At 42.5% G+C, this 144,179-nt stretch overlaps 6 protein-coding genes and 1 long non-coding RNA gene across 15 annotated transcripts; 3 read left to right on the top strand and 4 right to left on the bottom strand.

The window, feature by feature from the left end:
* Positions 1 to 11,418: 11,418 nt before the first annotated feature.
* On the bottom strand, positions 11,419 to 19,506 carry LOC129835043 (uncharacterized). Of its 2 annotated transcripts, XR_008756370.1 has the most exons (5): positions 19,248 to 19,506; positions 18,982 to 19,020; positions 18,359 to 18,489; positions 17,711 to 17,844; positions 11,419 to 13,568 (listed from the first exon to the last, which is right to left on the bottom strand). It is a non-coding gene; the product is annotated as an uncharacterized LOC129835043 (long non-coding RNA). The 2 variants fall into 2 exon arrangements; XR_008756369.1 differs by lacking the exon at positions 17,711 to 17,844.
* Positions 19,507 to 19,592: 86 nt separating this feature from the next.
* On the top strand, positions 19,593 to 61,907 carry lrch4 (leucine-rich repeats and calponin homology (CH) domain containing 4). 2 transcript variants are annotated; one of them, XM_055900384.1, is made up of 17 exons: positions 19,593 to 19,965; positions 37,413 to 37,557; positions 37,676 to 37,805; positions 38,175 to 38,280; positions 39,341 to 39,587; positions 44,464 to 44,560; positions 44,796 to 44,916; positions 45,554 to 45,648; positions 45,755 to 45,810; positions 46,636 to 46,794; positions 54,666 to 54,728; positions 54,919 to 54,973; positions 55,665 to 55,743; positions 55,831 to 56,036; positions 56,204 to 56,341; positions 56,534 to 56,611; positions 61,513 to 61,907. In XM_055900384.1, the coding sequence occupies exons 1-17, from the start codon at positions 19,794 to 19,796 to the stop codon at positions 61,624 to 61,626; spliced, it is 2,061 nt and encodes a 686-aa protein (XP_055756359.1). In that variant the 5' UTR covers positions 19,593 to 19,793; the 3' UTR covers positions 61,627 to 61,907. The 2 variants fall into 2 exon arrangements, with proteins under 2 accessions (XP_055756359.1, XP_055756358.1); XM_055900383.1 differs by lacking the exon at positions 61,513 to 61,907 and adding an exon at positions 56,985 to 59,265.
* A 20,152-nt stretch (positions 61,908 to 82,059) lies between these two features.
* LOC129835038 (inhibitor of growth protein 2-like) lies at positions 82,060 to 94,677 on the bottom strand. 2 transcript variants are annotated; one of them, XM_055900379.1, is made up of 2 exons: positions 94,360 to 94,677; positions 82,060 to 83,674 (listed from the first exon to the last, which is right to left on the bottom strand). In XM_055900379.1, the coding sequence occupies exons 1-2, from the start codon at positions 94,499 to 94,501 to the stop codon at positions 82,968 to 82,970; spliced, it is 849 nt and encodes a 282-aa protein (XP_055756354.1). In that variant the 5' UTR covers positions 94,502 to 94,677; the 3' UTR covers positions 82,060 to 82,967. The 2 variants fall into 2 exon arrangements, with proteins under 2 accessions (XP_055756354.1, XP_055756355.1); XM_055900380.1 differs by lacking the exon at positions 94,360 to 94,677 and adding an exon at positions 94,040 to 94,302.
* A 2,973-nt stretch (positions 94,678 to 97,650) lies between these two features.
* Positions 97,651 to 100,196, top strand: LOC129835040 (uncharacterized). Its single transcript, XM_055900382.1, has 7 exons — positions 97,651 to 97,790; positions 98,061 to 98,239; positions 98,471 to 98,581; positions 98,760 to 98,813; positions 99,001 to 99,162; positions 99,525 to 99,650; positions 99,847 to 100,196. Exons 1-7 carry the CDS (start codon positions 97,784 to 97,786, stop codon positions 99,880 to 99,882), a joined length of 675 nt encoding a protein of 224 aa, XP_055756357.1. The 5' UTR covers positions 97,651 to 97,783; the 3' UTR covers positions 99,883 to 100,196.
* A 3-nt stretch (positions 100,197 to 100,199) lies between these two features.
* slx1b (SLX1 homolog B, structure-specific endonuclease subunit) lies at positions 100,200 to 107,768 on the bottom strand. Its single transcript, XM_055900381.1, has 5 exons — positions 107,130 to 107,768; positions 106,968 to 107,019; positions 101,162 to 101,485; positions 100,790 to 101,002; positions 100,200 to 100,619 (listed from the first exon to the last, which is right to left on the bottom strand). The coding sequence occupies exons 1-5, from the start codon at positions 107,300 to 107,302 to the stop codon at positions 100,590 to 100,592; spliced, it is 792 nt and encodes a 263-aa protein (XP_055756356.1). The 5' UTR covers positions 107,303 to 107,768; the 3' UTR covers positions 100,200 to 100,589.
* A 552-nt stretch (positions 107,769 to 108,320) lies between these two features.
* LOC129835788 (bolA-like protein 2) lies at positions 108,321 to 110,390 on the top strand. The gene is made up of 3 exons (XM_055901568.1): positions 108,321 to 108,508; positions 109,671 to 109,768; positions 109,875 to 110,390. The coding sequence occupies exons 1-3, from the start codon at positions 108,446 to 108,448 to the stop codon at positions 109,972 to 109,974; spliced, it is 261 nt and encodes an 86-aa protein (XP_055757543.1). The 5' UTR covers positions 108,321 to 108,445; the 3' UTR covers positions 109,975 to 110,390.
* Positions 110,391 to 121,758: 11,368 nt separating this feature from the next.
* Positions 121,759 to 128,873, bottom strand: LOC129835037 (uncharacterized). 6 transcript variants are annotated; one of them, XR_008756367.1, is made up of 13 exons: positions 128,772 to 128,873; positions 128,382 to 128,499; positions 127,864 to 128,024; positions 127,315 to 127,432; positions 126,959 to 127,023; positions 125,720 to 125,892; positions 125,382 to 125,475; positions 124,714 to 125,027; positions 124,091 to 124,208; positions 123,658 to 123,762; positions 123,380 to 123,550; positions 123,076 to 123,249; positions 121,759 to 122,931 (listed from the first exon to the last, which is right to left on the bottom strand). XR_008756367.1 is itself a non-coding variant. In XM_055900378.1 (8 exons), exons 3-8 carry the CDS (start codon positions 124,765 to 124,767, stop codon positions 122,927 to 122,929), a joined length of 627 nt encoding a protein of 208 aa, XP_055756353.1. In that variant the 5' UTR covers positions 124,768 to 125,027; positions 125,720 to 125,892; positions 126,289 to 126,521; the 3' UTR covers positions 121,759 to 122,926. The 6 variants fall into 6 exon arrangements, 1 of the variants encoding a protein (XP_055756353.1); XR_008756364.1 differs by lacking the exon at positions 125,382 to 125,475 and having other exon boundaries at positions 128,772 to 128,872; XR_008756365.1 differs by lacking the exon at positions 125,382 to 125,475 and having other exon boundaries at positions 128,382 to 128,447; positions 128,772 to 128,868.
* Between the last annotated feature and the right edge of the window lie 15,306 nt (positions 128,874 to 144,179).

Here is a 144,179-nt window from a genome sequence, read left to right as displayed (position 1 = left end):
TCAAGCAGACCACCATAGTCCTTGTGCCCAAGAACACTAAGGTAACCTGCCTAAATGACTACCGACATGTAGCACTCACGTCTGTAGCCATTAAGTGGTTTGAAAGGCTGGTCATGGCTCACATAAACACCATTATCCCATTATCCCAGAAACCCTAGACCCACTCCAATTTGCATACCGCCCCAACAGATCCCCAGATGATGCAATCTCTATTGCGCTCCACATTGCCCTTTCCCACCTGGACAAAAGGAACACCTATGTGAGAATGCTATTCATTGACTACAGCTCAGCGTTCAACATCATAATTCCCTCAAAACCCATCACTAAGCTAAGGACCCTGGGACTAAACACTTCCCTCTGCAACTGGATCCTGGACTTCCTGATGGGCCGCCCCAAAGTGGTAAGGGTAAGGAACAACACATGCGGCATGCTGCTCCTCAACACTGGGGCTCCTCAGGGGTGCGTGCTCAGTCCCCTCCTGTACTCCCTGTTCACTCATGACTGCATGGCCAGGCACGACTCCATCACCATCATCAAGCTTGCCGATGACAAAACAGTGGTAGGCCTGATCATCGACAAGGATGAGACAGCCTATAGGGAGGAAGTCAGAGACCTGGTGCCAGGACAACAATCTCTCCCTCAATGTGATCAAGACAAAGGAGATGATTGTGGACTACAGGAAAAGGAGGACCGAGCATGCCCCTATTCTCATCAACAGGGCTGTAGTGGAACAGGTTGAGAGCTTCAAGTTCCTTGGTGTCCACATCACCAACAAACTATCATGGTCCAAACACATCAAGACAGTCGTGAAAAGGGCACGACAAAGCCTATTCCCCCTCAGGAGACTGAAATGATTTGGCATGGGTCCTCAGATCCGTGGCTTGCATAACTGCCTGGTATGGCAACTGCTGGGCCTCCGACCACAAGGCACTACAGAGGGTAGTGCATACGGCCCAGTACATCACTGGGGCCAAGCTTCCTGCCATCCAGGACCTCTACACCAGGCGGTGTCAGAGGAAGGCCCTAAAAATTGTCAAAGACTCCAGCTACCCTAGTCATAGACTGTTCTCTCTGCTACCGCACGGCAAGCGGTACCAGAGCGCCAAGTCGAGGTCCAAAAGACTTCTTAACAGCTTCTACCCCCAAGCCATAAGACTCCTAAACAGTTGATCAAAGGGCTACCCAGACCTCTCTTTTACGCTGCTGCTACTCTTAGTTTATAATCTATGCATGGTCACTTTAACTCCAGCTACATGTACATATTACCTCAAATAACCGGTGCCCTCGCACATTGACTCTGTACCGATACCCCCTGTATATAGCCTCGCTTGTTATTTTGCTGCTGCTGTTTAATTATTTGTTACTTTCATTTTCTATTTTCTATTTATCCTTATCTATTGTTTACTTAACACATTTTTTTTCTTAAAGCATTGTTGGTTAAGGGCTTGTAAGTATTGTATTCTGCGCATGTGACAAATACAATTTGATTTGATTTGAAATACAAGGCAATGGCTACACCTGGTCGTTGTTTGTGGTTCGGCATGGCATGATATCACATCGAAAACTCAATGGACACACTATGACAATGATTTATCAGAACAATCATATACAGTACAATGAAGAGTTACATAATGGCCTTGACACAATTAACCTGTGGTCACGATCAAGACAAGTTCTGTAATCTTGGGGACGCATGGCTCAGAGACTATTCAGGTTGTGTCGCCATCGGGTAGTTTATTGGAGAATTTACTCTCTCTCCTCCCTATCTATTTCTCTCTCTCCTGCTTTCAGACCCCTTTTTTCTCTCTTCCTCTCTCTCTCTCCTTCCAAACTATCATTCTCACTCTGTCACGGTGACACACTAGCTAAATAAGGGAAGGTGACAGTGTTGGGGGGGGAGGTGGAGTGAACACAGAGAGTTTGGGCTGCTGCCAAATGAAATGAAAGATGGGATGGATGGGCAATAGGAGACCTTTCTCTTTTTCCCTCTCATTCGTTTTTAATCACTCTCTCCTCAGTTGCACCTGTCTCTATTTCTGTATTTCTGTGTGTGTGGGTGTGCGTGCGTGCGTGTTTTTTGTGTCTGTGTGTGTGTCACATAACCATGTAATGGCCAGCTGCTGCTGCACCTCACAGCACTGACACAGCAGAAAACACAGACAGACACACACACAGACAGACAGACAGACACAGAGACAGACAGACACACTGTCAGGTTTTGGCCAGGACTATTCAGGTTTTGGTCACTAGATGTCCCCATTGCGCCTTTTTGAACCTTTTGTTTTTTTCCCTTCTAGTTATTGTTTTCACCTGTGCCTCATTTCCTTGTAGGTATTTAAACCATTAGTGTCCCTCAGTTCTTTGCTCTGTGTTTGTATGTTAGCACCCAGCCCCAGCCATGCTGTGAACATATATTTCTCTTGTTGGATTTTCCAGAGGTACTCTGGTTTTGTTCTTGTTTATTTTTGATTAGTCTTTTGAGGTTTGTTTTTTCCCTGCTGTTCTTACCACTTTGTGGATTTTCTTTGTATTTTGGAGGATATCCATTTTTTCTCTTGGCTTTACTTTTGACGTTGTGGATTTATATTTTTGCCTGAAGATCTTTTACCTTGATTAAACCACCGTCTCTAGTACTGCTGTGTCTGCCTTATCTTCTGAGTTCTGCCGACTATTAGTGACTGTTTCTCACACCGGGTCCTGACACACACACACACACACACACAGAGACAGATACAGACACACACACACACAGATGGAAGACAGCACGGCTTGGCACACTATACCTGCAAATCTGTGATCCAAACTCATTTGCAAACAGTTTAATGAATATAATCTGACTCAGAGTGAGTCAGCCGGACAATGCATCTTGGCTTATCCAAAGAAGAAGCATTATGCTATTGTAGTGGACAGTAGTATTTTACATGTGTATATAAAGTAGGCTATATATGATATTATAAATACCTCACATGCGACTCGTAATGCTTCTCTTTAATTATTAGTTACTTTATTTATTATTTTTTGTTGTTATTTTTCTTTAAAATGTAAGGTCTACTCTTGTTGTATTCGGCGCATGTGACAAGATTTGATTTAAAATATACAAGCAAGCATTAAGCAACGAGTTGACGTTGACTAGCAAGAATTGGTCTGAGGATTGTCTATATCAAAGACAGATATTTAATTAACATTGTACAATGAATGGATTCACATAGAAGGCATAAAGCATAACTTGAAAGATCATATCCATGACAAATCAGCACTATTTAAAGGTCACGCAAAGTAAGTCACAGCGTTTGGAAACTGTTCATTGAGATTTAGTTTGATTGGAGAAGTGAGGAACCCTCGAGTCATGAAACCAGAGAGTGATCAAGGCAGTGCATGCGTGTGTACGTGCTTGTGTGTGCACGCGCGCACAACATAACACGCACAGCTTGTTGTGGGCTGGTCACGTCCAATCACATTCCTCTTATTCTCAGGCATTTTCCTCTTTCAGCAGGTACTCATTCTCTCTCTCTCTCTCTCTCTCTCTCTGCTGTCCTTCTGTCCCCCACTCACACTCTCTCTTCTGCTCTCCCTCTCTCCTCCTGCACTCTTCAGTCTCTCTTATTGTCCTTCTCCTTTAATCCATCTGTCACTCTCTCTCTATTTCTTCTTCTGATTCTCAGTCCTGCTGTCTCTCCCTCCCACTGGCCTCTATGTGCATCAATCTGTCATGCACCTATTCTCTCTTTCTCCTCATACCTTTCCAGTGGTTAAAGGCTATGACCATTGACCTTCATTCACCCCTCCTCTATTTCAGAGGGTTAAAATGCAACAAATTAAGGCCTCCCAGGTGGCGCAGTGGTCTAGGGAACCAGAGACTCTGGGTTCGCGCCCAGGCTCTGTCGCAGCCGGTCGCGACCGGGAGGGCCGTGGGGCGACGCACAATTGGCCTAGCGTCGTCTGGGTTAGGGAGGGTTTGGCCGGTAGGGATATCCTTGTCTCATCGTGCTCTAGCGGCTCTTGTGACGGGCCGGCCGCAGTGCACGCTAACCAGGTCGCCAGGTGCACGGTGTTTCCTCCGACACATTGGTGCGGCTGGCTTCCGGGTTGGATGCGAGCTGTGTTAAGAAGCAGTGCGGCTTGGTTGGGTTGTGTTTCGGAGGACGCATGGCTTTCCACCTTCGTCTCTCCCGAGCCCGTACGGGAGTTGTAGCGATGAGACAAGATAGTAACTACTGACAATTGGATACCACGAAATTGGGGAGAAAAAGGGGGTAAAAAAATATGGGAAGGGAAGGTTGTTATGGGAAGGTTGCCATGGATCCATTGACGACATACCACATGTATGAAGTATTGAAGGTATGCAATACACACACAGAGACAGACACAAAGACACACACACTGAGCTGTGTGACATTTATAATCACATGGAACAGAACATTGGTCAAAAACAAATAAGCTTAGTCTATGATACTAATGAGAATGATTCATATTTCTATTTTTATTTATTATGGATACCGTTATACATTTTAAAAACATTACAAAACATTCTGAGCAGATTTCACACCATATTAAGTGTTTGCCGTCAGGCCTCTACTCTACGCGGGCGCCGAAGACGTGGAAGTCGATTATGGCAGCCCCCCGCACCTCTCTGGGTTAAATGCGGAAGACACATTTCAGTTGAAGGCATTCAGTTGTACAACTGACTAGGTATCCCCCCTTTCCCTTTTTTTTACTACCACATATCTATAACACAAAATCCACGTGTACGTGTGTGTATAGTACATATGTTTTCATGTGTATGTATGCATGTGTCTGTTTGTGTTGCTTCACAGTCCCCGCTGTTCCATAAGGTGCAATTGTATCTGTTTTTTAAATCTGATTTTACTGCTGGCATGAGACAGCTCGGTGCATTCAACATGTCAATACCTTATATTTGCGCTCTGTGTACATCCAAGGGCCAGCCGTGTTGCCTTGTTCTGAGCCCCTTTTGTGGGACCTGAACACACAACTTCACAGTAGTCCAGGTGCGACAAAACTAGGGCCTGTAGAACCTGCATTGTTGATTGTGCTGTTACGAATGCAGAGCAACACTTGACTATTGACAGACTTGTCCCCACCTTTAGCTACTGTTGTATCAATATGTTTTGACCATCACAGTTTACAATCCAGGGTAACTCCAAGCAGTTTAGTCTCCTCAAATATCCACATTATTCATTACAAGATTTAGTTGAGATTTAGGATTTAGTGAAAAATTTGTCCAAAATACAATGCTTTTAGTTTTTGAAATATTTAAGACTAATTTATTCCTTGCCACCCATTCTGAAACTAACTGCAGCTCTTTGTTAAGTGTTGATGTCATTTCAGTCGCTGTGGTAGCTGTTGTGAATAGTGTTGAGTCATCCGCTTACATAGACACACTGGCTTTACTCAAAGCCAAATGTTGTTAGTAAAGAATGAGAAAAATATGGAACCCGCACACTGTTCTTGGTGGTATCACTGCTCTTTAATAAGCTTTACGTATCGGCCTCATGGCCTTCGTCAGAGCTTTTGTGAGTTTTTTAAATTAGCACCCTTATGTAGACCTAGCTCCACCCACAGCCGTTCCACGCATCGAATGTGGTTGGAGTCGAAGGAAAACAAATAATTGCTACCAAATATAACAATATGCATTTCATTAATATTTGAATAAAGTGTGTACATAAAACGTATTAAACACCTGTAAACCACAATCAGGACATCAGAGTAATCTGAAATAGGGGCATAATTCATGTTCAAATTTACAACATAACCTACATAGGCATTTCATTATTAAGACCTTTAGGAAATAATGTCTGGCGGGTGAAAATCCCAAAACATTCTCTTTATATAATATCCCCTGTCTGATATCTTAACTTTCTCTATGCCACAAAATCTAAAGGTAAATGTCATGTTTTAGGTCTTTAAAATGTACTGCGACTGGATAATCCCTGTCGTTTCTCCTAATTTAACTTTTATGTTCACTTATTCTGTTTGAGAGAATGAGAGGTTTTACCTACATAGCACAGCCCACATGGACATTTAATAATGTAGATGACATGGGTGGTGAAGCACGTAATAATGTAATTTATTTGGAAACGTTTTCCTGTATGTGGGTGGCAGAAATATTCACACTTCATCGTATTGTTGCATTGTGTTGCACTGTTAGTAAAGAATGAAAAAAGTAAGGGGCCTAGGCAGCTACCCTGGGGAATTCCTGATTCTACCTGGAATTTGTTGGAGAAGCTTCCATTAAAAAACACCCTCTCTGTTCAATTAGACAGGTAACTCTTTATCCACAATATAGCAGGGGGTGTAAAGTTTTCCAGTGGAAGGGGGCTGTCTAGGCTGTGCCCAGGCAGTTGATTGACTAGGACAGGGAGAGGTAGCTGGAGGGGCATCCACAGCCATGAATAGAACACCAAAGCACCCAGTAGAAGACAACTGGTACAGGGTATTCTGCCCTTGAGTTGCATTCCCATGCAAAACTAGACAGATAGCTAACAACTAAGTCTTCAATAAAACTCCCAAGGCGTGACTTTTCTTGAATGAATATATTGAAAACGTTTATGTTGTAAAACTGCAAAATACAGAAAATAATATACTTTAGTATTCAATTCAGACCGACATACTGTAGCTGTACATTATACATTTGAAGTTGCATGAATACAAAGCATGTGCTAAGGTACCATGCATCTGGCATGATGCCAAACCATATAGCTAATTGTTACTCATATGGTAATTGACTAACTCCTTTCATTACTCTAATAATGTACAACCATCTATGTAGAATAACAAAGCATATTACACTAGAATCGGTAACAAAACTACAGTATTGTATATTTTACAATTCGTTTGCATGACACACGAGCAAAGTAATACAGCTAACGGCATACATGAAAGGCATTGCAATTTGTGGGAGTAAATGCAACCAACCAACATTGATATGTAAACAACTCTATCAATAACAAGATTATCATCACTAGCTAAATGCTTGAATCGAACTTACAAATATTTTCCAAGGCTGAAGCTGACAAGAAATAACTACACTGAAAGACCTGCACCGTAGCATTGTTTTTAGCTGCTTCTATGCGTGCAGAACGAATTCTCTACTTCCTGTTTGCGTACAGTCTAAGTAACAGAAAGCTCCACTAGGAGGAAAATAACACCATGGAACACAATGAAAATCCATCTTAACCATTGTAATAAAATAATCTGTTAACAGGATGGCAGCACACAGGGGCTCAAAGCAATTTCAATATCCGGACGAGGGGGAAGACGGTAGGCGCCCCGAGAACGATTCTTCTCCATCTTTCTGGTTCAGACAGCCATCCATTTACGCTCAGTCGAACAATGAGCAGCCATTTTCTGGTCCAAGTTAGTGCAGTGGCGGAAATGTACCATAGTCCAGGAAGGTCTCATTATGATCCCCTTGGATGTTTTGATAGGAAGTATTTAAAGATGTCGATAGTCTCATATAAATCATATTCAGTTCAAGGCGCTTAGTCAAATGTTTTATCTCTTCATGAAGAGTAATAATCCTTTCTTTAGCTGCATCAAGTTCAATACATTTTTCACAAATTAAGGTCTCCATCGGACCTTTCCCCGTCACAACAACGAACATGTGGCAGATTATACATTTAGTAGCACGCGAGTCCCCGGCAGATTCAAATGAGTTTTCACTGCTGCACGCCGACAGTCCAAAGGAACAGACATTCCTGGGTCTGCCGGGGACTTAGATGTTTGAACCTCATTGACCCACATGCATAAGGAGCGATGTCATGGCCTTTGATTCCAGAGAGTGGAATCAAATAACTGTGTCTGAAGTGTGGTGACTGTCAAAGCTCTGTTTTGCTCTGTGCAAGCCAATGACCTAGTAATATTTACTGGATATGACTTCTCTACTTTTCCTGTCCTCTCATTTCCGCTCTTCCCCTCCTCCCCCATCTTTCGCACTCCCAGTGTCCTAAGTCCAGTAGATGCTGGATGATGCAGCTCTGACATCACTCTTTCTCACGCTCCCTGTCTCCCCACTCCGACCCCTCTTCTTCCTCTGTGCTCTCCCATCCTCCTCTTTTCCCCTGGAGTAATGGATCGGTTGTTGACGCCCCATGTAAACAGACAAATCACGCACCCAATCCATCTAACTAACACATAGCCTACACTTGTAGAAAATCCAAACAAATGTGGTGCCACTACGATTCATGACCTCTAAGGGACCCGCATCTGGTCAAGATACAAAATGTTGTTTTAACTCTTTTCTGCCATACAAATCATGTCACTAGTTCATTTCAGCTGTCGTTTTGTAAATAACTCCATCTTGGTGCTTCAAAACCTGTGTGTGGTACTTTTGAGCCGTTTACTACAAATCATCTTACTTGTTAGTTTCAGTGGCCATCTTGTAAATAACTATGCATTTTATAGCAACGGATGAGAGGAAAAAACATACAATTGTCAAGCGGAAGGTCATGGGTTTTACCATACGGAATCCGTTAAACGTCCGGCCAGTGGAGGGTTAACGTAACAGCGGCTGCTAATGGAGGGTATTTGTTTAAGGGTACAGTGAGAATGTAGTGTATAAAGCGCCCGACCCAACCGCTCTCTGGACCCAGCTGTGGGATCAGGACACCACCACATTGACAGATGGTCCAATGGGACACTGGGGAGGGAGGGTGGGGAGGGGGGGAAAGAGAGAATGTTAATGGTCCCTGAGACAGAGAAGGGGAATAGGGGGTGTCGGGGGCAGTCATCTGGTCAAGGAAAAAGAGAGGGGTAAAACCAAAATCAGACAGGAGATGGGGACAATGCAGAACCGCTGGCCTGACATTTTCTCTTGCATAGGAGTTCTGACGCACACACACTCATATGTACGTGTACACACATACATACGCATAGTGGGAAGGGGTGGTGGGTTTGTTGGGGATAGTGGTGTATAGTTAAGCAATAAGGCACGTGGAGGTGTGATATATGGCCAACATACCACAGTTACGGGCTGTTCTTATGCTTGACGCAACGCAGAGTGCCTGGACACAGCCCTTAGCCGTGGTATTTTGGCCATATACCACACCTCCACGGGCCTCGCAAACTGGTTACCAACGTAATTAAAGCATTAAATATAAATGTTTTGTCATACCCGTGGTATATTGTCTGATATACCACGGCTGTCAGCCAATCATCATTCAGGGCTCGAACCACCCAGTTTCTAACTAGGGTTAGATGGTGGAGCAATTGCTTTGTTCCACATTTCGCTTTTTTTGTGATCAAAATGTGCAATTCACTCTCCGAACTGTGAACTGCAGCAAAACGCAACAAAGCGTTTAGTTGGCCGGAAAACCACACGAAGAAAGAAGAACACAAACACCGTTTTCCTTAGATCATATTACAATCACCCTGTCACGTTCTGACCATAGTTCTTTTGTGTTTTCCTTGTTTTAGTGTTGGTCAGGACGTGAGCTGGGTGGGAATTCTATGTTGTGTGTCTAGTTTGTCCGTTTCTATGTATGGCCTGATATGGTTCTCAATCAGAGGCAGGTGTTAGTCATTGTCTCTGATTGGGAACCATATTTAGGTAGCTTGTTTTGTGTTGGGGTTTGTGGGTGGTTGTCTTCTGTCTTTGTGTTCTCTGCACCAGATAGGACTGTTCCGGTTTTGCCACGTTTGTTATTTTGTATTTGTGTAGTGTTCACGTTTATCATCTTTTATTAAACATGTTGAACACGAACTACGCTGCGTCTTGGTCCGATCCCTGCTACACCTCCTCTTCAGACGAAGAGGAGGAAGGCTGCCGTTACAGAACCACCCACCAAAAAAGGACCAAGCAGCGTGGTAAGGGACAGCAGCAGCGGCCAAGTACACAGGACTCCTGGACATGGGAGGAAATTCTGGACGGTAAGGGAACCTGGGTTCAAGCTGGAGGGGAGTGTGGCGAAGTCAGGTAGGAGACCTGCGCCAACTTCCCGGGCTTACCGTTGAGAGCGAGAGTACGGGCAGACACCGTATTATGCGGAAGAGCGCACGGTGTCTCCTGTACGTATGTATAGCCCGGTGCGGTACATCCCAGCTCCTCGTATCGGCCGGGCTAGAGTGGTCATCGAGACAGGTGCCATGAAGCCGGCTCAACGCATCTGGTCTCCAGTTCGTCTCCTCGGGCCGGTGTACATGGCACCAGCCTTACACATGGTGTCCCCCGTTCGCCAGCACAGCCCAGTGCGGGTTATTCCACCTCACCGCACTGGCCGGGCTAAGGGGAGTATTCAACCAGGTAAGGTTGGGCAGGCTCGGTGCTCAAGAGCTCCAGTACGCCTTCACGGTCCGGTATATCCGGGGCCACCTCCTCGCCCCAGCCCAGTACCACCAGTGCCAACACCACGCACCAGGCTTCCTGTGCGTCTTCAGAGCCCTGTTCCTCCTCCACGCACTCGCCTTGTGGTGCGTGCTTTGGACTTTTAAATGAATGATGTGTACCCATTGATTCTTGAAGATATAACTTATAAATGCCTTATGAGCTTAGTTCAACTGTCATACCCCACCAGAACCCCAAATGAAAGCTTGTTTTACTCCAATATTTGTAAACAAAGTAAAAGTAAACAAACACTGTATAGCCTCACATGCTGACCAGACCGGACACGTCGCGTGCGTGAGTGTCACAAAATAAATGTAGAAATCCATGTTATTCAATTATTGCACCCGCACTGCTCACGCGCACCAACGAGCGTCTGCGATGCCAAGGGCTAAAATAGAACTTTCTATTTCTGACGCAGATCGCGCTGCAAGTCCTGCCTCTCCCATCTCATTGGTTTATAGAAGCAGGTACCCACGTGCCATCTCCCCATTGGTTATACCCACGTGGGTGATTGAAAGACAAACTAATTTGCCGGTTGTCGTGGTAATACTATGAAAGTGTAGATGCGATCACCATATAAGTTCAAAGATGAAAAGGCCTGGAAGGAGGAGAGATGACTAGAAACGATTCGGTTGGCCGTTTTATGTGTGGATTAATTGTTGGAGTAGAAGACCTTGTGCATTTCAGGTAAAATAACAACTCAATGTTTATATCCCAGGACAAATTATCTAGCAAGTGCAAGCTAACTAGCTAAATTCCCATACATGTTTACTGCTTTTCGACCTGTCCCTAAATTAATGTCATTGATTCAGAGTTTGTTTTGATATTTTAACCTGCGTGTCGTGATCGTGTTTGGTGTAGGGGGACAAAATACATTTATGCAAGATATGGCAAAATGGCGCAGCCGGTTTGGTTTGGGTTCCGTGTCACATGCTGACCAGCAAAATAAATTTAGAAATCCATGTTATTCAATTATTGCACCCACACTGCTCGCGCAACGTGTCCGGTCTGGTCAGCATGTTAAGCTATATTGTAGTATCCTTAGAAACTTCTAAGATTGATGACTCATGAGACGTAGGTACGGTTTAGTATTTAATTGTAATTTAGAATTCCATTCTCTAATGCACCTGGCTTAAGCTACCTGAAGCTTTCTTAATCACAGTTATATAGGCAGACATAGGAAATAGCTACAGATAGCAGGAAGCAAACCCCCGTTGACTCAATACTGCCATCTATTGGTAAACAAATTTACCAGGTTACTACATACTGTATATCAAGGATGGTCAGTCTTTGCATCCATAGCTCTGGCTATGAATTTGAGAGTGGTAACATTTCTCCAGCCCTGTCCCATAGCTTTTTAACCAAACAGGAACCTGAAGGCTCTTGTCAACAACTAGGAAACACTTACTTACACCCATGTTACAATTTAATATATCTTTGTTGTAGGAAGACACCTCATAACAGCTAACATCAGGGGTACCCTTGTGTCTTATCATGAACGGGATATGAAAAGGTGGTCCTCAGCCCTGGTGACGGAGGCTGCTACAGGACTACATGTGTCTGTAGTTAAGGTATGAAATGGAGGGAAGGGGTGGGTGGGGGGTGAGAGGGAGGTGGAATTAGGGACATGTGACTACAGAGTTGGTGGATTTTGAGGGGTTAGTGGAAAGAGGGATTGGGGGGACATATTTATTTTGGTGAAAGTTTGGAAAGAAATACGCTGTTTTCTGATACCCGGCATCCAGAAGTGTTCACACTTTCATTTCACCTCATGCATTTACAAGCATTGGATTGGTGCAAGCATAATGGGGAGACATTCCACCACAGCACAAGACCACTGAAGGACCCTAGGCCAAGCGTTTTCTTTCCTAACCCCCTGTATTATTAGAATATTGTGAAATAAAAGAATAAACCACCAACCACCTAAAACACTGCGGATTAGGCAGGATCAGGCAATAGTGTACAATCATGTTTAATTACAGTTCTGTAAATGGTATTTTATCAACACAGAAGTTATACAGTGTTATGCTTGAATGTTTTTAGTTGAGTAACATCTAACGACAATGCTTTCCTTTCAAATGACAGAACTGGATTGGTAACTATGGGCGTTCACTTAATACCTCATGCACATCCGGCGCCGCAAAACTGCTGGTTATAAGCGCATTGTGTCTGCCTATAACTTGCTTTGTGCAGAGGTGCTGAAGGGGAAAGGTATGTATTCTCAGATGAATGTTTATTCCAACATAAAAAATGTAGTCTTACATTCTGATGTGAAATGTTGAGAATTGCTCTATCACTTTCACCTCTCTAGTCAATAATGCGTCTTTCCACAGGAAACCTTTTTTAGTCAGGAAAATATGATATACTGTTTACTGCTGGATTATTTTTAAAGGGGGTTTTAAAGTAAGAGTATTATTTAAATAATGATATTAGGAATGAGGTGGATGATTAGGTGGCCATGATTGAATGTGGCCAAGTTGGGAATTTAGCCATGACAGCAGGTTGAACCCCCCCTACTCTTACAATAAGTGCAATGGGATTTTGAATGACCAGAGTCAGGACACTCGTTTTTACGTCCCATCTGAAAGACGGCACCCTATGCAGGACAATGTCCCCAAATTTAATCAAGTTTTGAAATTCTTATGTTTTAGTCAAATATTATTTCTATTTAGGTTCAATCAATCAATCAAATGTATTTATAAAGCCCTTCTTACATCAGCTGATGTCACAAAGTACTATACAGAAACCCAGCCTAAAACCCCAAACAGCAAGCAATGCAGGTGTAGAAGCACGGTGGCTAGGAAAAACTCCCTAGAAAGGACAGAACCTAGGAAGAAACCAGGCATGAGGGCTGGTCAGTCCTCTTCTGGCTGTGCCGGGTGGAGATAACAGAACATGGCCAAGATGTTCAAATGTTCATAGATGACCAGCAGGGTCAAATAATAATAATCACAGTGGTTATAGAGGGTGCAACAGGTCAACACCTCAGGAGTAAATGTCAGTTGGCTTTTCATAGCCGTTCATTCAGAGTATCTCTACCACTCCTGCTGTCTCTAGAGAGTTGAAAACAGCAGGTCTGGGACAGGTAGCAAGTCCGGTGAACAGGTGAGGGTTCCATAGCCGCATGCAGAACAGTTGAAACTGGAGCAGCAGCACGACTAGGTGGACTGGGGACAGCAAGGAGTCATCAGGCCAGGTAGTCCTGAGGCATGGTCCTAGGGCTCAGGTCCTCCGAGAGAAAGAAAGAAAGAGAATTAGAGAGAGCATACTTAAATTCACACAGGACAAGACAGGAGAAATACTCCAGATTTAACAGACTGACCCTAGCCCACTGACACATGAACTATTGCAGCATAAATACTGGAGGCTGAGACAGGAGGGGTCGGGAAACACTGTGGCCTCGACCCGACAATACCCCCGGACAGGGCCAAACAGGCAGGATATAACCCCACCCACTTTGCCAAAGCACAGCCCCCACACCACTAGAGGGATATATATCTCCAACCACCAACTTACCATCCTGAGACAAGGCCGAGTATAGCAACGATCTCCGCCACGGCACAACCCCAGGGGGGGTGCCAACCCAGACAGGAAGATCACGCCAGTGACTCAACCCACTCAAGTGACGCACCCCCCCTAGGGGTGGCATGGAAGAGCACCAGTAAGCCAGTGACTCTGTAATAGGCCAGTAATAGCCAGTGACTCTTGCCTTCCTTGAGTTTGTGATCAAATATATGTATTTTATCAGATTTTTTACAAGTGTCTTTTGTTTCAGAATTGTGCAACAATGCCCAAAATTGGGAAATCAAAAATATTTATCCTGGGAAAGGAAATTCCATTGAGAGACAATGCTCAGAGGTGAAAGAGGCACATTGTCCCTCAGTGCTGCACCTCCAGCTTGGAACCTCCTCAGGCCAGCTACAAGTAATACCCAGACTACCAGTGCTCAGAGAAAGAAGGCGGAAACAGTGGCTGCACGGAGAGAAATTAGGGAGCAGCTGCACAACATCCTTGTGGAGAATATTGCCCCCCCAAGTAAAATCTATCTCTGCTCCGTGTGTGGGATCGAGACAGAGATAATATGGCGGTGCACCGACTATGAGGCTGAGACAATATTTTGCTCAGACTGTGTGGTGGCCACCCATAGGCAAAAACATTGACATGGAGATCTGGCAGATAATTATCATCGACAATGTTTTGTAATGTGCACAATTGACAAAGAAACTAAGGTGCTCCTAATGTTTGGTTTACTCAGTGTATACACCTTGATTATGGCTTGTGCCTTAATTGCAGTAGTGTAACTGGGTTATGATATCACAACTAGAACAATAAGAAACTACTACTGGATATAGTCAATGGGATAGTGGTTGTCACGGGAAATTTATAACTAATTATGTGGCTGGTCAGCCCTTTACAACTCGGAAGACATGGTTTGGCAGATATTAAACGTGAACAAGACCGTTTCGGTAAATGAGTGAACTCAAATCACTGAAGGAGAAAACCTAAAACCTCAGTTTGGAGTTACAGCAGCTGACAATCTGCAGCGGATTTTGTTTATTTAAAGCAGAGTGCACCCATCGACTCAGTGTCTGGGGTTAGTGTCGGCACTGAGATTGGAAGGTTGGGTTTGATCCCCAGCTCAGTCATACCAAAGACTCTAAAAAGCGGGACCTAATGCATCTCTGCTTGGCACTCCGCATTAAGCAGAAGGATTCAGGGTAAGGCATTGCGATAGACTAGTGTCCTGTCCAAGAGGTATACTTGTATATCAATTTGCCTCACACTACTGAAACAGGAGATATGCTTCTGCCCTATGGGCTGTCATGGCTGGGACAATGCTAATTATAATGCACCCAGAGGGAACGTTATTTCCCATACATTTTTCACCAAACCTAAACTTGTTGGTTATGTTTACTATGTGAAATGCAAGGTTTTCTATGTTGTTGACCCCGAATGATGGTGAAACTGAATTCCTGACTGCGGATTGTGCCGTTACGCATCACAGATATGTCAAAGAAAACTATTTATGTTTGCATTGAAAAAATGTGTCGTTTGCTCCAGTCTTTTTAATGGAACTTTTCATAACTAGTGCATGATGTGCGAGTAGAGCTCTGCCAGTGTGAGCCGGAAGCAGTGTCATTGGTCAGGTACATGCTCTGGCCTTGCACACCCCTCCAGCCTCAAACGCTAACCTAGCTAGCCCACATTTGCTAATGCAACAAGCAGTGTTAGTTGATGCTTGCTAATCCTATACCTAAATAGTTCACTAGCTAGTAGCTACCTACTATAGCTGGCTAAATGTGCCCAGATCCAGAAGCTTTGTTAGCTAACGCAATCTAACTAAACTGATACGAGCTAGCTAACTGGTAGTTTCCGAATCTGGGCATATTTTAGTCAGCTAACATTAGTCTAGCCAAATACCTTTTCTCTAAACACCTGGTCAAGGTAGCTAGCTAACTAAGCAGTGCCCCCAGATATGACAAGGGACAGCCGGGCCCCAGTGGACCTCCAGTGCCCCTTAGACATGGTGAGGAACAGTCTGGCCTCAGCGGACCTCCGGGGCCCCCCAGACCCCTTGTTCCACCCTCACATAATATAACAGACAGAATGGGCCAAAATTCACCCAACATATTGTGGGAAGGTTGTGGAAGGCTACCCAAATTGCTTTACCCAAGTTAAACAATTTAAAGGCAATGCTACCAAATACTATTTGAGTGTATGCAAACTTCTGATCCACTGGGAATGTGATGAAAGAAATAAAAGCTGAAATGAATCATTCTCTCTACTATTATTCTGACATTTCACATTCTTAAAATAAAGTGGTAATCCTAACTAACCTAAGACAGGGAATTTTTACTAGGATTAAATGTCAGGAATTGTGAAAAACGGAGTTTAAATGTATTTGGCTCAGGTGTATGTAAACTTCCGACTTCAACTGTACATCCATCTCACAACTGCTGAATGATTATGGTGACTACAAGTGATTTGTAGTGAACCGCATAGTTTTAAGTAATAGATTTCTGAATACATTTCACTTATGATTCAAACCATGGACATCATTCCTATAAATCACTCATTAACGTGCAAAAACATGAATGCTTTATTGTCAGAAGAATCCATATTCCTCCTACCCCTGGGCGAGATCAGGCAACATCATAAAGTTCACTCCCACTGCTATGCTGATGACACCCAGCTCTACCTCTACCTCTACACCAAACCCACCACTCCCCTCCCTCATCAGCTGCCTTCAGGACATCCAGAGCTGGATGAGCATGGACCTCCTCAAACTCAACAGCAATAAGACAGAGGTCATGCCCAACGGCTCTAAATCCACTCTCCCCAAGCATCACCACAGTCAAAAGCCTCGGTGTCTCCCTCTTTTAAACCCCACATAAAAACCAGCACCGGGACACCATTCTTCCACCTCCGCAATATCTCCAGGCTCCGCCCGTCACTGTCACACTCCGGCACCGAAACCCTCATCCATACCTTGGTTACTTCCTGACTAGACTATTGTGACACTCTCCTTCACCAGATCCCCACCAACCTCATTAATAGACTCCAACTGGTTCTGAACTCTGGTGCTGCAAGAATCCACACCAGCACCAGATCAACTGAACAAATCAAACCTGGCTCCCTGTGCAACCCTGTATTCACTTTAAAATAATGCTACTTACCTACAAATCCCTCTACAACCTGGCACCCACCTACCTCTCTGATCTTCTCCCACTCTATGCTCCCTCCCGCTCCTCCTCTGCTGGTCTCCTTGTCTCCCCCCATTCCACCATGGGTGCCTGGGCCTTTAGCTCTTATTCCCAACCCTACCAACCCTAAACGGGTAACCTACCACCTAAACCAAACAGGGTTTGTATCCTCTTCCCAACCCCTCCCTCTTTTTATCTGTCCTATTTTGCCTGGTCCTGTGATTTTAGAGAGTTTAGATGTTATATTGCTGTTGATTGATGCACTTGATTTTATAACTTGACGTATTGCACTTCATTTTATGTAGGCCTACATTTAATGTAAGATGTCCTTGAGTGTCCTAAAAAGTTTCCACCAAATTAAAATGAATTATTATTTTTTAGTAGTAGTGAATTGGGGAAGAAAAACACCCCCCCCCCCCAAAAAAAAAATGTAATTGGCCAGTTAATATCATTATTTAAATAATACTCTTACTTTAAAACCACCCTTCAAAAATAATCCAGCAGGAAACAGTATATCATATTTTTCTGACTAAAAAAGGATTCCCGTGGAAAGACGCATTATTGACTGGAGAGGTGAAAGTGATAGAGCAATTCTCAACATTTCACATCAGAATGTAAAGACTACATTTTTTTATGTTGGAATAAACATTCATCTGAGAATACATACCTTTCCCCGTCAGCACCTCTGCACAAAGCAAGTTATAGGCAGACACAATGCGCTTATAACCAGCAGCGTTGCGGCGCCGGATGTGTTAATGTGCAGGAGGTATTAAGTGAACGCCCATAGTTACCAATCCAGTTCTGTCATTTGAAAGGAAAGCATTGTCGTTAGATGTTACTCAACTAAAAACATTCAAGCATAACACTGTATAACTTCTGTGTTGATAAAATGCCGTTTACAGAACTGTAATTAAACATGATTGTACACTATTGCCTGATCCTGCCTAATCCGCAGTGTTTTAGGTGGTTGGTGGTTTATTCTTTTATTTCACAATATTCTAATAATACAGGGGGTTAGGAAAGAAAACGCTTGGCCTAGGGTCGTTCAGTGGTCTTGTGCTGTGGTGGAATGTCTCCCCATTATGCTTGCACCAATCCAATGCTTGGAAATGCATGAGGTGAAATGAAAGTGTGAACACTTCTGGATGCAGAGTATCAGAACACAGCCTATTTCTTTCCACACTTTCACCAAAATAAATATGTCCCCCCAATCCCTCTTTCCACTAACCCCTCAAAATCCATCAACTCTGTAGTCACATGTCCCTAATTCCACCTCCCTCTCACCCCCCACCCACCCCATCCCTCCATTTCATACCTTAACTACAGACACAGGTAGTCCTGTAGCTGCAGCAGCCTCCGTCACCAGGGCTGAGGACCACCTTTTCCTACCCCGTTCATGATAAGACACAAGGGTACCCCTGATGTTAGCCGTTATGAGGCGTCTTCCTACAACAACAACAAAGATATATTAAATTGTAACATGGGTGTATGTAAGTGTTTCCTAGTCTTTGAACAAGAGCCTTCAGGTTCCTGTTTGGGTAAAAAGCTAATGGACAGGGCTGGAGGAATGTTACCACTCTCAAATTCATAGCCAGAGCTATGGATGCAAGAACTAACCATCCTTGATATAGCTTGAGGCTATACAGTGTTTGTTTACATTTACTTTGTTCACAAACATTGGAGTAAAACAAGCTTTTATTTGGGGTTCTGGTGGGGTATGACTGTTGAACTAAGCTCATAAGGCATTTATAAATTATATCTTCAAGAATCAATCGTTACACATCATTAATTTAAAAGTCAAAAGATAGATGTAGAAACGGCTGATTTCCCCTTTAAAAGCCCAATGACAAGTAGCTAGCTAATCTGATTACATTTTTCACCGGTTGAAGTGTTTTACTTATTTTTGAGACCAACAATTCCCTTCAATGTTTAACATACCTTGAGTGATGGGAGAAGTCATCATTGAGTGGGAACAGACTAGAATGGGAACAAAGAAATTACATGTAGCTACAACGTGATGAGGATAGCTAGCTAATCATTTTCTAGCTAACTACTAACATTCTTTAGGTGATACTAGCTATATTAGCTAGCTCCGAGACTAAGACACTATGAAAATCAGGGTTTAAACATCTCTCCAAGTTATAATTAAAGCATGCTTTTATAAGAAAAATACTAGCCAATTACATAATTAAGTTGTACAATACCTGTAATTACACGGTACACTCCCGATCAAACGCTCAAAGGTTTTGGGGTTGGCTTCTATGGTGAACATGCGCACTCGGTCTCAGTTAAAATCGCCATTGAAAGGGTCGCGTAGTACAATGTGTGGTTCCGAATCACTATTCAAAGGTAAAACGTACCACACATGTGACATTCACCATGTGAAACGTGCGATTGGTCAAATTTTTCCTCCTTTTAATGAAGTGATTGTTGTCCAATCGGGTGCACCAATTCATCTCATTTGAGATATGGGCGTGTTATCCCTGTCAATCAATTTTCTTGCTCGTCGTAGCCACTCCCACTGCTCCTCACCTACCTGGTGCTGCTGCACCCCTTCCGACAGTTAGCTAGTACCGCTTTTTCATGCTTCTCGGAGTGGATAATTAATAATAATAATTCATTGTCCTAGCTACTTCGAAAGTTGTTTTTGTCGGACGGTTTTGGAATTAGTTGTGAGGGATATGAAAGTGTAAAGCAAGACTTTCTTTTTTGAGACTCAAACGAAGTAACATTGAGGCATTTCCACGTTCATGGCTGCTGGGGACCGTGCCCAGCTGCCGGCGACAATAGCTGCTAGCCGGAGGGTGGAGAAGTCGCTCGAGGAAGCTGCAGCGAGCGGGGCTCTGAACTTGTCTAATCGCAAATTGAAAGAGTTTTCCCGAAACGCTAGGAACTATGACCTGTCCGATATTGTGCACGCAGGTGAGTTGTGTTTTGTGTAGATAACGTGGTTCAATTGAGTTGACAATTAATCTGATGGGGAGTCACCGTGGACAGTTATTTTTTGTATGAAACCTGCTATTGTTAACTAACAACCGTCATGAAGTTGAAATGTGCACGAGCGGATTGTGTCTCAAGATTCCTTGACCCTATATTCAGAGGTTGCACTGCCAATTCAACCACAACTTCTTAAACGTGTACATTTGTGTTTATTCTTTCAATTTCGGGGGGGCATTTCTTTTCATTTGATTCATGCGTGCTCCGATTCATGTCCTGGCTCATTGCTTGTCACTTTCGCAAGTTCCCCTTCGCATTATGTATGATGACGTATGCTGGGCATGTCATTGTGTCAATGTTCAGTACATTATCACAATGAATACCATTGAATAATATGAATTAGATGACATAATAAAATATTGTAAAGTTTTAGGGTGCCTACAATTGCAATCAAGTGCGTGAGGTTAAATGACAGTTTAATTAAAGTAGAAATAGATTTGTTGAAGGAGGATTACCCAATCCTGGTTGCTGCCTGAAACCAATCTAAGGTACCCAACGTTTTGAAACAACGCACCCCCAACTCTCTGTGTTCTCTGGTAGTTATGACGTCTGCTCAAAAGGACCTAGGCCTTGTAAGGTGATGAAACACCTTGGACACACGCACGGCACGGCCTGGAATTTCGTTATTTTATTGGCAAGGCCACTATCCCTTAATGGGGTGGCCAATTTGGCATGGCACCAAGGCTATGAACCCAAATAGCCAATTAAGTTGATTCGGGAACACAGAAAAACACTGTTCTGTTATGAAAAATACATGAACATTTTATTACAGAGCTATCATTGAAATATTCTGTCTTCCTTGACTTGATTTTTGCTCCAAAAACAATTTCACAGACAAACAATACAATAAATATATTTTAAGTACACAACAATGATGAAACCATACCAGGGGACCACTATTGAAGTCTGGTAAACATAATTTTTTTTACAAATATTTTTTGTAGTTACCCTTTCATTTAAGTGTGCATGTATCTAGCTAGCCCTGTTTGGTTAGCAGTGTTTCAGTAGCAGACATAATGGAGTTTGCAAAACTAATGGCCACTGGGTTGATGTAAATAATCCTGATTTTATTCTGCCAGGTAGGCACAGACTAATTTGTAGGTAGTTAACATTTAATTTATGATGTGCACCACTGCTAAATGAATACAGGGGAAACACTGACGACACGCTTTCCCATGGTTTGTTTTTTAATTGGAGCATGCATACCAGATACTCCGACTATAAACACTGTCATTTTCTCAGTATTAGCCTAGGAATTGAGAAATAATACAATCATTGAAAGCTGGGATCCTCCTCCTTTCATTTCAGGCCATCAAAGCTCTGTTTTTCCCCAGGTTGCATTTAGAATTGTTCTGCAATGCCTGGACTTTCTCTTGTATCTCTCCACACATCAACCAGCTGTTGGAGGATTTGCATGTTCTCACTGCCGGACAGGTGATATTCTGTTAAAACTAGGCTATTTGTGCATGTGATAAATGCTTCGGCAATTATTATTTTGCCAGAAGTAAAATAGACTCCGTAGTTATTGGCACATCGGCCATCTGAGGCCACGCACGCACGCACACACGAGATATACCGTCTCTAATCCAACTAACGGTAATGGAGACTGTAGTGATGAATGTATCCAAGGCCTTCGACAACACTATCTTGATGTGCACATGTTTGTCCAACGCGAAACTCAGATTATAAACATTCTATAGAATACTTATACATGTATAAACATGTATTTGTTGATGGTGTCCAATGAGCTCTTCATCTAAACCACCTCCGATGAAAGATTGTTTGCATTTAATAATGCATTTTGTCTTGAGGACCGTTCCTGCAAAGTTTGCTCTAACTCTGCTCAGAGTCTGTCCTGTCTCTCTCATACATTCAGTGACTAATTTTCTGGTGGTGTTAAGATGGCAACATAGTTCCCTTTGAATGGTCTTAGTTACACTTTACTCCATACGTAGACAGCTTAGAAAATAGCACACCCCTTTTCAGTATTAGACGCTTGCTGACACACACATACACACCTCTCACCTCTTACCAGACTAAACACGACACAGGGAAGTCCTCAAGGAACGGATCTTACTCTCTGTGAAGATTACAAAGAGAGGGACATTTAGATTTGATTCGGCGTGGCCAACTGTTATGGAAAGGCAGAACAGAGGCCGGCTCTGTGTCCTAATCCAGACTTCTTATCAGAATCGATTAGTTTCGGGTGCCATTTTTATATGGGTATATTGGGAAAGGGCCTACTGAAGCTCACTAGTGAGGGCTTATGGATTGAAAGTGGGAAGATTGCAGAATTGGGACAAGGTCCCAAGCAGGCCCTATGGTGTTTATGATAACTGTGACAGTCTCCCTCTCTCATCTCTCTCTCCTCTCTCGTTTATCTCGCTCACTCACACTCACACACACACACACACACACACACACACACACACACACACACAAAATGTGGAGCAACTTCCCTTCAGGAAGGTCAGGGTTCAGTCCTTCTCCTCTCCCCACACACACCAGGGTGTCCGTTAGCTGTCTTTTGCCCCGCTAAAAAGAACTGGCACCGGCCAATTGTCTGGGAGAAGAAAAAATTCCATTGCAAAATATATATATTTTGCCTGTTCATTGATGGAAATACCAGTCGATGTAGATCCATTTAACCGGTCATGATTATCGAGGGTCATTTGCATAATTTTGTGGAATGAAATTGGCCCGTGTGTGTTTTAGTTCATCGTTATGTTTATCACACGTGCATACAGATACAGAGCCTATAAACATAAGTCTTTCAGACAGCGCAAGAGCTGCTGCTACTGCTTCTCAAACAGCTCCTTTGTTGCTGCTGGAGTGAAACACCATGTGCTTCTATAAGCCAGTTATTGCGTAACAATTCTAAATGCAATTGTGTGTTAAAGGTAAGGACAGTGTCACTGGAGACCTATCTCAATCGACTAAGAGAGTCATGTAAGATGGCTGACTGAACACAGCCATGTAGACCAACTCAAGATAAAACTCGGAAAATTGGACTAAATATTAGCACTACACAATTTGGTGGGTAATAACCTACAATCTGGATAACCAAACCATAAGACGAGATAAATGTATCTACAAATATTACGAAAACAAGCAACACCCAAACATGATGGAGAGTAAGACAGGGGAACCTATTTCAAAATGAAAACGTGACTCTTCTACAGATACAAACGATTTAATATTTTCACCACCAGGAATGGTAAAGGTCGAAACCGATCTGTTAAAATCAATAAATTACAAACTGGGTATACTTGAACTAGTCAGTAAGGATTAGAAGTCGACCGATTATGATTTTTCAACACCGAAACCGATTATTGGAGGCCCAAAAAAAGACGATGCCGATTTTTATATATATTTGTAATAATGACAATTACAACAATACTGAATGAACACTTATTTTGACTTAATATAGTACATCAATACAATCTATTTAGTCTCAAATAAATAATGAAACATGTTCAATTTGGTTTAAATAATGCAAAACAAAGTGTTGGAGAAGAAAGTAAAAGTGCAGTATGTGCCATGTAAAAAGCTAACGTTTAAGTTCCTTGCTCAGAACATGAGAACAAATGAAAGCTGGTGGTTCCTTTTAACATGAGTCTTCAATATTCCCAGGTAAGAAGTTTTAGGTTGTAGTTATTATAGGACTATTTATCTCTATACCATTTGTATTTCATATACCTTTGACTATTGGATGTTCTAATAGGTACTTTAGCATTGCCAGCCTAAACATGGATGGTGTGGTGCGTGTTTTTTGGTATTTGGGAAAGTGTGGCGTTGAGTGAGAGGAAATGGTTGCATATCCCAGAACCAATGTATTTCTGTGAGTAGGGGTTGTGAGAGAGCTTTCAATGTTGTTCAGATGAGGTATATACATTTTATAATGAATTATACATCTTACTTATTTATTGTTCTATCATGGTGGGACAGGGTTTTATAAATAAATTCTACATCTAATTTATTTATTTATGGTCCTATATTGATGGAACAGTCCACAACCCAATACCCTAGACACCCACCTGAATGACCCAGATACTAAGGAGAAGTCCCTATCTGTTTTATGGGTCTGCTGTAAGCGGCCTGTTTGCAGCCAAAATGCGGTCAGAGACCTAGAGCAGCACCGATCCCTCAAGATTCTGAGCCTACTTGGCAGAGTTGGTCCTGCAAAGCCAAAGCCCCCTGAAGGGAGAGCATAATAAACAACAAAATTCTCAAAGCTGCTAATGAGAAACTTGACGACCTTGTACCTAGTCGGTGGGGATTCCGGTGGGGTGCCCCCACCCAGGCAGTGCTGGCAAGACTATCTGCAGTAACTCATGGGAGGGGGTCACACTCAGACATTCAGAGAGGGGGCATATTATTGTGGCCCTGGTGGCACAAAATCAAAGGTCTGACTGCACGGAGATGCTTGGGAATATGGTCAATAAGGGGGACCATGTTGTGGGTGTTTCAGGGGAAGGGGTTTATCTGACCTCCATCATCTAGGACTTGACAATGCTTAATCAAATCTCCCCATTTCTGCCCTTTTTTTGACGCAGTTTTGCAGGCCTTCTCATACAGCTGCAACTGTATATGCAGGGTTCTACGCTAACTTTTTTCCAAAGGAGTACATGTGCTCCTAAATGAAAAAATGTAGGAGCACACAAATAAATTTAGGAGCACAGTGAAAAATGTAAGAGTTTATTAACTTCACTAGGGTAGGGGGCAGCATTTGGAATTTTGGATGAAAAGTGTGCCCAAATTAAACTGCCTGCTACTCAGTCCCAGAAGATAGGATATGTATATAATTAGTAGATTTGGATAGAAAACACTCTAAAGTTTACAAAACTGTTAAAATAATGTCTGTGTATAACAGAACTGATATGGCAGGCAAAAACCCGATGAAAATCCAACCAGGAAGTACTATTATATTAAAAGGCTGTTTTTCCATTGAAAGCCTATCCACCATACAAAGACTTAGGACCCAGTTCACCAGCTCTGTGCCTTCCTCCACATGTGACCAGTTTTTAGGCATTGCTTCAGGCTTTTACTCTGAAAAATGAGGGCGATACACCACTTTCAATCAGTGACCAGTGGAAATTTCCATTCATCAGCCATGCGCCCTGATCGTGAACGCGCCTTTCTTGTTTCTCCTTTCCTATTCTGAAGCTTTTGTCCGGTTGAAATATGATGGATTATTTATGACAAAAACAACTGGAGGATTAATTTTAAACATCGTTTGGCATGTTTCTACTAACTTTTATTGTACTTTTGACTTTTCGTCCTCAAATTACTGCACGCGCCTTCTGCATTCGGATTACTGGACAAAACGCGCAAACCGGATTAAGAATTCGACAAGAAGCTGCCTTGGGGTCTCCACCACCGAAGACCTGATGAAAACCTCCTTGTTTTTCGACATAAATGGACATTATTGAACAAAACAAACATTTATTGTGGAACTGGGATTCCTGGGAGTGTATTCTGATGAAGATCATCAAAGGTAAGTGAATATTTATAATGCTATTTCTGACTTCTGTTAACTCCAACATGGCGGATATCTGTTTGGCTTGATTTGTCGTCTGAGCGTCGTACTCAGATTATTGCATGGTGTGCTTTTTCCGTAAAGTTTTTTTGACATCTGGCACAGCGGTTGCATTAAGAAGAAGTGGATCTAAAATTCCATGCATAACAGTTGTATCTTTTATCAATGTTTATTATGAGTATTTCTGTAAATTGATGTGGCTCTGCAAAATCACCAGATGTTTTGGAACTACTGAACATAAAGCGCCAATGTAAACTCAGATTTTTGCATATAAATATGAACTTTGCCGAACAAAACATACATGTATTGTGTAACATGAAGTCCTATGAGTGTCATCTGATGAAGATCATCAAAGGTTAGTGATTAATTTTATCTATATTTCTGCTTTTTGTGACTCCTCTCTTTGGCTGGAAAAATGGCTGTGTTTTTCTGTGACTTGGCTCTGACCTAACATAATCGTTTGGTTTTCTTTCGTCGTAAAGCCTTTTTGAAATCGGACACTGGCTGGATTTACAACAAGTGTATCTTCAAAATGGTATAAAATACATGTATGTTTGAGGAATTTTAATTATGGGATTTCTGTTTTGAATTTGGCGCCCTGCAGTTTCACTGGCTGTTGACGAGGTGGGATTCTATCGTCCCACATACCCAAGTGAGGTTAACAAATAATTTATTACTCACATTTATACTGCGTGTACTAAGGGACACACATCTGTGGAACAGCACATACCACCAAAATCACACATTGACCATTACCTACTAGACGCAAGGGATATCAGTTGTCCAGCTGCTTTTGTATGTTGGCCGTCTGGCACGCTTAGAGGTCAGCCAGCGGTCCACGGCAGGAGTGGGATCAAACTCCTCGACAGAAGAGCCCTCCAGGCTGATCCTCATCAGGTCTTCGGTGGTGGAGACCCCAAGGCAGCTTCTTGTCGAATTCTTAATCCGGTTCTGTGCAGAGAAGCCACGCTCACACTGGGCGTCTGAAATATCTTTCAATTTCATTTAAACTCTTACCATGAACTTATTATAACCAACCATAGGATACCATACATAACCACTCAGGACTGTTACTCTACCTTGTAATCGTGCCTGATGGGGTCCTTTGTCAACATGGTTTCCCACAGGCCACTGTAGGACTTGTCCTTGAAATTGTGGCTGACCAGGATTTTCAGCCACTGTCACTCATCCTGGATTGCAGCCATGTTTCACCCCGATCTGCAGGATTGAACAGAGCAAGTGAGTTTGCAAATATGCGAACATAACATTGTCTCATATGTTCGCACATATCTATTTTTAAGGGCAAATGCGAATGAAATAGTCACACTGTAGAGCCCTGATATGCATTCGTAAATCAAGACCTTGAGTTGTGCTCTGGGATGGTGCAATTGTTGAGAATCTGAGTCTATGGTTGTTGTGGGGGAAAGGGGTTGAGTGTGTATATGAGTGTGTGTATCCCACAACTGTTGCGAGGGAGGAAAATATGTTAGGGACAATATAGGATTCACAATAATTGTTTGCTAATATAATAATTGCTTGCCATAGTGTAATTTGCTTGCCATAATGTTTATTATATATATATCATATTTTGAGGGCGATGGAAATTAATTTGGCGGATGATCTGCTTCTGTTCTGTGGTTGGCACTGTGTACTCTTTTCGAAGGATGGGTCCCGGTCTCGCCGGGGCTATGGGATCCGGGGGGTCGGGGTTGGTCTGCCAGGCATCGGGATGACAACCCAACTCGAGATGAGGGCTTTTAGCAGGTGGAATAGTGGGGACCAATTGGAGGTTTACTTAGTAGTAATGAAAATATTATGGTACAGCTGTATAGACACTCAATCATCATGTTACTTTTTAATGGTATGTTTACAAACATGTATTTTGATAAATAAAATTGAAACTTGTGGTGAAATAGGTATAGCCAGTTATAATTGTCAGTATTTACCTGGCTAAAAGAGAATGAATATAATATCTATTGTTTACAGGACACTCATTCAACAATTTTAGATGAAGTTTTGTGGAAAAAGGACTGGGGGGCGAAATATATTTCTCCCATGGGCAAAGAAATTCAAAAGGGGTGATATTAATTAACAGTAATTTTGATCCAACTGTGCAATTGTCCAAACATATCATCAAGTTAGATGGATTATTTTAAATATGTTATTGGACAATAAACATATGGCTTACTAACCTATACGGTCCAAATAATGATCCAAGCTAATTTGAAAATGTATATATAAGAATTTATCAAGAGCAACACTAGACTATTATTATGGTGGGGGATTTTAATACGGTTTTAAATACCTCTGGACCGTAAAGGAAGTTGCACTATAAACTATCACCCTCAGGCTCTTAACTTCTTATGGCTGTAGCCCGACGTCGGTACACTTATGACAACAGCCAGCTCAAGTGCAGGGCGCGAAATTCAAAATAAATATTTTTTAAATATTTAATTTTCACACATTAACAAGTCCAATACAGCATATGAAAGGTACACATCTTGTGAATCCAGCCAACATGTCTGATTTTTTAAAATGTTTTACAGCGAAAACAGCACGTATATTTATGTTAGCTCACCACCAAATACAAAAGAGGACAGACATTTTTCACAGCACAGGTAGCATGCACAAAGCCAACCTAACTAACCAAGAACCAACCAAACTAACCAACAAACAACTTCATCAGATGACAGTCTTATAACATGTTATTCAATAAATCTGTTTTGTTAAAAAAATGTGCATATTTCAGGTATAAATCATAGTTTACATTGCAGCTACAATCAGAAATTGCACCGAAAGCAGACAGAAATTACAGACACCAACGCCAAATAACTAAATACTCATCATAAAACATTTCTGAAAAATACATAGTGTACAGCAATTGAAAGACAGACATCTTGTGATTCCAGACAATATTTCCGATTTATCAAGTGTTTTACAGCGGAAACACAATATAGCGTTATATTAGCTTAGCACAATAGCCAGAAAGACAAGCTATTTCCCAGTAGCAAAAGTAAGCGATCGTAACAAACCAGCAAAAGATATATAATTTTTGACTAACCTTGATTTTCTTCCTCAGATGACAGTCCTATAACATCAGGTTATACATACACTTATGTTTTGTTCGAAAATGTGCACATTTAGAGCTGAAATCAATGGTTACACCGTGTGCTAACTTAGCTACTTTTTCCCACTACGTCCGGATTTTTCCTGACACTTTTTCTGACACACATATTCTGACCAAATAGCTATTCATAAACATAACTAAAAAATACATGTTGTATAGGAAATGATAGATCCATTAGTTCTTAATGAAATCGCAGTGTTAGAATTCTAAAAAATAACTTCATTACGACATCCAGCTTCGGTATAGCTAGAGTACCCAAACGTTGGCCGCCCACGACTAGTACAACATGTTCGACAGATAAATGAAATAGCATCATAAAATGTTTCTTACTTTTGCTGATCTTTCAACAGAATGTTGGACAAGGTGTCCTTTGTCCAGAATAGTCGTTGTTTGGAATTAGAACGGACACTTTCCCTCTTCATTTAGCACGCGCGATTGCCAAGTTGCACGGATCTCTCCATGTCAACAAACGGAAGAGAACGGAACACGGCAAAACTCCGGAAAAAATTTCAATAATCTGATTAAACTATATTGAAAAAACATACTTTACGATGATATGGTCACATGTATCAAATAAAATCAAAGCCGGAGATATTAGTCGTCCATAACGGCAGCTAAACAGAAGGCAAATCCATGTCTCTCTTCGCGCCTGCCTGAAAACAGGAAATGGAGGATACGTCATTCCATGAGCTGTAATTCGAGTCCAGATCAAGTTACACAGTCCATTTCTTCTCTCACTCCTTGTCGACATCTAGTGGAAGACGTGTGAAGTGCATCTAAACTAATAAATAACAAGGGATTCAATAGGCAGCCCCTGGAACAGAGACTCAATTTCAGACTTTCTACTTCCTGTCAGGAAGTTTGCTGCAGAATGAGTTCTGTTTCACTCACAGATATAATTCAAACGGTTTTAGAAACTAGAGAGTGTTTTCTATCCAATAGTAATAATAATATGCATATTGTACGAGCAAGAATTGAGTACGAGGCCGTTTGAAATGGGCACCTTTTATCTGGCTACTCAATACTGCCCCTTGTGTGTCAGTGTTTTGTTACTTAGCAAAGAGCAATATCTCAAGCAAAAGTTGCCTGGGTGTGGTCTTAGTGGCGAGGGGAACTCCATCCCACCAAAAACAGACTGGAATGTTACACTAAAAGGGCATTATAATCTTTTTCAAAATATCACAGTATTATTCCAAGCTCAGTGTGGAAATATACATAAAACACAGGATATCACGTTTTTGACTGCAATGGGCCTTTAACTATTGCACAGTGTTCTTCACCTTCTCTCCCCAGTCTTGTGTTTCCGGCACACTGAGGATGTGGGTTTGCATACTTCCTCAAACTTCTGCTTTCTCTCCCCTTTTTCAACTGAATTCTCCTTTGTCACTCCCGCTCTTTACTTCCCCTCTCTCTGTCAGTTCCAGTATCTTCTCTGTACACGTGGGTGTGGCCTTTTTAAAATCTTGCCCTGTCTGTCTTCCTCGGTCTCAATCTCTCCCTCTCTCCACTCTCTTTCTCTCCCTCTAACTCTAAGCGCTATTGGTCTATTCTCTCACAGCACAGCAGATGGTGAGGGGAATCCCTTTTTCTCCCTGGGGAGTTAAGAAGAGAGGCGGTAGATGGAGAGGGAGGGCTTGGACAGGACACTCGGATTCTGTCAGTGTCAGCCAGCCCCATAGGAACAGAAATAGTGATGTCAAATGTTCTCAATGTTGTAAATGGCAGTGGAATGACCATCTCGGAGTTGCCTCTTCACTGTTGATCTTGAGACTGGTGTTTTGTGGGTACTATTTAATGAAGCTGCATGTTGAGGACTTGTGAGGAGTCTGTTTCTCAAACTAGATACATTAATGTACTTGTCCTCTTGCTCATTTGTGCACCGGGGCCTCCCACTCTTTCTATTCTGGTTAGAGCCAGTTTGCGCTGTTCTGTGAAGGGAATAGCACACAGCGTTGTACGAGATCTTCAGTTTCTTGGAAATTTCTCGCATGGAATAGCCTTAATTTTTTAGAACAAGAATAGACTGACGAGTTTCAGAAAGTTCTTTGTTTCTGGCCATTTTGAGCCTGTAATCGAACCCACAAATACTGATGCTCCAGATACTCAACTAGTCTAAAGAAGGACAGTTTTATTGCTTCTAAGATTGCTGTACATCAGCGGAACCCATCCAACTTGAAGGTGCTGGAGCAGTTTTGCCTTGAAGAATGGGCAAAAAATCTCAGTGGCTAGATGTATCAAGCTTATAGAGACATACCCCAAGAGACTTGCAGCTGTAATTGCTGCAAAAGGTGACTCTACAAAGTTTTGACATGGGAGGTGAATAGTTTTGCACACACACGTTTTGTTTTTTTCCTTCTTGTTTGCTACACAATAAAAATGATTTTGTATCTTCAAAGTGGTAGGCATGTTGTGTAAATCAAATGATACAAACCCCCCCAAAATCATTTTTAATTCCAGGTTGTAAGGCAACAAAATAGGAAAAATGTCAAAGGGAGTGAATAATTTTCCAAGCTACTGCATCTGTACAGCTGCCATTTCTCCCCCCCCTGTTTTTCCTACTAGTGTTTTGTTTCTCCTCCAATCTTTTCCAGGTACACATGCTGTTCTTCCTTTATAAAAGCGTGCATCACAACTTTGTTCAGTTGCACAATTTCTCTCGTTCATTTTTGCAGGTAAATGTCCACACTCACCGAAAATGACATTTGGTAGCTACTTGTTATGCTTCTATAACTTTGAGCTGGATTTGCCTGTCTTTGTAAATCATTTCTGTTAGCTAAATGCTAACAAGCTAAAACTAACAGCGTTTGTGATTTCGCTATTAGTTTGTGCTAATTTTGTTAGCATTCTGGTAATAGAGGCTCAATGGGCTTTTCTTGAGTTTTTAGCACCCCCTTTTGTGCCATGCCGGTAATACCGTAAATCCCAGGACAAAAGAAAAACGGTATGACAATATGAAAATGTGGATACCGCCCAAGCCTAACCAGTAAGGATGTAACGATTCCCTTTGCGTGATGTATTGTTTTCTCTACCTTCTTGCACTTTGCTGTTGTCTGTGCCCAATAATTGTTGTGCTGCTACCATGTTGTGTTGCTATTATGTTGTCATGTTGCTACCATGGTGTGTTGTCATGTTGCTGCCTTAAGTCTCTCTTTATGTTGTCTCTCTTGTTGTGTGTGTTGTCCTGTATTTATGTTTTATTTTTTAATTCTCAGCCCCCTTCCCCGCAGGTGGCCTTTTGGAAGCCATCATTGTAAATACGATTTTTTTTCTTAACTGACTAGTTAAATAAAGGTAAAAAAAATAAATAAACAATACTCTTGAAGGAAGAAGAGTTTGAAAGTTCATAAAAAATGTAAACGCAACATGCAACAATTTCAAAGATTTTTCTGTTCAGTCAACTGAAATGAATTAATTAGGCCCTAATCTATGGATTTAACATGACTGTGAATACAGATATGCACCTGCCCTAATTAGGCCCTAATCTATGGATTTCACATGACTGTGAATACAGATATGCATTTGTTGGTCAGATACATGCGGCAAATTTTTTTTTTTAGGGTATCAGAAAACCAGTCAGTACCACCACCATTTGCCTCATGCAGCTCGACACATCTCCTCTGCTTAGAGTTGATCAGGCTGTTGATTGTGTCCTGTGGAATGTTGTCCCACTCCTCTTCAATGGCTGTGCGAAGTTGTTGGATATTGGCGGGAACTGGAGAGCACTCTGTCGTACATGTCGACCTAGAGCATCCCAAACATGCTCAATAGGTGACATGTCTGGTGAGTTTGCAGGCCATGGAGAACTGCGACATGTATAGCTTCACGGAATTGTGTACAGATCGTTGCAACATGGAGCTGTGGATTATCATGCTGATACATGAGGTGATGGCGGCGAATGAATGGCACGACAATGGGCCTCAGGATCTCGTCTTAGTATGTCTGTGCATTCTAATTGCCATCTATAAAATGAATGTGTTCATTGTTAGATTACTTGTTAGATATTACTGCATGGTCGGAACTAGAAGCACAAGCATTTCGCTACACTCGCATTAACATCTGCTAATCTCCTGTATTATCCAGGTTTCCTGTGTGAATTTAAGTATGTTCCCTCTAATTCTCTCTCTCCCCTCCCGGAGGACCTGGGATCTTGCCTCGGGACTACCTGGCCTGATTACTCCTTGCTGTCCCCAGTCCACCTGGTCGTGCTGTTGCTCCAGTTCCAACTGTTCTGCCTGCGGCTATGGAACCCTGACCTGTTCACCAGGCGTGCTACCTTGTCCCAGACCTGCTGTCTCTAACTCTGAATGCTCGGCTATGAAAGCCAACTGACATTTACTCCTGAGGTGCTGGCCTGTTGCACCCTCTACAACCACTGTGATTATTATTTGACCCTGCTGGTCATCTATGAACGTTTGAACATCTTGGCCATGTACTGTTATAATCTCAACCCGGCACAGCCAGAAGAGGACTGGCCACCTCTCAGAGCCTGGTTCCTCTCTAGGTTTCTTCCTAGGTTTTGGCATTTCTAGGGAGTTTTTCCTAGCCACCGTGCTTCTACACCTGCATTGCTTGCTGTTTGGGGTTTTAGGCTGGGTTTTTGTACAGCACTTTGAGATATCAGCTGATGTAAGAAGGGCTATATTAATACATTTGATTTGATGAGACATGTTACACTGGTTGCAGCACAATCCATATCCTGTGCTGTACCCCTTGACTTTTACCCCAAAAAATTTACGTTACAGCCGTATTCTAATAGTTTTTTTTATCCTCAGTAATCTACACACAATACCCCATAATGACCAAGGGAAAACTTGTTTTTAGAAATCTTTGCAACTGTATTAACTATTCAGATCCTTTGATATGAGACTCGACATTGAGCTTGGAGTCCACCTGTGGTAAATTCAATTGACTGGACATGATTTGGAATGGTACACACCTGTCTATATAAGGTCCCACAGTTGACAGTGCATGTCAGAGCAAATGCCAAGCCATGAGGTCAAAGGAATTGTCCATAGCACTCCGAGACAGGATTGTACGAGGTACCAAAACATTTTTGCAGCATTGAAAGTCCTCAAGATCACTGTGGCCTCCTCTGTTCTTAAATGGAAGAAGTTTGGAACCACCAAGACTTTTCCTATAGCTGGCCGCCCGTCCAAACTGAACAATCGGGGGAGAAGGGCCTTGGTCAGCACCCTTGTGGGGCCCCAGTGTTGAGGTTCAGTGAAGTGGATATGTTGTTTCCTACCTTTACCACCTGTGGGCGGCCTGTCAAAGTCCTGGACCAAGTTGCACAGGTTGGGGTTGAGACCCAGGGCCTCCAGCTTGGAGGGTACTATGGTGTTGAATCCTGAGCTGTAGTCAATGAGCAGCATTCTTACATACAGTGGGGAGAACAAGTATTTGATACACTGCCAATTTTGCAGGTTTTCCTACTTACAAAGCATGTAGAGGTCTGTCATTTTTATCATAGGTACACTTCAACTGTGAGAGACGGAATCTAAAACAAAAATCCAGAATTTCATTGTATGATTTTTAAGTAATTAATTTGCATTTTATTGCATGACATAAGTATTTGATACATCATTAAAGCAGAATTTAATATTTGGTACAGAAACCTTTGTTTGCAATTACAGAGATCATACGTTTCCTGTAGTTCTTGACCAGGTTTGCACACACTGCAGCAGGGATTTTGGCCCACTCCTCCATAAATCCTGCTTGGAAATTAGTGTCTGTGTTTGTTTACTCAAGCAAGGTCCTCAAAAGGGACTTCAGCTAAGTGTTCCCTGATTGGGCAAAATTGGTGAGGATTATCCCTATTTCTAGTGTGCCCCCGAGGAGATTCTTAATTCAAAACATTAAAGACGGCCTCAATTTCGCCTTATTGAGGACAAGTTAACGAGGCTGATGCTCATTGCAAGCTGCACCAAGGAGTTGGATAGTTTTGACCTCCCAACAGCAGCAGCTCACTTTGAGCAGGCAAAGCATTGTAAAATAAGCTTTCTCTCAATGAACCAGCTTTAACGAATTTCATTTACACTGAACAAAAATATAAACACACCATGTAAAGTGTTGGTCCCATGTGTCATGTGCTGAAATAAAAGATCCCAGAAATGTTCCATCCGCACATGTTATTTCTCAAATTTGTTTACATCCCTGTTGGTGAGCAGTTCTCCTTTGCCAAGATAATCCATCCACCTGACAGGTGTGGCATATTAAGAAGCAGATGAAATGAACATTAACATTCTGCAGCGATACGCCATCCCATCCGGTTTGCGCTTAGTGGGAATATAATTTGTTTTTCAACAGGACAATGACCCAAAACACACCTCCAGGCTGTGTAAGGGCTATTTGACCAAGAAGGAGAGTGATGGAGTGCTGCATCAGCTAACCTGGCCTCCACAATCACCAGACCTCAACCCAAGACTGTTGAAAAAGCATTCCAGGTTAAGCTGGTTGAGAAAATGCCAAGAGTGTGCAAAGCTGTCAAGGCAATTGGTGGCTACTTTGAAGAATCACTTTTTTTGCTTACTACAGGTTTCCATATGTTATTTCATAGTTTTGATGTCTTCACTATTCTACAATGTAGAAAATAGAAAGAATAAAGGAAAACCCTTGAATGAGTAGGTGTGACCAAACTTTAGACTGGTACTGGAGGTACTGAATGTCATTTTGGACATTTACAAGCGGATGTGAATGAGAGACGTTGTACAAATGAACAAAGTTGTGGCGCATTCTTGTCTGAAGGAAGAACAGTACTGCCTCTAAAGCAGCATGTGTACACACTGTGTCTGTTTGGAGTCGCTAGGGAGGTTGGCCTGCATGCTCTGCTAGGAGAAGATGGGGGAGGAGAGCACACTGGCCCGAGAATGGAGAGGGGAAAAATGCTAGGAAATCAAAAGATAACACAGAACTCATCCAAAGGATTTTGACTTCTCAAACATGCAGAAGCTTACACAATATGATGCCCCGTCACCTTATTAATTCAGTAGCTTACTTATAAGTAGGAAGTTAAACTTAGGGGTCACGTTAATGGATAATTCTATTTTTTTTCATGCATTTTTAAAATATATTTTTTTAACACTTCAGAAATATTTTGCTGCGTTTGGTAAACACAGATCGTAAATGCCTCTTATTGTAATTTGTGCTCGGCATTACAGATTGTTTTGCTTCAGTTGCACTTCTCCACTCGGGTGAGAATTCATGAACGGGCATTTTTTCAGCAGACCAGGCTCTGACTTTTGTTCTGTGTTTTTCTCGGGTGTAGCCAGCCTTCTTTTCTCCAGTACAAGAAAAACATTAGGAGAAGTAGCTGGCTACATTCTTTCTATGATAAACATTTGAAGTATGATGGCCATGTGTCGTTTTTTGCGAAGAAATACCTTGCTTTTTAATTGTAAGCTCATTTACCTGTGTGGCAGTAGCATTGCACTTCTGTTGTCATCTAATGAAAATGAAACTGTTTTCTGCCTGAATTTTCTGTGACGGAAAACTATAGTTGCACGTCCCTGATCACCGCTATTGAAGCAAAAAAGCACTGGCTTTCAATATAAAATTGCGATCCCTGTCATTACACAGCTGGACTCACCTGCTCCCGCTTTCTCCCATTGTGCTATTTACAAACAGACATGAGACTGGCTCGACTGACTTGTAGGGAACTATGGTAAGCTTCATAATGTCAAATAATGTGACAGGTGACATGAACGCGATCTGCTTTATCTCCTAACATATTGCACAAGTTGACTGCAGGTATTGTCATAAAAAGTAGCTACAAATATGAAAATGTATTGGAAAAACTTAGTAGCTTTGACGCTATTGAAAAACCATCTCGTGGCTATTTACAAATAACCCGGTATATACGGTATACCACCCAAGCTTAATTAACAGTGGTTGTGCCCATAGAAATAACATGGCTTGTGTGCACGGGGGGGGGGTGAGTGAGATGTTTCCCAATGCTGGAAGGGGGGCCTAAGTGAAAAGGTTTGGGAAACCCCTGTTCTATGCTAAATGGCTTTTGCTTATGATATTCATGTATGATTTGAAGCAGGGATGAAGACGCAACAGGAGTTTTTTTAGCTTTTCAATGAAACCTTTCATGTTGGTATTAGAACGTTGTTCTACTTCATTTTATTACAATTTTACAGGCCAATTTCTATTCTGTTAAGATGAATTGCAGTCATCTAAATGTGATTTTGAGCACAGTGGGTGGATGCCCTAATGTGGTACGCATCCAATGCATAAAATCTTGCCGGTCATGTCCGGGCGCCAAATGTTCCTAACGGGAACCCTGCTATATGTACATAGTCAGCAGCTAGTGTGTGTGTGTGTGTGTCTCCCTGAGTCATTCATCTACCCACAAAACCATATGAAGGTGAATGATGACTTTCTCCCAGACCTCTTTGTAGACCTCTCTTTGCCTCACAGATTGTTACTGGTCTGACAATCTGTTCATTTATCCTATTTAATCAAGTGTGAATTATTTTCCCCTTTCCTGTGTCATTGTAATAGGTCACTTTTTGTCTCGTCAGTATCATTGATTGTGCTAGGTCTTTTTTGTTTCTATGGCTTTATAATGGTGATTGGTTCTATTTGTCTTATTTCAGTATCATTAATGGCTATTGATTTATTTTTGTGTCTCATGGCAATATTATTGAATGTGAGTGGTTGTCGTTGTCCAATATGACTGTTGTTGGGTCCTTCTTGTTTCAGACCTGTCGAAGAACCGTCTCTGCGAGCTGCCAGAGGAGCTGTGCCAGTTCATCTCCTTGGAGACGCTCAGCCTGCACCACAACTGTATTCGCTCCCTTACCCCCAGCCTTTGTCATCTACAGGCTCTCACTTACCTTAACCTCAGGTGACACATACACACGCCGGTGACACAAACAACTTTTCAAGTCTTTGCACCCGTTCAGTTCAGCTGCTTGTGCATGTATGACTTTTCGTCATCGTTCTGTGTGTCTCCGTCCTTGCAGCCGTAACCTTATCTCCAACCTGCCTCCCTCGGTGTGTCAGCTCCCCCTCCTGCGAGTCCTGATCGTCAGCAACAACAAGTTGTTGGTCCTGCCCGCCTTCATACACACCCTCACACACCTCCGACAGCTGGTATGTAGTAACATATACCCATGCCTCAATTTACCCACTACCACACAGGGCTCTCTGATCTCGCTCTGTCTTTTTCTCTAGGTATCTCTCTCTCCTTTTGCTATCTTTGCTCTAGCTATATCTCGTTTACTTTAGGTACTCTATCTGTTCCTCTCTTCACAATCTCCTGCTCTAATTTTTGTTTCTGCCCTCTCTGGCTGACTCTCACACCTGCATTTCTGTCATACCGTGTCTCCGTTCTGAACGATAGCCCTTTTTTCCTCTCTAGCTTCTTCACCCCCCTCCCCTCTTGTTCTTTGTCTTTGGGGTGTAAGCCTGGGTTACAGTTAGACTTTTGATGATTTGGTTTCCCATCTCCCGCTCCTGTAGGATGTGAGTTGTAATGATCTGCAGTGTCTGCCGGTGGAGCTGGGTCAGCTGGAGTGCCTGAGAGACCTCAACCTGAGAAGGAATCAGCTCACCACGCTGCCCAAAGGCAAGACACACACCTGACCTTTGACCCCTTCATACACCCTATACACCCCACCTCCGTGCTTCAGTGTCTCCCTGAAACCAGCCCCAAAATAAAGTTCCCTGGCCTGTATACCACTATCCACCTCCCGGCTTCTGTGTCCCGACTCCCCACTAAGTCTCTCAATACCTTTCTCTGAACCCTTACATACAGTAAGCATACCATCATGGCTTCAACTTCTATGCTTTATACACTGTATACACTAACCCTACACGTACCTTATCTAAGTCCTTGACAGTTCTCCAAGCTTAAGTCCCCTTTGCCTAAATACATTTACTGACACGTACATTTACTAATATTCTTAAAACAAATCTTAAAATGTGAAGGTCTGACCCCTTTTCTCAGAATTGGTCTACTCTGTACCTAATATTGTTATTGACCCTAGAGTTGGTCCCTTGACTTTCCGAGTCTGCTGTAATGCCCCCGATGACTCTCGCCCCTTTTTTTCCTGTAAGTCGACCTTTTCCGAACCTAGTTGTTGACGCGCTACTTCCACCACTGACTCCTTTCTAACGCTTAACCGCTCTTTAACTCCGTTGTCAAACACACCAGACAACCCCAGAAGTATAGGCCGAAGTACCACTACCAGATGCTTTAGCACAAACAAACCCTGCGGTAATATTAAACAACATAGCACTGAAATCGCACAGCAAAACAACCTGGCTGCCTGTGACGGTATGTCCTGTAAGGTACCAGTATAGCTCTGGCCTCACAGCACCCCTCCATTCTCCAATCCTGCCTTGAGTTCTCCTCAAAACTCCAACCTATTGACTACAGGCTCTCAATGCAAGATAACTTAGGTTACCACTAACACTGTAGTTCCTCCTTCATATGAGTCGAAACAGTTTGAGAAGTGATGATCGAGGCCTTATTTGAATTGAATTCAATAGAAATGCTAAACCGTAGTTTAATTTAAAGCATTGAATTGATACTGCCGAAAGTTTATTTTATTATTTCCCATGATACGCTAATTTCCATGATGATTAGATATCAGCTCGATATTAAACTACACCCTCCCTCTCAGAGTTGTCCGGATTGCCCCTGGTCCGGTTAGACGTTTCCTGTAACTGCATTTCCCACGTACCCGTGTGCTACCGCCACCTGCGCCACCTCCAGACCATTGTATTGGACAACAACCCCTTGCAGCAGCCGCCGGCCCAGGTCTGTTCCAAGGGGAAGTACCACATTTTTAAGTTCCTCAACATCGAGGCCTGCAAGAGGAACCAGGAGGAACTGGAGAGAGCCCTGAGACCCACCGGGTTCAACAGCTGGTGAGAGGGATGGGAAGAGATGATCTAAATGGCTTAACTTCATTTTGTTATCATTATAAGAGATGAGTAGGGGAGAGGTGGAAGGAGGGGTGGGAGAGGATGGGAGGATATAGAGCAGTTGATTCTCCTGTACTATTGTATACTTTTTAACCGTGTGTGTGTATACTGGTGTTTGTACTTGTGTACTGGGGTGTGTGTGTACTGGGGTGTGTGTGTACTGGGGTGTGTGTGTACTGGGGTGTGTGTGTACTGGGGTGTGTGTGTACTGGGGGGTGTGTGTGTACGTACTGGGGGGTGTGTGTGTACGTACTGGGGGGTGTGTGTGTACGTACTGGGGGGTGTGTGTGTACGTACTGGGGGGTGTGTGTGTACGTACTGGGGGGTGTGTGTGTACGTACTGGGGGGTGTGTGTACGTACTGGGGGGTGTGTGTACGTACTGGGGGGTGTGTGTGTACGTACTGGGGGGTGTGTGTGTGTGTACGTACTGGGGGGTGTGTGTGTGTGTACGTACTGGGGGGTGTGTGTGTGTGTACGTACTGGGGGGTGTGTGTGTGTGTACGTACTGGGGGGTGTGTGTGTGTGTACGTACTGGGGGGTGTGTGTGTGTGAACGTACTGGGGTGTGTGTGTGTGAACGTACTGGGGTGTGTGTGTGTGAACGTACTGGGGTGTGTGTGTGTGAACGTACTGGGGGGTGTGTGTGTGTGAACGTACTGGGGGGTGTGTGTGTGTGAACGTACTGGGGTGTGTGTGTGTGTGAACGTACTGGGGTGTGTGTGTGTGTGAACGTACTGGGGTGTGTGTGTGTGAACGTACTGGGGTGTGTGTGTGTGAACGTACTGGGGTGTGTGTGTGTGAACGTACTGGGGTGTGTGTGTGTGAACGTACTGGGGTGTGTGTGTGTGAACGTACTGGGGTGTGTGTGTGTGAACGTACTGGGGTGTGTGTGTGTGAACGTACTGGGGTGTGTGTGTGTGTGAACGTACTGGGGTGTGTGTGAACGTACTGGGGTGTGTGTGTGTGTGAACGTACTGGGGTGTGTGTGTGTGTGAACGTACTGGGGTGTGTGTGTGTGTGAACGTACTGGGGTGTGTGTGTGTGTGAACGTACTGGGGTGTGTGTGTGTGTGAACGTACTGGGGTGTGTGTGTGTGTGAACGTACTGGGGTGTGTGTGTGTGTGAACGTACTGGGGTGTGTGTGTGTGAACGTACTGGGGTGTGTGTGTGTGAACGTACTGGGGTGTGTGTGTGTGAACGTACTGGGGTGTGTGTGTGTGAACGTACTGGGGTGTGTGTGTGTGAACGTACTGGGGTGTGTGTGTGTGAACGTACTGGGGTGTGTGTGTGTGAACGTACTGGGGTGTGTGTGTGTGAACGTACTGGGGTGTGTGTGTGTGAACGTACTGGGGTGTGTGTGTGTGAACGTACTGGGGTGTGTGTGTGTGAACGTACTGGGGTGTGTGTGTACGTACTGGGGGGTGTGTGTGTGTGTGTGAACGTACTGGGGTGTGTGTGTGTGTGAACGTACTGGGGTGTGTGTGTGTGAACGTACTGGGGTGTGTGTGTGTGAACGTACTGGGGTGTGTGTGTGTGTGAACGTACTGGGGTGTGTGTGTGTGTGAACGTACTGGGGTGTGTGTGTGTGTGTGTGAACGTACTGGGGTGTGTGTGTGAACGTACTGGGGTGTGTGTGTGTGAACGTACTGGGGTGTGTGTGTGTGAACGTACTGGGGTGTGTGTGTGTGAATGTACTGGGGTGTGTGTGTGTGAATGTACTGGGGTGTGTGTGTGTGAATGTACTGGGGGGTGTGTGTGTGAATGTACTGGGGGGTGTGTGTGTGAACGTACTGGGGGGTGTGTGTGTGAACGTACTGGGGGGTGTGTGTGTGAACGTACTGGGGTGTGTGTGTGTGTGTGTGTGCACGTACTGGGGTGTGTGTGTGTGTGTGTGTGCACGTACTGGGGTGTGTGTGTGTGTGTGCACGTACTGGGGTGTGTGTGTGTGTGTGTACGTACTGGGTGGTGTGTGTGTGTACATACTGGGGTGTGTGTGTGTGTGTGTGTGTGTGTGTGTGTACGTACTGGGGGGTGTGTGTGTGTGAACGTACTGGGGGGTGTGTGTGTGTGAACGTACTGGGGTGTGTGTGTGTGTGTGAACGTACTGGGGGGGGTGTGTGTGTGTGTGTGTGCACGTACTGGGGGGTGTGTGTGTGTACGTACTGGGTGGTGTGTGTGTGTACGTACTGGGGGGTGTGTGTGTGAACGTACTGGGGTGTGTGTGTGTGTGTGTGTGTGTGCACGTACTGGGGTGTGTGTGTGTGTGTGTGCACGTTCTGGGGTGTGTGTGTGTGTGTGTGCACGTACTGGGGTGTGTGTGTGTGTGTGTGTGTACGTACTGGGGGGTGTGTGTGTGTACGTACTGGGGGGTGTGTGTGTGTGTACGTACTGGGGGGTGTGTGTGAACGTACTGGGGGGTGTGTGTGTGAACGTACTGGGGGGTGTGTGTGTGAACGTACTGGGGTGTGTGTGTGTGTGTGAACGTACTGGTGTGTGTGTGTGTGTGTGTGTGTGTGTGCACGTACTGGTGTGTGTGTGTGTGTGCACGTACTGGTGTGTGTGTGTGTGTGCACGTACTGGTGTGTGTGTGTGTGTGCACGTACTGGGGTGTGTGTGTGTGTACGTACTGGGGGGTGTGTGTGTGTGTGTGTGTGTGTGTACGTACTGGGGTGTGTGTGTGTGTACGTACTGGGGTGTGTGTGTGTGTGTGTGTACGTACTGGGGTGTGTGTGTGTGTGTGTGTGTGTGTGTACGAACTGGGGTGTGTGTGTGTGTACGTACTGGGGTGTGTGTGTGTGTGTACGTACTGGGGTGTGTGTGTGTGTGTACGTACTGGGGTGTGTGTGTGTGTACGTACTGGGGTGTGTGTGTGTGTACGTACTGGGGGGTGTGTGTGTACGTACTGGGGGTCGTGTGTGTGTGTGTGTGTACGTACTGGGGGTCGTGTGTGTGTGTGTGTGTGTACGTACTGGGGGTCGTGTGTGTGTACGTACTGGGGGGTGTGTGTGTGTACGTACTGGGGGGTGTGTGTGTGTACGTACTGGGGGGTGTGTGTGTGTGTGTACGTACTGGGGGGTGTGTGTGTGTGTGTACGTACTGGGGGTCGTGTGTGTGTGTGTGTGTACGTACTGGGGGTCGTGTGTGTGTACGTACTGGGGGTCGTGTGTGTGTACGTACTGGGGGGTGTGTGTGTGTACGTACTGGGGGGGGTGTGTGTGTACGTACTGGGGGGTGTGTGTGTGTGTGTGTACGTACTGGGGGGTGTGTGTGTGTGTGTGTACGTACTGGGGTGTGTGTGTGTGTGTGTACGTACTGGGGTGTGTGTGTGTGTGTGTGTACGTACTGGGGTGTGTGTGTGTGTGTGTGTACGTACTGGGGTGTGTGTGTGTGTGTGTGTACGTACTGGGGTGTGTGTGTGTGTGTGTATGTACTGGGGTGTGTGTGTGTGTGTACGTACTGGGGGGGGTGTGTGTGTGTGTGTGTGTGTGTGTGTGTGTACGTACTGGGGGGGGGGGTGTGTGTGTGTGTGTGTGTGTGTGTGTGTACGTACTGGGGTGTGTGTGTGTATGTACTGGGGTGTGTGTGTGTGTGTGTGTGTGTACGTACTGGGGTGTGTGTGTGTGTGTGTGTGTGTGTGTGTGTGTGTGTGTGTACGTACTGGGGTGTGTGTGTGTGTGTGTACGTACTGGGGTGTGTGTGTTTGTACGTACTGGGGTGTGTGTGTGTGTACGTACTGGGGTGTGTGTGTGTACGTACTGGGGTGTGTGTGTGTGTACGTACTGGGGGGTGTGTGTGTACGTACTGGGGGGTGTGTGTGTGTGTGTGTGTTCGTACTGGGGGTCGTGTGTGTGTGTGTGTACGTACTGGGGGGTGTGTGTGTACGTACTGGGGGGTGTGTGTGTGTGTGTGTACGTACTGGGGGGTGTGTGTGTGTGTGTACGTACTGGGGGTCGTGTGTGTGTGTGTGTACGTACTGGGGGGTGTGTGTGTGTACGTACTGGGGGGTGTGTGTGTGTGTACGTACTGGGGGGTGTGTGTGTGTGTGTACGTACTGGGGGTCGTGTGTGTGTACGTACTGGGGTGTGTGTGTGTGTGTGTACGTACTGGGGTGTGTGTGTACGTACTGGGGTGTGTGTGTGTGTACGTACTGGGGTGTGTGTGTGTGTGTGTACGTACTGGGGTGTGTGTGTGTGTGTGTACGTACTGGGGTGTGTGTGTGTGTGTGTACGTACTGGGGTGTGTGTGTGTGTGTGTGTGTGTACGTACTGGGGTGTGTGTACTGGTGTGTGCATGTCCGATATGTGTGTATATAGACCAGGTGAATCCAGGTGAAAGCTATTATCCCTTATTGATGGCATTTGTTAAATCCACTTCAATCAGTGTAAATGAAGGGGAGGAGACAGGTTAAAGAAGGATTTTTACGCTTCGGGACAATTGAGACAAGACTGAATGGTTAAGACAAAATATTTAAGTGCCTTTGAACGGGGTATGGTAGTAGGTTCCAGGCTCACCGGTTTAAATGTGTCAAGATCTGCAATGCTGCTGAGTTTAATGCTCAAAAATGGTCCACCACCCAAAGGACATCCAGCCAACTTGACACAACTGTGGGAAGCATTGGAGTCAACATGGTCCAGCATTCCTGTGGAACACCTCCGACACCTTGTAGAGTCCATGTCTCGACCAATTGAGGCTGTTCTGAGGGCAAAGGGGCGGGGGGGTACAACTCAATATTAGGAAGGTGTTCATTGTATGTGTGTGTCTGATATACAGTATGTGTGTGTGTACTGACGCGTGTCCTATCTTCCGTGTCTCCCTGCAGTCTGTCACACCAGGAGCTGTTCTCTGGTCAGTATGGAGGTCTGGACTCTGGCTTCAACAGTGTGGACAGTGGGAGCAAGAGATGGTCCGGGAACGAGGTGAGACAACAGGGATCTGAGCGAGCGATAGTCCTTGGTTTTAATACCTTGCAATTTATATTTTGTCTTATTGTGTGAGGCCATCATAATAGCCAAACAGTCATAATCGTTCGAGGTCTACACAGATGTCTTAAACCTTAAGTCAAATGTCTCAGACCTACATGTCTCACTCTCTCCCTTTTCACCTGTTGTGTACTGTGTGTCTCACTCTCTCCCCCCAAATCGGTGTGTCCAGTCTGCAGATGACTTCTCAGAGCTGTCCCTACGCATGGCTGAGCTCACCAGAGACCAGAGGAACCTGGAGGAAGAGGTGGAGGCGGAGGAGGACTCTCCCCTCACAGAGACCCCAGACAGGGGTGAGGAGCGGGCTCTAACTACTTAAAACCATCACACATTACATCAGTCAGTTACACACCCTGGTCCTGCAGAGCTACATGGCGATCAGGCTTTTGTTCCAGCCAAGCTCTAACCACCTTAAACCATCAGACATTATAGCCTGCTTTCTCAGACACATACTAAGCCTACTCCTGGACTAAAAAGCATGCTCACTGGAGATTCTCCATTGAAATATGTGTCTGGGGAAACCAGCCATAAAACCGTTAGGGGAGAATGAGAAGCTCAGAAATAAATGATGGGATTTATTTTTCAGACTTGTTATATAGTTCATATACTCAATCCCCTAATAAAGATTTACTGTATTGATACACACCCTAAACCATGAGAAATTAAATATTAGCCCACTCACTGAGGAAAGAAAGGGAGAAATAAGCTTATTGTAACAAAACATTATTTTATTTTCAGACAGACAGCACTCTGTTTTCCAAAATCTCTTTCATATCCTCCTCTCCAACCTCCTCTCCTCCTCTCCCCTCTCCAATATTAGAGGCTACACTGTTTATATACCCTACCAGACATTCCTTAATGTTATTTTACTGTCTGTAATAGCTTTCATCCTCCGTCTACCTTCTCCCCCTCTTTTCTTTGTTTTCACAGGGAATGGGGAGGCAGAGCAGGTGGTTTTCATAGACGGCAGTGTCACCGAGGAGGAAGAAGAGAAGTGCAGGACAAATCATCCCACTCCCCCGCGTGTTAGGAGGATGCCTTTATAAATGCTTTATTAACTCTTATAAACATGTTATGAATGTCTTATGGCTAGTGGATGGGTATCTAACAGTGTCATGGTGTTTTTCTCAGGAGAAGACCGGGAAGTCCTCACCACCTCCTCAAACACAAGACTCTTCTATAAGCAGGTGAGACACACACACACACACGACTCAACACTCATATGGTCCGGTGAACATTGAATCTGCACCCTCAGCCATGTTCCCACAAGGTTTTGTGATTGTGGTGTTTGTGTGTCAGTGCCAATGAGTTTCGACTTCTCTGTTCCTGCGCCCGTTTCAGTGTGGATTCAGCCGTCAGTTTTTCAGAGTGGAAAGGACAGATACTCTTTTTTTTATCACAATCTGTTTTTCTCTCGCTGCCTTGTTTCACAAGGTCACCCTCTCATAGAGTGTGTGAAATGTCAATAGACTACGGTTCCCATTACTTACACCACTCACTGACTGACTGGCCCAAGGGGAACACACACACACAACCAGGGGAAATCATTCACTCACTACTGCTAGGCTTATAAAGAGAGACCACAACAATTCTGCTCACTTACTTACTACAGTTTGTTCATTTTGGTGACTGGGTGGTTGATGAGTGATTTACATTGAGGGTGCTGCATTCACACAGAGGGTTCCAACTGTTTGCCTCTGGTGGTTGGCTGCAGTGTTTAAATTGTGGATTGAAGAGTCATGGGTTGGAGTCCTGTGACTGTGAGAAGCTTCTGTTAGCAGGACATTGACACTATTAGCAGGACATTGACACTATTATCTGACATCAAGCCAATCCAACCAACCGTCAATAGGAGGCTATGTTGACGCATAACAAAATAGGACATCATCATAGAATGTTTGGTGTTTGCCATCAGTCTCATCTGTAACAGACACATGTTTTTGTCACCTATCACTCTCCCTTTTTCTTTTCTCTCTCTCTCCCTCGTTCTTTCTCTTTCTCTTCCCCCCCAGGACTAGTATCAGTGTGGAGGTAGGGGGCTGTAGAGGTAGGCCCCTGTCCCCCTCCAGTGTCACCCTGGAGGAGAGAAGGAGACCAGGCACCTTGCTCATCTGGCAAGAGAGGGAGAGGGCCCAGCAGCAGAAGAGAGACCACCGGGCCAGAGACAACAGGTTAGTAGAGGGAGCAAGTTAGTTTTATCATCCTTTGTACAATGGAAGGTTTGAGGCTGCACACAAAGCAATATACAGTTGCAGTCAAATATATTGGCACCCTTTAATGATTTCCATATTTCTTTTCAAATAAATAGAAATTTAGAACTTTTGGTGTTTACATGTAGATTTGTTTGACTTCGAACTGCACAGGACCAAGAAAAATTTAGATTTTTCTCTTTAAAGTAATGGCCTGGATAGAAATCCAGGGCTTAAAAACAAAGGTGTCATTGTAATGCTGACGATTCATGTTCTCTTTTAAATCAGCAATTCGGGTCTTTGCACAGCCTCAGAGGATCTAGATCATTTTTCTAACCTTTCTGGATTAAAACCGAATTATGTGTGCACTATATTACGTATTGGATCTCTAATAAATCTAACTTTTACATTACCGTATAGTTTACCAATATAATGGTCTGATGGTGAAGTGGACATACTCTGTATTCATATCCCGCCGAAAGAAAGAAATTATCTCACTGCAATACATTTGAATAGAAAGGTAGCCAAATTAGATAAGATTTTGCTACCATGGAATGGATAACACCTGTTTATTTGTGGGAAAATCACCCTCATTTAACTTTTTAGTCATATTCCAGTTTACCTAATTACTTATGGCCCTGCCTACACCAAACAACTTGTTTTTTAAATTATATGAGCAAAAGAATATTCAACTTTATTTGGAACGGCAAGCCAGAAAAAATTAAATGTGCCTATTTATATAATGAATCTGAAATCAGCTATGCTAACATAATTGCAAAAGGGTTTTCTAATGATCAATTAGCCTTTTAAAATTATAAACTTGGATTAGCGAAAACAAAGTGCCATTGGAACATAGGAGTGATGGTTGCTGATAATGGGCCTCTGTACTCTTATGTAGATATTCCATAAAATATCTGCCGTTTCCAGCTACAAAAGTAATTTACAAAATTAACAATGTCTACACTGTATTTCTGATCAATTTGATGTTGTTTTCATGGACAAAAAATGTGCTTTTCTTTCAAAAACAAGGACATTTCTAAGTGACCCCAAACTTTTGAACGGTAGTTTATGTAGCTTGTTTTTGGTCGCAGGTTCAGGAATGGCTTAAAAAAATGCAACATTTACTTGGAGCTAACTCTGCAAATAGTACTGCTGGGTGATTTGATAAGACATAGTCAATCAATCAATAATAATAATCTTAGCCAAGGTGTTTACATTGCATTTGGAAAGTATTCAGACCCCTTGACTTTTTTCACATTTTGTTACGTTACAGCCTTATTCTAAAATTGATTAAATTGTTTATTTCTCATCAATCCACACACAACCCCATAATGACAAAGCAAAAACAGGTTTATAGAAATGTTTGCTAATTTATTTAAAAAAAATGTAAAACTGAAATAAGACATTTACATAAGTATTCAGACCATTTAACTCAGTACTTTGTTGAAGCACCTTTGGCAGCAATTACATCCTCGTCTTCTTGGGTATGACGCTTCAAGCTTGGCACACCTGTATTTGGGAAGTTTCTCCCATCCTCTCAAACTGTCAGGTTGGATGGGGAGTGTCACTGAACAGCTATTTTCAGGTCTCTCCAGAGACCGGGTTTCCTGCTGGGCCACTCAAGGATAGGACTGTTGCAGTGACCGTATGACCGCCACACTAGTGGTCACAGGTCAAGAACGCAGTCAAATTCCATGCAACCGTTTAGTCACGGTCATTAGGCTTCTCCAAGCTTTGATGCTGCTGATGGTCATTAGTAGCGTACCAAACTTGCTAATTGCCTGGTACTCAGCACTTTATTGTCAAATCAAATTGTATTTGTCAGATGCGCCGAATCCAATAACCTTACAGTGAAATGCTTACTTACAAGCCCTTAACCAACAATACAGTTTTAAGTTCAGGAGTCTTATGGCTTGGGGGTAGAAGCTGTTAAGAAGCCTTTTGGACCTAGACTTGGTGCTCCGGTACCGCTTGCCGTGCGGTAGCAGAGACAACAGTCTATGACTTGGGTGGCTGAAGTATGACAATTTTTATAACAAAAAAATGCCATTTGGGTTGCGCGTTATGTTCAGAAAACTACAGCCTCGTTCCGTTCGACGAACATTCCAAAAAGTAAACCAAATCTTCAATATCAAAAAACGGACACTTGGACAATATATTTCAACATCCGAATGTTGAGAATGATGACAGAAATGGGAAATTAATGTCTATTTTTGTGATGTCATTAAAATGATCAGAAAATACATTATAACAGAGCTTTCGCACTGTATATATCAGATTTACATCTAAATGTTGTAAAACTCATGATTAAAAATGAAATTATTTTTGAAAAGATAGCAATGTGATTTTAGCCCTCAAAATGAGAATTGTTTTTCTTGCAAACTTGTGCCCAGTCAGTAGCCACGCCCAAGTGAGCTCCGAGTTCATGTCAACATGATGGAACCGCCTTTCAGGCTAGAGTGCTTGCCGGGCGCTCGCTGAGAATTTAAATACAGACCAAAGGACGTGGTCCACAGGTTGGAATGGTTAAAACTACAAGACCAGAAAATGGTAAGACCCTCTGAAACTCTCGACGAATGAAGACTTTAAATACTAGACCAAACATACAGTCTGCAGCTGGGTATGTAAAATAGTCTAGGACAATTATCCAAAGCAGAACAGTTCCCTATCACCACCGTGTGGTACCCCTGAAGTACCCATTCTAAGAACACTCCAGGACAAAGTAGCCTACAACTAAGGACATTGTGACCTCTGGTGAACAACCAGAGACTTACATCGAACTACTCCCCATAGACGGATCGAGTGGTCTCAACAGAGAGAAGAGACGGTGGCATAAACATTATATACAAAATAATTTACAAATAACACAAAATCACACACAATAGTTAGGGGACCGTAAAACGGCAGCCATTTCCTCCGGCGCCATTCTGCAACAATCCCCTGACCTCAACCAGATTGAGATGGTTTGGGATGAGTCGGACCGCAGAGTGAAGGAAAAGCAGACAAGTGCTCAGCATATGTGGTAACTTCTAGACTGTTGGAAAAGCATTCTAGGTGAAGCTGTCTGCGAGAATTCCAAGAGTGTTCAAAGCTGTCATCAAGGCAAAGGGTGGCTATTTGAAGAATCTGAAATATAAAATAGATTTTGATTAGATTTTCTGATTACTACTTGATTCCATATGTGTTATTTCATAGGTTTGATGTCTTCACTATTATTCTAAATAGTAAAAATAAATAAAAACCCTGGAATAAGTAGGTGTGTCCAAACTTTTGACCGGTAGTGTATTATCACTTGTGAATGATGCACAGCATAAGGCAAGAAACAATGACTTTTTTTGCAACTTTTTCTAATCATAGTCGCACACCCATGTAGCCTAGCCTATAGGCCTAAATGTTTTGATAAGGTTTGTCTCACAACTAAAGTGGCCAAATAATAACTTTTTAAAACTCAGCACATTAATCCGATTTACAAGGGGTGTAGAGCCTAACTGGCATACATAAGCAGTGTGAGTTTCAAGTTTGGGGAAGATCATTTTCACCATAAAAAATGCATTACATGCCTTATCGCATTTGTGGTCACTTTTGATAATGTTTTTTTTCTGTTAATGGAACATTCACGTTTATAGCCTACTGTTGAGTGTGCATTGCTGTGCTTATAATGTGAAGATATGACCTAATAGTTTATCAACATTTTAAGCTAAACGTTCTGATCTGTTGCATCAGCCACATTCCGTAAAAAGAGTTTGTTGATGCTAGTGGTTGTATTCATTTGGGATCTGTCACATCCCACAACTGTCCCCAGACTTTTCGTAATATTTATTTCTCGCACAGAATAGGTCAACTTTTGTACTATGGGGGATAGTTAGGCCTACTTATCTTGTTGGCTGACGAAAAGTAAATCTGGACAGTTCTTCCAATATCTTCAATATGCTCCTCGGAATTGGATAAGGACGTGCGCAGTCGCGTCCCCGATGTGTCTGTCTTCACTTGTAGCCTGTGAGAAAGACCCGATCACGTGATGGAGAGCCATGTGAGTGAGAGGTGCTTCGGTACATGCAGCAATCAGGGAAAAGGGCACAACGCAGCCGCTGGCCGCATAAGGCATGGATTTCTTTAGGGTGCATTACGGCCACACAAACGGTATGCCGCCGTGAAATTCGAGGCATTATCAAGTGCTTGTCAAACTGTGAATGAGAGACTGATGAAGTGTGTACAGCCTGTGCAAAAAAAACAAAGCAGAGCTCTTGCCTTTCAAGCGACTTTTTTCTAATCATTAGTCGCATCATCTAGCCTTACAATGTAATAAAAATCAACAATTGTAGAACAACTAAAGTTACATTAATAACTCTAAATTAAGGATATAGGAGTACCTATTTCTTTGTTAACCACTCAACACAGAATAGTCGCATGCGCGCACTCCCTCAAATCGTTTGGAGAAAATATCCATTCTATTTTATTCAGCTTTGTTCAATTGTACAGTGCCTTGAAAAAGTATTCATCTCCCTTGGCGTTTTTAGTATATTGTTGCATTAGAACCTGTAATTTAAATGCATTTTTATTTGGTTTTCATATAATGGACATACACAAAATAGTCCAAATTGGTGAAGTGAAATAAAAAAAATACAAAAAGTCACAAAAAGTACTAAAATAAAAAGTGGTGTGTGCATATGTATTCACCCCCTTTGCTATGACGCCCCTAAATAAGATCTGGTGCAACCAATTACCTTCAGAAGTCACATAATTAGTTAAATAAAGTCACATGATCTGTCACATGATCTCAGTACATATACACCTGTTCTAAAAGACCCCAGAGTCTGCAACACCACACAGCAAACTTTGAACATCCCACGGAGCACCATTAAAAAATGGAAAGAATATGGCACCACAACAAACCTGCCAAGGGAGGGCCGCCCACCAAAACTCATGGACCAGGCAAGGAGGGCATTAATCAGAGAGGCAACAAAGAGACAAAAGATAACCCTGAAGGAGCTGCTAAGCTCCACAGCGGAGATTGGAGTATCTGTCCATAGGACCACTTTAAGCCGTACACTCCACCGAGCTAGGCTTTATGGAAGAGTGGTCAGAAAAAAAGCCATTGCTTAAAGAAAAAAATAAGCAAACATGTCTCCCCAAACATATGGAAGAAGGTACTCTGGTCAGATGAGATTAAAATTGAGCTTTTTTGGCCATCAAGGAAAATGCTATGTCTGGCGCAAACCTGACACCTCTCATCACCCAGAGAATACCATCCCCACAGTGAGGTATGGTGGTGGCAGCATCATGCTGTGGGGATGTTTTTCATTGGCAGGGACTGGGAAACTGGTCAGAATTTGAAGGAATGATGGATGGTGCTAAATAGAGGGAAATTCTTGAGGGAAACCTATTTCAGTCTTCCAGAGATTTGAGACTGGGATGGAGGTTCACCTTCCAGCAGGACAATGACCCTAAGCATACTGCTAAACCAACACTCGAGTGGTTTAAGGGGAAACATGTAAATGTCTAGGAATGGCCTAGTCAAAGCCCAGACCTCAATCCAATTGAGAATCTGTGGTATGACTTAAAGATTACTGTACACCAGCGGAACCCATCCAACTTGAAGGAGCTGGAGCAGTTTTGCCTTGAAGAATGGGCAAAAATCCTAGTGGCTAGATGTGCCAAGCTAATAGAGACATACCCACAAGAGACTTGCAGCTGTAATTGCTGCAAAAGGTGGCTCTAAAGAGTATTGACTTTAGGGGGGTGAATAGTAATGCACGCTCAAGTTTTTTGTTTTTTTGTCTTATTTCTTGTTTGTTTCACAATAAAAAATATTTTGCATTTTCAAAGTGGTAGGCATGTAAAAAAAAAAAAAAAACATTTTTAATTCCAGGTTGTAAGGCAACAAAAAAGGAAAAATGCCAAAGGGGGGTGAATACTTTCGCAAGCCACTGTATTCTTCATGATCTAAAATAATGCAATGGAATTATTTGCAAATCTTTTCTGCTAAATGAACTAGTGTAGCCCACAGCCATTTGGCATAGCCGGATCAGTATGCTATTCTGTTCTTCTGAAATAAACTAGATTTTCTTCATATCATGCTTCTTTAGACCTGTCTTAAAGAAATAATGGATTTATTGTGAAGGTGTAGGCTATATTACATGGATTGATTAGACTTTTAAAAATGTAGATGTTCCAAAGGTCTGCATCAGTGGCTTGTAGGCTATGTGTGGAAGCTAGGAGATGCTAAATGTATTTGTTAATTAACAGTAAATTACCGTGAGACCGACAGTTATTTGCTTGACAATAACCTGCTGACAAAATGTTGTGACCGCCACAGCCCTACTCAAGGACATTCAGAGATTTGTCCCGAAGCCACTCCTGTGTTCTCTTGGCTGTGTGCTTAGGGTCGTTGTCCTGTTGGAAGGTGAACCGTCGCCCCAGTCTGAGGTCCTGAGCTCTCTGGAGCAGGTTTTCATCAAGAATCTCTCTGTACTTTGCTCCATCTTTCCCTCTATCCTCCCAGTCCCTGCCACTAAAAACATCCCCACAGCATGATGCCACCATGCTTCACCATAGGGATGGTACCAGGTTTCTTGGTGGTTCCAAACTTCTTCTATTTAAGAATTATGGAGGCCGCTATGTTCTTGGAGACCTTCAATGCTGCAGAATTTTTTTGGTACCCTTCCCCAGATCTGTGCCTTGACACAAACCTGTCTCGGAGCTCTACGGACAATTCCTTCAACCTCATGGCTTGGATTTTGCTCTGACATGCACTGTCAGCTGTGGGACCTTCTATAGACTGGTTTGTGCCGTTCCAAATCATTTCCAATCAATTGAATTTACCACAGGTGGACTCCAATCACGTTGTAGAAACATCTCAAGGATAATTAATGGAAACAGGATACACCTGAGCTCAATTTCGAGTCTCATGTATGTAATAAGGTATTTATATATTTTTTTACTTTTAATACATTTGCAAACATTTCTAAAAACCTGTTTTCGCTTTGGTATTGTGAATTTTGTGAATCCTTAGAATAAGGATTAATTTTATTTCATACATTTTATAATAAGGCTGTAACATAATGTGAAAGAAATCAAGGGGTCTGAATACTTTCCGAATGCACTGTCTTTAATTTACAATCTGTAGAATAGAAAGCTTCAGAACTTTTGTGAAACATCACTACTGTGGGAAAATATATGGCAGCTGGAAATCAAAACTAGATGGTCTTCAGAGATAGATGGGAGGGGTTGAGGGTAGCTGAAAGCTGGGACAAAAAAACAAACAAAAGATAACTAATGTAAAATGTACTGTCCCTGAAATGTATGTAGCGTGTATATATAAGCTGAAAGTGGAAGCCTAAGTACTGTTGTCCATTAGTTCACTCCAAGTAGGGTTATTGGAAAATAATATAAAGGAAAATATATTTAAGTAGTTCATTCCAATTACGGGAGTGGTGGTAGGTTTAGGGGAATATAATAAAGAAAATTGAAAATTACATTGATAGAAGCCACAATCTATCTACAATATTAAAGCTGATCTACTCCCAATTATTCCAAATTCAAATTAATTTGGTTGGAGGCGATGATTCTCGTTTACTGTGTAATTTATCTCACCTGGGTAAAAATAATCATTCAACCAGTTTTGAAAAGAAAATGAACATTCTGCTACATTGCATTCCATTGTAAAGTGCAAGGGTTGTGATAGAACCAGCTGCTAGTCAACTTATGTGGTGGTGGACTTCACTTCTTCAAACGTTGAACAAAATGGTAGTCGTAACACAGGTTATAGACAGGTTATAGACATCACAGTGGTCTTTCTATGGAAACAACCACCTTTCCATTTTATATCTGATTTGATTAACATATTCTTCCAGTTTACGGAAGAGGACGACAGGAAATCATGTGGCAACGCTGTCACAAACAGGAAGTAGCTCAAGGTAAGATACCTTACATGAAACAAGCTAGTCCAGGGACTGAGAAATTGTACTGCCTGAATTGATCCATGTGTGAAATGTATTTGTGTTTTCGAAGGCCCTGCTATGTTTATTAGTAGCAGATGAGTGTGCACAGTGCTTGACTGTTGTGGTTTGAGTATTTGCTTTCTGATTGTGTTATGTCTCCCTCTAGTGGTGGCTCACCAGAGAACCGCCACTCCCAGAATGGCCTCCGACAACGATGTGCAGTCAGTCTCTCAGCCACCTTTTTTAAAACTTTCATCAGCATATACCAGTATTCCCCAGTTACATTCAGCTATGGGCTGATTTGTTTTCTTGAGTGGAGAGTCAGCGGGGCAAGAACATAGTTCTAAATAACTTGTACACTGCAAATTGACTTAAAGAAGCCCAAACGGTATTTGACAAAAACAGAATCACTTCAAACCCTTGGGATACGATCACATATGCCTCTCTATTTATGCGTGGGGATATTTGGGAACATATTTCCTAAATTAAAATGACTTTGAGCTGATTTCCTGTTAATTTTACACTGTTTTAACTAAACATCTTTTATTTTTTTTGCCCAAAACTTGCGTGGCCAAATAAAATCACCCGTGGGCTATTGGACTGCCTCTTAGGGAACCCTGGCATATACTCAATTTCTCTTTTACTTTCTTTTTGTCTTGATGGTTATTCTATTATTTTACTTTATTTTTGTGTTGATGGTTATTGTGCTACTATTTAGTATTTCAGCAGCATAATTCATAGCCTGTTCCCAGATCTGTTTGTGCTCTTGCCAACTCCATTGCTGTCATTGTCAAGCCAAACATTTTCAATGAGTGACAAGGAGTTGGCATGATAGCACAAACAGGCTGGCACTCAGGCTACATATCCCACACCTGATGTAAATAATGTAATTGGTCTTTCCCTCTCCAACAGAGTGCAGATCAGATGTGCACATCATATCAGGTGTCATCGTCTCATGCGCCACTCGTTCAGCGCTCTGTTAGCCGATCAGGTACACACACACCAATACAGTTCACCTTCAATCTCCTAGTACTGACAACTCTGATGTTAGTTAACACAGAGTTTGTGTGTTTATCAGAGGGTCCGTCGTCTCCCAAGACATCGTCCCCTCCAGGCCTGACACAGAAACCCAACAGTTTCCTGTTCCGCACCTCTTCCCGCTTCAGCGTCAAGAGTCAGGTCTCTATCTCAGGCTCTACACAGAGTCTGGTGGAGGCAGGCCGTACTGAGTTGCTCTCCACGTTGCGAAGAGAGGAGAGACCAGCTGTCATACAACTACGCAAGGTATTGCATAGTGTACCTCATGTTGTATCATATCCTTCCCGACACAGTTTTTTCTCTTTAATGCTTCTCCTATTCACTTGTACTCTTTCCCTTTCTCTCTCCATCTCTCGATCTCTTTCTCCCTCACTCCATCTGTCACTCTCTCATTCTCTCCCTCTCTCTATCAGACTCTCGAGTCGATGTTGAAGATCACCTTACCAGAGGATCTAGAGGAGGCGTTGTCCAATGGCACGGTCCTCTGCCAGCTGGCCAATCACGTGCGGCCCCGCGCAGTGTCAATCATCCACATCCCCTCCCCAGCAGTGGTGGGCCAATCAGACATTTATTGTAAAATTCTGTTCACTTTAGGATATATTTGTCAGTGAGTAGACAGGGACTTCAGGTGATTTGAGTACCAGTAAAGAATATGGTATTTGTTTTAATGTTGTGACTGTGTCTGTTATGTAAGTATTTGTGTATTTGACTCAGTCTGATGTTCACTCTCTCTGCGCCTTTAGCCAAAGCTGAGCACTGCCAAGTGTCGTCTCAATGTGGAGAACTTCATCGCTGCCTGTCGCAAGCTGGGGGTCCCTGAGGTAAGAACACCTTTCTCGCTATTTTTCAGCCATTCTTCCTCCTCTTGTCGACTTTCTTTGGTTCATCAGATCTAAAAAAATATGATCACGTCCCCCTGATCACTTACAGTATGTTCAGTACTTTTTTGCAGCTTTGCTATGATCCAGTAATACTTAAACTATTTTTCTTAGCTTAGCCTTATGTGCTTAAAGCTAATTCTCTATGCCTTTGCATCTCTGTTTTCTATGTCATCTTACATTCATCTCTTTCTCGCCATTTCCCTGCTTTTTCTTTCCCCTTGTCTCCATCTCCTTTCCAACCCAATCTTCCTTCTCTCTCCATCTTTTTACTCTTCCACTCTGCCTTTCTTTCTTCATCCTTTCTCTCTCTCAGACGGAGGTGTGTGTGTGCTCTGACGTGTTTCTCTGTAAGCTGCCTGCTGTGCTGCGCTGTGTGGCGGCCCTCGTGAAATATGAGGGGGGGGCAAAGGGTGAGACTCGTACCACCCAGACAGTCGACCCCCACACCCCCGACCTCTCACTGGTCTCGGAGGGCTTCCCGGTGTTCTACTGCCTGGCCATGGCTCTGATCTACACACTCTACTTCCACCTGGTTGCGTAGATACTGAGGGATTGTGTGTGTGAGAGAAACGGCGCGAGAGTGCGTATACGCACTTGGACTGACACTGACGTGAATTTGACCACCTAATGCGAACATTCAGACAACCAGGATTGAAATGATCCACCATGAATTGGCAAGAAACGCACATGCAAAACAGACTCGTACACACACAAACATACAACTGCCCTGGCATGGGGTATGCAGGGCGAGAGTGAGGCCCACAACACAGGAAGGACTGTCAGCTGCTCCCTCCAACCCCACAGCTGCTCCTAAAAAGTACATGACACATGATGACGTACACAACCCACACAGCACACAGCAGAGCACACTGTGTATACTTACAACAGCTGATGTGGTTCGGCTCAACATGAAACCATATGATATTAAAAGCAGGAACCTTTGAGTAGATGTGCCCTTTAAAGTTAAAAGTACTCCTCTGGACCATCGGCACTGAAAAGGCACCTATTTATATAAGCTAAAATACCCTAATTTAAAGGTGCCTTCTGACATAACAACCTATGTGAATGAATAGCAGAGAAATACATTTGTGAAAACACTACAGATTGTACAGTAAAACTAAACACTATAATGGACATTTTAAAGGGCTTCCCTACATGACTGCCTTTGCATAGTGCCCTAGTCTTTACCCCTCTGCGGCACAGAATGTCTCTATGTCCTGTCTCCAGTGAGGGACAGCTACTTAGAGAACTGTAAACACCCGTTGTAACCCTTGAGGGCATAGTGTCCTTTTCTATCACTCGATGTCTTTCAAATAAGAGGACATTTTGTAAATAAGCCTCTCAAATTTGCTGAAAGAGTTGACATTTTTTCATGGAGGCCAGTTTGTGCAAATGAGACAAATCACTAATGCTTCCTATGACTGGCTGACTATATGACCAATGCTTTCCACTGTTTATTGTCTGCTATGTCTGATTGTGCCCACCAGGGGGTGGTGCTGCTACAGGACACTGACTGCTATTCCCAATGCTTTAATGTGTAAACCGACGGTACAGAATCTTTTCAAATCTTCTTTTTGTGGTCGTTGCTGATTTTTGTTTGTTTGGTCGGCTTAACATGCTTCATGTTTGTATAAACGTAAACAACTCATCAAATTATTTTTGTATTTTTATACAGAGAATTAAGACCTTTTTTTCTGTTTGTTGCAGTGCTTTCTGAAAGAGTAGTTGTCTCATAGATAAAAACAAACTGAAATCAATTGGGTTAATTTACTTCCTGATTGACTGAGTCGGATTACTTGTTTTAACTGTTCATTGGGACCACTTTTCGAAAGGTTGCACAAATAACCATTAAGGTAAATGACAGATGAGGGTTAGTCTGATAGTTCATTCAGACTTAAGTTAACTGTGATGTGATTCTGTCTTAGTTTAGTCACTACATTTCCCATCAGCCCTATTATGTACAATGTTGCTGTGGGTGCTCTTGTGAAGCTGTGTTTTAGTGCATCATGAGTTCTCTGCTTTCTCCAGCATAATGCTATGTTGTAACTTACTGAGCACACTGTGAAAAATGTGATGTCCAAGCTAAAAAATACTGAGGCTTACTACATTCAACACACACACACACACACACACACACACACAATATAAATGGAAGGCAACATTTCAACATACACCTTGTATTTGAGGTGTGTATCTTGCAGAGGTGTCATCCTAATGCTGTAGTGAGGACCGTAATATATACTGTACATATTGATGGGGCTTATTCACCTTGCATGAAGTGGGCAAGAAGAGCGGACATTTTGGTGGTCAAGGCTATGTTGTTTCATACTGGGTCCATAAGGGATCTGTAGAAATGTCTGTTGAGTGTTTCCCTATCTTTGTCTGTTACACCATTTTTTTGTGCATAACCTCAGTCAGCGTTGTTGGAATTGAATTTGTGATAATGTTGTTTCAACCAAAATGTTTTTTAAAAAGTGGATAGAACTTAATTATATTCTTAAATGTTTAAAAGAACAAATACTATTTTATTTATGAGTTCATATAAAATCTATAAAGTATGTTTTTTCCCGCTGTAAAGAAATTACTTGACCATATTCGTTGTCATAGTCTGCTTTTATGTTGTCTGCTTGCTGCTAAAAATCTATACATGTTTGTTGTATTCCTCCAGTCAAGAGTTTTTGTTGCATTCTGCCAGTTTTGGCTAGCTAGATGGAGTAGAGCTACAAACAGAAGTGACTACGCAGCAGGTTAGGATAATTAATGTAGCAGGTTAAGAGAATTGGGTTAGGAAAAGGGTTAGCTAAAATGCAACATTTGTCTCCGACGTGACTCGAACATGCAATCTTTGGTCTGTAGCTGTATTCCATCTAGCCAAAACCCATTCTGCCCTGCACATTAAGCTTTGTTCTGCCCGGTTGATACCAGGTTTACCACTGTAATTTGTGTGCTGCCCTTTAGTGGACAAGGTGAGTTTGTGAAGCAGCTCACAAAGCAGAGGCAATGACATGAATTTGACTGCATCCTGCATGTTTGGATTGTGGTGGTTAGTAAGAGGGTGATTATCCATTCAATGGGCTCTCAATAGTCTGTCCTCAATTCCTCGTGTCCTCTCCTGAGCCCTCCACAAATTGGTACTACAGCTTTTCCGCTAGGGTAGAAATGAATGGAATTGTTTAGCAAAGAATGTGTTTGACAAGTAATCACAATTGGTTATGGTTAGGAGTTGGGTTGTTTTGTGTGAATTGCTACACCTGGATTTAAACCAGATACACTATATATACAAAGTATGTGGACATCCCTTCAAATGAGTGAATTCAGCTATTTCAGCCACACCCGTTGCTGACAGGTGTATAAAATCGAGCACACCGCCATGCAATCTCCATAGACAAAAATTGTCTGCCAGGAGAAGGCTAACTTCCCGAATGCATAGTGTCAACTGTAAAGGAGGAATAGTGGTCTATTGGGCAAGGCCCCTTAGTTCTAGTGAAGGGAAATCTTAACACTACAGCATACAATGACATTCTGCACTTCCAACTTTGTGGCAACTGTTTGGGGAAGGCCCTTTCCTGTTTCAGCATTACAATGCCCCCATGCACAAAGCAAGGTCCATACAGAAATAGTTTGGTCGAGATTGGTTTGGAAGAACTTGACTGGCCTACACAGAGCCCGGACCTCAATCTCATCGAACACCTTTGGTAAAGCTGACTGCGAGCCAGGCCTAATCGCCCAACATCAGTGCACGACCTCACTAATGCTCTTGTGGCTAAATGGAAGCAATTCCCTACATCAATGTGTAAAGCCTTCCCAGAAGAGTGGAGGCTGTTATAGCAGCAAAGGGGGGACCAACTCCATATTAATGGCCATAATTTTTGTATGAGCTGTTCGATGAGCAGGTGTCCGCATACTTTTTGTCATGTAGTGTACCTTGTGTCAACCAACACTCTGAGCATTTGGCCTTAATTAGCGCGATCCATTAGAGTGCTTTCTCAAAAGTCTTGGGTAATATACAAAGGAAAGTTGGGAAGAAAGGTTAGTAGACTCATGGGGATTCAAACCAGGCGTGCTTAACACCCTCCATCCACCTTCAACCCACCTCTCTACAAGCCTATTCTTTATTTCAGGGTTTCCCAAACCCGGTCCTGGTGCCTCCCATGCTTTATTTTACAAGCATGTCACTGGTCACAAGCTCCACCCACTGACCGCTGTTTTATCCAACCAATCACATTTTCCCTCAAATTCCAATGAGCTCTCTCAATGGATCTCTCCTCGACTCCTTGCATTCTCTCTCCTCAACTTCTCAACATTCATTGGAGAAGGTCTGAGGAGAAGGACTTTGGACCTTTTCCTCCAATACGATTGAGGAGAAAGGATGCGAGGAATCGAGGATAGATGAATTGAGAAAGCCCTCGTGTCCTCAATGGTAAGCGGGAAGTGTGTCCTTTCTACTAAGGATTTGAGAAGGATGGGAGGAGAGGATGGGAGAATTCAAGAAAACACTATTGGAAAAAGAGCCAAAATGTACCTTTTTCCACCCTACCCCCTATGGTCACTCCCTTCCCTCACTCTCTTCCATGGTGCATGGATAAAGGAATGGGTTCTTCATGTATAGTGGGGTCCTTCTTTGAGCTTGCAGTGGACGTTGGGCATGAGTGTACAGTATTGAAGTAGTATGGTGAACGTCTGCGTTTTACTCCTTGAGTAACTAATTGTAATTGTGTGAGTAATGGTTGTTTGACTACATTTTAACAAGTCATTAGCTGGACGGTTTCAGTGTGCTGTGTTATTTTGTGTTAATGTGCACGCTCGGGCATAGTGTGTGATCTCTGTCCCCCCCACCCCAGGACACCCTGTGTCCCACCCAGCTGATCCTGGATGGTGATGGTCTGTCTCGGGTCGCCCAGACCGTCCAAGCCCTGCTGGACCTTCCTGTGTCAGGGCCCCGACACTCCTCTTGACAGGATGCCGCTGCCCCAACCGTGCTGCCCCAACAACTGCCTGTTTAGAGCTTTACCAGCACTCCATAGTTTTGTCATTACAAAACAAAATAGAACGTTGTCTGTACTGTACAGTATGGGAGTCTGTCTAGTGATATTTTTTCTTTGTCTGCCTTTAAGACGTACATTTCTTACAATACCCAAGGTACAATCTACCCATAAGACTGAACTATTGTCACATCGGTGTTGTGATTATGTATTAAAGCAAGAAGCAGTAAAATAAAATCTCATTAAACTTTAAATTGTTGTTTTAGGTTTGTGAAGTTTTGTTTTCAATATATTTTTGCAGAGGGCCTAATATACACAAACCTAAGGCGGTATAAGTTGTTACTTGCTATGCATCACCATATTACCTAATGATCCCCTTTTAATTAATCATCTGTCCTTTTATCATAAACCAATTACCAGTGGAAACTAATTGACAATCAGCAGTAATCACACTCCCGATGCCGGAACTGGTCTGCAGGCTTATCACATGCCCTGTATGATAAGACACGCAAACTCTCCATGAACACAGCTTGCACACACACACACTCCATATACACAAAGACAGTGGTAAATGAGGAAGCGATAAGGCCCTTTCCATTCCGCTGATGTCCCTGGCGGAAGCCCCCATGAGGGGCGGGCTTGTTCCTCGTAAGCGTCACTGGGAGCGGAGTGTCTGCCTCACATTTATCGGCTGTAATTTAAGCCGTGAATAAACACCCACGCCCGCATGTCATGGAAACAGGGTTCCGCGTGTCCAACCTCATGCTTGCGTGTTACGTGGCGGTTAGAGACCTGAGGATGAGTTATACTGATATTAATACAGATTTGATACCAATATCATTAGATTCATTATAGATTACTGGGGGCTCTGAGACTTGTGATACATAGGTTAAAATGATCTTGCAAGGTTTGTGCTATGGTTATCGTTTTGGAAAGGTTAGATTAGGTGAGCCGCATGCGTTGGGGCATGATCGGGGCTAGATGCTAGGCTGCAAAAGATATGAAAAGTGGTTCTTAAATTCCATGATGCTGAATGTTTGCTGCATGCAAGAACAGAAATCATATGAACAGGGAAGATATTTAAACTATTTTATTGTTCAATAATAAACTCTGATGAACCTATGTATCACAAGTCTCAGAGCCCCCAGAGATCTATAATGAATCTAATGATATTGGTATAATAAATATGTATTAACGACAAAGTGGATTATTAGCTTCTCAAAACGGGAACAAACGTCAAACAGTTACAATTAAATTGCTTGATGCGGTATGCAAAATTGCAGACAAAGTTGCAAACAAATGTTTAACGCTGTAGTTGAGGTAAATCTCCTGTAGATGTCACTATGACCAAGACTCATGAACAATGTCAAACCCCGAAACTTGTTAGTTGACACTGGACAAGCCCATACCCAACCTGGAGTTCAAAGTGCTCTTCCTCCTTTACCTTTACTTGTATATTTACAAGTTCTGAGGCAGTATTTGATTAACTAATTTGCTCAAATATTTCTCTAAAACCACCAATGTGGGTATACACTCAGTGGCCAGTTTATTTGGTACACCCATCTAGGACCACCTTTATCTCCAGAACAGTCTGTATTCTCTGGGGAATGGGTTCTAGAAGGTGTGGCATTCAAATGTTTCTCAATTGGTTTTAAAGGACCTAATATGTGCGAGGAAAACATTCCCCACACCGTTATACCACTGCCACCAGCCTGTACCATTGACACCAGACAGGATGTTTACAGGCCTCCTGGGCAAAAACAGTGTTCCTCACTGAGTTCCTTGAAATCGTATCGAACATTGTAGTCATGGCAGATAATATTCAGATTTTTGTTGACTTTAATATTCACATGGAAAAGTCCACAGACCCAATCCAAAAGGCTTTCGGAGCCATCCTTGACTCAGTGGGCGTTGTCCAACATTTCTCCGGACATACACATTGCCACAGTCATACCCTGGATCTAATTATTTCCCGTGTAATTATTTCCCAATATAAATATTGCGGATCTTAATGTTTTTCCTCATAATCATGGACAATCAGACCACCATTTTATTACGTTTGCAATTGCAACAAATAATCTGCTCAGACCCCAACCAAGGATCCAAAAGCCGTGCTATAAATTCTCTGACAACCCAAAGATTCCTAGATGCCCTTCCAGACTCCCTCCTCCTACCCAAGGATGTTGGAGTACAAAAATTGGTTAACCACCTAACTCAAATCAAATGTATTTATATAGCCCTTCGTACATCAGCTGATATCTCAAAGTGCTGTACAGAAACCCAACCTAAAACCCCAAACAGCAAGCAATGCAGGTGTAGAAGCACGGTGGCTAGGAAAAACTCCCTAGAAAGGCCAAAACCTAGGAAGAAACCTAGAGAGGAACCAGGCTATGAGGGGTGGCCAGTCCTCTTCTGGCTGTGCCGGGTGGAGATTATAACAGAACATGGCCAAGATGTTCAAATGTTCATAAATGACCAGCATGGTCAAATAATAATAATCACAGTAGTTGTCGAGGGTGAAGCACCTCAGGAGTAAATGTCAGTTGGCTTTTCATAGCCGATCATTAAGAGTATCTCTACCGCTCCTGCGGTCTCTAGAGAGTTGAAAACAGCAGGTCTGGGACATGTAGCACGTCCGGTGAACAGGTCAGGGTTCCATAGCTGCAGGCAGAACAGTTGAAACTGGAGCAGCAGCATGGCCAGGTGGACTGGCAACAGCAAGGAGTCATCATGTCAGGTCGTCCTGAGGCATGGTCCTAGGGCTCAGATCCTCCGAGAGAGAGAAAGAAAGAGAGAATTAGAGAGAGCATACTTAAATTCACACAGGACACCGGATAAGACAGAAGTACTCCAGATATAACAAACTGACCCTAGCCCCCCGACACAGGGCCAAACAGGAAGGATATAACCCCACCCACTTTGCCAAGGCACAGCCCCCACACCACTAGAGGGATATCTTCAATCACCAACTTACCATCCTGAGACAAGGCCGAGTATAGCCCACAAAGATCTCCGCCACGGCACAACCCAAGGGGGGGCGCCAACCCAGACAGGACGATCACGTCAGTGACTCAACCCACTCAAGTGACGCACCCCTCCTAGGGACGGCATGAAAGAGCACCAGTAAGCCAGTGACTCATCCCCTGTAATAGGGTAAGAGGCAGAGAATCCCAGTGGAGAGAGGGAACCGGCCAGGCAGAGACAGCAAGGGCGGTTCGTTGCTCCAGAGCCTTTCCATTCACCTTCACACTCCTGTGGACTGAGGATCTAAATTTGACTTGCGTAATACCCTAGATGCAGTCGCACCCCTAAAATAAAAAACATTTTTCACAAGAAATTAGCTCCCTGGTGTACAGAAAATACCGAAACCTGAAGCAAGCTTCCAGAAAATTGGAACGGAAATGGAGCTCCACCGTCTTTCGACTAGCTTGGAAAGACTGCTGCTCGACCTATTTTTCCAACCTAATTGTGGATTATTTTTGATACTGTCAAAAAGCTAACTAAAAAGCAGCATTCCCCAAGAGAGGATGGCTTTCACTTCAGCATTGATGAATTCATGAACAACTTCGATGAAAAGATCATGATCATTAGAAAGCAAATTACAGACTCCTCTATGAATCTGCTATATCTCCAAAACTCAGTTGTCCTGAGTATGCACAGAACTGCCAGGACCTTGGATCAATGGAGACATTTCAGTTTTTTTATCCTGTATCACTTGACACATTCATGGAAATAATCATGGCCTCTAAACCTTCAAGCTGCATGCTGGACCCTACTCCAACTAAACTACTGAAAGAGCTACTTCCTGTGCTTTGCCCTCCTATGTTGAACATAATAAATGTCTCCCTATCCTCTGGATGTTTACCAAACTCACTAAAAGTGGCAGTGATAAAGCCTCACTTGAAAAAGACAAACCTTGTCCCGGAAAATGTAAAAAACTATCGGCCTATATCGAATCTTCCATTCCTCTCAAAAAAAAATGAAAAAGCTGTTGCGCAGCAACTCACTGCCTTCCTGAAGACAAATAATGTATTCGAAACGCTTCAATCTGGTTTTAGACCCCATCATAGCACTGAGACTGCACTTGTGAAGGTTACCTGTAATGCCGTCAGACCAAGGCTCTGGATCTGTCCTCGTACTCCTAGACCTTAGTGCTTCTTTTGACACCATCGATCACCACATTCTTTTGGAGACATTGGAAATCCTAATTGGTCTGCATGGACAAGTTCTTGCCTGGTTTAGATCTTATCTGTAGGAAAGATATCAGTCTGTCTCTGTGGATGGTTTGTCCTCTGACAAATCAATTGTAAGTTTTGGCGTTCCCCAAAGGTTACGTTTTAGGACAACTATTGTTTTCACTATATATTCTACCTCTTGGTGATGTCATTCGGAAAAACTTTGTCAACTTGCAATGCTATGCAGACGACACACCGCTTTACATTTTGATGAAACATGGTGAAGCCTGTGTTTCAGACATAAGGAAGTGGATGGCGGCAAATGTTTTACTTTCAAACTCGGACAAAACAGAGATGCTAGTTCTAGGTTCCAATAAACAAAGAGATCTGCTGTTGGATCTGGAAATTAATCTTGATGGTTGTAGTCGTCTCAAACAATCAATCAATCAATTTTATTTTATATAGCCCTTCGTACATCAGCTAATATTTCGAAGTGCTGTACAGAAACCCAGCCTAAAACCCCAAACAGCTAGTAATGCAGGTGTAGAAGCACGGTGGCTAGGAAAAACTCCCTAGAAAGGCCAAAACCTAGGAAGAAACCTAGAGAGGAACCAGGCTATGAGGGGTGGCCAGTCCTCTTCTGGCTGTGCCGGGTGGAGATTATAACGGGTGGAGATTATATTATAACATGCCAAGATGTTCAAAAATGTTCATAAGTGACAAGCATGGTCAAATAATAATCATTAATAATTTTCAGTTGGCTTTTCATAGCTGATCATTAAGAGTTGAAAAACAACAGGTCTGGGACAGGTGGCGGTTCCATAACCACAGGCAGAACAGCTGAAACTGGAACTGTGAAGGACTGTGAAGGACCTCAGCGTTACTCTGGACACTGATCTCTCTTTTGACGAACATATAAATAATATTTAAAGGACAGCTTTTTTCCATCTTCGTAAAATTGCAAAAATCAGAAACGTTTTGTCCAAAAATTATGCAGAAAAGCTAATCCCTACTTTTGTTACTTCTAGATTAAACTACTGCAATGCTCTACTCTCTAGCTACCCAGATAAAGCACTAAATAAATTTCAGTTAGTGCTAAACACAGCTGCTAGAATCTTGACTACAACCCCAAAAAAGTATAATATGTTACTCCAGTGCTAGCCTCTCTACACTGGCTTCCTGTTAAGGCTAGGGTTAATTTCAAGGTTTTACTGCTAGCCTACAAAGCATTATATTTGCTTGCTCCTACCTATCTCTCCGATTTGGTCCTGCCGTACATACCTACACGTACTCTATGGTCACAAGACATAGGCCTCATTGTTCCTGGAATTTCTAAGCAAACAGCTGGAGGCTTTCTCCTATTATTAAGCTCCATTTTTATGGAATGGTCTGCCTATCCATGTGAGAGAGGAAGACTCGGTCTCCACCTTTACAGTGGTTCCTCTATTAAAAGTTAGGAGCTTTTGCTACGACTGTTTGTGGTAGATGGTGGCATTCTGTCATTGCATCACACTATCACAAGGGGGAATTAGACCGCTGATCTATCTGTAGTCTAAACTGTGGTAATTAATGGAGGCGTTTTCAGTCTGAGAGTCTCTCCTCGGGCATTAGAGTCCTGTATCAGGCAACAACAACAACAAAAACTGTCGGTGGTCCTGGAGTTAAGAGAAAACTTGGGTAAATACAATGGGGGAATTTCACTTGACATGTGGACTGACGATTTTCCCAAAAATAGGCACGTTGGGCTTCTGGTTTCTCTCCCTATAAAAACAGAAATAAATAATTCAAAATAACAAACTGGCTTCATTTACAAATTAGTAAGAATATCTCTGACCCAAATGTATTACTTGGGCCTACTCCGGTTTGAGTTATCTGGCAGATGATTACACGGGCTGCTTTATATAATTAACATTTCATAATTTATTTATTTTTCCATATTTTCTCATTGTTTCTGTGATCAAAAAATACAATTAGCATTAAATTCTTTAAGAGTCCTGTTTAAGCAGTATTTTAGTATTTTGATACTTTGTGCAAGGAAATTGATCAGCATTAAAAAAACGTTGTGGATGGGGCCTCCCGAGTGGCGCAGTGGTCTTAGACACTGCGCGTTATTACAGATGTTGGTTTGATACCCGTGCCGGCTGAGACCCATGAGACAACGCACAATTGGCCCAGCGTCATCCGGGTTAGGGGAGGGTTTGGCCGGCTTGGCAGTGGCCTTTTGGTATCTCTCCGTCTAAAAACAGGGCGAGAAAACAAGCGTAGCAGGCTGTGAATTCTGCAAACGTTTCTAGGATGGGCTATTAGCAGGACAATATACTTTTTCCTTTTATTCAGATTACAACCGCTCACTTTCAGTTATTTTAAAACAAAATAATCTCCAAAATATCATTATTTCATTAACAAGGACTTGAAAATGAGATCGTGAACTCTGCAAACAACGTTTCCAGTCCGAGAATGGTAAATGACTAATTAATACATTCATTCAATACATTGGAATACAAAATAAGCCATCCAGCCAGCCATTCTGGGCTATTAGCAGGACAATAGACTCTTGCCAAGGAGGGTAGGGGGAGATTTTGATGCCAAACAAATTTGATCAGGTTTAAATCAGGAGACTTACAAGGTATACTGTAGGCCTACCGTGGGTGTTGTAGGGCTTTTATTTATTTTGGTGCTACCCGTTCCAGGGCTTCTTCATGTGGCTTCTTCATCAACATCTTTATGCTTTCGTTAATAAAATAATGGTAAAAATACTCTTGCCAGCTTTAATCCATGCCTGGGCCTGCAGGACGCACATTTCTTTGTTTGTCAGATGAATCATTGGGTTGAAACTACAGAACAGTACAAGATAAGAGAACACACATGGTTATAATGTTCTGAAAAAAATATAATATATTCAGTGGGGAGAACAAGTATTTGATACACTGACGATTTTGCAGGTTTTCCTACTTACAAAGCATATTAGAGGTCTGTAATTTTTATCATAGATACACTTCAACTGTGAGAGACGGAATCTAAAAATCCAGAAAATCACATTGTATGATTTTTAAGTAATTAATTTGCATTTTATTGCATGACATAAGTATTTGATCACCTACCAACCAGTAAGAATTCCGGCTCTCACAGACCTGTTAGTTTTTCTTTAAGAAGCCCTCCTGTTCTCCACTCATTACCTGTATTACCCACGAGGTAAGTAGAAAAGCCTGCAGATGGACTTTATTTACCTAATTATGTGACATCTGAAGATAATTGGTTGCACCAGATCTTATTTAGGGGCTTCATAGCAAACGGAGTGAATATATATGAACGCACCACTTTTCCGTTTTTTTTATTTTTTGAAATAAGTTCTTTTTTCATTTCACCAATTTGGACTATTTTATGTATTTCCTTTACATGAAATCCAAATAAATATCTATTTAAATTACAGGTTGTAATGCAACAAAATAGGAACAACGACAAGGGGTATGAATACTTTGCAAGGCACTGTATCTCCCCCCGGCCACCCTTCAGAGCCTGGTTCCTCTCTAGGCTTCTCCCTAGGTTCCTGCCTTTCCAGGGAGTTTTTCTGAGCCACCGTGCTTCTACATCTGCAGTGCTTGCTGTTTGGGGTTTTAGGCTGGGTTTCTGTATAGCACTTTGTGATGCACTCTGTTGATGTAAAAATTGCTTTATAAATACATTTGATTGTATACAGTAGAATTTGAAACATATTTTTCAGCACTTTTTCGTGAAAACTACATTTTCTTAGGCACTATCCGGAATGTCGCTAGTTCGGCATAACCGGAGGCTCGTTTTTGGGTCGCGAATATGAAAATATTTTTCAGCACTTTTTCGGGAAAATGAACAAAACATTTTTTTTAGGCCCTATCCGGAATATCGCTAGTTCGGCAGAGTCACCGTTTCTGGATCACGAATTTCAAACATATTTTTCAGCACTTTTTTGTGAAAATGGACAAAAATCATTTTTTAGGCCATATCTGCAATGTCGCTATTTCGGCATGACCGGAGACACCGTTTCTGGGTCACGAATTTGAAAGGACTCTCACGATGGCCGTCTTCCCCACTCTGCCAGCTGTCATCCAAGCAGGCGACTAACACTTATAGAGAGCACTCTGACAGGTGCCGTTTGTCATGACATCTTAGTAGAACCTTTCAACTGGCTTTTCTTCTGTTAACTACTTCATTTCAGAACTTTTCTATAAACTTTCACTTTGCAAGTGTGGAGTAGGTTGTGTAAAAAAGTGTGGGTTCTCTTTCTCTCTGTGGGTGTGAATCACTATGACCTCTCCCTCTGCCTGCCCGTTGGCTGATCAGAAGCCTTCTGCTCTTTCTTGCTCACATGAACAGGATTAATGGTCTATAGGGTAACCTCCTCCTCTCCTCTATCTAACACCTCTTCCACCTCCTCTTTCTGACTGTGTTCAACTGAGATCACTCGTTCTCTCTCCCTGGGTGTTGGATAGTTCCTCCTCCTCTGTATCTTTGTGAGTTTGGAGGGGGTTATCCTGTTCCGGCTCCCTCTAAGGGTGTGCACCGTAATCTCTTTCGGTGTGTTGAGGGGTTCAGTGGTTTTGGAGGGAGTCTGAAGTTCGATCTCTAGCGATGAGTGTGGGGGCTGTCCCATGGTGGTGTCCCGCTCCCTTCCTAAACTGTAATGTCTGCAATGATGAAAAAGTAGGAGGAGCCACCGAGACATGTGATGAGGCCAAGGAAGATCACCCTGCAAGGACAGGATAGGACACATCACAACACTGCTGCTCATTCGTATTCAAACACACCTCAGAGTACGCACACAAACATGGACGCCCCATGTACATATCAGAATCAAACATTCAACAGCCACCTCTTCACCCACGTCTTGATCCCCCACCTCAAACATGTTGAGTCAATCAAAGCTCAGATGCTGGAATGGTGCTGGAATGCAGGTGCAGTAGGGCCTAGTATGTAATGATGTGATACCATGTGATACCCCATTTCCTGTGTTTTTATTTCATTTAATTTAAACTTGACTTGAACAGGGAGTCACATTGAGATTAAAAATATGTTTTACAAGAGTGCCCTGTAAAAGTTGAAGTCATATTGAACAACTACCAGCGAGAACCTTCTCTACATAGGAATTGCATACCATATTTTTTTACATTCATCAAAATAATACTTTATTGTCAATCAGCAACTTCTTACTTAGATAAGGCCTCAACAATGCCCCAGTTAATGGTTGAAAATAACTTATTTCAGTGCCAATGAGTTACACTGCGTGTATAAAATATTAACAACACCTGCTCTTTCCATGACATACGCTGACCAGGTGAATCCAGGTTAAAGCTATAATCCCTTATGGATGTCACTAATTAAATCCACTTAAATCAGTATAGATGAAGAGGAGGAGACAGGTTTTAAAAAATATTGTAAGGCTTGAGACAATTGAGACATGGATTGTGTATGTGTGCCATTCAGAGGGTGAATGGGCAAGACAGTATATTTACGTGCCTTTCAACGGGGCATGGTAGTAGGTGCCAGGGGTACCAGTTTGTGTCAAGAACTGCAACGCTGTTGGGTTTTTTACACTCAACAGTTTCCCGTGTGTATCAAGAATGGTCCACCACTCAAAAGACATACAGCCAACTTGACACCAAACAGGGAAGTGACTAATGGACTTTTTCCCTAACAAGGACAACAGGGAATATAATTGGCCACAGTCTGCGTTCATAAGATATACCTTCTCCCCTCGTATTATACCAATTCTCAACAAGCAGTTTGAGCAAGATCTTGATTGGAATGGTCAATTTTTCCCATTTTAAATAATGGTTGATATGATCTCTCATGTTCCCAATTCCACTAAAACTGAGTCTCCCCCCCCGGTGCCATTGGAGAACTCAGGTTCGAAGCGCCCTAACTCCACCCATTCATGTGTCTCTGGTACTCTTTTCTTGTTACCACTGGTCTCTACTCATCGTACTTAAGGTAGCTCCTACGAACTACAGTTTTATTGAAGTTAAAATATAACTACCTGGAAATGTTTTTGGGATTCTCGGTTTTGTTCATTCAGGTTGTCATTAAGTAAAATGCACTACCCAACTAGTGTGGACACATTTTGTGTAAATTGAAGGAGTTGTCTTTCTTTCACTATTACTGCTCAGTACCTACTGCTCTTTTGCAGGTATCGGTTTTTATCTAGGCCAACCTTTATTTAACTTGACAAAACTTCAACTGCGAGTATGCGTCCCCTTTAATAACCCTTAGCACCTATGTTGTGCATTATAACACAATGCATAGCTCAATAGGCATTATAAATGTGTTTATAATACATTATGAACGGGGTAATAATTTAATTCTGAACAGAACCATTCTTTTTCTGTTCCGTTCCGTTTTGACCAGCAAAATAAAGTTCTGAACCAGTTTCAACCCCAAAAATGCTTGACATTAAATTGCTTCACCAATCATGCAGTGTAGGTAGAATTTCGCAGGTAGGGAGAGAGCGAGAGGATGGAAGAGGAGGCTCGGCTTGAAGCGCTGGGCATCTTGTGATGATGTGCATTATCTGAATTAGGCCCACAGAATTAAACGGAGGAGCAGCTTCTATGGAGGACCTTTGTCTTGGAACTTCAGAGTTGGCTTAACCTTGGATCAGAGCTAGCTAGCTAACAAGCTTGTTTGTCAGATGGGCACCAGAATTAAAAACAAGTCTTACCTTTTTGTAGTTAATAAATCCAACGTGAAATGTAATAACTATACTATCCCTAACGAGCATTGAAAAAGTTAATCTATTCTTCCATTCTTGATAAAAATGTCTCTCCCTATCTTCTGAATCATGATTGTAACGTCAGTAGGCTACAGTTATGCTGTAGCCTGGCTACGTGCACACACACTGGCAAAGATTTACAGCAGGCAGGCAGACTCTGAAATAAGTTTATGATTGACAGAGGAAGGGCTTTGCATAGGCGGTTTGTTGTGTTTTTTTTGTGCGACTGAAAGAATATGTAAATAACATTATAACCAGTTCCCATGCTTTTAAAATAATGGTTCTGTTCCAGAACACTATAGATCACTTTCGTTCCCAGTTCTGGTTCTGTTCCTTGAACTTGTTCCAACCCCTGTTCATAAATGCTTCCGAAAGTTTTTATCATGGCATTATAATCACATTATCATATATTTTTATTTTTAGAAACAGAACACAGAGTGGCCACAACAGACTATTCATAGTGCATGTGTTAACATGTTTATCCCTCCCTCCCAGGTACCCTTACAAGCGGGAAAGTGAGTGAGATCATCTATATTGAGCCGTACAGCATGGCCAGTTTCGAGCACCAGCGCTCCATCCTGGGCTGCAGCCAGGACTACATCTCACAGGTCACCACCGTCAACTGTGAAGGGACGCATGCCGTGGCCCCTACCCCCATACTGACACGTAGGTCGACTGATTGGAGATCGGTTAGAATGTGGCGGAGTCGGATATTGAAAATGTTAAGTCATAACTACAGAAAAGGCTTAGGGTTAATTCATCCTGCATTAAACATAAATATATATATTTAACTAGGCAAGTCAGTTAGGAACAAATTCTTATTACAGTGATGGCCTACCAGGGATCAGTGGGTTAACTAACTGCCTTGTTCAGGGGCAGAATAACAGATTTTTACCTTGTCAGCTCTGGGATTCGATCCAGCAACCTTTCAGTTACTGGTAATATCTACCTTTGACTCATTCCTCTCTGCCTCCTTCTTTCCACTCCTCTCCTCTTTTGACCTCACCCTCTCACCTTCCCCCCCTACTCACAAGGCAGGCAATACGCTTGACCTCATCTTTACTAGATGCTGTTCTTCCACTAATCTCATTGCAACTCCCCTCCAAGTCTCCGACCACTACCTTGTATCCTTTTCCCTCTCGCTCTCATCCAACACTTCCCACACTGCCCCTACTCGGATGGTATCGCGCCGTCCCAACCTTCGCTCTCTCTCCCCCGCTACTCTCTCCTCTTCCATCCTATCATCTCTTCCCTCTGCTCAAACCTTCTCCAACCTATCTCCTGATTCTGCCTCCTCAACCCTCCTCTCCTCCCTTTCTGCATCCTTTAACTCTCTATGTCCCCTATCCTCCAGGCCGGCTCGGTCCTCCCCTCCTGCTCCGTGGCTCGACGACTCATTGCGAGCTCACAGAACAGGGCTCCGGGCAGCCGAGCGGAAATGGAGGAAAACTCGCCTCCCTGCGGACCTGGCATCCTTTCACTCCCTCCTCTCTACCTTCTCCTCTTCTGTCTCTGCTGCTAAAGCCAATTTCTACCACTCTAAATTCCAAGCATCTGCCTCTAACCCTAGGAAGCTCTTTGCCACCTTCTCCTCCCTCCTGAATCCTCCTCCCCCTCCTCCCCCCTCCTCCCTCTCTGCTGATGACTTCGTCAACCATTTTGAAAAGAAGGTCGATGACATCCGATCCTCGTTTGCTAAGTCAAACGACACCGCTGGTTCTGCTCACACTGCCCTACCCTGTGCTTTGACCTCTTTCTCCCCTCTCTCTCCAGATGAAATCTCGCGTCTTGTGACGGCCGGCCGCCCAACAACCTGCCCGCTTGACCCTATCCCCTCCTCTCTTCTCCAGACCATTTCCGGAGACCTTCTCCCTTACCTCATCTCGCTCATCAACTCATCCTTGACCGCTGGCTACGTCCCTTCCGTCTTCAAGAGAGCGAGAGTTGCACCCCTTCTGAAAAAACCTACACTCGATCCCTCCGATGTCAACAACTACAGACCAGTATCCCTTCTTTCTTTTCTCTCCAAAACTCTTGAACGTGCCGTCCTTGGCCAGCTCTCCTGCTATCTCTCTCAGAATGACCTTCTTGATCCAAATCAGTCAGGTTTCAAGACTAGTCATTCAACTGAGACTGCTCTTCTCTGTGTCACGGAGGCGCTCCGCACTGCTAAAGCTAACTCTCTCTCCTCTGCTCTCATCCTTCTAGACCTATCGGCTGCCTTTGATACTGTGAACCATCAGATCCTCCTCTCCACCCTCTCCGAGCTGGGCATCTCCGGCGCGGCCCACGCTTGGATTGCGTCCTACCTGACAGGTCGCTCCTACCAGGTGGCGTGGCGAGAATCTGTCTCCGCACCACGTGCTCTCACCACTGGTGTCCCCCAGGGCTCTGTTCTAGGCCCTCTCCTATTCTCACTATACACCAAGTCACTTGGCTCTGTCATATCCTCACATGGTCTCTCCTATCATTGCTATGCAGACGACACACAATTAATCTTCTCCTTTCCCCCCTCTGATAACCAGGTGGTGAATCGCATCTCTGCATGTCTGGCAGACATATCAGTGTGGATGAAGGATCACCACCTCAAGCTGAACCTCGGCAAGACGGAGCTGCTCTTCCTCCCGGGGAAGGACTGCCCGTTCCATGATCTCGCCATCACGGTTGACAACTCCATTGTGTCCTCCTCCCAGAGTGCTAAGAACCTTGGCGTGATCCTGGACAACACCCTGTCGTTCTCAACTAACATCAAGGCGGTGACCCGTTCCTGTAGGTTCATGCTCTACAACATTCGCAGAGTACGACCCTGCCTCACGCAGGAAGCGGCGCAGGTCCTAATCCAGGCACTTGTCATCTCCCGTCTGGATTACTGCAACTCGCTGTTGGCTGGGCTCCCTGCCTGTGCCATTGAACCCCTACAACTCATTCAGAACGCCGCAGCCCGTCTGGTGTTCAACTTTCCCAAGTTCTCTCACGTCACCCCGCTCCTCCGCTCTCTCCACTGGCTTCCAGTTGAAGCTCGCATCCGCTACAAGACCATGGTGCTTGCCTACGGAGCTGTGAGGGGAACGGCACCTCCGTACCTTCAGGCTCTGATCAGGCCCTACACCCAAACAAGGGCACTGCGTTCATCCACCTCTGGCCTGCTCGCCTCCCTACCTCTGAGGAAGTACAGTTCCCGCTCAGCCCAGTCAAAACTGTTCGCTGCTCTGGCACCCCAATGGTGGAACAAACTCCCTCACGACGCCAGGTCAGCGGAGTCAATCACCACCTTCCGGAGACACCTGAAACCCCACCTCTTTAAGGAATACCTAGGATAGGATAAAGTAATCCTTCTAACCCCCCCCCTTAAAAGAGTTAGATGCACTATTGTAAAGTGGTTGTTCCACTGGATATCATAAGGTGAATGCACCAATTTGTAAGTCGCTCTGGATAAGAGCGTCTGCTAAATGACTTAAATGTAATGTAAATGTAAATGGTAAACTCGCTCTAACCACTAGGCTACCTGCAGCATTATCTTGCAGTGTTTGTGCTAGAGCGGGAGAAACTTCTGTGGATTAATATGGGAAAGCCCAGTGAATATAAATATAACCATTTTATTCACATGCGCAATCTTAGTGAACTCAGGGACTGACATTGGTTTACATCGACAGATACAAACCATTGACGTTTTGGTGCTAAATTGACATTGAGGACATCGAGTTAGATTCAGGAAACCATTTCCTTTTGGTACTCTACTCTCCCCTGTCTGTAGGTGTGTGTTTGGAGCTGCGGTTCTGTCTGGGGGTGTGCAGTGGGTAGAGGTACCTAAGGCTGTGGGACCTGTCCTCCTAGGTCAACGATCAGACCCTCACCTACAACGTCCACAAGGTGAGGAGGGACAACACAGAGGAGGTCCTCCCCATGAGGAAACACCAACAGTACGTTTGATCAAGAATGTAGTATTTACTGTACTATTTTTCTGTATTGTTCATGTTTAAATAATATTGGTATTAGTATTTTCTGTGTTGTTTAAGTAGTACTGTGTATTTTTTTAATATTCTTATTTTTGTTTCCGTTTTAGCATGCAATTGGGGACATCTCAATAGTCTAAATTGATATCCTCCTCTCATCTCCTCTCCTTCATATTCACTGTTCTATTTACACGGCATAGACGAGATGTGTAGATACCTACTGGGAATTTGCTTCTCCTGCCCTGCCCTTCACATCAATGCAGTTGAAGGCAATGACAAGGAGGAAGGAAGCCACTTTAGACAATTAAGTTGTGCCCCAGGTATCTGCTTTGATGTCTTGATCTTTCCAGGGTCTCTGTCTCCCTCTGGTGACAGCTACGAGGTGTGCAGATCCCTACGGCTCTGCACGGTGCGGCTCTGGGACCTGGCCAGGTCAAGTTTCACAGGGTGGCCAGTCAGAGTGGATTACGGTCTCCATGGCAACACCGACGTGGCCTTGGCCCATGACATGAAGCTGTACATCCTGACAGACAGAGGGACAGCCACCTTCACTGACACCCCCTCACCCATATTCCAGGTCCCCAACTAATTTATCAATTTGCCTGGTATCCATACTGAATCCACTCTGCTCTACACTGTTGTTTCACCTCATGGATTGAAGTCACCTCATTAGTTGACAGTAGCGTACCTGTAGTGAAATATGTGCTCTACATTTGTGACTGCCTAGGTTCGAGCTCAGGTCTCCTGCATGCAACAAGACTATGTTAGCCCACTGAGCTAAAGCCTAGTCATTAAGCTTCTGTCACACTTGACTCCATAGACTCTGCCGGTCTATGTCCTGTTCAAGAGAAGCTAGCTGAAGAGACAGTCTGGTCTTTACATCGCCCCCTGGCCCCGACACGAATAAAGGCTCCTGGTCGGACAGCTAGTCCTGGGCTTGTCTGAGACAAGGTGAGAGAGAGTCGGTTACTTGAAACAAGCGCCAGCTAACTTAGTCCACCACCTGAAACACCACACTCCAAAAACAGTCCCTCTGAGTCAGTTACTACCCTCTAGCATCCGAATTCTTGCACAGCTTAACAATGTTGTGTTCATTGTTGCCCCTAATACAGTTTTCCCCATTGTTGTGAACCGGTTTTGGGATGTGGAAAGCTAACACTTTTTAAAAAAAACACTTATATTGTCCATAACCTATTTTATTTGGACTGTTGGGTGTTATAGGGACCATCTGGCAGTGTGGGACCTAGAGTCTGGGTATATCAAAGGGAGGAGACAGGCAGTCCCGGATACTACCATCATTAAGGAGACCACAGGTAACAAAACCAGAGACTCTACCAGAAAAGTAGTACAAGCTAAGCTATCTGTCCAAAAATCCAGCATTACTTGTTTTGAATGTTACTATTTTATTACCTTGCTATTAGCCTGAAGTCTAATGCTCTCAATAATTCTGAACACTCCAGTGTTGTAGCTGTAACAATATACATATTTATATTGCCCTGTGGATTACTATTAACCCTAGCTAAGGTGAGGACAGAGAGCCACTCTGCTAAGAAGAGGAGGACGAAAAGGGAGGCGCAAAGGGAGCAGAGCAGGTTGGACAGGGAGACATGTCTCTCCATCCCTCTGATCTCCTCTCTACCCCTCTCTATCAACTGGTGGTGTGTTCCTATTTCTCCCACCACCTCAATGTGTTCAGCGTGAAGTCCCAGGAACACCTCCATATCCTGGAGGCCAGGACGTCCTTGCTGACCCGCCACATCATCGCCCTCACTCACCCTGGGGGACATCTGGTCCTGGCCAACTACAGCCAGGCTCAACATACACCCTACCTCTGGGACCTGCAGAAAGGCACGGTATGTACAGTATCAAGCTGAAGGTGGGAAAAGGGCTGCCTAAGTATGTTCCCCAATCAGAGACAACGATAGACAGCTGCCTCTGATTGGGAACCATACCCGGCCAACAAAGAAATAGACAAACTAGAATGCCCACCCAAATCACACCATAAAAAGGCTCTCTAAGGTCAGGGCGTGACAGTCCATCTGTGATCACTGTCGACACTATTGTGGGGGCAAAACCAATACAACACATTACTGAATACCACTACATATGTTCAAGCATAGTGGTGTCTGCATCTTGTCATGAGTATGCTTGTAATTGTTAAGGACTGAGGAGTTTTATAGGATAAAAAAATGTATGGAATGGTGCTAAACCCAGGAAAAATCCTAGAGGAACACCTGGTTCAGTCTGATTTCTGCCAGACATTGGGAGATTAATTCACATTTCAGCATGACAATAACCTAAAACAGTAGGCAAAATCTACACTGGAGTTGCTTACCAAGAAGATTGTGAATGTTCCTGAGTGGCCCAGTTACAGTTTTGACTTAAATCTAGCTGAAAATCGATAGCAAGACCTGAAAATGGTTGCCTAGCAATGATCATCAATTTATCAGATCTTGAATTGTTTTTTAAAAGAATAATGGGCAAATATTAAACAATCCAAGTGTGGAAAGCTCTTAGAGACTAACTCAGAAATACCCATATCTGTAATCGCTGCCAAAGGTGCTTCTACCAAGTATTGACTCAGGGGTGTAAATACTTATGTAAATGAGAGATTTCAGATTATTATTATTTTTTAAATTCGCTAAAATTTCTAAAAACATGTTTTCGCTGTCATTATGGGGTATTGTGTTGAGATGGGTCAGAAATCGATTTCATCCATTTTGAATTCAGGCTGTAACAACAAAATGTGGAAAAGGTTAAGGGGTATTAATACTTTCTGAAGCCACGTTCACAGACAAGTGATAGAAACATGTGTGTTAAGTAAAAGTTGAGGGAGTTACAATTTGTTTATTTACTGCCGCTATGATACCAATTTGATACGCAAATATAATGTGGACCAATAACATGTTTTCCATAAATAAGTGCCACTAATTTAATTTCCTACCTTAGTGTGACTTTTGGCATTGGGTTGTTTTGACATTGGCAAGTCGTTTTTCATAGTCAGGGCTGTAGCAGCTTGTTGCAAGTCTCATGCAGGCCACAAGGTGGTCATCAGTCATAGTAGATCTGTACTTGGACTTTATTATCGTCATGTGAGAAAATGCAGACTCACAGAGGTAGGTTGATCCAAAAGGGGCTGAGAAGTTGAGAGCACATCTTCTTATGTTGGGATACTTCTCCTCCAGCAGCAGCTCCCAGAACTCTTCCTTCATCTCAGTGGCTGCCTTGGATTTCAGCTGAATGTCATTTTGAATGGTGAGAAATTCAGTTTCTGCTATAGTTGTGTCCAACTGAAAAAGTGATCCCATTTGAGGCAATGACTTCCACATTTATGTCTGTGCCAAATGGAAAGCACAAATAAGCGGCAATAGGCTCAAGTGACGCAAACTCAAGGAAACGACTGTCAAACTCAGATAAGACGCTCTGGACTAGCTCCACGTAACGTGCACTGTCAAGCTGTGCTGTATCCTTACCCTGACATTCAAGTTCTGAATGCATGTGTTGAACGAAGTGCAGGTCCTTACGTTGCAGCTTTCTTGTGAGCAGCTGTAGTTTGAATTTAAAAGTGTTCACAGTGCTAACCATGTCGATTACATGTTTGCCTTTTCCTTGCAGCGCCACATTCAATTCCTTAAGCATGTAAGTTAGGTCAGTGAGAAAAGCTAAATCCAAGAGTCACTGTATGTCCTCTAACTGTGTATATTTTGCATGTTTGGAGACCTTGAGAAATTCCTTGATTTCAGGCAACGATTCACTGAATCTCCCTAAAAATGTACCTCGGCTCATCCACCGCACTGTGTGCTACGCTTCAGTCTCTTCTAAGTGAGCACGAAAAAGCCTCCGCTGTAGGCTTCTTCCTCGAATAGAACACACAATCTTCATCGCAACATCCATCACCTCTTTCATGTTTAACAACTTCCTGATGAATTACGCAATAATAACTTAAAGTTCGGGAAATAATAATCTCGTTTGCACAATGTAACGAACCCACTAATGCGGCCTACCCTAGCGGGTGCCCCATTGGTAGTAATGGAGACAAGCTTACAGTAGGGCAGTTGGAATTTGTTAGCAAACTCCATAAAATATTGAAAAATATCTTCGCCCCTTGTATGTCCTTTCAGTGGCAAAATGGCAGTTGTTCCTCCTTTGTACTCATGTCAAATACCATTCTGATGAAAATGCATAACTGTGCCACATCTACCATATCTGTGGACTCGTCAAACTGGAGGGTCAGTTAAGCACAAATTCTTATTTTCAATGACGGCCTAGGAACTGCCTTGTTCAGGGGCAGAACCAGCTTTTTACCTTGTCAGCTCGGGGATTTGATCTTGCAACCTTTCGGTTACTAGTCCAACGCTCTAGGCTACCACTTGGCTACCTGCCGCCCCATAACACTCGCAGTTGTCAATATCCTTCTTCAGTTGATCCTCGAGGTTTTCCGCTATTCCCTCACATCTTCTGGTCACCGAATTTCTGGACAACTGAATGTCATGGGTGGCAGCCATAATTTCAGTCTTATTCTTAAATTCCTCAAACAGCGAGTCTGCAGCCTCAATAAATGCTTCCTTGGTTATCTCTCCATCTTTGAACAGCTTTTTATGTTTAGCAAGAACGCGACTCACACGATAAGATGCTATGGTTGCCACCTTCCCTTTGGTCACAGGCCTTGTGAAAATTGACTGCTGCGCTGCCAGTTAATTTTTTTTAGTTGTACCTTTCTTCGTAATTCAGTCTTTGCCGGACAATCTTTTGTGTGTGGTTTTAAAATTTCTTTACTTTTCTTTGGGATATCGATGCTATTATGGCAGATGAGGCATACACATTTTGAGTTCGACATGAAAAAAATAATCCTCCCATTCCTTTTTTGTATCCTTCCCTTCACTCATTGCTATTGTCGACCGAACAATTTAACAACAAATCTGGCTCGAGTTAGCTAGCTACCTGCCTGGCATCACTGTGACCGACTTTGAGTTGGCGGGCAGCATTTGACTGGTCATATTTTATGTAAATCATGTGACTTTTCAGACATTGTTAATGGAAGACTGTTGAACATTAAAATAAAGAGATTATAGGCATCGATTTGTGTGGCTGAATTTTAGTAGAAGTATAATCTCACAATCGACTGGCAAGCCCTCCGCGATCGACCAGTAGATCACAATCGACTGGTTGGGCACCCCTGCTATAGGACCTGGAGGCCTGCAACATCCCGTCTGTTCTCTTTCCTGATACCCACGTCCAGTGTCTGACCCTACTGCTGGGCCTCAGCCCTGCCCTTAGGCTGACATCACAATCACAGGGGATCACCACAGTAACCAGGGAGGACCACTTGTTCAGAGGGTCCAGTAGTAGCGAGGATGAAGACAAATAGGACAGTCAGAGACGCATGTAGGAGTGGAGTTAAGTTTTTGGAAACTTTATTTATGCGATACTCATGTTATTTGGAAATATCTTGACTGAGTGAAACACTTCTTCAGTTTAACAATATGACCTGATAAGCAGAAGAATGGAAGGTAAAATGTATATTTCAAGAAAAGGATTCAAGTCAAATTTTATTGGTCCAATACACTTATTTAGCAGATGTTATTGTGTGTGTAGTGAAACCGATATAAAAGTAATAAATTGGTTCCCCTCAAGCCAGTATAACTTTGTTTTAATGGATATACAGAAATGGGGGGGGGGGATTACACATTTGACAGAATACGTAGACTGTCTCCACAAATATGAAATCCCATTCCAGACAGACCATCACTTTTTAGCTGGAGTGCTGCACCTGTGGATGGTCAATTGAAATGACAGTTGGGAAATCGTAAAATAACCTAAAATGTGAAATTAGTGTGAAATCCCAACTCAGATGAACACAGAAACAGCGCAAACTACCCCTCTGTCAGTCATACAAAATAAAACATTGCACAATCTATTTAGCCCCGTCAGGTACAGTGATTCATGAATAGAGACGCGCTGATTTGGAAGACTTATTTTAAAACACATAAGAAATGAAAAGCTTACTCAACTAAGACAAATGGGCCAAACATAATGTATTAATTTTTACAAAAAGGACATCATTCATTCAGATACATTACATCAAATCAACATTTCCAAATGGGCTAGTAAGCCAAAATTTGCTTCTCGAGTTACTCAATACACTTGTTAGAATGGAAGTTAAGTAACACACACGATACAGACAGAAGATGGCAGCTTAGGTTGAGGATCTTTACAGTCAACATCGGACGTCGCAAAACAACATTTAGGCTTCAGTGTGAGTCACCAGTATTGTAACAGCACCAGTTCAGTATTGGTCAAGTCCTTTACTCAGAGTAAGCGCTGCTGGAAATAGTGTTCCAATTGCTCTCAGAACTTGACATTTCGTCATCCCTTGAATGAATCACTGATAAACTCAACAATGTTCCGAGAGTAAAGGGACAACGGACGGAGGACATGTAACTACTACCTGGACCTCCGGTCCTTTTTGTTCTTGTCCAGGTTTTTGTCCATAGTCTTTTCGTTGTCCCCTCTGCACTTGGGACAGAACCACTTCCCCTTGGGCTTGTAGGTGAGCCCCACGCAGGAGAAGTGGAACCACTCGATGGGGCACGCGTCGTTATCGCAGCCGATCATCTCGCCGTATGACACCTGCTCGCACAGGCAGTAGGTGGGCTCGTTGGGGTCGATGGTGAACTCCACGGGCGAGGCGTCGCGCTCCTGCTTGGCCTTGCGCTTCTTCTTCTTGGCCGACTTGGACCTTTTCTCCCGCGGCTGCAGGGGCAGCTCATCCGCCGGGTCGTCCATCACCGCTACGTTACCCGAGGCGTGGTTGGAGTCACGGCTCTCACTGTTGCGCTGGCGTCTCGGCCGGCGGGCCGAGGAACGTTCAGCAGGGGTGGACACCGCCGCCTCCTGGACAGAACAGGAGCGCCGCTCGGTGACAACCCGCTCACTGGTCTCGCTGGGCTCCTGGAGGCAGAGGGAGTCCATCTGGCGGGAACGGTTCTCTACCAGCTCGGTCATCTGGGTAACCACATGGATCTTCTCGTCGCCGAGCTCCTGGCTACTGATGAGGGCCCGCTGCAGCTGAATCTGAAGCCTCTTACGCTGTGCCGCATCCTGCTCGCCCCGGTAACGCTCGTAGACATCGTCAACCTCCTTCAGGACCTCTGCAAAGCACACAGAATGAGAAAATAGTTGTTAGGATGGGCGTCGCCTGCATTTGTTTAGTTACTGAGTAGAATAATCATGAGGGATTAAATAATATCTGACAACGTCAGTCAGTGGGCAGGGAAAATGTAAGTGATCATTAAGGACGCTGGTAGGAACAGGGGAAAAAGTTGAGAAATTTGGTGAGCACCATTTTATGCATGTATAAAATAGCTACTGCAAACTCTGGGAGCACTGGAAATCACCTAATAGCAATCTGACAAACGAGTAATGAGCTGGAAAATGTGTGCCGGTGTCCTAGCTAGCTAGCAGCCTCAATGGCTGTCTGTGGGCACGGCCTGTAGGAAGTCACGTGTAGACTTGGGCTGTGTCCAGAGTTTCATACCATCATTCTGTTCTTCTGCCATCTTGGGAAATAAGGTATTACCGGCATAGAACACAAGGGGGCACTAAAACAAAATAAATGTAAAAAAACATTGGCCGTATATTACCAGAATGCTAATTAGCACAAGTAATTGCGAAATCACATACAAGCGAAAAAATTATTAATTCCAAAGACAGGTAAATCCAGCTTATAGAAGCATAGCTAGTAGCTACCGAATGTCATTTTCGGTGAGTGTGGACATGTACAAGTGAAAAAGACAAATTGTCCAAATGAACAACTTTGTGATTCATGGTTTTCTGATGGAAGCAGAGGGGAGAAGAACGGAGAGGGGGAAAAAATAAATAAATAAACACTAGGAAGCATAGTGGGGGGAAAAATGGCAGCTGTACAGAATGCCGTTATATCTAATGGTAAACATATAGTTTTGAATAGCATACAAGTGCAACGTCAGTTCATGTGCGTCACACAACAGACTCGCCGGTGTCTAGAGGAAATATTGGCACGGGTGTTAAGTTGAGAGCCGGCAAACAGTGCCAATATATCCTCGAAACACCGGCTTCTCGGGCATGATCACACACACACACACGGTTACGAACATATTCAAATCATGATTGACATTTTCATTAAAAACGTTAAATTTTATTAATTTATTCATACCATTTCATCCTTCCACAAGACATAGTCCCAACTAGGCGTGCACATTTTGGGGAATATTCAGAGGTGGAAACTTTCCGTGGGAATATATGCAAATTAATATTAATACCATTTAAATGTAGATTTATTTGCATTGGATATATTTACCATATCATATAGAGACATAAACATAAACCTTTAACCTTATCATAAGTAGACATAATTGCAAAGAATTAAATCCTTCCAATAGAAATAAAAACAAATTTAATTGAATTAAAATTAGTTGACTCCTCACATGGGATGATTTCACTGAACAAAAGGGATTATTGAATGATCCCAATGATCAATCGCATCTCCCCCAAAAAAATTCAACATACATCTGTAAAATGATAGTCTAGACACTAAAGCTTTAAATGTCTTCCTCTCAGGCTTCCATGTCTTCTCCCTTGTCCTCCTCACTGTCCACATCTTGAATATCAGATTCTGAGGCCTCATCTTTACTGTCACTTTCCAACCTAGTTGAGGATGGCTCATTGTCAGGCTCAAAAAGCCTCAAATTTGCCCGGATGGCCACCAATATTTCAACCCTTGTATTGGTCAGCCTGTTGCGTACTTTGCTGTGTGTGTTCCCAAACAAGGACCAGTTGCGCTGTGAGGCGGCTGATGTTGGTGGGATTTGGAGGATGATGGAGGCATCAGTGGAAAGAGCCTCAGATCCACAAAGTCCCTTCCACCAGGTGGCTGATGAGATGTTGGCACGACTGCCATATTGCATCTCCATCCCAAAGCCTTTGCGTGGAAGTGTACTTCGCCAGACTGCTAAGAACCTTGTCCTCATCCAGGCAGCGAGATACAGTAGTGATGACACCATAGGCCTTGTTGATCTTTGCGCCAGAAAGGATGCTCTTGCCAGCATACTTGGGGTCCAACATGTACGCTGCGGCGTGTATGGGCTTCAGGCAGAAGTCTTCACACTTTTTGATGTTTTTCAGAACTGCAGTTTCCTCTGCTTGGAGCAACAGTGAAGTGGGCAGGGCAGTACGGATTTCTTCGCTTACATTTGCAAGCAGAGTCTGAACATCAGACTGGATGGCATTGTCTCCCTCAATCCGTGCAATGGCTACTGCTATAGGTTTCAGGAGACTGTCAAACATGATAACACCACCCCAACGGGTGTTGCTGGGCAACTTCAATGTAGTGCACTTATTCTTCTCACTTTGCTTGGTGAAGTAGATTGCTGCTATAACTTGATGACCCTTCACATACCTAACCATTTCCGTGTCTCTCTTGTAGTGTGTATCCATTGTTTTCAGGGCCACGATGTCCTTGAGGAGCAGATTGAATGCATTAGCAGCACAGCCAATGGGTGTGATGTGAGGGTAGGACTTCTCCACTTTAGATCAAGCAGCCTTCATGTTCGCAGCATTGTCTGTCACCAATGCAAATACCTTCTGTGGTCCAAGGTCATTGATGACTGTCTTCAGCTCATCTGCAATGTAGAGACCGTGTGTCTGTTGTCCCTCGTGTCTGTGCTCTTGTAGAATACTGGTTGAGGGGTGGAGATAGTTAATTATTCCTTGCCCACAAACATTCGACCACCCATCAGAGATGATTGCAATACAGTATGCTTTCTCTATGATTTGCTTGACCTTCACTTGAACTCTGTTGAACTCTGCATCCAGCAAATGATTAGATAAAGCATGTCTGGTTGGAGCAGTGAATGCTGGGCAAAGACCATTCAGAAATCTCTTCAAAATACATGTTGCCTGTGAGCATCTGAGGTGAACCAGTTGCATACACAGCTCGAGCAAGACATTCAACATTTCTCTGACTATGTTCCTCCATTGATTCAAAACAACTTCTGATTCCAGGAGGACCATGAGCTGTACCTATTGATTATGTGCCGAGTCATCATTTTCACCTCGAATAGAAGTAGAGGGACTTTTGTCAGAGGTTGCTTGTTGTGAGCACCGAGGGAACTTCATGCACTTGGCCAGATGATTCTGCATCTTTGTTGCATTCTTCACATATGATTTGGCACAGTATTTTCCTATGTACACAGCTTTTCCTTCTACATTAGCTACAGTGAAATGTCTCCACACATCAGATGATGCCCGTGGCACTATCCTGTAAAGATTAGAAAAAAATGGAGTAAAAAAAACAACAATACAATTCCATGTACAGATAAATGGTTAAGCAGTTATACAATTCCTTTGTAAGAAATGTTTTAAAATGAAACATGTATGGAAACAGGTGAATTAACACTCCTTAGCAGGCTCAAGCAAGCTAAAACCCACATGGTAGCAACAACTAACTAGCAGAAATTGCTGAGTTAGAAATGATTTAAAACACACTTTGCTGTAGGCTACTATTTACATTTTTTTTTTTTTTATCATGTCACATAAAATATTCACCCCACCCAGTATTGTAATCAAAACTTACCAGAAAGGATGTAGTCCTAGGCTCAGACAGTGTAGTAGTGTGGGCTCAATAGAGTCTCATTAGTGTGCAAGATCTTGAGAATCAGCTGTATACGTAATGGAAGAATGCACTGTTGCATGCAGAGGGTTGCAATTCCATTGAATTGGGGATAGTTTAACCAAAATATGCCACAAGACCTAAAGACCTAAAAAGGTTCCCTGTTATAAGCTAACTTTTTTGATGAATTTAAGCAAAAATTCCCAAAATTCCCAGGATTAACTTCCCATGAAAATTTTCTATAAAAATGCAGGAAATTTACTGGAAAGTTTCCGACCCTTTGCAACCATAGTCTCGACACAAATGTAGGGTTTCTATCCAAGTCAGCTGGTCATTTGTTCTATCGATTGGTAGAGACGCGACACAGTCGTTCAGTCTTTTTGCTTTGCTTCTATGGATGCAGTCGTTCGTTCTAAATGTTCCATTGCCATACTGGCTGGCAACGTGCTTATCCCTTGTTTGCTAGCTAGCCAGCAAACTTAGTAATGTCAAAATGTGCAGCCAGAATAACAGAAAAGTAGCTGCGTTTGCATAAACTTTTCTAGCGACATTTGGATACATCCATAACAATGAGCTAATGTGGCACAATTTCGCTTGGCATATAAAATGTGCTCACTCGTCAGGGCACTGTTGTTCAGAGGTGCTAGCCAACAACACAGCTAACACAATCACTTCAAACTGAAGCTGGAAAGACTGCAAACTAGCTGCACCTTGTTTCGTTTGACATTTTTTTCAATGACATTTCTTATATTTAAAAATTATGCCAGCTGATTCATGATTTCGACTTGCTGAGAAACGCTGCCTGCCTGCCTGTCTTGTCCTTACACATTCATTACTATGTGACTGCTGGAGATCGAATTTGAATACTGAAACAACGTTCTAAATGTTGGAGAGACAGACAAGGTTTATACAAAAGAAATGTGAGAATGTCTTGATGCTTTTTAGAATGGTCAAGTTCGTAAATTGCTTGGCTGATGAGACAGTGGATTGCACAGTCAGATTTAGCAGGTGGTAACTTGTGGAATAGACACTGGCTGGAATGCGGTTTTAACCTCTTTGGCCTAGGGGTCAGTATTTCGACATCTGGATGACAAGCGTGCCCAACGTAAACTGCCTGTTACTCAGGCCCAGAAGCTAGGATATGCATATAATTGGTAGATTTGGATAGAAAACTCAAAAGTTTCTAAAGCTGTTAAAATAATGTCTGCGAGTATAACAGAACTGATATGGCAGGCGAAAACCCGAGGACAAACCATACAGAGGAAAAAAAAGAGAAAAAAATTCAACCCACCACTGATTTCAATGGCTGTCATTTTTAATATGAAGGGAAAACCTCCCAGATTGCAGTTCCTAGGGCTTCCACTAGATGTCAACAGTCTTTAGAAAGTTTCAGGCTTGATTTTGGAAAAATTAGCCAGAATTTTTTGTTTTTCTTAGTGGCTCCCATTTGGCTGTAGTGTTTTCACACGTGTGGATGAGAGCATGTACTTTGTTGTTTATCTCCGGTAAAGACAATAACAATTCACCGTCTTAAATTTTGATTGTTTATTTACGTATTAGGGTACCTGAGGTTTGATTATAAACGTTGTTTGACTTGTTTGGAGAAGTTTATAGGTAACTTTTGCGATTCATTTTGTATGCATTTTGAAGGAGGGAAACCGGTGGATTATTGAATAAAGCGCGCCAGCTAAACTGAGTTTTTGGGGACATAAAGAACTTTATCGAACAAAAGGACCACTTGTGATGTAGCTAGGACCTTTGAGTGCCAACAGAAGAAGATCTTCAAAAGGTAAGGCATTTATTTTATCGCCATTTCTTTATTTCTTTTCTAGTTTCTGGACATTGAGCCTGTAATCGAACGCACAAATGCTATAAGACCATTAGACAGGTCAACATTCACAAGACCGCCGGGCCAGGCAGATTACCAGGACGTGTACTGCGAGCATGCACTGACCAACTACCAAGTGTCTTCACTGACATTTTCTAACTCTCCGTGTCCTAGTCTGTAATACCAACATGTTTTAAGCAGACCGGACATAGTGCCTGTGCCCAAGAACACTAAGGTAATCTGCCTAAATCACTACCAACCCATAGCTCTCACATCTGTAGCCATGAAGTACTTTGAAAGGCTTGTCATTGCTCACATCAGCATCATCCCAGAAACCCTAGACCCACTCCAATTTGCATTCCGCCCCAACAGATCCACAGATGATGCAGTCTCTATTGCACTCCACACTGCCCTTTCCCACCTAGATAAAAAAGAACACCTATGTGAGATTGCTATTCATTGACTACAGCTCAGTGTTCAACACCATAGTGCCCTCAAATCTCATCAATAAGCGAAGAACCCTGAGACTAAACACCTCCCTCTGCAACTGGAACCTGGACTTCATGACGGGCCACTCCCCAGGTGGTAAGGGTAGGTAACAACACATCTGCCACGCTGATCCTCAAAACAGGGGTGCGTGCTCAGCCCCCTCCTGTACTCCCTGTTCACTCATGACTGCACGGCCAGACACGACTCCAACACCATCATTAAAATTTGCCAACGACACAACAGTGGTAGGCCTGATCACGAACAACAATGAGACAGCCTATAGGTAGGAGGTCAGAGTCCTGGCCGTGTGGTGCCAGGACAACAACCTCTCCCTCAACGTGATAAAGACAAAGGAGATGATTGTGGACAACAGGAAAAAGTGGACCGAGAAAGCCCCATTCTCGTCGACGGGGCTGTATTGGAGCAGGTTGAGAGCTTCAAGTTCCTTGGTGTCCACATCACCAATAAAGTAACATGGTCCAAGCACACCATGACAATCGTGAAGATGGCACGACAAAACCTATTCCCCCTCAGGAGACTGAAAATATTTTGCATGGGTCCTCAGATCCTCAAAAGGTTCCACAGCTGCACCATCGAGAGCATCCTGACTGGTTGCATCACTGCCTGGTATGGCAACTGCTCAGCCTCTGACCGCAGCGCCAAGTCTAGGTCCAAGAGGCTTCTAAAAAGCTTCTAACCCCAAGCCATAAGACTCCTGAACATCTAGTGAAATGGCTACCCAGACTACTTGGATTGACCACCCCATCCCCCTTTTCAGCTGCCCTAACAATGGCAAAGGGGTTTGCTAATGATCAATTAGCCTTTTAAAATGATAAACTTGTATTAGCGAAAACAAAGTGCCATTGGAACAGAGGAGTGATGATTTCTGATAATGGGCTTCTGTATGCCTGTGTGAATATTCAATTTTTAAAAAATCTGCTTACCGATATATCATGCATCCCTAACTTTAAAGACTTATCTTTCTTAAAAACTGCATTGTTTGTTAAGGGCTTGTAAGTATGCATTTCACTGTAATGTCTGCTGTATTCGGTGACAATTTTTTTTTTTTAATTTAAATTACTATGAAGCGGCTGCTGCAGAGATGAGCAGCGCATGGGTTTTGAAAGTAGACTAATTTGAGAAGGCCCAATTAATTTAAACAGTTTACATTTTAATTTGACTTAATGCTACCTAGACACAAAGTGTTTGTGTGTTGGAGCCCATTTCTTCCTATTCAATAAGAGGTAGGACTACATGTTTGACAAAATTAGAGTGTACTATCCATTGATTTTGTCAGCCAATTCCTTCAGTCACCATGCACTCCTTAAATATCTCAGTGTCAATGAAGTGCTTGGTGTGTTAAGTTAAAACAAGGGCTTGAATTGCGGGGGTGAGGGTATTGTGGTTATTTATAAAAAAGAAAATGACTAAAAGCATAGACCTACCCCTTTTTTTAGCTTAGTATTTGAGAAAAAATATATATATGGACCTGATTATATAAAGCGATCTATAACAACGCTTTATACTAGAAACAAGCTGTAAAATGCCAGGAAAAGACTATGCATATGGGATATCTTTGGTTAGTCTATGACATTCAGATGCTGTGCTACAACCTTCTATAGCCAAGGAGACCATTTTAAAAAAATAAAAAAAACTTTGCTTGGAAACTAATGTGTGATTCTGCCACTATCAATTGATGTTCGACATTTCAACAGGCTATTGAACAAAATACTAACTCCAAATCACTCTGGAGCAAGCCTAAGGAGAAACAAAAATGTATTTAGGAAATCAATTGTGAAGCATTTGTGATATGCTACAGGCTGGCAGAAGCGCTCAGCATTAACAGCAGTTCAACAACATGCCTATAAAATAACCATTTTAGGCTATATAAAATGAAAAATAAATAAATGAATGAAACAAAAAATGCCTTATTAGGCTATACAGTGCCTTTGAATTCACTTTTAGAAACTCGAGTTTGGCCAGTCTTTGGTTTGAGGATCATGGGCTATTTGTTAAATTTAGCCTAGCAGATGCTATTGTATTCCTATGCACCAATCAGTCGACACAAATTTATTTTGTAACAATATCATGGAATAAAGTAGAAAAAGACAGTTTCCCAAATAAATAAAAAGTTACAAGTGCATATAGGTCTACCTGATGATATGCGGCTGCTGTGTTAAAGAAATAGCTTTTTCTCGATGTCATTGATGATCAGATACTTCAGATGTGACTGATTCTGTTGAGCTCAACTTTTACAGCTGATAGAAAACTTCAGGACTGTCCCAAACTTAGACTAACCTATTTTGTTAACAATAGCATGTATAGAAATCAAAACGTCTCCATGGCTGCAGCATGCGCACCATTCAATGTCATGCTGTTGTGGTATTTAAAAAAATATTCTGCTGGTCTCCAGTCATGTAAAACGACGTAGAATTGCATGAAATGCGTTCATAAAAAGGCGAATTATTCTCGGAACGCAAATAAGATATCCATTATAATAAAAACACTGCATGAATATCTTTTCACCCCTACCATTGTCCGCGGTGGTCAGCGACTCTGCAACCTTCTTTGCCAAGACTGGTCTGTCCTAGGAGTGAGGATAAACGGTAGGCATGTTCTCTGCTAATTTTGTATTATTATTTTGGGTATATGGGAGGGTCACTTGTCTTTTTTCAAGCGTTCAGGGAGGGTCGGGTAAAAATGTATTTTACTCTAGGGAAGGCCATCTATTTTTATTTCAGAAGTCCGATTTTCTCCAGGTACCCCTCATCACAAATAGCACAGTCCCTAACTTAAAAATGACTTAGCCTCAAAAGATGGTTAAAACTATAATTGTGATATCAGGGATGGTCAATCCTGGCATCCATAGCCGTCTATGCATTTGATAGTGATTACATTTCTCCAGCCCCATCCCTTAGCTTTTTAACAAACAAGGTGTGCAGAGGCTGATTTTTTTTAATTGTTTCTACTGCTGATTTAACAATCCCTTGAAAACGGCACGTAGTTGTCAATGGTTTTAGTGGAGCTGGGGATCTCCTTGTCCCACAGCAGCCAAATCGAATGCTCGGCACCGTATTGTGACGTTTTATTGAACGACCGACTCACGTCATAAGGAATTCCCCTCGACCACACACACAAATTGGGGGAAACCAACATTCTTTAACATTGACTCCTGCTGTAAAAGAGCCAACTTTGTTGTCGATGTTCAGTTATACAGAAATAACAAAACATGCCGATAAGCTGCTGTGTTTGTTGTACAATGGGAAACAAATCCCAACCTACAATTCACAATGGTCCCACATAAGGAAACAGAGCAAGCGAGAAGAGTCCTGTGGCTTCTGACTATTCGGCATGGGAGAGTGGGAAATGTAGGGAATCCAAGGAGGTAGCTATGTGTGTGGAACACATTTAATCACAGGCAATACATTTAACTTGTTTAGTATAGTCCGTTTAACACCACTCACTACTTGTCGCTGTATAATCAATTTGTGTTGTTGCTTGTCTTGGCTAGCTTAATGTTACGTCAGAAGCTAGCTAGCACTCACGTGGCTGATAGCACCCTCATGAAACGCGGCATGAGGGAAGCCCTAAAATATGTTTTTCTAAGTAGTGAGAAAACTCAGGAGCAAGCAATGTTGAAAATACACCTTAAGACATGTACTTAAATCTAGTTGTGTCATTGACTAAAACAAGCAGACAATAAAATTAGGTTTGAAAAGGGTAAAGTTTTTGCTGCTAGCCAATTGGGTAAACTAGGTTACCACAGGTTGTTTTCCCCACAGGTGGGCGGGGAGTTCTAATACCCGATTCAGGAAGTGACAAAACTTTCCGCCTGAACAGGCAATAATGTCCATCTGCACACTGCGGTTACTACATGCCGTACCCACTGCTAGCGCTGTCTCTGGCCCACACTCCAGCACAGTAGGTGGTAGTAATGCACCAACATTGGATGCCAACTGCCGAAAAACCACCACCAAAGAAGGATGCTGCTAGTTTGATTGGGGACAACGGTACAGTGTCCTCCACCCCCACCTAGTTGTGTCAACGTTACAGCGAGGGAAGTAGCTAGCTATTGTTGCCAACCCAACCTTCGTATGGCACTACTGGGCAGGGATTATCATAGGCATAAAAGGTTTGCAGTGTGGTTAAGTTTTTAATCCGATTTTTATAGAGAAATAGTACAAATAGCCAGGTTTAGCCATACTAAATTCTAGAAAGTGGCCCGATGCGAGATGCTTCAAGAAAAAGAAAAATCCCAGTCCGAGCCCCCCCAATTCCCAGTTGTCTTTAACGCACTGGTTTCGGAAATCACCGAGTTTCCCAGTTGTTTGGAACGCGGCACAAATACTGGCAAAATTCTCGTACATGGCACATTTATCATCACCAGCGTTAGAGCGGATTGCAACAACGACCATTTGTTTTTTTTCTTTCTGTTAACAGTTAACGTTACTGTTATACTACGATTTTTATATTTGCTAGTAGGCAACACTATCAACAATAAGTCAACATCCCTTGTAAAATAAACAAAACGAATGCAGATAACAGGTTTACCAACTCGAAAGAAAGCCGTCAAACGCCACAACATCCCTCTTGTCAAAATGGCTGATCCTCTGTAGCTATATCAAGCCAACTCGGACCTGACACCGGGACATGTTGAGGATAACAAATTGAAGGCATACATCGTATTCGAAAGACTAAACTATCTATATTTCTGCACACAAAACACTTGCTTTCAATGCTAGCTAGTGTGTGGAACATTAACGTTAGCTAAAGTGGATCGGGAATTTGTCAATCCAGCACACCCAGTTTTTGTAATTTTATCGTCAAACTCGCAAATATAAGCACTAAAACAACGAGAGGAAAAACCATACCTTGATACTTTGAGTCAATTTCTCGCAGCAGAGAGACGTTTCTTTGTATATCCAAAGGCATGGACTCAACACATTCCAAATAATCCTCCACATAGCTGACCAGTTGTGACTTTTCCACGTTTGGATAGTGATGACCTAACATTGTTCCCACCGATGCATTGAGACAATCAAGAAAACTTGTAAATAGATTTGAGATAATGCATTTAGTATGGTTTCTAATGGTTTTCTTGCGCCAGTATTGTTGCTTACTATATTCACTGGTCAGTTCACTTCAAACAGAACTGCACACCGTGCGCATGCGCATGTATTCCTTTTATGGCAGTGCACAGCGTTTTTGCGATTTACTTGACAGGGGGATGGGCCATTCTTATTTCCAGCGTTTGGATTGGCTGTGAATAAAATAAAGGCTGCCTTTATTATTATGAACTTTTCCCGGGAAAGTAAACCATTAAGTATTTTTAACACCATTGTTTTTTTTATCATACTTTTTTGTTTGACCGGTAAAATAGTTGTTCAGGAAACCTGGCACCATCCCTACGGTGAAGCATGGTGGTGGCAGCATCTGTGGAGATGTTTTTCAGTGGCAGGAACTGGGACACTAGACAGGATCGAGGAAAAGATGAATGGAGCAAAGTACAGAGAGATCCTTGATGAAAACCTGCTCCTGAGCGCTCAGCACCTCAGACTGGGGTGGTTCACCTTCCAACAGGACAACGACCCTAAGCCCTCAGCCAAGACAATGCAGGAGTGGCTTCGGGACAAGTCTCTGAATGTCCCTTGAGTGGCGCAGTCAGAGCCCGGTTTTGAACCTGATCAAACATCTCTGGAGAGACCTGAAAATAGCTGTGCATCCTGACAGCTTGAGAGGATCTGCAGAGAAGAATGGGAGAAACTCCCCAAATAAAGGTGCCAAGCTTGTAGCATCATACCCGAGAAGACTTGAGGCTGTAATCGCTGCCAAAGGTGCTTCAACAAAGTACATCTTTCAAAACAAGATATTCAATGTCTGACAGGAAACCCCAAAAGCAATCATATTAAAATCAAATTGTATCGGTCACATGCGCCAAATACAACAGGTGTAGACTTTACTGTGAAATGCTTAGTTATGAGCCCATTACCAACAGTGCAGATGTAAAAAGTAAGACAAATATTTGCTAAATAAAAAAGGAAATAGTAACACAATAAAAACAATAACGAGGCTATATACAGTGAGTACCAGTACCGAGTCAATGTGCAGGAGCACGAGGTAAATGAGGTAACACAGTATGATCATGTGGGTAGGGGTAAAAGTGACTAAGCAATCAGGATATATAATAAACAGAGTAGCAGCAGTGTGTGTGAATGTGTGTGGCGTCAATATGCATGTGCAACCACCCACATTGAGCCCAGCCCCAACGTTTGACTCCGCCCACATTGAGCCCGGCACCGAACTGCACGCTGAAATCAGGGGCATCTCACAGGTCCTGATACAGGCTGCTCTCGTTGCTATCTCTGTCACACTGGCTGCCTACTGCTGCAAGGTGGTCTACTGTTGCTGCCCAGCTGCCAGAATGGTCAGTGTCAACAGAAATATAACATAAAGAATAGACACTAGCATTCAATGAAAATAAAAGTTTGGTTGGAGTTTAAACAACAGACTCGACCAGGTCGAAGTTTTAGTTTTTACTGCAGGCCCACAAATACTAGGCCTATGGTGTGTCTGAGCTGACTGGCCTATATTCTAATAGTTTAAAATCAACTATTTGACCAGATACCAAATAGATCTGCATTAGAAGTTACTGTAGGTCTATGTTATTATAACATGCTGATTATAACTTTTTATTTGAGCCTGTGATTTCCCTCTTTCATCGGGTGATCACAGTCCAAGTTCCTCCTGCTCAGCAATTAAGAAATATACAGTAATAAACTCAGCAGAAAAAGAAAGGTCCCTTTTTCAGGACCCTGTCTTTCAAAGATAATTCGTAAAAATCCAAAAAACTTCACAGATCTTCATTGTAAAGGGTTTAAACACTGTTTCCCATGCTTGTTCAATGAACCATAAACAATTAATGAACATGCACCTCTGGAACGGTCGTTAAGACACTAACAGCTTACAGACGGTAGGCAATTAAGGTCACAGTTGTGAAAACTTATGACCCTATAGAGGCCTTTCTACTGACTCTGAAAAACACCAAAAGAAAGATGCCCAGGGTCCCTGCTCATCTTCGTGAACGTGCCGTAGGCATGCTGCAAGGAGGCATGAGGACTGCATATGTGGTCAGGGCAATAAATTGCAATGTCCGTACTGTGAAACGCCAAAGACAGCGCTACAGGGAGACAGGATGGACAGCTGATCGTCCTTGCAGTGGCAGACCACGTGTAACAACACCTGCACAGGATCAGTACATCCGAACATCACACCTGCGGGACAGGTACAGGATGGCAGCAACAACTGCCCGAGTTACACTAGGAACGCACAATCCCTCCAGCAGTGCTCAGACTGTCCGCAATAGGCTGAGAGAGGCTGGACTTAGGGCTTGTAGGCCTGTTGTAAGGCAGGTCCTCACCAGACATCACCGGCAACAACGTCGCCTATGGGCACAAACCCACTGTCACTGGACAGTACTTAATGCAGCTGGTGGTCACACCAGATACTGACTGTTACTTTTGATTTTGACCCCACCTTTGTTCAGGGACACATTATTCAATTTGTGTTAGTCACATGTCTGTGGAACTTGTTCAGTTTATGTCTCAGTTGTTGAATCTTGTTATGTTCACACAAATATTTACACATGTTAAGTTTGCTGAAAATAAACACAGTTGACTGTGAGAGGACGTTTCATTTTTAGCTGAGTTTATATTAACTAATCAACCAGCAGAAACATGCATTTTTTTTTCCCATTGACTGAAATATTGTATATGGCTGTACAGTATATGTCATTTCTGACTGCTAAGAGTAATATTGTGTTACTTTTTGTAATATAAAAAGTGTTATTTTTAAAAGAAATTGTTTTGAGTTAACTTTTTATGTTCTGTTATATTTCCAAATGTCCAAATTAGCCACCGTGTTTCTACATCTGAATTGCTTGCTGTTTGGGGGTTTTAGGCTGGGTTTCTGTATAGCACTTGTTTACATCGGCTGATGTAAAAATGGCTTTATAAATGAATTTGATTGATTGATTAATGTGCGACTCGAAACATACTGCGATTCTAGTAATGAGATGCATGATTATGGAATACAATTTCTGAAAAATGGTTAGCCTATGTGCCTATGCCACAACTTCGGGAATGTAGGATCAAATTTCTCTCACTAGAGGGCAGACATTATGGAAAATAAAACTTTACTGGGCGTTTACTCATCTCATTTTATGTGCTACATTCAAATACACAACGTAGGCTGTTTATTAAATAGGCTGTAGGATATCTTTGCAGCAACTCTGTGGAAATGGAAGGTAAATTGTTTTTGTCTTGCATTTGTTTAGTTTAATTCAACATACTAGGCTGCATAATTCCTTCAAACTGTCGGGACAATGTGGTCTACAAATGTCATTTCCAAACAAACGAAAACTAACCCTAAGAAATAACTTGGTTTATTTTTGTCCAATTCTGGATGCCTACCTTGGCCTATTGCCTAGAACAATTATGGTTATGTATAGGCTAAAACAGTTAGGGGTCTGTTTTCCACATTGGCATATGGTTTTCCATCCTCTATCCCGCCGAAGTTGTTGCTGAAACTGGGGTTATTGCGGACTCACCCGCCAATTCACAACCTGCCGGCGACGTGAATGAAGAAAGAGGTTCCCTCTTCGATGTTACATTTCTGGACCACGACTTTCCAGGTGCTGAGACCGAGACCCCGACCCGCAAGACCTACCAGGAGTTCCAGCCCAAAGCACTGGGGGTGTGTGAGTCTATTTTTGCGGAGGCGAAATCTAAGAAACAACTAAATCCTCATCAATTCCCTTCAGAATAAGGCTATTTTACTAAACGACTGATATTGTATTCCATTGTTAATTGGTTCTCAATTACTTCACTTGATTTAATAACGTTAAAATGCAACCATAAAACTGTTCTTCCTACTGCATGTATTCTGTAGGAATCTTGACTTTGTGGATATTTCCTCTCATCATAGGTCTCTCAGATCACTTTGGGTGTGTTTGTGCTCAACTCAGTTTATGTCAGTGTCGCCAACCGATTGGATCAGAGAAATGAAGAAGTAACCAGAGCGATAGGCTCCCTGTCTGTGAGTAGGATACGTATCTATGCATGTCCTTGGCCGCTTATTAGGTTTAGTAGTATGGTAAATAAATTCATGCTATTATTGAACAAGTGAAGAAAGCTATGATTTGTTCTTGTTTTTCCTTACTGTATCTTGACATGAAATGGGTGATTTTCAGCTAACTGTGCTGTGCTCTCTGTAGGCGATAGTGGCGGGAAGTGTGGCCATAGCAGCACAGAGTCTTCATGTTCCCACAGTGAGTCATCATAGTCTGAACCCAGATCTGTTTGTGCTGTTTTGCCTACTTCTACAGTCAAGTTGGCAAGAGAGCACAAACAGATCTGTGACAACCCTAAATCATTATATTTTCGAACTGAGATTACCCATTGCATTATATCTGGAAGACAAAAACATCTATTGTCTCATTTTCCTCGTCCTTTCAGTTGAAGGCGTGTCTGGGGACACAGCTGGCTACCTGCCTTATGGCCATGTTCAACGTGGTCGTCGTAGGAGGAAAGCTGTCTGACACCCACTTAGTGCCAGACTGCTGGCTTTTCACTGATTACAACAACACACATCATCACATCACATGCGACAAGCTGATGGTGAGTCCCATAGAAATAGCGTTAGAACACAGACTATACAGTATACTGTATATAAGGCCTATATTATGTATCTGTCCCGAGATCAACTACTTCAGCTGAATCTCACAGTGAAAAGATTTGGGGAAGTTCTGGGGAAACTATTGTCTTGTACAGCTCAGAGACTTAGTAGTTGGTAGCAATCAGAACATCTGTATGTGTCAAGCAAAGGTTGGAAGGTTGTTGATGGAACACATGAATATTAAAACGCAATACAAATAGTGCTGTGGATGGTTAGAAAAGTAAACGTAGCAACAGTATGGTAGCGTCATTCACTCATACCTCAAACTCTGTTTCTGTGTCTGCTATCGCCCACACCTACCCAGAATTCAGTGTATCCATTCTATGTCGAGTGGTTCCTCGTGCACGCAACTCTCCTCGGCATCTCTGTCACCCTGACTATCTACAGCTGCAAGCTGCTACGCTTCTGCTCCCCTGCAGCACCCAGCATGGTAAGAGTTCATTTCAAGAGCATGAGAATTTGAACACATGCCAAATGGTTTGGCCAGATGCATGTTCCATACTCGCATGCTCTCGTACACTTCACTGAAGCTATTTGATCGCACACACAATGTATTTACAGTTCAGCTGCTATGCTTAATCTGAGAATGCTTTCATTGTTGTTTAATCATGTTTTCTTTCTTAAAGCCTGTGGTCACTGCATATACTAGCCCTGCTCAGTGACAAGAGATGAGGTACATAGAAAGGAACCTAAAGCCATCATGAAGAGACACTGACGGGCCTATCTAGCCATGCACTTTTTTTCAAATCTATTTGTCACTATGTTTTCTGTCTTGCACATACACTTGATGTTGACGATATGTCATATTATATGGTTGCCTTTTTTATGCTATAGTTTGGTTATTTTGTTGTGTGTTCCGATGATAGAGTATGTCTGTTTAGATCTATATGGTCTCAGGTGCTATTTTAGTGATGGTTTTAAGGATGGACACTTTGTGGGTACATCATATTGAAATAAACACTTCCTCAGGGACAAACACTTGTGCTTTCATTGGCTCCAAAACAAAGTATCCATGTTTTATTGGTTGTACATACACTACATATAGGTTTTACACACATTTAAAAACGGCCTTATTCATGATTGTATCTGTTAACTAAAAAAAACTATCTAAAAAGGGGTTCAGATGATGCATTAAAAACATTTTTCAAACCAGATCAGCATGATTTTTGTGCAAACATTAAATCTTCTGACGGATCAATCAATTGATCAACCCTTTGCTGTTGCAGGAAAGTCCATTCAAGAGTAACTTCCTAGTCATTGATCTACTGTATTTCATCCTATCTTCGCAGTCTCTTCTCTGTACAGTCATGGTGACTCGGGTAGCAGTTCAAAGTTCATATTAGGAAGGTTCTGACTGATCACATTCAGATTAGATCTGCAGTTCATCTGTCCAATGGTTCTGTGGAACAACACAGATGCATTATTACAAGTCATATAACTGAAGTATCACAGATGCCTTGGGCCTTCATCCTAATATTTTTACTGTTAGTTATTTAGGCAAGTCTGAATTAATAAGTAAAATACAAAACACTGACAATCATAATTCCTACATTTGAATCCCCCACTTACTTGGGATGAGGATGTCTTCTCCTCCAGGTCTCCGTAACAGCCATTCTTGTGGCGAATCAGACTCCCCCACAGTACTGAGTGACGGCACCCGGGACACTCCCCCTCCACAGGAAGGAGATGTGCGGCCTCACCCGTCAGAAAGTGTTTGGCTAAGCAAATCAGGTGGCTGGTCATGTGACATAAGGGATGGAAGCAGGTCATCTTATCTGCAAACTGAAAGGATTAAATTAATCAAGGTCCTGATGAGCAGTCAACTAGCTAAATGAGATGTTTCGATGCAGGGTTGGGACAAAACCCTGCGTCTTCAATGCTCTCCAGGACCAGGATTGGTGGCCACTGTTGAGCTTTACTATTAAGCGCCACTAGCTTTACCTTAACAGTCCCCTGACAAAGGAGGCATATATCTGCACCCTTCTCCTCTTGTTCCTCTTCCACATGCTTCGGTTTCTGTTTCCTGACCCTGATGCTGCCGAAGGCCAAAGGGATGTGCAGCGGCGGCTGAAGGCCAGGCTCAAAGTCCATCCTGTACTCCTGCTTGAGCCAGCGGGTGGTGAGGGGCAGGCGGCTCCACGGCATCACCCGCAACATGTTGGACACCACACGCCAGTGGAACTGCAGGCTGGATTCCTTCTTTGAGCGCCGGGTGACGTGGGACAGGCGTCGGGAGGAGTGAGGGTTCTGCCATGCCCACTCAAACTATTGATGGAAGGAAGGAGAAGACAGAGGTTAGGTCTTGAAACGTCAATCTGGTGGGGAAGTGACACATATGGGGGGAGGGGTGGGAACTAAGGTTGTTGAATTGAAAGTTACACGGAACCCAAACCGTGCGCGTGCGCTATCGTGCATAAATGTATTTTGTCCCCCCACACCAAACGCGATCACGACGCGCAGGTTAAAATATCAAAACAAACTCTGAACCAATTATATTAATTTGGGGACAGGTCAAAAAGCATTAAACATGTATGACAATTTAGCTAGTTAGTTTGCACTTGCTAGCTAATTTGTCCTATTTAGCTAGCTTGCTGTTGCTAACTAATTTGTCCTGGGTTATAAACATTGAGTTGTTATTTTACCTGAAATGCACAAGGTCTTCTACTCCGCCAATTAATCCACACATAAAACGGTAAACCGAATCGTTTCTAGTCATCTCTCTTCCTTCCAGGCTTTTTTTTCTCTTGACTTTGTATTGCGATGGGCAACTTTCATAAATTAGGTGCATTACCGCCACTGACCTCGTTCGTCTTTCAGTCACACACGTGGGTATAACCAATGAGGAGATGGCACGTGAGTACCTGCTTCTATAACGCTTCGAACACACCGACTGCGTCATTGCGTCACTGCTGCATAACATTTTGCGCAGCTAGGCACCTATACTGATGCAGATGGTCGCATGCGGTTGGACACATGGAGGAGAGAATCATTTTTGCAGTTTCCTCAAAACAGTGTCTTTTTGACACAACTGCTGACAGCTATAGGGACATAAACACAAAAAAATGCTGCTTGGAGACAAGTGTCCACGATAGTAGGATTGCTAGGTCAGTTTAGTAGTGAGCTTGTGCTAGATGTGGCTAGTTTTTTTTTTTTACCTTTATTTAACTAGGCAAGTCAGTTAAGAACATATTCTTATTTTCAATGACGGCCTAGGAACAGTGGGTTAACTGCCCTTTTCGGTGGCAGAACGACAGATTTTTAACGTTAGCTTGCTAGCTAACCTAGCTTGCTAACCTTGCCAATGAGATGTGTGTGTGAAAGAAATAGTCATAAATATTATGCTAGTTACTAACCCTGATAACTCTCCCAAATAATCATGTTTGAAGAGTGTGAGTGTGTGTCAGATAAATAGTAATAGAAATGGTAGATACTAATGTACCACTGATAATTTGGTCAGATAACCATGTGTGTGTGTACAGTAGGTGACATGTTCATGATAGCTATCTAATAACTATAGTTATGCTAGGTAATGGTTTGGCTTATCATGTTCATGTCTATGTAGAAGAAGACTGTAGGAGGAAGTGGAGAGGACTCAGGGACAGGTATCAGAGAGAGAGAAGGGCAGAGAAAGAGAAGAAGAGGTCTGGGTCAGCAGCTTCAGGCCAGCAGCCTTGGCGCTTCTGCCACATTCTTTCTTTTCTGGATCCATTTATTGTGCCTATGGCAACGAGTGGCAATTTTACAGCCAGACCCTCTACTACGTCATCCACAAGTGTTGTCCCCATCGGTGCATCAAGACCCTCAACATCATCTACAAGTGTGACCATCGCCTCCACCGGTGCAGCGAGACCCTCTACAACATCTACATCATCCACAAGTATGACCACCACCGGTGCAGCCATGGAAGATGATGAAATGGAGGAAGCACCTCTGGATCTAGGACCGCCTGAGATTATTATGAACCTCACGGAAGTGACCACTGAGGACCTCGTTGAACAGGATGTGGCCGTGGAGAGAAACAGAGAGAGAAACAACGTCACACCAGGCGTCATCGGAGGTACCAGCCCCCAGATCCACTCGACTCATTTCAGCAGAGGCTCCTCCAAGTCGTCGAGAGGGATGCCCAACCTGATGCTCACAGGAAGGAGGATGAAGAGACCCTCTTTGCCATGAGCCTGGTGCCAACACTGAAGAGGCTGCCTCAGCAAAGAAAAGCAGCAGTCAAGGTTAAAATGTATCCGCTGCTTTTCCTAGCCGAGTTCAATGGTAAAAAAAAAAAAATCTCTACATCACAGGTAGTGTCATAAGTGTTGTGACAGTGAAGTAAAGTAGGTCATACTGTATACTCATGTAGGCTAATTGGTATTTCAGATCATATTAATATGAGGCAAATGTATAGCTGTTGTTTCTGGATTAGAAAATATCCCAAAACAAGTTTGCTGTCTAAATATTTGCCTGTCATATTCATCTTTTGATCTGAAATACAAATTCCATGAGTAAACAGCGAGTATTACCAACTTTACCGCACTGTTCCAATATTTATGCCTCTAACTACACTATACAAACAGTATTTAGTTAACATAAATCTCACCTTTTATGGTGTTCTATTATGTTAAGCTTGTATGTGTTGTTTTTCTCTTCCCTTTCAGAAATGGAGTCAATTTAGCCGACCAGCTCACAGGAAGGACAGGAAGAGGAGAGGAAGGACAGGAAGAGGAGAAGAAGGACAGGAAGAGTTGTCTGGTTGTTGTTTTGACATCTCTCATTGTACCTGTCTTTTCACACACGTCAGTTCCGTTTAAATTCAGTCAATTCATAAAGTAATTTGTTTATAAAGTCTTAGGATAGCATTCATTATTAGTGTTACATATATTTCTGAATTGACAGAATTGAAACTCATACACTGGAGAATTCACAGATGCTCTTGAAGGTATCTTACAAGACTAAAGGTGAATGTATTTCTTTCATTTAAAACCACCTGAAAACCAGGGTGTTGAAACTTTTTGTGAAGTTATGTTCAATCAACTGGTCCATGACGTCCAGGGGCCATTTGTTTGTTAGGCTGTGTTATGGCCACATATCATTTTCTTTTTTTCCAGACACACACACCTCTCCACGCCTCAGATCTCCAGTGCCCTGCCCTCTCGCTCTTTATGGCCATGTCTGAAGTTCCCCTACTACGTCTAGGCTTTATGAGTAGTGCCTGTATCTGTCTGCAGTTGTGCCAAACATACATGCTCTTGTTGTTCTCTTACAGATTACAGGCTACACATTCATAAAAAAAACTAAAAATACACGCACACACCTCTTTCAATAGTTTTATTTTTTTTAAACATTTTTACAACACATACCTATCATGTTCTTTCCTGTACTTGAATACTTATTAAACTATAATGTTTTCGTAGTCAGTTGTTTATTAATATCTCATTTATCATACTAACTGTATATCGTATAACCTTAATTAGTGGTCCTGCTCACCTGATGTACCATGCCAGGTGTGTATAATACTGACGTTAATGGGAAAGGGAAGGGTTTAAGGTGTGGTCTTTACTCCCAAATGTCACTTAAATATAACTTCCAAATGAAGAGAGACAATGATACATAAAGTAATCTGGAGAAAAAAATGCAATTTTATGGACAATGGTGGATAGTTCTTAAAATAACTTTTGTGGTAGGGGGCTCTTAAAAGAGCTGTTTCACTCCATGGCATACCTGCTGGCGATGAGAAGTAGGTGGTCAGCTTCTCCCTCACCTGGAGTGCCTGTCTGGAGGCGTGGTTGGCACCTGCCCTGGTGACATCAGGTAGGTGACCATTTGGCATGCCCATCTCCATCCGGAGCGGCTCCTGGAATGACCTTCGCAGGTAGTTGTGGAGAACACATGTGGCCTTCACGCAGGCATCGTCATTTGGGGCTGAGACCAAGCACTCTCCGATACATTCTCCACCGGGCTGCCAGAATCCCAAAGGCGCATTCAACAACTAACCTTGCCCTGGACAGTCGTTTGTTAAAGACCCTTACAGGCTTTGGCAATGGCAGCTGGCGTTCAGCGTAGGGTCTCATGAGGTTGGGTCTTAAAGGGAAGGCCTCGTCGCCGACGTGGGGAACAGGTCCCAGGTCTTCAGCCCCAGGGAGTGATGCAGGTGGTGGAATCTCCAGGGTGCCATCCTGAAGTCCCTGCCATCCCTTCCCTTGCCGTAAGCACCAACAACACGGAAACAGTAGATGGCATCTACTACAGCCAAGAGTACAACTGAATATGTACCCTTGTAGTTGTAGAATTGCGAACCTGAGCACGGTGGAGCCTGGATTACTACATGTTTCCCGTCAATGGAGCCAAGACAGTTGGGGAAATTCCACCTCTCCAGGAACTCGGCAGCGATGGCCCTCCGGTCTTCCTCCTTGGGGACAGGCATGTATTCAACAACCAGACAGTCCCAAATGGCTTGTGCCACAGAGGGGACAATGCCTGCCACCGTGGACTGTCCAACTCGGAAGCTGAATCCTATGGTCCTGTAGGAGTCCCCTGTCGCCAAGAACCTGAAATATAATTCAAAATAATGATCAATATTGTATGTAACTTGAACTCCACCCACATATTCTATCTACTCATATAGCTACCTCATTACAGTTTATTATGCTCTACTAATTATATTGTAATACTCATCAACCACCATTAACAATGCCTTGAAACAGTACAATTCAGTCTATGACTATATCATTAAACTGTAGCCCAGGCCAACTCTACTCTTAGAAAGAATGGTACTATCTACTTAAAAGGGTTCTCCGGCTGTCCCCATAGGAGACCCCTTTTTGGTTCCAGGTAGTACCCTATTGGGTTCCATATATAACATTTCCCCCAAAGGGTTATACCTGGAACCTAAAATCTGATGTCAAGTAGGGACTATTAACTAGAGAGCCCTTTAGCTTGCACATAAAAATAATGTATCAAATATCAATCAATTATGGTATCAAAGGCTTTAAAAATGTACTAGAATGTATCTTACTGGCTCCAACCATCTGGAGCAGGTGATCGAACTGGCTTCGGTCCAGACGAAAGTAACTTCGGAATTCCTCTCCAAACAGTCGGAGTTCTTGAATGAGACGGTGGAACTCCCCTGCCTGCTTTCGGGACTTTAACCATCTCTGGACCCACACAGACCTGCGCTTTCGGCGGGGCTGGTCCCGGCCCAACAGCGCGATCAAGACCACCTTCCTCAACGTTGGTCTCATTGTTGAAAGAGCCTACTCTGCTATCTTGACTATTTATTATTGCATTTCGCTCCAAAACTGCATTTTGGAGAGAAATTATATTATAGGCTCTCACAATTCATTTGTGGATGTCATCGAATAAATAATATACTTGGCAAATAAATGAATAAAAAATGTAAAGAAATTATGCAATTAAACTGTTTTTATTATGTAATCCCACATTTTTTTACTGGATATGTGTGCAACAAAAATTCAACATTCACATTTAGCTACTTTCTGTCAAGTCTACGCATACGATTTGATGCATAAGTTCGACCACACAGAACGCACTGCAACTGCAAGGCAAACGCAGCGTTCCATTGGAACTTCTGGTGTATCAAAACGCAACTACACAGTCGGTGTGTTCAAAGCGTTAGCCCGTGGCAACGCAGATGCTCGTTGGCGCCATAATTGAATAACATCGATTTCAAAATTTCGCAACGCTAGCGATGTGGTCAGCCTATTAGGCTAAAGAGAAGCAGTTCCTACTGACTTACCCTCAAAGCAGCTATGTCAGAGGGGAAGCCATGAATGATGAGAACCATCTCCCTGAAGAAGGCACAAGGACAAAATCCACATGATGCACAAGGTCTCTCAAAGACTGTAGAAATGACAACAAGCCATACAACATATGATTTTACATTAGTTCTGTTAGTTACCAAGGTCCCCTTCCACTGGTCCTCTTGGCTCCACCTCGGTGTCGCCCTGCGTTGTGCTGTCCTATACGACGCTCTGGATTCACAGTGAAACCAATGTAGATGCGACCCTTGAATTTGGGATTGGTGCAATACAGCATGTACACCCCGAATAAACTCTCTACCTCCAATACCATAGTAGATGTACATGAAATGATCAAGTCACCAAAATAAAATCCATATGTAGAGTTATGTGTCAATAAACCTCACGTGTACGATCTTTGCAACCTGTCCTGTGTTAGCTAACAGTTAGCTAGCTAGTCTGACTTCTACCTGGTTACAAAAGGAACTTAACCCTGATGTGAGTAGTATGGTAATATATCGTTTTACTCCAGCATTATGAAATACATGCACATTCATTTAATTAATTTCCCCCTAACCGATACTACTTCTTGCGTGAGAAAAATGTACTGTAAACAAGAGAGGATGAAGCGAAGCGAGAGCATTTACTCCACCCAAAATCTGTCCATGTGAGGTAAACCCGTTTTGTATTTAGGTCTATGATAGGGTCGAATTACTTGAGGCTTATTTTACTAATAGAAGTTTCGTAATGTTCATACTGTTACATACGTACTGATATAAGTGGATGCACGTGGCATTCCTGCAACTTTGAGAAAAACGACTTATTGGTGTGTCACGTGTATCTGCCCTCTCATTGGCTAGAATGGTCCCACCTGATCTCGCCTGCCTTCCATCATGGAGGACATGTATTTCCACTGTTAGAGCGGTCACTCGATTATCTTCTCAATATAATAGATCATCTTTGTTTTAACAAAACGTTTGCTGTGTTTTCAAATGAATAGAGGTTCAAGCTAATGCCTGACACAACATAGTTTAAAGCACACATTATACTAACATTTTATACATTTCAAAATGTGAATTTAAGCGAAAAATCCCACAATTGTGTATCTTGGGTCACGTGAGAAGGTAAATTTACAAACTATTTATTATATAATATATTTATTCAGGCAAGAAATTAAACAAGATCATAAAATAAGGACCCCCACATCTCCCAATTGATTGGTCATTCCGAGATGGTCCAATTCTAGCGCTCATTTGTGTAAAAATTTTCTTCCCGCCCTAGTAGTATCTGGTTAGTTAAAAGTTCTGACTCCATAGTTGCGATTGGATACTTTTACATTTCCTGAGTATCTAAGTCCGCCTCTCAATACATACATGGTAATGGACCCTCCCTTTCCCTTCGTCATCTTGTTTAACAAAATAACCTACCGTAACGTTTTGGATCATAAAGAGACAACAAAAGTATTGTTTCCAAAAGTATGTCTGTTACAACAGATCACATCCGTGACAAACTTATCAAGGAGATCGGAGCGGTGCATGTGGTATGTATCCCTATTCCCCAATGAATGAACATGGATGTTGCGCATCATAGGCTGCGTTTACACAATGAGTTCAATTCTGATATTTTTTGGACTAATTGGTCTTTTGACTAATCAGATCACCTCTGAAAATCTGATGTGAAAAGATCTGGGTGTTATACAACAAAGCAGGATCAATGAGTTAGCCAGCTAACTTTGATAAACAACCAGAAATAAATATAGATTTTCTGCTTAATTAAGAAACTTAGATATTTGGTTTTGGTTGTTGGACCATTAGAACATGCCCTTTTCAAGCTTATATTTCTAAGAATAAAAAGTTATTTTAGAATATTTTGGCAAGTTAGCAGGCTAACTCATTGATCCTGCTTTGTAGTATACCCCCCTGCCAGGGTGGGCAAACTTTTTGGCTCGGGCCACATTGGGATTTTGAAATTCAACGGAGGGGTGCATTTTTGGGGGGACCAATTGTTTGTTAAAATCAATGTGCGTGGGCCTCCTGAGTGGCGCAGTGGTCTAAGGCGTCACTACAGACCCGGGTTTGATCCCAGGCTGTGACACAGCTGGCCGTGACTGGGAGACCCATGGGGCGTCGTCCGGGTTAGGAGAGGGTTTGGCAAGCTGACGTGGTCGCCAGATGTACGGTGTTTCCTCTGACACATTGGTGCGGTTTCCGGGTTAAGCGGGCATTGTGTCAAGAAGCAGTGCGGCTTGGTTGGGTTGTGTTTCGCAGGACACACGGCTCTCGACCTTCGCCTCTCCTGAGTCCGTACGGGAGTTGCAGCGATGGGACAAGACTGTAACTATCAATTGGATACCACGAAATTGGGGAGAAAAAAGGTGTTAAAAAATATCTAAAATTGCCCTATGCTGTTATTGATTGGTGAAAAAACTATTCGTGTAACAGAATTGGGCTGATTTGGGTCATTTTGTATTTGTACATTTACACTTCTACTGGAGAGCTACTGGGTGTGCAGGCTTTTGTTCTAGCTCTGCTCTTGTCTGATTCTACTAATCAATTGCTCATGATCAGAACCTTAGTTGAGTCTCGCGTGTTAGTACAGGACTGGAGCAAAACCATTCACACCCGGGAGGTGAATTGGCCACTCCTGAGCTATGGTGTGACACACCCCACCAATGACCTGTTCTACCGGCTTTATTTCCACAGGAAGTTGAAGACACATCCCCTAACAGATGTGCTGCCAGCTTCAAAGTTCTAATAGTGTCTCCCCAGTTTGAGGGGAAACCACTGCTGGCGAGACACAGGTAGGCACAGTGGGCAGGTAGAGCTGATATGGGTTATGAGCTAACTTTGAATGGATATGTGGAGTAGACTGTAGTTTACTCTTGTTTCTGATTTTTGGTTTGTCAGGATGGTGAACACCTGCTTGGCTGAAGAGCTAAAAGAGATCCACGCCTTTGAACAGAAGACGCTGACACCAGAACAGTGGGAGAAACAGAAAGCACAGTGATGAAGACACACACTTTGACCATATTTACTTTACAACTTTTTATGTGTAAATAAGCGACACTTGCTCACACAATGTTGACTTTCTGGCCTAACATATATTTCATTTCAGTCAATGATGCAGACTGAAATTAAGTATTAAACAAAACAATCCTGGTCCGAATTCCTTAATGATTGAATGAGTGTACTGAAACTTCACTTTCAGTTTTTGTTGTGGAGGTATGTGATTATTACTGACATTATACCAAATTGTTATTAGGAATGGAACAACGCATAACACAGAACAGGCAGAATAACTCAAATGAAATCTTATCACTTAAATAAATCATTACTGTGTTTGTTCGGTCATAACAATGAATGACTTGACTCAAGGAAATGGCTTTTCAGATTGGAAAGCCCCAAATAAAATTATTTATGTGAGATCAAGTGTGTAAATGAATCAAATGGGCTGGTACAGCTTTGAGAATTGATTATATGACTCGTCTGTTGTACAAAGCTCTCTTTCCAAGGAATAGATAGTGTGCATGTGCACTGATGTCTATTGAAGCTTCAGATAAAGCTAGATGCCACACAACCGTCGGAGAGCTGGAGATTTCACAGTACAGGTGGCGACCTGCTTTGAAGCCTTTATAGTTGTGGGTGGTTATCAAGTAGTCCAATTCTGAAGTGTCTTCAATTATCACTGGCTCTTCATTTGTAGCGAGTCAGTTAAATTATATTTTTTCTCATCAATCTACACACAATACCCCATAACGACAAAGCGAAAACAGGTTTTTAGAAATGTTTGCAAATTTATTCAAATTTAAACACAGAAATACCTTATTTACATAAGTATTCAGACCATTTGCTATGATTATCGAAATTAAGCTCAGCTGCATGCTGTTTCCATTGATCATCTTTGAGATGTTTCTACAACTTTTTACAACTGTGGTCAATTCAATTGATTGGACATGATTTGGAAAGGCACACACATGTCTGTCCCACAGTTGACAGTGCATGTCAGCACAAAAACCAAACCATGAGGTCGAAGGAATTGTCTGTAGAGCTCCGAGACAGGATTGTGTCGAGGCACAGATCTGGAGAAGGGTACCAACACATTTCTGCAGCATTGAAGGTCCCCAAGAACACAGTGGCCTCCATCATTCTTAATGAAAGAAGTTTGGAACCACCAAGACTCTTCCTAGAGTTTGCCGCCTGGCCAAACTGAGCAATCGGGGGAGAAGGGCCTTGGTCAGGGAGGTGACCAAGAACCCGATGGTCACTCTGACAGATCTCTGTGAAGGGAGAACCTTCCAGAAAGACAACCATCTCTGCAGCACTCCACCTATCAGGCCTTTATGGTTGAGTGGCCAGACGGAAACCACTAATCAGTTAAATGGCACGCCAGCCCGCTTGGTGTTTGCCAAAAGGCTCCCAAAGGACTCTCAGACCATGAGAAACAAGATTCTCTGGTCTGAAGAAACCAAGACTGAACTCTTTGGCCTTGAATGCCAAGCATCACGTCTGGAGGAAACCTGACACAATCCCTACGGTGAAGCATGATGGTGGCAGCATGCTATGGGGATGTTTTTCAGTAGCAGGGATTGGGAGACTAGGCATGATTGAGGGAAAGATGAATGGAGCAAAATACAGCGAGATCCTTGATGAAAACCTGCTCCAGAGCGTTCAGGACCTCAGATTGGGGCGAAGGCTCACCTTTAAACAGAACAACGACCCTAAGCACACAGCCAAGACAACACAGGAGTGGCTTCGGGACAAGTCTTTTAATGTCCTTGAGTGGCCCAACCAGAGCCCGGACTTGAACCCGATCGAACATCTCTGGAGACCTGAAAATAGCTGTGCAGCGACGCTCCCCATCCAACCTGAGAGAGCTTGAGAGGATCTGCAGAGAAGAATGGGAGAAACTCGCCAAATACAGGTGTGCCAAGCTTGTAGTGTCAAACCCAAGAAGACTCAATGCTGTAATCGCTGCCAAAGGTGTTTCAACAAAGTTCTGAGTAAAGGATCTGAATATTTATGTGAATGTGATATTTCCATTTTTCTTTTTAAAGAAATTTCCAAAATTTTCTAAAACCTGCTTTTGTTTTGTCATTATGGGGTGGAAAATGTTAAGGGGTCTGAATACCCTCCAAATGCACTGTATATAAGCAGGGATTTGCTATAACCAAATGGACAGGCTGAAATCAACACTGAATGGCAAACAAATGGCATCACTAGGCCACTCCGAATTCAACGAGGTGCCCCACTTGACCATAGCTTGCTCGGTCTGAACGCAGCGAACGTGCAAACAAGTGTGCCTGGAAATAAACCTTACTACATTTACATTACATTTAAGTCATTTAGCAGACGCTCTTATCCAGAGCGACTTACAAATTGGTGCATTCACCTTATGATATCCAGTGGAACAACCACTTTACAATAGTGCATCTAACTCTTTTAAGGGGGGGGGGGTTAGAAGGATTACTTTATCCTATCCTAGGTATTCCTTAAAGAGGTGGGGTTTCAGGTGTCTCCGGAAGGTGGTGATTGACTCCGCTGACCTGGCGTCGTAAGGGAGTTTGTTCCACCATTGGGGTGCCAGAGCAGCGAACAGTTTTGACTGGGCTGAGCGGGAACTGTACTTCCTCAGAGGTAGGGAGGCGAGCAGGCCAGAGGTGGATGAACGCAGTGCCCTTGTTTGGGTGTAGGGCCTGATCAGAGCCTGAAGGTACGGAGGTGCCGTTCCCCTCACAGCTCCGTAGGCAAGCACCATGGTCTTGTAGCGGATGCGAGCTTCAACTGGAAGCCAGTGGAGAGAGCGGAGGAGCGGGGTGAACTGGTGAACTGAACTTACTACTAGTAGTGATTTCAACATGCTTTTGACATATTGTGGCCTCTGGGTCACATAGACATTTTTGAATGGGGTCATTGGGGGAGGGTGGGGTGGACAAGCCACAGAGCTATTCTAGCTGCCCGCAGCAGTTCATTTAGTTTGACACACCCAAGTTTCTCACATAGAGCATAACCTGTAAAACAATGTTATCCTAACTCTGCTTCCGTGCATGCGAATTGTAAAATTCCTTTTGCCACGCGTTCAGGGCCACCTCTACTCCTTTATGAGAGTATGCAGTCCCCTTCATATCCTAAAAGGATTGCCAGCAGCATACCACCCTGCATACCACTGCTGGCTTGCTTCTGAAGCTAAGCAGGGCTGGTCCTGGTCAGTCCCTGGATGGGAGACCAGATGCTGCTGGAAGTGGTGTTGGAGGGCCAGTAGGAGGCACTCTTTCCTCTGGTCTAAAAAAAAATATCCCAATGCCCCAGGGCAGTGATTGGGGACACTGTCCTGTATAGGGTGCCATTTCGGATGGGACGTTAAACGGGTGTCCTGACTCTCTGAGGTCATTAAAGATCCCATGGCACTTATCGTAAGAGTAGGGGTGTTAACCCCGGTGTCCTGGCTAAATTCCCAATCTGATCCTCAAACCATCATGGTCACCTAATAATCCCCAGTTTACAATTGGCTCATTCATCCCCCTCCTCTCCCCTGTAACTATTCCCCAGGTCGTTGCTGCAAATGAGAACGTGTTCTCAGTCAACTTACCTGGTAAAATAACGGTAAAATAAAATAAATAAATAAAAAGGGAAGTATGAACTTGCAATATATCATAATAGTTTTTGATATCCTTTGCACATTAAGTAGCCACGAACCCGAGTGAGGTCAGCGAGCTTGTCAGCACGACGGAACATCCCTTTTGACCAAGAGTGCATAAAGGTTTGGAAGAGAAATCAACCTTTAGACCAGGAAACATGAAGCGGAGAGCTACACGTTTGAAATGGTTGAAACTTTCAACCTCAACATGAGGTGAAGAAAATGAACTCACCTACCAGACCAGGACACCGCCAGTCTGCAGCTGCACGTGTAAAGTGATTTGGAACTTTGAATATCTACCAGAGGTGGAGAGAGAAGCTCATCTCAGACAATCACTGAGGAATGAACACCCATGGAGACCAGATAACTAAGAAGAACATTGTGACCTCTTGTGGACAATCAGAGCCTTACATCCACAGGAGACCCCACCAAAACCCTTTCCAAGATGGCTTGGTTCTGAAAGAGATGAGATAACGACGAATGAAGGCATTTCACACGTAAATGATTTTTTACTCCAAATGGGAGAATAGTTATACAATGTCTCCACAATAAGTGTCACTTTTTCTCTATCTCTCTCTTTTCCCCACCCCTCTTCATTTGTTGTGTATAAACCGCCATATTTTGTCCATCCACCAGGGACCTTTGTCTCATGTAAGTGTGTGTGTGTATTCTGTGTTATTATTTAGTTAGCTAGCTACATAATTAAACCAAATTGTTTAGTACTGAATAATGAGCAAGGCTGGTTAGATCCTAGGTTATGACTGGTCAGAATGATGATGATTTGATATGAGGTAATGATTAATAAGATGACTGTTTATCAATGAAATAGGCAAAGACTTATAGAGTTTAATTTGGGAGATGGTAACTCTCTAAACAACTTCTTCCGTGGTGCCCAAAATCCTAATGAGTTAATTGTTACCTGATTAATTTAATCAGGTAACAATTAAACATAGTTAATGGATTAAATAAATAACAGTCATCAGATTAATGAAAGTAAAGTCACGACACCAGAGATGTTCGTTCGGGTTCAAGTCTGGGCTCTGGCTGGGCCCTCAAGGACATTCTGAGACTTGTCCTGAAGCCACTGCTCCATTGTCTTGGCTGTGAGCTTAGGGTTGATGTCCTGTTAGAAGGTGAACCTTCGCCCCCAGGCTGAGGTCCTGAGCGCTCTGGAGCAGGTTTTCATCAAGGATCTCTCTGTACTTTGCTCCATTCATCTTTCCCTCTATCCTGAATAGTCTCCCAGTCCCTACCACTGAAAAACATCCCCACAGCATGATGCTGCCACCAACATGCTTCACTGTAGGGATGGTGCCAGGTTTCCTCCAGACTTGATGCTTCACATTCAGGCCAAAGCATTCAATCTTGGTTTCATCAGACCAGAGAATCTTGTTTCTCATGGTCTGAGAGTCCTTTAGGTGCCTTTTGGCAAACTCAAAGCGGGCTGCCTTTTACTGAGGAGTGGCTTCTGTCTGGCCACTCTACCATAAAGTCCTGATTGGTGGAGTGCTGCAGAGATGGTTGTCCATCTGGAAGGTTCTCCCATCTCCAAAGAGGAACTCTGGAGCTCAGTCGGAGTGACCATCGGGTTCTTGGTCTAAGGCCCTCGCCCCCGTTTGCTCAGTTTGCCGGGCAGACAGTTCTATGAAGAGTCTTGGTGGTTCCAAACTTATTTCATTTAAGAATGATGGAGGCCACTGTGTTCTTGGGGACCTTCAATGCTGCAGACGTTTTTTGGTACCCTTCCCCAGATCTGTGCCTCAACGCAATCCTGTCTCGGAGCTCTACGGACAATTCCTTTTACCTCATTGCTTGGTTTTTGCTCTGACATGCACTGTCAACTGTGGGACCCTATGTAGACAGGTGTGTGCCTTTCCAAATTATGTCCAAACAATAGAATTGACCACTGGTGGACTCCAATCAAGTTGTAGCAACATCTCAAGGATGATTAATGGAATTTTGAGTCTCATATTAAAGGGTCGGAATACTTATGTAAATAAAATATTTCTGTTTTACCTTTTGTTATAAAGTAGCAAAAATGTCTTCAACAAAAAAGTATCTTTCGTCATGTGGTATTGTGTATGGATAGACAAGGATTTGTATTTATTTAATACATTTTAGAATTGGGCTGTAACGTTACAAAATGTGAAAAAGTCAAGGGGTCTGAATACTTTCCGAATGCACTGTAAATGACAGTGAAAAGAAGACAACAGAATACAAATATTCCAAAACATGCATCCTGTTTTCAATAAGGCACTCAAGTAATACTGCAAAACATGTGGCAAAGAATACAAAGCCTTATGTTTGGGGCCAATCCAACACAACATATCACCGAGTACCACTCGTCAAATTTTCAAGCATGGTGGTGGCTGCATCATGCTATAGGTATGCTTGTAGGATCAACATAAACAGAATTATAGCTAAGCTCAGGCAAAATCCTAGAGGAGAACCTGGTTCAGTCTGCTTTCCAACAGACACTGGGAGACAAATTCATCTGTCAGCAGGAGAATAACCTAAGATACAAGGCCAAATATACACTGGAGTTGATTACCAGTTATTCTTGAGTGGCCTAGTTACAGTTTTGACTTAAATGAAAAATTCACCCAAGACCACTCATTCTTATAGTTTTTTTGTGAACAAATGTTGGATTTTGCCATCATAATAATTGTAGAAATATTTGGCATCTAATGTAGACTACAAATACATTTTTATTTTTTTATTTAACTAGGCAAGTCAGTTCAGAACAAATTCTTGTTCTCAATTACAGCCTAGGAACAGTGTGTTAACTGCCTTGTTCAGGGGCAGAACGACAGATTTCATCCTTGTCAGCTCGGGGATTCGATCTTGCAACCTTTCAGTTACTAGTCCAATGCTCTAACCACTAGGCTACCTGCCGTCCCAATGCTCTCTTTATGGGCTGGCTGGCTAGCAAACGTAGCTACACACAATAATACCAAAGATAATATCAGCATGTGAAGTAGCTAGTTACTTGTTTAATCGCCTAAAACTGCACAATTCATTTAGGAGTCTACAATCTCACCAAGTTCAACCTGCAGATTGATGTGCCTCAGAGAGGAATCTGACATTTGCAACGGCGGATATACTTTTGAGGAGATGGGGAAACCCCATTGAAATCGTATTAACGCCCATTGTGTATGTTGCCAATAATACGTCAACGGGCCACGTCAACAGACCAGATGCGTTGAGCCGGCTTCATGGCACCTGGCTCGATGCCCACTCTAGCCCGGCCGATACGAGGCGCTGCTATGTACCGCACCGGGCTATGCCTGCTCACCGGGGACACCGTGCGCCTCACGGCATAACACGGTGCCTGCCCGGTCCCTCTATCTCCAAGGTAAGCACGGGGAGTTGGCTCAGGTCTCCTACCTGGCTTAGCCACACTCCCCGTGTGCCTCCCCCCAAAACATTTTTGGGGCTGCCTCTCGGGCTTCCTAGCCAGCCGTGTTCCTTCGAAACGCCGGTTCCCTTTTTCTATTGCCTCTGTTCTCCTGGCTGCCTCCACCTGTTCCCGTGGAAAGCGATCCCTTCCAGCCAGAATCTTCTCCCATGTGTAACATCCCTTGCTGTCTAGAATATCCTCCCATGTCCATTCCTCTCCAGATTTCGGCCGCTGCTGCTGCCCGTTACCACGCTGCTTGGTCCGTTGTTGATGGGTGGTTCTGTAACGATCTTCGTTGGGAGAAAGAGAGGAGGACCAAAGTGCAGCGTGGGAAGTGTTCACGATGAATATTTAATGGAACAAAACTGAACACTGAAATACAAAACAATAAAGTGAACAAACTAAAACCAAAACAGTTCCGTGTGGAACACACAGACATGGAAGACAACCACGCACAAAACACAATAGAAAACAGGCTCCCTAAATATGGTTCCCAATCAGAGACAACGACTAACACCTGTCTCTGATTGAGAACCATATCAAGCCAAACGAAAAACCCAACATAGAAAAACAAACATAGATAACCCACCCAACTCACGCCCTGACCATACTAAAACAAAGAAATAACAAAAAAACTAAGGTCAGAACGTGACATTTGCAGTTTTTTTACAAGATGCATGATTCTATTTTTTTTTCTCTTCTGTATATTTGTATTCTTCTCTTCACTGTAATTAAAGTCACTATTGTGGCGTTACTACAATGATGTCGATCCATCCTCAGTTTTTCTACCATGACAGCTTCTAAATGTAACATCACCAATGTCTTCATGGTAACACCCCTGAGCAGTTGCATTCATGTCCTGCAGCTCAGTTCAGAAGGACGACTATCTTTGATGTTTCTGGGTGGTTTACATAATCCACACCATAATTATTAGCTTGATCATGCTTAAAGAGATATGCAATGTCTGATTTGTTATTGTTATCCATCTACCAATCACTGCCCTTCTTTATGAGGTTTTCGAAAAGCTCCCTGGTCTTTGTAGTTGAATCTGTGCTTGAAATGCAATACCTGACTGAGGGACCTTACAGATGTTCTATGTATGGGGTACAGAGGTATGGGTAGTTATTCAAAAATAATGTTAACCCCTATTGAGTCCATATAACATATGATGTGATTTGTTAAGCCAAATTTAACTTGTGAACTAATTTAGGCATGCCTTTATAAAAAAATCTAAATGTTCTTCCACTTTGACATTAGAGTACACCATTTTGAGTTGCTTGTTGACAAAAAAATGATAAATTAAATCAATTTCAATCCAACGTTGTAACACAATAAAATGTGGCGAAATCCAAGGGGTATGAATACTTTTGCAAGGTACTTTATGTAGTTGAAATATTACATTTGAGAGAAGAAGGCACTTGACCAACGTGAGATTAGTTTTAACCAAAAATCATAAAACCCTTTGAAAGGAATAGGTGCAACCCTTGCTCACGATTACATATTGAATGATTTATTTTCTATTTCTGTTTAAAAACATGACATTCCTTACGTTTTCTTTCTTGTCTTACAGTGGCAAGAAATGGGACGATGAATGGATCAAGGCCGAGGACCGCGTTTCTCCAGTTTAACCTACCTTATGCACAAATGTATTCCTCACTCTCCCGTCACATGTATCACTGTCAATCATAAATGTCTGGCCAAATTCACCATGGTTTACCATTGAAACATTCATGGAGCATCAGCATGCCAACCATTTGATCTCAATCAGTTTCATGAGAATATGCATTTAGATATTCTTCATATAAAATGAGCTACAAAAGTATTCTAACAGTGACTTATTTTTTGTTGTTTTGTCTCTGTACTCCAGAACTTTGTATTTGAAATGATACAATGACTATGAGGTTAAAGTGCAGACTATCAGCTTTAATTTGAGTGTATTTTCATCCATATCTAGAAATTACAGCACGTTTTGTACATAGCTCCCCCATTTTAGGGGACCAAAAGTATTGTGATAAATTCACTTATGTGTATTAAAGTAGTCAGAAGTTGAGTATTTTTGTCTTTTATGTTTGCATTGATTCATTTTACTATGTTATTAAATATATACGTTTAATTTCACTCTGTTTTTTTTACATTTAGTCTATGCCTATTTCTATAACACAATGCACATAGCTGATTATCTTATGGAGTAGATGCAATTATATTTACTAAAGACAGTTCATTTGCAAGTTTAATAGTCTATTTTTCTCCAGATCAAACGTTTTGGTCTTTCAGCCAAAGCACCCCATACAGAAGCAATCAGTTGATATAATAAAGAACAAAATCAGGCTATATGAATCAGACAGTGTAGGTCAGATGGTTGAAAATCAGATTCATATCGTGATTTGAAACGCCAATGTTTACAGTAGGCAAAAATCATCTTGTGGTCTTCGTTTTTGTTCGTGACGCTCTCCAGTCTCCACTGCCGTGGTTCTGAACTCACCACGGCATACCCTGCATTTCTGCCGCACTAGCTAACAGTAGCTGTCCGTGGTCCTGAAATAAAACACCGGCGCACTATTAGAAAAGGCGCACAGGTTAACATATACGGTTCTTCATTTGACATTTTATCTGAGAATTAAAGGTCAGTTGTTTGCTTCTGTCTTTCTACTGGAAGACTGTTAGTTCAATGGATAAAGGTACTGGATCATTTCTTTCCAGATGCCACCCTATTCCCTTGAAAGTGCACTACTTTTGACCAGAGACCTAGGCACATAGTACAATGTTGATATATTAGTTATGAGCAGTGGATTGGGCTGATCAACGTTAGTACTTAGTGAATGTCTCAGTAATGAGAAAAGAATCATCAAAAGTGATGAGAATGTAGCATTTTGGCAGACTGACCTTCACATATCCATGTTTATTATAGGCCTATAGGCTAGGCATAGCTAGGCTATATATTATAATACATAGGACTACGTGTATATCAACATAGCTTACCAATATATGGATTATATATACAGTATATAAATTGCTATTACATATGTTACTTTACCTGCATTTATTATGTTGGATATAGGCCTACCCCTGAGTCATATTGGCATGCAGCATGTTTAACACATAGAGGCAGACCGTCTATCTGCTATCTAGGCTAGTTGTCCGTGGAAAATATTTAATGAAAGTGACAGGCAAATCATTCCACAACTGCTTTTTTTGAATATGCAATGAGAATTAATTTTCATCATTGTTGCTTATCAGGAATATGATGTGCCGAGGACCTTGGCAATAGAGGTGCGGTTATAAGGCCATGTGGGTAATGGGTATAGGGGTTGAAAGGCAGCATATAGACTGTTGAGTGTCTATTTTTTAACTTCTAGAAGTGTCAACATCGATGTAACATAGTTTATATAATCATTTCTATACGTACACTTGTTTTCTGCCATGAACCTTTATACACCCCTAGGAAACCTTTGTAAGAGGTCTGGTCTGGTCATGGAATCCCCCAAAATATGTTTTTACTGTTTTTTTGTAGCTCAGTCTTACGGCTTTGCACAAATAATCCTCTGCATGAATTAGACATAATTATGCAATCTCATACCCCTGGTGGCCATGGGGTGCTCAGTAGCGCCACTAACAGTTGATTTTTTCCCCAAACTTTGATTATTTTTAAAATCAAGAATAGATTAACATATCCAAACGTTATTAGACATGAAGGTTTAGTAATGGGACCTTATTACATCAAAAGAATCACACATGTCAAGCTTAAATTGTTATGACGAAAAACACATTTAAAAAAGTGCACTACTTCAGACATTGAATTGGCATGTGCTGATGCTGTACAGCGTTATGTATGTCCTAATGAATGTACATGTAATTTTACACATCAATTAGAATGATATTGGCGAAGATATTGATAAAGAACAAACCATTTAGGGTTATGGAAAAACTACAAAATGGTGCCACATTTGTAGTTCACAACTTTTCCGGTTTCTGTAACATAATAATGTATTTGTTACTTCAATTATTTAATAGAATCCAACAATGTATACGACATTCAAATGAAAGTAACATTGCGCAATAATAATTTATGAATAGTTTAGAAATGTAATCAGAAAATTCAGAAACAGTCTATTACGTCACGGGCATTGCGACGCACATAACCAAAACAAACTCTGACCGAACGACCAAACGCTGTGACAACACAGACATATATACGTGCATGTTCACAATTCTCCCACTATGTCAGACCTGCCTGTATAAGTGCCATTTGTTTCCTCTAATTAAAAAAAACGAACAAACGCGAACGTGATCCGCTGTTGCTAATAGTCGCATTACAAGTATGTCACTTGCAACTGCCCTTATCAGGATGGGACAACCACCATTTCAATAGAAACATTTCCAAGTTTATCCATTAATCTTCCCAAAAGATGTCATGGGTCACAATTGGGTCAACATAATAAAATACAATAATCACTTCAATCATTCTGTGTCCATACTTTTGATGATTCATTGTGAGTGCCTGTAGATTCTAAGCAACATTATTTTTCAACTACCCTGTTTCAAACTGATGGGAGTCAGTTCTTGTACTCAAGTACAAGTAAAGTAGCCCTCTCAAAAACGACTTTAGTGAGAGTAAAGTAGTAACTGGTCAATGTACTCAGTACTAGTTAAGCGTTTGTACATCTCATACATACATAAGGAATTGTTGACTTTAAAGCCCATGACTAATGTACCAATGTAGCTCCAATAGGATGGAAATGATTACTTGAAGACAAGGATAACCTTTTTTAGTTTTTTATTAACTAAACTAATAAGCACACACAAGCACAGTACATTAGTTTAACAATGTTTAAATTGGAAATCACCAGGTGAAACAATAAATCGTTCTCCCCACCAATGGTTCTGTAAAAAGCAGAGGGATGGGGCTGGAGAAATGTAACCATAGAGCACAGGTGTCAAACTCATTCCACGGGGGGCCGAGTGTCTGCGGGTTTTCGCTCCTCCCTTATACTTGATTGATGAATTAACATCACTAATTAGTTAGGAACTCCCCACACCTGGTTATCTAGGGCTTTATTGAAAGGAAAAATCAAAAACCTGCAGACACTAGGCCCTCCGTGGAATGAGTTTGACACCCCTGGTTTAAACCATGTTTCGAGGCTATAGTCCAGTGGTGTCAATCTCATTCCATGGAGAGCCTAGTGTCTGCTGGTTTTTGTTTTTTCCTTTCAATTAAGACCTAGACATCCAGGTGAGGGGAGTTCCTTACTAATTAGTGACCTTATTTCATCAATCATGGGAGGAGCGAAAACCCGCAGACACTCGGCTCACCCGTGGAATGAGTTTGACACATGCTAGTGTATGTTTACATTTACTTTGTTTACAAACACTGAAGTAGAAAAATATATATATTTTGGGATCTGATGGAGTAGGGCAGTTGAACTATGTCCATGAGGCATTTATAAATCATATTCTTCAAGAATCCAAAAGTGGATGTAGCAACTGCAGATTGGCCATTTAAAGGGGTGCATCGGAACTGGTCATGTAACCGAGCAAAAGCAGTAACAGACGAGCGCCCTTCGCAAATCTGTGCCACATGATCACATTGTCAACAAGGAAGAAACGTACGTTTATTTTCCATAAAATGTTCAACCTATTTTTCCTTAGGAAGGCAGATAAAGCACATATGCAAAACAAATGGAATCACTTTTCACCCAGTGCAAACTGCAACCACCCAAACGAACACCTTCAGTCTGTGATAGATCCCTCGTCATCAGAGCTGTAGTGGACGCTGTCATAGATGTCATCTAGGTCCTCTTCCAGGAGGTCATCTAGTTATCTTCTTGGTGTTAGGCTTGCAATTGAATCAGTCGGAAGCTGGGAGCAGAGGTCTCTTCTCCATGCTTCAGAGGAGAGTCAGCAGCCTCAGAAGACATCAGGACTCTGTCAAACTGATATACAGCAAAGCTATGGGCCAAGACACCTCCCTCCAACAATCGTAATGTGTAGGGTAAATGCAATGAAGTATTCCTTAAATACAATAGCAATTACAGGGTGCCAACATCAATTGTACATATTAATGAAAGTTCCCCTACTTTGCCTGCTTAGGTCAAGTGTCACATGTGAAGCAAGGTCTTGCACATTCTCCGATTCCCTCTTTAGGCTTTCCCAGTGCTGCTTGACTTCCTTTAGGACAGTTAACTCCTCCTCCTTCAGCCATCTCAGGAGCATCACCCGGTCAAAGGCTATTTTCTTTGTGAGTAGGTCAGCTGTAAATTCATAAGAATGCAATGTGGATTTGTAACTTTAATGGCAGTGCTCTCTGTGTTTGAGCAACTGAACAAACACAGATAGCAAAACAGAAACCTAGTTACTGTGATACACAAACATACTACTGACTTTGTCCATGCAGCTCCCAAGGCCATGCATGAAGGTCTGCAGATAGGATTTCATCTGTAGATAGTATTGCTGAATCTGGTACAAGGGTGTTGTACTCCTCTGTGACAGCTGTCAATTTGGCCTTTTCTTCCAATATCTTTCTGTGCAGAAGGTGTCTTTTCTTGCATCCATCTGTCATCAAAACAAAAGGAGAATGGAATTATTTGTTACATTTCATGGCTTTGAAATAAAAGAGAAATGAAGTGTGTGCAATTCAATATTCATGAAATGTAACAAACCTGTTTGACGGTAGAGGTTCCGTTTCCTTTGTTTGATGCTACGAAACAGGACTTCAATTGTTCTCTGTAGTACCTGGGGACCGTCCATGTTCTCATTTGTTTCCTCTGAAATACAATACATCAATAAATGAACAACGTATCTCCAACGGTGAGTAGTTGCACTCACTTCCTGGAGGAACATAGAGCCTGTGAAGGTTTCTGTAACAAATTATTTGTTATGTGGGGGGTGAGTGAGCCCCAACCTGGAGAACCAGGGAATGTTTTGTCTGCCTCCTACCCTTCCACCTGTCCGGCTTGATTGCACCTGCCGGTGGAATACACCCTCTAAGGGTTAGCTCTCAGGGTCATTGGAGTACGCAAGCCTCTCCACGACGTCAAGGTGACAGTCCAGGAGAGTTACATTTAGGATTATTATTTTTTTGTATTAATTTACCTGTATTAGCCCATTGCTGAACTTCCGTTGTCCAGTTGTACAGAGTCTCATCGCCTACACCCAAATCACTCTTAAACTTTTCGAGAGTCTGGGTCTCCTCCTGGATTTTTGCTGTAGTCTGAGAATTATGACAAAAACAAAACAGAATAATTAATTGTTTTAAAATGAATTAGATGCATAGATATAATACTTCTAAAATAGATGTATTGGTCCACACAATACACCTTCAAGTATCTTATGGACAATACTCTGTGCATGTTGTTCTTCCTTCTGTTCCACCCCGCGGCCTGGATGGTTAGCATGTCTGTTCTTGCTAGAAAAGCCAAATAGAACTCCTTATTCCAGATAAGTATTAACATAGCTGAATAGAACAACCTTAAACAAATTGTTTACCTTCTTTGGACATTTCCTTGGAACAGATTGAAGCTGTTCCCTTGTTCCACTACCCCCCCAGAGTTGTGCCAGCTCCTTCCTGATTCCATCCTCCCCCCTTAATCTTAATTTACATTTACATTATTGACTTAATATTGAAATTATGTGAATAACAAACATCTAAATGGAAAGCCTTGTAAAGGACTGAAGCTGGAAAATCTCGTTGAACAGTTGAATAAAGAAAAACTTACCTTGCATTTCAAACGATGTGCCTTTGCATGCGTGACAGAAAGAAGTGGCTTCATGTCTAGAAGAGTGGCGAGCTCTGGACAATGAAGGGCAACTTTGGATGGCCAAATTGAATTGTATGTTCCTGCTGCCAGACAATTCCTTCTGCAAGAACAGCAAATATCTCTCTGCGCATCATGTTGAGGCTCCTTAGAAGTATTCCGTGGCGGCAGACGGCAACTTCGAGTCCCTCTTCATCAAGTTTGTTGTTTGTTTTCCTTGACGACTCTTTAGCTGCTGTCCACTAGGATGCTCCACATAGCGCTTTTCCATAATCCTAGACAAGGAAGTAGAAGAGTATAGATATAAAATAAAATAAAGTGGGGGGGGGGGGGGGGGAGGAGTGTTAATGGTGTTAATAGTTCGGTTTTTAAAATCTAGCTGAGGGCGCTGAGCTACCCCCTGTGTTCAAACAGAAGTTGGAGATTGACTGTAAAAAACAAGCACTTGTAAAGTGGGTTGCATTTCTGAACAGAGGGAGTGGTGTAACGACCCTGGACTTGGAGAGAGGATTACCATCTCTCCAAAATGATATGTTTTAATTGGAATAGTGTATAACGAGTCTGCCTTTGAGTCAGATGGCCCGAGGCCAGTCCTATTTCACAGATTAGAAGATACACAGGAAACGTACATGTTTAGTCTTTGTATGGACATAGTTCACAAAGTCAGACACATCCTCATCCTTGCAGATAAATACGCCATCAAACAATCCTTTGTCATCAGTCCTTGAAAGGATACGTGAAATGCATTAAACATATGAAATAGCAATCAACCTCAGTAACTGATTGTGGGACACTTGACAATGTTGATAATTCATTTCATTACAAACTCAAAATATTTAAGCTAAAAATTAACTCAACTGCATTTGAAAATGTTCACACTGGACAAAGATTAGGCAAACCTTGTTTGGATTGTTTAAATGATATAGAGTATGATGTTATTTGATATATTATGAATAGTTTTACATACCCTTTTTTGAATCGATACAGCTTCTTGTTCCCATCCACTGACACTGCAAGCATGTCGGGGGAACAGGCTGGGCAGTCAATGTACTGTATATCACAGACCTGATCAATTTCAGAGCGGCAGTACATCCACCCAAAGAAGCTTTTTTGAAAAGTGTCCCCACAGATCATTCCGTTCTGGTAAGGGAAAAATACACATAGAAAATTTATGAAATAACTTACAACAATAGTATAAACAAAACATACTATAATTCACTATGGCTGACTGGATTTGAGTTAAAGCAGGGCCAGTGCATAGTGTTGACAGCAAAGCAGGTGAAAGCCAACGCAAAAGTAGGACGAGTACTTATGTTGTAAAGAGCAGGAAATATTGGATGCAAGAAGGGCACAGATAAGGGGCATGGCAGGACAGTGGTGTAGGAGGCTAACACATACTGTAGCAAGAGACCTGCAGTTTTAACATAGTTGTAGTAGTGGAAATACATTTTGTTACTACGCTTTGTGTAACATAACTTTAACATATTGTTAACCTGAAGTCATACATTGGTAAAGCTGAGTATAATTGATTGTTACCCTGCCAAATAAGTCAGTTCGCTGCTCCAAAATCCACATAAACTCCAGACGGGACATTCCTGGGTTTGACACTTTCAGCTCCTCAAAAGAGCTGAACACATCTACCTGGTGTATGGTGTCACAGTTGACAGTGGCAGGCCAGTACCCATTCTTTATCAGATCTGCCAAGTTTGCTGTCCAGGTGCTAAGACAGGTTGTGCAGGTCAGCACAGGCACTGTGACATTGTAGTGACTTTGAGGGGAAAAAATGTAGTCTGAATTAATGTTGTTTTACATTGCATTACCACTGTTTAGTTCTTGTAGATATTGCACATACCATTTATTCCTACGAGGATGATATGTTTCCCAGGGCCAACATGGATGGTGCTTGTCAGGCAACCACATATCACCTCTGGTACGTCCAATGGTAAGAAACAATCTAGGGACAATATTTATATACAACAATAAACAAGAATACATTTGAACTTTGATATAATACATTCAGCCGCAAAAAAAAAAAAAACACACCCTGTTCATGAAGTGCATATTTGCCATCACAGGGGAGGGGAGTGTGCTTTGTTATTGTTTCAACTACCGATTACAGCTTTAATAAAAATATAATAAATGAATTACAAGGCCACTGAATAACAAGGAATTGTATCGATTAATCTATTCAATCGCTCATCAATACCTGATTCTTCCTCCTCAGTGACTGGCCCAAAATGTTGCACTAGTCTGGCTCTTGATGTACTGGCCCTTGGAGTTGAAAAAAATTGTAATAAAAAGGTTTTTAATTCAAAAGACTTGCTGGAGTTCTGACACTCCTTTCGTTAAATATGCATTTTCATCAGAGACAGACAACAGTTATAGACAGGGAAAGGTGGGATCAGACCTGCATGTAATGTATTATGTGCTTTGGGTAGGTGGTACTAGACCGGCCTATGGCACGGCAACAAACGTTTGATATGCTATGATACAGTATGTTTGAAAGGAAAAAGTCAGATCAGGGACCAATAAAATTAAACACCTAGACGGGATGAAACTTACCAAGAGAAGTGGATGTAGTTGCCTTCCTGGTTTGAGGAACAATCTGTCCTCTCTCATCCCTTTGTCTCCATCTGAACCTAATCCCTGGAGGCTTGTTTGTCTTTTTCTTCTTATTTTCCTAAAAAGTGCATTTCAATTATCATGGCTGGCCCACTAATAAAAGTCTCCCACAAGCATGGCCTGCTTGAGCACAAGCAAGAATTATATTTTCACATAAGGTGAAGTGATTTGTCAGCTGAGGAAAGGCACCTGCAGTAGACCCACGTTCTGGCTCACTCACACAGCTAACATGTATAGAAGTTCACAAGGATGCTAACAAGTGCACCCTTGTGCCTCATGCTCAATGGGCAATATCATTGATGCCCGTGTTCAGGTCATATCACGGAATCTACGTTTAAATTCACATTGTGCCATGTGTGGTCTTCTTTGACAAACAAAAAGCAATGACAAATCATAACGCTGTGGTGCTGGGGTTGTGTTGGGAATATTTATGCATGTATGGGAGCTATGGGGGTTACATTACCGGTAATGTAAGACTTGTTACATTACCCGCTCTGGGTTGAGCTCCTCAGCCAGCCTTTTTGCCTCGTTAATGGCCTCGTCCAGTTAGGCTTGTGGGTCCTTCTCTTGGTTGAGCTCCTCAGCAAGGCGTCCTGCCTTTTTAATAGCCTCATCCAGTTGGTCTTGGGGGTCCTCAGAGGCCATACCATCTCAAAAGAAACATAAAGAGACAACTTCCAATCCTAACAAATTCCTTCCCATAGTAACCTCTCGTCTGAGAAAAGCTGCATGTCAGTGTTTTAATATGTCCTGCACGTAACTAAAGGTCTTCATCCTCCTCCACACGCAGACTGACTGATCTACAAATCAATTTGCATAACAAATACATATTTATTATTACTTGCAGATCAGTCAGTCTGTCACCATTTACCAACAATGCATTATTAGTCTGTCACTTTCTTTTTCATGTTGTTCTGTGACATGTGTGCAACTCCAGTCCTTAAAGGCTACAGTGTCTACAGGTTTCAATCAACTTAGATCATTGACTAGTTAGGACCTCCTCTCACCTGATTGTCTGTCTTAACAGGATTTCATCAACTCCTTTACGTCCCGCCTAGGGTCCCTCTCTCCTTCTTCCAAGGAGAAGTCACAAGATGAATACAGATTGAGTGGCAATGTGTATTTCTTTAAAGATGCAAAGAGGAAAAAGGGGAATATATAGCCTAATGTATAGGTGGCAAAAATAATAAGTGAGAATGATATCCAAATATATGCAAGTAATGCAACAAAAATATCCACACATTCTATGTTGTGTATGCAACTTTCTTTATTCACCTTAGTTACGTAACCTTCCTTACTGGTTTAACACGTTTTTTAAACAAAACACTTTAACAAACACAAAACAAATGTGTATGTATGCTGTATTTCTGACAACGAGGGACGAACTGGCGACCTACCTGTTACCTGTCCCGTGTCCAGACATCTGGTGTGGGAGAAAAATCTATAAACAACAAATGTCACATGACCGGATGAGGTTAACCATTCTTGTTCTTCTTGTAATTTTCCGGTAGGCTAGAAGCTTTCTGGTGTTTTGCTGCTCGTCACAGGTCGACGCAGGTATTGCACTTGGTTTATCGTTCTCATAACCGTAGGTGCAGCCAAGTTGAAATACGAAAGCTTTCTAGCTATTTCGCACTGACAGTAATTTGAACACAAGAAAGTTTCTAGTGAAAAGGTGCTTACACTCAGTCAGCCATGTATTTACACTCAGTCAGCTCAGTGCAATTCCACCCTAGCCTTAGTACGGGTTAACGTTTTGGTATTTTTGGTTGGCCAACAACATTTAAGACTACAATGACTGCATACGTTTCCCAAAATGTTATACGAAGAAAAACAATGTTTTGGTATTGATGGACAATGGCAAGGCTGCTATTGTATTTTCAGTTACATTCTGGTCAATAAAAATGGTTTACACGTTTGTTTTTTGTTAGAAATACATGGAAATACAACCGAATAAAACACCATTCATTCATTCTTTACTGAAAAGTCTGTTCAGAAAAATCAAAAACAGTACATATAGGCATACAATCACAATGTTTTAATAGGGATTAAATAAAGACAAAATATCTATATATTCATAACGTAAAATAAATAAATAGTGAAATACAGGCTATCGCGTCTATGGTTGTTGCAAAGGCTTGTGTGTCGCCTACTGGTTAAATTCGTGTCTTTTCGCACGAATTAAGTAGCACATAAATTCGTGTATTTTCAAACGAATTGAACCACACAAAAAACGCACAAAATCTGCTGAAATACATTTTGTACATATATGCGCGAATTGAATGTGAGGTTGGGCTGGAATGTAAAATATTTTGTAATGTGTCAAGTGGGTGCAGATGAGAAGAATATCGTATGCCAGATTAAGGGAAATGCTGCAACTGTGAAGGTGAACATGAGCCTGAATTCTTGGAGTGGCTAAGGAGTGTCCAGCGTGTCTCCTATCTGGAGACGGCGAGAAGATTGGAAGAAATGAGTTGTGGGGAAGAAGCAATTGTAGTAGAGCCGCCACGACCAGTGAAGGTTTCTCATCAACCGAGGGATAATGAAATGCTACATGTTAAAAAGGTGGACTTAGTATTATTTATTGCAATAGTCATAAACTGTACAGCACAAGCGGAGAACTCTAAGAAAATTGGAATCATTGTGAATGCCACTGAACGTTTTCTGGGTCTTCGTGATTTCACACCCGAGGCCGTGCAATAAATGCTGTTGGTGAATGTACCCCCATCATAGGACCCTGAGCCTGTGTAGGGATGCATTTTGGAGTGGACTGTGATTGAAGAAGTGTGATGGGTTTTCTTAGTTGATGTGTTTTATATTGCATGATGTCGTTTTCCCCTTTACTAAAATGTTTTTTTTGTTTGTTTCTTATGCAATACCCAGTCCAGCTGGTGGTGATAATGTACCATCAACATTGGATGCCAACCGCCGTTAAACCCCATCGAAGAAGAAGTGCAATCATACCCATGAAACCTAGTGGTCAAACAGGGAAATGGTTCCAATCGTTTTTCCACCATTCATTTGCCCCATATGTTATTTTAGAAACACTTAAAATAAGGGCTGTGTTTCATGTGTGACATTTTTATAACCATGTAAATATCTCTAGGACAATGTGACTTTTATCAATATATTTGCCTGTTGTTACCCACCCAAAATGAAACGCTAATTAGCTGATAAGGTGAACTACAAATGCCATGATAATCTGGACGAAACTGCCAAACCGAGGCAAATGGATTAACTTTCTAAAATCAATATATTCGGCTCTAGTTACTCTCAGATTTGAAAATTCTAATTAGCATCAAGGTAGACATGCAAAACTACAAATCCCTGCAAGCTCCTGTACATCATCTCTAGCTGACATCTTTGCTAACAGGTATTGGGTCAATTCAAAACTTGCACATGACAGTTCACAGAATTGTTCATTTTATTTATTTAATTTAACCAATTTATTAATTACAACATTTACGAATATTATATAGTTCATCCAGAGAGGTTGAAAAGGTTGAAAAAATCATAGCAAATCCAACACATCACAGAGTGAAACCCTCTACATTTTCAAGAATTGTGGCAGCATCATGTTATAGGTATGTTTGTCACTGGCAGGGACTGGGGAGTTTTGTCAAGACCAAAATAAATATGAAATTGGCAACACCCAGGAAAAAAATTATTGTAAACCTACCTCAATATTTTGAAGCTCTAACACTGGGATACTTTTATTTTTCAGTGGGACAATTACACACATTTTAAGACTAAAAACACACATCAATGGCTTCCCAAGGGGTGTTGAGTGGTCCAGTCTCGATGCTGACATAAATCTGTTTGAAAAATCAGAGCTAAGACTTGAATATTGCTGTCCATCAATGATCCCCAACAAAAATTGATTGAGCTTGAGCATATTTGGCAAAAACAATGGATATACACTATATGTGCAAAAGTATGTGGACACCCTTTCAAATTAGTGGATTCGGCCAATTCAGCGTTGCTGACTTGTGTAAAAGTGAGCACACAGCCATGCAATCTCCATAGACAAACATTGACAGCCTTACTGAAGAGCTCAGTGACTTTCAACGTGGCACCGTCATAGGATAACACCTTTCGTTCATCAAATTTCTGCCTTGCTAGAGCTGCCCTGGTCTGTGCTGTTATTGTGAAGTGGAAACGTCTAGGAGCAGCAATGACTCAGCCGTGAGGTGGTAGGCCACACAAGCAGAACACAGAACAAGACCACCAAGCGTTGAAGCGCGTAGCGCGTAAAAATTGTCTGTCCTCGGTTGCAATACTCACTACCGAGTGTGGCTGACATTGCTACCTCTGGAAGCAACGTCAGCACAAAAACTGTTCGTCGGGAGTTTCATGAAATGGGTTTCCATGGCTGAGCAGATGCACACAAGCCTACGATCACCATGCGCAATGCCAAGCATCGGCTGGTGTGGTGTAAAGTTCGCCGCCATTAGACTCTAGAGCAGTGTAAATGCGTTCTCTGGAATGATGATTCACGCTTCACCATCTGGACGTCCGATGGACAAATCTTGGTCTAAAGTTTGGTGGAGGAGGAATAATGGTCTGGGCCTGTGTTTCATGATTCGGGCTAGTCGTCTTAGTTCCAAGGGAAATTTTAACACAAAAGCATACAATCGCATTCTAGACGATTCTGTGCTTCCAACTTTGTGGCAACAGTTTGGGGAAGGCCCTTTCCTGTTCATAATGACAATGCCCGCGTACACAAGCGAGGTCCAAATGGTTTGTTGAGATCGGTATGGAAGAACAGCCTCCAGCCCTGACCTCAACCCCATCGAACACCTTTGGGATGTATTGGAACGCCGTCTGCGAGCCAGGCCTAATCGCCCAACATCAGTGCCTGACCTCACTATTGCTTGTGGCTGAATGGAAGCAAGTCCACGCAGCAATGTTCCTACATCTAGTGGGAAGCCTTCCCAGAAGAGTGGAGGCTGTTATGGCAGCAAAGGGGAGACCAACTCCATATTAATGCCCATGATTTTGGAATGAGACGTTCGACGAGCAGGCGTCCACATCATTCTGGTCATGTAGTTTATGTTGCTCCAAGAGTTGTACAAAGTTTGGTGAAATCTTATTCAACATGATACACAGCTGGTAATTGCTGCCAAAGGTGCTTCAAACAATTATTAAGTCTACAGTTTGAAGACACGCAATCAAGATGTATTTATATTAATTCTAGAAAATCTCCAGAAATATACATTTTCCCCCCATTTTGAAAATGTGGGAGTAGGTTGTGTTGTAGAAATAAATACAATTTTAATTTATGTTTAGATTTAAATATAAGGCAGCAAACTGTGAAAAGGTGTGAAGACTTTCACTAATCGCTGTATGTTTGATTTTGTAAAGAGTAATGCAATATGGATTATAAGCAAATATGACAGGGAATCGAAACTTTAATGTCCTGTTCAATTCCATTCAATTCAGTTCAATTCCATTCAATTCCATGCTAGATTGAGTGACAGTTTGTACTAAATGACTCGTTTATTCAAAACGGTGACCACCGTTCTTCAACAGCCTTTGAGGAAGGTTTGCTTCCGTTTTGTGGGTGTGGCGAGGTCTGGCTGATCAATATTGCTGTGACCATTTGAAATCACCTTTTTTTTTACTGGTCGTTCAGTACAGTACTGTTTTTGTTGAATTCAACATTGAACACCGTTCTGTCGTACTGAACACAACCCAAGACAAATGCCAAATGTAATGTTTCAAACTTATTTTCTTTTCCATTCTGTGCTCAGATATGTCACACTGCAGTAGAGACTGGAGTGGAAGTCAATCATGTTGAGAGCGTACCAAAGGTTTCCAAAGAGAGAAGTAAGACATACATGTGTGATGGGTACAGATGCACCAAGGGGAGCTTTATTATGAAAGTGAAATATTTGCAGTGCTTTTCGGGAACTTTTGAAACCAGAAAGGCAGTGTTGTTGACAATTCTCCATGTATTTTGCTTTTAGCACACTCGATGGCAGTCTTACTCCATTATACATGGTAATTTCCTTGGGCTACATAGTTGCTCAATCTCAGTTGCTGTGAGTTGCGCAGTTGCTGTGATCTGTCCTCTCCTCCCCTTTATCTGCACTGATTGGACAATACTTGATAGATAAAAAGGCGAAGTGCAATGAAGGAGAGGAGGCAAGGATATTTATTTGTTTTACATTATTTGAGATATAGACACTCTTGTTCAAGTGTGTGTAAAACTCATCCTTCCTTCCTCCCCTCTTTGAGCGATTCACTGATCTGTTTGTTATTGGATTGGTGAAATCCAAGCTTCCAACCTATTGCTGTCCCTTACCAAACCTTGTCAGCATAGTGAGTATTTACAGTGAGGGCAAGGTTGAATTGCAGGTTGCAATACAGTATTGCTAGACTAAGGTCTAGTCCTTATTCGACTAAGGTCTCAATACAGGCATATTGTCCATGCAGGTTTTGTAACCAAGCCAGCAGTATTTACATTAAAAGCATTGTTTGCAGATATATAAGGTGAAAGCTCGACCCCTACACTGCTTATACCTACTGTATCTACACCCTTCATATAGGCAAACATGGAAGGGTTAGAACCAAGGGGAAGGGATAGGGATCGAAATGGAATCTGGGTACAGGGAAAACAGGCCTTATAGTACAAAAGATTAACAATTGGCCATTAGTGTTAGTGAACTAAAAGATATATAGATCATTTGATATGTCTATTTTGTAGTTAGATGCGGCTGTCCAGTGTCTAGCTCTATAAGGCCAATACAAAGGGCTATCTATCTTCTGGTCCTATGTCCATGTATAGGAAAAGTAATCATTTTGGTAACTGCAAACCATGCGAAGCCAGTGATTTATGAATACAGTACCTGTTGATTAAATTCACGTGAACCCTAGGAGCCTCTATAAGCCACCCTTTCATCTACAAAAGGTCATGATATGCCATGTTGTTCAACTTTGCCTACACTCCAATACAAAGAGAAAAATAAAAAACACACGAATGGTCAATAATTCTGAAAATTGGTCATGGCGCCATAATTCACACGCCGCCATCTTGTCTATTTCAAATCTTCTCTCCTTGATTGAGACAGGTGGGTGTCCACCCCAAAATGCCGCATGCCATGATGACACTCACCTGTCTCGATCAATGAGAAGTTTTGAAATTGACAAGATTGCGGTGTACACATTGTTGGATAACTTCATGGAGCAAAACATTTAATTAATTAAATAACAGAGCATTTTCTAAATTCAAACAAACCCCCTGCAACTAGACATGGAAGTTCAGAAAATATGCTTGTCATCCAAGTCGGGAATTGAGTAAGTATCGCCCAGTAAAGGTTGGTCTCCGTGCTACACTTAACATTACCTACCTAATTACGCCTATCAGGCAGCTGGAACAGTAATTATGGTCTGACTAGGAAATATTTTTAATAGCCAAATTACTACACCAAGTTCCTTCTGGAACATGTGAACTTTCATCTGCCTTAATAACGAACTTGTATGCCACCTGTAAATATGAATACAATTGTTAAATTATGAGCCTAGTTGGTTTAGTCACAGAAAAAGTCAGGAACCTTTCCGCTAGCCATGATTGGATGGACTGGACATGACGAGAGATGAGTTCGGATTGGTCTGTCATGTAGCATGCCATCTATCTATGTTATAGATATCTATAACATCAGCTGCTCAGAATGTATAGATAATCCTTGCTATTGTAGCTTTTCTGAAAGATATAACGTTAGCCATGAAGAACTGCAGAAGTGTTGCTACTGCTCTCAACAACATTGATGCCCTGAATTTAGCAGGCGCTATCGACAAAGATCAGTGTGATGAAGTTGTGATGGACTACTTTCTGCACACGGTCAGTGTGAACCGGAGTGACTTGACACAACGGGCCAAAGAAGCTGTAGCTACATACAAGACGGAAACGACACAGCCAGACGTCTTACTTAGTGAAGTGGAAGCGTTCATCCATGTACACGGGTAAGAGTCTAGCTAAATTTTCAGATATTATAAGTTTCTAATTTTGTCAAACTCATTGCTAATTATAGAATAATGTTACCTAGCTAGCTAACATTGAACCTAGTTGATTAGCTTTAGCTACCTTCAGATTAATATTACAGCATTTTATGCATTGTGGCTAGGTCTGACAATCCATTTGTACTGTATGGGTAAGCTCTCCCTCGCCCTCCATTTGGCAAATCTGACCATAATTCTATCCTCCTGATTCCTACTTCCAAGCAAAAACTAAAGCAGGAAGCTCCAGTGACTCGGTCAATAAAGAAGTGGTCAGATGACACAGATGCTAAGCTACAGGACTGTTTTGCTATCACAGACTGGAACATGTTCCGGGATTCTACAGATGGCATTGAGGAGTACACCACATACGTCACTGGCTTCATCAATAAGTGCATCGAGGACGTTGTCCCCACAGTGACTGTATGTACATATCCCAACCAGAAGCCATGGATTACAGGCAACATCCACATTGAACTAAAGGGCAGAGCTGCCGCTTTCAAGGAGCGGGACTCTAACCCGGAAGCTTATGAGAAATCCTGCTATGCCCCCCGAAAAACCATCAAACAGGAAAAGCTTCAATACAGGACTAAGACTGAATCGTACTACACCGGCTCTGAAGCGTGTCGGATGTTGCAGGGCTTGCAGACTATTACAGACTACAAAGGGAAGCACAGCTGTGATCTGCCCAGTGAAACAAGCCTACCAGACGAGCTAAATTACTTCTATGCTCACTTCGAGGGCAAGCAGCACTGGAGCATGCATGAGAGCATCAGCTGTTCCGGACTACTGTGTGATCATGCTCTCCATAGCCAATGTGAATAAGACTTTTAAAAAGCTAAACATTCACAAGGCCTCAACACGGGGGCCCCTCAGGGGTGTATGCTCGGTACCCTCCTGTACTCCCTGTTTACTTATGACTGCATGGTCAGGCATGACTCCAACACCATCACTAAGTTTTTCAATGACACAACAGTTGTAAACCTGATCACCGACAACGATGAGACAGCCTATAGGGAGACGGTCAGAGACCTGGCCGTGTGGTGCCAGGATAACAACCTCTCCCTCAACATGATCAAGACAAAGGAGATGATTGTAGACTACAGGAAAATGTAAATTTATTTGATGGTTTATAGCTAGCTAACTTACATGTCTAATCAAAATACTCCACTTCGCCAGAGGATTACATGACAAGTTAGCCAGGTGTGTCTGGGGTTGATTATGACCAGCTATTGTATTTCATGAACATGTGTTTAGACAATAGTGACCCATCCACTTAGCTAGATGTGGCTGGGGGGTGGTTATAGCATTTATTTCACATTACCCTCGTGAGGGAAATTTTCTCTTAAACCCCACTAATGCGTGTGTACTAAAATATCCTTCATTAAGCCTAGGCATTGGGCTTGAGACATATATTTCTGAGTCTAGGATCAGCGTGGCGCTAGCGGCACCCCCCCCCCCCCCCCCACTGAAAAACCAGTGCCGCGAAATTCAAAAAAAATATTTTTTTAAAATATTTAACTTTCACACATTAAAGTCCAATACAGCTAATGAAAGACACAGATCTTGTGAATCCAGTCAACATTTCCGATTTTTAAAATGTTTTACAGGGAAGACACAATATGTAAAGATGTACATCTATTACCTAAAAACACATTAGCATAATCCACCATCTTTTATTTGTCCACCAACACCAGTAGCCATCACCAATTCGGCTAAACTAAGATATTTATAGCCCCTAACCAACAAAAAAACTCATTAGATGACAGTCTGATAACATATTTATGGTATGGGATAGGTTTTGTTAGAAAAAAGTGCATATTTCAGGTAGATGGCATAGTTTACAATTGCACCCACCATCACAAATGGACTAGAATAATTACAATGAGCAACGTGTTTACCTAACTACTAATCATCAAACATTTCGTAAAAATACACAGCATACACGAATCGAAAGACACAGATCCTGTGAATACAGACAATATTTCAGATTTTCTAAGTGTCTTACAGCGAAAACACAATAAATCGTTATATTAGCTTAGCACATAGCAATTAGCAGCCCAGCATTGATTCTAGCCAAAGTGAGCGATAAAAGTCAACATCGCCAAAAGATATTAATTTTTTCACTAACCTTCTCAGAATTCTTCCGATGACACTCCTGTAACATCACATTACAACATGCATATACAGTTTGATCGAAAATGTTTATATTTAGCCACCAAAATCATGGTTAGACAATGTGAAATGTAGACAAGCTGGTAAAGAAAAAGTCCTTGCGCCACTTAGACAGTGATCTACTCTTATACATAAATACTCATAAACGTGACTAAAAAATATAGGGTGGACAGGGATTGATAGACAATTTAATTCTTAATACAATTGCGTTATTACATTTTTTAATTTATCCTTACTTTTCAATACAGTTTGCGCCAAGCGAAGCTACGTCAAAAAACATGGCGTCCTAAGCCACTAAAATGTTTCGACAGAAACACGATTTATCATAATAAAAATGTCCTACCTTGAGCTGTTCTTCCATCAGTATCTTGGGCAAAGGATCCTTTCTTGGGAGAAATCGTCTTTTGGTGGAAAGCTGTCCTCTTGCCATGTGGAAATGTCAACTGCGTTCGGGATGAACTGAAAAGCGTGCCCAACTTTTCACATCGTTGCAAAAATAAATGTCCCAAAATCGCACTAAACGGATATAAATTGCTATAAAACGCTTTAAATTAACTACCTTATGATGTTTTTAACTCCTATAACGAGTGAAAAGATGACCGGAGAAATATAACAGGCTAAACTAACGCTTGGAACAGGTGCGCGCCGGTGTCCTCTAGGCTCATGACGCAGCTCCCAAAGAATGACTAGCTTCAGGGTTTTTTCATTTGTAGGGCCTGTGAACGCGCAATCGACCCCGTTGGAATCGTCATCACGTAAAGGCATCCAGGGGAAGACGTAAGAAGTGTCCGTATAGTCATAGCAACGACAGTGCCCTTTTAACTGACTTCAGAAGAGTGGCCAACATTTCTCAAATCTGACTCCATGTCAGGGAAATTGCTGTAGAATGGGCTCTGTTCCACTTAGAGACAAAATTTCAACTCCTATAGAAATTATAGACTGTATTCTATCCAATAATAATAATAATATGCATATTGTACGATCAAGGATTTTGTGGGAAGCCGTTTAAAAAATTAGCCAAATTAGCATAAATAGTCTAAACAGCGCCCCCATCCCCAACAGGTTATTAAAGAAACTAAGTAACACAGATAATTAAGATGGCTTATCTGCAGAATATGCTTATATGATTGAACTGTTGAAACTCTTGTTATTAGAATGTCTCCTTTTGGACTCTGGTGTTGGCAGCTGCACTTCCTCCCTCAAATGGGCCTCAGTCACCTTGGGTCCAGAGAGGGGAGAAGTCATGCTTATCTATCACATGCCCCTGTTGCTATGCAGAATATCAGTAAGGAGTATGGCAAAGGAGGTCAGAAGGAAACATTGTTTCCGTATGTGAACTATGTGTCTTTATTGCGAACCATGTGAAGGGATGGCATGAATAATGGGGAACCAATCACTTGTCTCCATAGTGTCTGTGCGTCAGTCACCTCCTCCTAGGGGGAGATAGTTTCCACCTTGAACTAGGGGAGGGAACAAATGTTCTAAGTTCTTAGTACTGAACAAAACAACAATTTATTTGTATTTGGGGCCCAAGGTCTGGCACAGGATGTGTGGGCTTAGTGTTTGGAACCATTGTACGACATCTCCAAAGTGGCACCTATCCTGACCTATCCTGAGATCGTATATAACCCAGAAGCTAACTCCACTCAGGGGGCTCTCGTTCCACCACCTGCGGGGGTGGGGCGACCAGCGTCCTTGTTATCAAATCAAATCAAATGTATTTATATAGCCCTTCTTACATCAGCTGATATCTCAAAGTGCTGTACAGAAACCCAGCCTAAAACCCCAAACAGCAAACCATGCAGGTGTGGAAGCACGGTGGCTAGGAAAAACTCCCTAGAAAGGCCATAACAAGTATTTTAATAAAAGTAATACCTGGATTGATTATTCATTTAGCCTCTCCTCATTATTGATTAAGGTTAGAATTTCCACCACACCTGTCAATTTAGACAAGTGTGTACGGGTAAGTATCATCTACTAATTATAAAATATTTATATCTGGACACTTCTTTGGACATTTTTTATACTATGCAAATACGCAAGAAACATTTCACTGTACCGTTTACACCTTCTATATCCTGTGCATGTGACAAATACACAATATCAAATAAAATCAGAGACGGTAATGTGAAGAACAACATGACCTGCACCAAAGTCAGATTAGGATATAGGCCAAGGATTAGATTAAGTGTATTTTTACCTGGAGCTTTTCCTTATTGTAGGCTACTACTTTCACCACCTTTAGTCTTGAAATCTTTGGTTGTTTACTACACTACCTTACCCTGTTTAGCACATGGCCTCACATGTGAATCCTTAAAGAGATGGGTGGGGCTTAAGACGGTGTGAAAGAGGCTGAATAGGTGTAGACAAATAAGAGCTCTCCAGTACGTGTACAAAAACATTCAAGGCCATTTTCTCAAAAGTGGGGTTAAAAGTTCATCAACTTTGAAAGCAGAATTACTTTCCCATTGCTCCTCAACTGCAGTGTATGATATACCATTGTGTGGCTCTGAGTCTCTACTTTTATCCAATGTAAAGAGTACCATTTCAAATCTTGCTACTGTACATAACACTGAATTGAGGTGGTCGGTTACAAATGAAATGCAGAATAAGCACAGAAGTGCCTCGTGTATTTGCATTTAAAAGCAGCTTTTTTATGCAGATATACAGTAATTACACTATTCTCCACACGGAAGTTTACCAGTGGGTGTCTCGCGTAACTAATTTCTGATTTCAAGGGGGAGATGTCCACTTAACAAAGTATAAAGACATTGCAGTGTTCTAGTGTCTATGATTGATACTTGCTTTTTATTTCTTTTAAAACCTGTGTAACTGTACTACGTTAGGATGTGAACTATAATCTGTGATGAGCTGGTAAACTGCTCTAACAATCACTGTAAAATCTATAAAAAGGATAGGTGTTTAGTTTATTACGATCCACATTAGCTACTGCACATGTAGCACCTACACTTCCTACACTTCCTTTGCTAACATTTTTAAAGACATGACAAAGTATAGAACAGTAACAGACAAGAACAACATAATATATTACGTTATATTCAAAATTCAGAAAGGATTCACACCCCTTGACTTTTAAAATATTCTGTTGTGTTACAGCCAGCATTTAAAATGGCTGACATTGAGATTTTGTCACTGACCTACATTCATTACCCCATAATGTTAAAGCGGAATTATTCAAATGTTTTACAAATTAATAAAAAATGTAAAGCTGAAATGCCTTGAGTCAAGAAGCATTCAACACCTTTGTTATGCCAAGCCTAAATAAGTTCAGGAGTAAACATTTGCTTAACAAATCACATAATAAGTTGAATTTTCTCTGTAAGGTCACTCAGTCGAGCAATGAATTTCAAACACAGATTCAACCACAAAGACCAGGGAGATTTTCCAATTCCTCACAAAGAACGGCAGATCAGTAAAAAAAAGCAGACACTGAATATCCCTATGAGCATGGTGAAGTTATTAATTACACTTTGGACGGTGTATCAATACACCCAGTCACTACAAAGATACAGGCGTCCGGGCCTCCCGAGTGGCGCAGTGGTCTAAGGCAATTCATCGCAGTGCTAGCTGTGCCACTAGAAATTCTGGGCAGGGATGTCCTTGTCCCATCGCGTACTAGCGACTCCTCTTGTGGGCCGGGCGCAGTGTACGCTGCCACGGTCGCCAGGTGTATGGTGTTTCTTCCGACACATTGGTGCGGCTGGCTTCTGGGCTAAGTGTGTCTTCCGGGCATTGTGTCAAGAAGCAGTGCAGCTTGGTTGGTTTGTGTTTCGGAGGACGCACGCCTCTCCCGAGTCCGTACGGGAGTTGCAGCGATGAGACAAGAATACCAATTGGATACCACGAGATCTGGGAGAAAAAGGGGTACACATTTATTTTTTTTACAAATAAATAAACATAAAAAAATTCAATAAAGATACAGGCGTCCTTCCTAACTTGCCGGAGAGGGAGGAAACCGCTCTGGGATTTCACCATGAGGCCAATGGTGACTTCTAAACAGTTACACAGTTTAATGGCTGTGATAGGAGAAAACTGAGGATGGATCAACAGCATTGTAGTTACTCCACAATACTAACCTAAATAACAGAGTGAAAAGAAGGAAGCCTGTACAGAATACAAAATATTCCAAAACATGCATCCTGTTTGCAATAAGGCACTAAAGTAAAGTGAGAAAATTAGACACACAAATATCATGTTTGTCCTAATACATTTGGTCCCCTAAAATGGGTGGACTATCTACAGTAAGTGCTGTAATTTCTATACGTGTAACGATTCTCGTCTGGTGAAGGAGAAGAGGACCAAAATGCAGCGTGGTAAGTGTTCGTCATATTTTAATTTAAAACTGAACACTACACAAAATAACAACGATGAGAAAACGAAACAGTTATGCAAGGTGAACAGACACTACACAGAAAATAAACACCCACAACCAAAATGGGGAAAACAGGCTACCTAAGTATGATTCTCAATCAGAGACAATGATCGACAGCTGCCTCTGATTGAGAACCATACCAGGCCAAACATAGAAATACAATAACATAGAAAAAAGAACATAGACTGCCCACCCCAACTCACGCCCTGACCAAACTAACACAAAGACATAAAAAAGGAACTAAGGTCAGACCGTGACAATACGGTTCATCGGATGTGAAAATACCCTCAAATTAAAGCTGACAATCTGCACTTCCAAAGTGCTGGAGTATAGAGCCAAAACAACAACAAAATTGTCACATATTCTTATGTACAGTAAAGTTAAATTAGATCTTTAGAAAGAGGAGAGGCAGGCGCTGTGGTACAACATGTTTTTTTTTCTGTTTTCTTAAGCTATACTTGCTTTTTGCCTGAGTAACCTCTGTTGACAGAGCATTCCATGATGACATGGCTCTATACATAGCTGAGCCAAGTATTAATTCATTTTCTGGTTTGGGTACTGTGAAGAAACCAATAGTGGCATGTCTGGTGGGGTACATGTCTGTTTGGAGTGTATGCAAATATAATTTATAAGTGGTTAGGTATTTTCAACACACAAATGTTTCTTTAAAAGACTAGAAGGGAAGTAGTCAATTTCTCCTCAACCCTCAACAATGAAAGACTATAACACATGTTGTTGATGTTAGTTCTGAGTGTGCAGTTAACAGACACACAGTACCTCTCCCATCTTCACAATAACTTTGTCAATATGACTTGACCATGATAACTGACCCTCCAATGTTACTCCTAGGAGTTCAGCTTCTTCAACTTGTTCAATGGTTATACCCTTTATGAACAACTCCAGTTGAGATTGAGGTCTAAGAGAATGCTTTGAACCAATACAATGCTTTTGCTTTTAGATGTAATTACCCATTCTGACACTGACTGTAACTCCTTGCAAAGAGTCTCGGTGAGCTCACTGGCTGTGTGTGCTGATGTGTAGTGTGCAATCACCAGCATACTGTACATAGTCATTTTAGATTCCTGTAAGACAAGTGGCAAATCGTTTGTAAAAATAGAGAATAGTAACGGCCCAAGGCAACTGCCTTGAGGGATACCGCACTGTCCATATCTGATGTTAGAGAAGTTTCCATTGAAGAATACTCTGAGTTCTATTGGATATGTACCTCTCCAACCATGTGATGGCAGGTGATGTAAAACCATAACAAGTGAGTTTCTTTCAATAACAAATTATGATCAATAACATCAAAGGCTGCACTGAAATCTAACAGATGCAACTATCTTATTAAACATTTATTTTAGCCAAACATCAGTCATCTGAGTCAATGCAGTACAAGCTGAGTGCCCTTTCCTATATGCATGTTGAAAGTCAGTAGTTAAGTTGTTCTTAAGAACTAATTTGTCTTTCGATAGCTGTCCAACTTATATTTTTTTAGTCAAGTTTATGAATAGTTATCCATGAGACAAGATCACTGTGAAAGATGGCGTCCGACATTTTCAGGCTAGTTTTGCTAGTATTGTCATTGTATAACCACTGTCACGACTTCTACCGAAGTCGTTGCCTCTCCTTGTCCGGGCGGTGTTCGGCGGTCGACTTCACCGGCCTTCTAGCCATCATCGATCCATTTTTCATTTTCCATTGGTTTTGTCTTGTCTTCCCACACACCTGTTGTCAATCCCATTCATTACCTGTTGTGTATTTAACCCTCTGTTTCCCTTCATGTGTTTGTCAGAGATTGTTCGTTGTCAAGTGTTGTGTGTTCTGTGTATAGGTGTGCTATGGGTCTTCATACCCAGATTTTTGTATTATAATTTTCCGTGAGTGTTATGGAGCTAATTACTGGGACTATTATTAAAGTACTCCATGCTACACTCTATTTTGACTCTCCTGCGCCTGACTTCCTCTGCCACCTATACACGCCATTGTGACAGAATCTCTGACCATAAAATATGAAGTCAGCAGGAGAGGACACGACGCCCATGGAGGTGGAAAAGCGCGTTATAGACCAAGCGAAGGAGATTGACTGTTTGAGCGCCCTCATGGATCGCATTGTCCAGAATATGGATCGCTGGGAGAGACAGGGAGTTTCTCCAGCGCCTCCACTGCCACAACGGGGATTTACTTTTAACGCGTTTTCCCCACCTGAACCTAACAAAATCCGTTTACCCCTACCCACGGG

This window comes from Salvelinus fontinalis, chromosome 36, assembly GCF_029448725.1.
Source record: "Salvelinus fontinalis isolate EN_2023a chromosome 36, ASM2944872v1, whole genome shotgun sequence".
NCBI lineage: Eukaryota > Metazoa > Chordata > Actinopteri > Salmoniformes > Salmonidae > Salvelinus > Salvelinus fontinalis.
The sequence above is the reverse complement of the archived record's forward strand: the minus strand, read 5'-3'. Positions and strand labels throughout refer to the sequence as shown.

Bases quoted from the DNA above. Each gene is read 5' to 3' on its own strand.
- lrch4 (XM_055900383.1), top strand. From the start codon at position 19,794: ATGGCTGCTGGGGACCGTGCCCAGCTGCCGGCGACAATAGCTGCTAGC. The intron at 46,795-54,665 runs GTTAGTAGAGGG...ATATTCTTCCAG, and splicing joins CACCGGGCCAGAGACAACAG to TTTACGGAAGAGGACGACAG. The intron at 55,744-55,830 runs GTACACACACAC...TGTGTTTATCAG, and splicing joins GCGCTCTGTTAGCCGATCAG to AGGGTCCGTCGTCTCCCAAG.
- LOC129835038 (XM_055900379.1), bottom strand. From the start codon at position 94,501: ATGTTAGGTCATCACTATCCAAACGTGGAAAAGTCACAACTGGTCAGC. The intron at 83,675-94,359 runs GTATGGTTTTTC...TGTGCTTTGCAG, and splicing joins AATTGACTCAAAGTATCAAG to AGGTCCTGAAGGAGGTTGAC.
- LOC129835040 (XM_055900382.1), top strand. The intron at 98,582-98,759 runs GTGAGTAGGATA...TGCTCTCTGTAG, and splicing joins GAGCGATAGGCTCCCTGTCT to GCGATAGTGGCGGGAAGTGT. The intron at 98,814-99,000 runs GTGAGTCATCAT...TCGTCCTTTCAG, and splicing joins AGAGTCTTCATGTTCCCACA to TTGAAGGCGTGTCTGGGGAC.
- slx1b (XM_055900381.1), bottom strand. From the start codon at position 107,302: ATGGTATTGGAGGTAGAGAGTTTATTCGGGGTGTACATGCTGTATTGC. The intron at 107,020-107,129 runs GTAACTAACAGA...TGCCTTCTTCAG, and splicing joins ACCAGTGGAAGGGGACCTTG to GGAGATGGTTCTCATCATTC. The intron at 101,486-106,967 runs GTAAGTCAGTAG...TTCCATCAATAG, and splicing joins CTGACATAGCTGCTTTGAGG to TTTGAGTGGGCATGGCAGAA.
- LOC129835788 (XM_055901568.1), top strand. From the start codon at position 108,446: ATGTCTGTTACAACAGATCACATCCGTGACAAACTTATCAAGGAGATC. The intron at 108,509-109,670 runs GTATGTATCCCT...TTATTTCCACAG, and splicing joins AGATCGGAGCGGTGCATGTG to GAAGTTGAAGACACATCCCC. The intron at 109,769-109,874 runs GTAGGCACAGTG...TTGGTTTGTCAG, and splicing joins CCACTGCTGGCGAGACACAG to GATGGTGAACACCTGCTTGG.
- LOC129835037 (XM_055900378.1), bottom strand. From the start codon at position 124,767: ATGAAGCCACTTCTTTCTGTCACGCATGCAAAGGCACATCGTTTGAAA. The intron at 124,209-124,713 runs GTAAGTTTTTCT...CATAATTCTCAG, and splicing joins CACATCGTTTGAAATGCAAG to ACTACAGCAAAAATCCAGGA. The intron at 123,551-123,657 runs GTTTGTTACATT...TTTTGATGACAG, and splicing joins GAACCTCTACCGTCAAACAG to ATGGATGCAAGAAAAGACAC.